Here is a 130,652-nt window from a genome sequence, read left to right as displayed (position 1 = left end):
AAACAATAGCCTACATCTACAGCATTTATAAATCTCAATATTAATTTCAACATTTACTAATGCATTATTAATCAAAAGTTTGTTAACATTAGTTTATGCACTATGAACTAACAATGAACTGTATTTGTATTAACTAATGTAAACAAAGATTAATAGGCTAAATACTCTAATAAATGTTCATTGTTCATGTTAGATTAAATGACACCTTATTGTAAAATGTTACTAATATTTTTTTATTTGTGAACTGATGTTCAGCTGTGCTTTTTAATAATCAACTTATTTTTGGGTCATCATTGTCATAAAAGCAAACACTGCCACAGACACAAAGATATATCTTTCATTTCATCACACTGAATGCTCACTCAAAACTGACGCAGTCATCACGTTTTCAGACCACTTCAAGTTTTATTTTGACGTGACACAAAGCAGTGGTATCTAAGCAGGAGAGTTGTTTTCTTACTTTATAATTAGTCAGCAACGCCATAATTTTCTTCATTTAGGTCGAGAGCTCGCATGAAAACAAGAGGCGGGATTTATCGCAGGAACCAATCATATACATGCATGCATGCATACATACATACAAGGTGGCGGCAAGAGACTGTCTTTGAGTGAGTCTTTAAACGTTCAACTACACGTTCAAAGAGAGATGTAATGAAACACGATGTTGAAATCATTTTAACTCTGAGGGCCACTTTTAAAGGCTCAGCTGACCAGCAATGCTTCGATGCCAAGACAGATTTTGCTTTCCTTGGACATGACAACCTGTTTTCAGAAATATACATGTCTCAACCTGAAGGACAGATGCAGGTAATCGCACGCGATCAGTTGATCTTTCTCACATTCACTGTCTGTTTAGGCTTGTTAAGTGCAAATTTACTGTGCCTCTGTACAAATTAGCATAGTACACATTGTTATCATTACTAGTATTCAGTACACATGCAGGAAGTGTAAAACGAGAAGGGCGTAACCTTACGAAAAAGAAAACACGGAAATATCGCAGTTGCTGCGGTTATCACGACAGCTCTAGTTATTTTAAATTTTAATATTTCACAATATTGTTATTACTGTATTTTTGATCAAATACAGTTGTGGTCAGAATTATTGGAACCCTTGGTAAATATGATCAAAGAAGACTGAGAAAATTAACCTGCTTTGTTAATCCTTTTGATCTTTTATTTAAAAAAATCACAAAAAGCTAACCTTTCATTGGATAATAAGAATTTAAAATGGGGGGAAATATCATTATGAAATAGATAGCACTATCTATTCTAATTGTATTTTATCTATGTCTTTTTATTAAAAAATAACAATAATAATAATAATTATCTGTACTGCGTTAGGCTAACCAAGACTTGTAATAGCACTTGCACGTTGTTGCTCTTTTGTTGGTTTTGATTGCTTCTTATGTCCTCATTTGTAAGTCGCTTTGGATAAAAGCGTCTGCTAAATGACTAAATAAATAAATAAATAAATAAATGTTTTTCTCAAACACACGTTGGACACAATTATTGGCACCTTTTTATTCAATACTTTTTGAAACCTCCATTTGTCAGTTTAACAGCTCTAAATGTTCTCCTATAATTCCTGATGAGGTTAGAGAACACCTGACAAGAGATCAGAGACCATTCCTTCATCCAGAATCACTCCAGATCCTTTAGATTCCCAGCTCCATGACGGTGCTTCTTCACTTCAGTTCACCTCACTCATTTTCTACAGAGTTCAGGTCAGAGGACTGGAATGGCCAGCAGAAGCTTGGTTTTGTGCTCAGTGACCCATTTTTTTGTTGTTTTTGAGGTTTGTGTTTTGATTATTGTACGGTTGGAAGATCCAAACATGGACCATTATAAGATTTCTAATAGAATCAGTCACTTATTGATTTTTTATCTGTTGGTATTTAATAGAATCCATGATGCCATGTGTCTGAACAAGATGTCCAGGACCTCCAGCAGAAATATAGGCCCACAACATCACAAATACAGCAGTATATTTCATTGTACACATGGGGTACTTTTTATCCCTGTGTTCACCAAACCCATCTTGAGTGTTTGCTGCTAAAAAGCTCATTTTTTAGTTTCATCTGACCATAGAAGCCAGTCCCATTTGAAGTGCCAGTCCTGTCTGATAACTGAATATGCTGGAGTTTGTTTTTGGATGAGCTAGGAGAATTTTTCTTGAAATCCTCCCAAACAACATGTGGTGATGTAGGGGCTGTTTGACAATTTTTTTTAAGGTTTTCTGACCCCGAGACTCAACTATTTTCTGCAATTCTCCAGCTGTGATCCTTGAAGAGTCTTTAGCCACTCAAACTCTCCTTCTCACCGTGCATTAGGACGATATAGACACACGTCCTCTTCCAGGCAGTTTCATTACATTTTCTGTTGATTGGAAATTCTTAATTATTGCCCTGATGGTGGAAATGGGGATTTGCACTGCTCTAGCTCTTTTCTTAAAGCCACTTCACTAATTTGTGAAGCTCAATTATCTTTTGCTGCACATCAGAAATATATTCTTTGTTTTTTCTCATTGTGATGGATGATTAAGGGAATTTGGGCTTTGTTTTCCCTCCTATTTATATTTCTGTGAAACAGGAAGCCATGGCTGGATAATTTCATGTTCATAATCACCCTAGAGTGCTCAAAATTGTGAATATGAATGGGAGTATACTTCAGAGATATTTTACTCTTAAGAATTTCTAGGGGTGCCAATAATTGTGTCCAACGTGTGTTTGAGAAAAACATTTATTTCATTATGATATTTCCCCCCATTTTAAATTCTTATTATCCAATGAAAGGTTAGCTTTTTGTGAATTTTTTAAATAAAAGATCAAAAGGATTAACAAAGCAGGTTAATTTTCACAGTCTTCTTTGATCATATTTGCCAAGGGTTCCAATAATTCTGACCACAACTGTATATGCAACATTGGTGAGCACAAGAATCTTTTCTAAAAGATTTAAAAAGTCTTCCTGACCCACACCTTTTGAAAGCTGATTGCAGTTATGATTGTCTAAATTCAAAATGTAGACTTTGTGAACCATGCCAGAATTCTAAGTTTTTTTTTCTCTGTTTCTTTGTTGGTTTCTGTGTGGTTAAAGTGTGCTGTGCTGCTTTTGTACTCGGCATCAGTTTTTGCTCCCCATGGCTGATAGCCTGAAGAGGTGGAAAGTATGTAGCGATTTTTCTTTCCTTTTTTCCGTCCTCTTTGGAGTAGCCTCAGCTCACACCAATGAGCTCAACAATCCAGATCACTTAAAGTTCCAGCTCTGAGTGGAATGTGGAGACCCGCATGCATGAGTTATTCTCTGAGTGAAAAATGGAGAGCAGGGAGTTAAGGCAGCTTAAAAGGGAGCATGACTCATCACACGCTGATTGCCATGTTTGGTACCGGAGCAGCTCACTCTCACCTCCATGTGGACTTGATTACCTCAGTGAGAGCAGGAGAGAGACTCAAATACATCCCTGGACTTGGAGGGGTAGTAATGAGAACATTAATTCAGTTTGCTTCAGAGTTTATTTTTAGGGAGATGACTGCGCTGCTTTTGTTTTAGTTGTAACTTAAACATGCAAAATAATTTTTCTAAAGTTTTACTGATTTATTAACTTTTTTTTTTTTTTTTTTTTGTATGTAGTAGTCACTTAACTTTGAACTTTTTTTTGAGTTGAGATTATGAAGAGGTGCTTTCATACATTTCATCTAATTAGAAAGTAGTTGAGTAGGTTTGTAGTTGGTTAGGTGTTTGGTATTTAGTCAGCTAGTTCAGTTTTTGTATGTTAGTTGGTTAGTTAACGGTTTAAGCTAATTTAATTAATTTTATCATGATTATTTAGGTACATATTAGCTAGAAACATTCAACACTACGGTACAGTGCTATGCCATGCCATTTATCATAATTACAAAATTCAGCTGCACATGCCAGATGCACTTTTGTGTTGTGGCTCATTATCATCACGATTACATTTCAGGCAAATCTACTGCTTAGTCTCATTATATTGTCCATTTTATTTATTTACACAAGTGATATAACTTTTTTGGAATAGATTGCGCAAATCTGTTCTTTCTAAAATCTCAAACCATCTCTCAGTACGTTTACTGGGCAGTGACCACTCAACTACGTCATTTAGTTCAAAACCAACAGGGAAGTGATCACTGTATTGTTTCATATGTGTAAAAATTTAATATTTATATTGGATGATGATGATGTGTTCGAAAGAAGGATAGATTATCCCAGTCTCATGGATATCAGTGTGGATTCCTCTGTATTCTTTTGTGTCGGATGTTTCCTACAAGGAGACAGATCTTTTATGTACTGTGCAAAAGAATTGACTTCACACAATCAATGCAATATATCAGTTTTGTGGTCCAGAACAATCAATATGCTAAGGTGTACTTGATCAATGGATCTGAGTCAACTGGGGAAGTAGCTCCACTAAGGTCAACCAAGTAGACTCTTGGTCCTTGTCAGGTTGGTATTTGTTGTATTTATAAGCTTATAATGACACAACTTGATGTTAACATAGATTTGAAATGAAACTTGCTTGTGTGTGCTTATATACATTATTTTACATCTGTTTTGAATATATAGTAGAACTTTCAGTTTTTGGAACCCCCACATAGTGTTGGGCGATATACTCAATTGTCATATCGTCCTATCGTCAGCCTGTGAGATCCCCGATACACAATATTATTGTGCCAATTTATTTAATTATTTATTTACTTGGTTTCATTGCTAAAATGTGAACCAATTCCAGCTTGAGGTTAAAAGCAGCCTGATGTTTTTAATGTCTCAATTTGTATTTAACATAACAATATAATAGAAACATTGTAAGTTACTAATTATAAAGCTTAAGTTACATTTCCTCAGTTATTCAAACAGCAGCTACAGAAAACGAGCAAAGAACATTTACATTCAAAGAACATCATCACTGACTCCCGGAATAATCAGTGAAGCTATCTACACTATATGATGAATAAATCTCTTATAATTACATCGCACGTAGATCTGCACTTTGATGTTTATGATAATAGAATTCGCGAGAGAGCTGAATTTATTCAGCAAGCACTAAACATCAAAACTCAAGTATCTCAGCGATGGCTCATCTGAACGCCTCTGATTGGCCATTGCATTCCTAAACTCAACAGAATCGTAGGATTTCTTATAACGCTCGACACTCTGAAAACACGAACAAAGAACAAATAAGCCCTAATATTAATTAGATAGTATTACTAGCCTAATAATAATCATCATCTTATCGTCAAAGGTATCAGCTACAAGCAATATCTGATACTATCGTCTATCAACCCTAATGTGAAGCTTTTGTTGCAGCATTGCCAAATTTAACATTTGTTTGTTATGAATAATCTTATGTTTTGATTTACGTCCATCAAAGTAGATAAATGAAATGATGTAACTTCCATTTATACTACATTTACTGAATAATCTAAAAATAGACACACCACATGTCATTTAATATATATATGTTTTGTTTTTCCCACAAGAATAGATGTATTATTGTACTGGGATGTAAAATTACTTGTACCTTGATATAAGATTTTGTCATACCGCCCACTCCTGCTGTCTGTTATTGACCCAGCTGTTAGGCCTCATCCTTGTCCATGACTTTTCCCTCCTCTGTCCGAACATTTTCTACATGTTATTAAAAGATTTAGGGATTATGGTCTCCGCATCACTGAAGCGCTAGATCCTGCTTTTGCCAGTTGAAAACTGCTGGTAAGCTGAGTGACTGAGCACCGAGGGTGACCTGTTTTTATTTTTATTTTTTTAAGTTGATCAGGTCAGCAGCAAAGGCTTCACAGTCTAGCAAAACGTGTGATTTTGTTCCATGTGTCATATCCAGGTATTCTTTGCTTGATTTCAACCTTAGTTCAATTCATTGGTAGAAGTTGATGCATTAAGGCCTTTCCACACTGAGCGCAAAAAAAGCGAAACGAATTTCGGACACGATGACGCGCTGGAATAAAACAACAGCTTCATATGGATGCTACCACATAGACCGCGAACATTCGCGCACCGAAAATGGCAATTTTTTTTTTGTCCAGTCCGATGAATCTTTTCAGTTTCGCAAAGCGAAAACACGGGCCATCCAATCAGATTTGAGCTAGGATCACGTGACCGGAGCAGCTGCTGTTGCACAAAAGGGTGAGAATGGTGGCGCTGTTTCGAAAACCAGTGTAAACAAACAACAAAGGAGAGTATCCTGGATAAGAGAGTGGATGCTTAGTTCGTTATCGTTGGTTAGAGCCCTGCACGGGCCTCAAATTTAGGCCCTAGCCCGGCCCTGGCCAGAGACGCTCAGGCCCTAGCCCGGCCCACGTCCGACAGTTTATCAGAATTACCGATATTAAACTACTGAAATTAAACGTCTTTTTTTCCCCTTCTCCTAAAACAGTTTATACTACTGTTTCGGCTATTAAAATAGTTCAGGTTTGTGTGTAATGGCGAAATTATTATATTTTGTTTAGTTTTTTTATTGTTAATTTAGAAAAACGTTTGGAGCATTTTTGTTCGTTAAATAGCCTATAAGTTTTTTTTTTTTTTTTTTTTTTTTTAAAGTAACGACCAAGCGGCCAGCTGCATGAGCTGATCATAGCCTATGTTTGATCAATTTAGCCTTCACATATCATCACGACTTGCCTAAAATAAAATCTATAGATATACTAAAACAGTTCAAGTATATAACAATGTTTAAACGTTAAACCTGCGCTATAATAATAATGTGCTGCTAGCCTATATCTCAGTTTGTGCGGAGAGTGGAAGCTAAAGCGCTCTCTGCAGCAAACACTTAGATTATTTTCAGTGGAAACAAATTAAAATAGCCTACGCCGTCTTTTTTTTTTTTTGATAAAGGTAAGAGTAATACATCATTCCGACCTGTAAAGGGTCTACTTGTATTTGTGCGCACTCACAATACCAACAAAAGGTAGTTCTTTTATAAAACAAAGAAAACAAACATGATGCGCTTTCTGCCGTCTTTAACAGGAGCGCTTCACAAAAATGAACCAAAGCTGAGTGAATACATGCCTCACAGACATGATAAATATATCTATAGAAAGCTTTAAATTATCACTTAACGAAATAAAAAAATTTAAAACAAAAACTCTTTTATTATAATTTTAATCATAATCAATAAAGACGCATTTCTCTCTAAAGGCGCGTCTAATGAGGAGACGGCGAGTCAGGATCAGCAACTTCATCCTTGCGACACGGACTCAGAAAACATTAGTTTATTAGTAAATAATTCAAATATCTCCTTACTATTTCCCGCAGACACATTCATGGTTATGTTTGCTGGGGTTTTGCAGCAAGCTTTAGACTATTGCGTGCATTTGAACGCAGAACTCTTCAGCTGAAGTCGCTTGAGCACGCTGCTGCTGCGGGACACTAAACACCATCGAGCTGCTCTGTCGCGGCACGGTCTGCTGTTGTTTCCACCAATTTTTTTCATCGCTAATCAATAGATGTCTACAATCTAAAATAAGGAGAAACCCAAAACAGGCCCGATGCCCGGCCCGCGTCTGAACTATGACGTGGAAATTGGCCCGAAGCCCGGCCCTAGAGGCGTAAAAAAGTCGGGGCCCCTTGGGCCCGGGCCGAAATGCAGGGCTTTATCGTTGGTATTTGAGAACAGATTTATTCTCACATGTTCAGAATAACATTTCTAATAATTCTCCACTGAATCATGTGATCTGTAGAGCACCGTCTGTTTTCTTCCACGTGCGCAAGTTTTTTTTGTCAGAGCGCATTCACTCTCTAGTATAGACTTCCGTATTAAAAAAAAACAAAGTGGAAAGGCCTTTAGGCGTCATGAACTAACAGTTAACATTTTCAGCATTTGTTTATCCACAATAATGTTTATTTTTAAATATACAAATGTTTATTAAAAGGATAGTTTATGCTTAAATGAAAATTACTCACCCTCATGTCGTTCCAAAATAGTACGACTTTCTTCTGTGGCGCATACAAGAAGATATTTTGAGAAATAATAAGTGTTTTTGTCCATGCAATGCCCGTCAGTATACCAAAACTTTTGGTTTGGTTACCCACGTTCTTCAAAATATATTAATTTATCTTAGTCATTCAGGTTTGGAATGACATGAGGTGAGTAAAGGATGACAGCAAAGTTAAATTTAGGAGAACTAACATTTTTAGCTTGCATTCATTTAAAGAACTTTAAATGTTAAAAATGTTTTAGTATATAGAAAAATATGATGTAAACAAGATAAAAAATGCTGTAAATGTATTGTTCATTATTTCATGATAATACATGAAACCTTATTGTAAGCTGTTTCCAAAGAAGTTATTGTAAAATGTAGTTCATTAGGCAAACAGTTCTGATGTAAGTTTAACAGATCATGTTTATTTTTCCATTTGAATATTTACCTGATTCCATGTAACAGCATCTCTCTGTTCTTTGATACAGAAAGGAAAGTGCACGTGAAAGCGATGTCCATCGGCTACTTTGGTTGTATAGAGATCAGAATGCTGATGGCCAGAGGCTGCTGTAGTATTTCCTGAGAAACTGGGCGTAGAGCTGAACAGTCAGCACTTTGTCAACAACTAGACACAAGTTTGGCAGCTGATACAAGAAGGCCGCAGCCTGACGTCTATGTTTCTGCTCAGCAGATCAAAATTACCCTCGATTTGTTTTCTGTCAGGGACTGAATTGTTTATGCTCAGAAATAGTGCACTGATATTTTAACTTTAATTTGTATTTATTCAATTTTTTGTACAAAGCAGTGCCAGTAAAACCCAGTGGTGCCACCTGCAGTTGGTTGATTGTCACATTATTCAGAGCATTGGTTGCACTTGGTGAGATGTTTGGTAACATTTACAAGCACCAAGACAAAAACTGCACAGTGATCTTTACCTTCACGTTGTTGTAGCAACACCCCGTCACTAGCAAACAACTCCTTGCCACAGAGGGTTTTATTTGAGAATTCAGATCAAGCTCTGCCAGACTACATGCTTGAATCATTGTATTGCTCCTTAGTTCCTCAATGACAACATACAGGCCCTCGCTGTGGTTGCTACTAAGGGATTTCACCCAAGCTTTACTTGCTATGTGAAACGCCACAAAAACTCACAACAGATCCAAACTAGATGTGAGGGAACTGACTTTGGCTGTCCTTCCAAATGCTTCGACCAAATCCCAGATAGTCTGAGAACAGCAAAAGTTTTGTTCCCATTTCTTTCCAATCCCCTCCAAGTCTATCGGTCCCATCTCTTTTGATGGATGGATGGGGCCAAATCACCATAGAGACAGGTTCAACAAATGGCCAGGATTGAAAGGTTAGCTTGGAGAAAGATACAGGATTGTCTGTATTTTAAGGGGTCTATTTAATAGTGGCCCTCTCTTTGGATCCAGGCTCATTCAGACTTGCAGTTTGGTTTCGGTGGCCTGTGCGTTCTCTTTCGAGGATAGGATTTCACCGCAGAGCTCCTCTCCATGGTAACTTTAGAAAAACCTCTGCAGACTGAAGGACTAACCCCAGTTACGTCACTGTGGCATGTACTGAAGGCACTTACTTGTGAGGAAATAGACCTTAAGGGTTGAGGGTGGAATCTTTAGCCTCTTGTCCCTTACCACTTGGAACATTTGAAAGCGGAGTTGAATTGAGAATGCCTTTTTATATTTAAAGTTCCTGAATTTGAACAATAGATAAATCAATAGAAAGGATGGGCGGAATGATACGTACTAGAACAGACAGACTGAACGAGAGATAGAATGATAGATAATAGATGGACCAAACAATAGAGCAATAGATAGGAAGGATGGACAGAACAATATTGAAAGGATGGACAGAACAATAGATAGCAAGGACAGATGATAGAGAGAAAGAATGATAGATAGAATGGATGGAATGGCCAATAAATGGAACAAACAGATCGAATGATAGAATGAACGAACGACAGACAGACAGTCATACAGACAGACAGATATTGTATTTAATCAATTAACCTTTCTGAACCAGAGTGAAAGAACACTTATTTCTCAGAATACATTACTTTGTATTACATTTCAGTGAAGTGCTCTTTCTGTCAGTCCAATTGAACTTCCTGTGCAGTGTGGCGATTTAAATTCAAATTCCAACTTATAAGGAAGCCTATTCTTAATTTTGTGTGACTCTTGTTACAACAGGATCATTTCAGATATGTAATATGAACTCTAAAGGTCTTAAACTTGACCAAGAACTATTATTCAGCATTAATAGTGCATTCATTTCAAAGCCTGTGGTTTGCAGCCCTCTTGCGCCCTTCATGCAAGCATTACTTTTTAACTACCAGTCGTCATTCATGCTTGTTAGACTTAGTATATCATCCCATCTGGGTTTTATTTAATGGACAGTAAATGAATTGTCACTACTCTACTGTCCCAGTTGGGAAATGAATGAGACGTGGGGCGAAAGAGAAAAAAAAATATCAGTGAGCTCATGACATTCTTCAGTCAGCAGGTTTATTTTGGGGAGAGGGGGCATTCTTGAGGGGACTGCCCAGCCTGCCTGATTTAGCCCTGAGGGAGGGGTCCTAACAGTGAAGCTTGTTGCAGCCTTGTCTCTGAGTCCCACAGACTCATCAGGCGTCTGACAGATTTGAGGACACCTCAGACTCCGGAATCTTTGGAGGAAACTTTGGAGGAGAACAGGAGTAGGAAAACTCCTTGCGGGTGGAGGTTTGGAACACGCAGCAATGACACGTGATGTGTAAGTCTCCAAGAAAGTGGTCGGTTGAGGCCCTCAAGATCTAGTGGACATGTAGAGGGTTTATTGTATATGATTTCTGTATTGTGAACATATGGAAAAGTAATCATGCTTGATGTCTTTCCTGATAACTAATCTTGGTGTTCTCTGAAGTCCGAGTAAAAATAGAGACCATAAACTATACTCTCTGGCTTGTGCTGCTTAGGTTAGAACTTGAGGTAAAAGTGGCTTGAGGTTATCACAATAGCAAGTGAATATTAAATTAATCAACCTTATGTTAAAGTTAGGATGAACAGAGGGACCAACATAATTATTTTGAGCCCAGAGATGGGCATAGAGCACCAAAATAGAGAGTGCTTATCAATGTGTGCTAGTTACAGTAGCTCATACAGTAAGTACAGTGTTTATTTATATTTATTTATTTATTTATTTATTTGTTTGTTAGATTAGCAGCATTATTCATATTTTGCCAAATGAAAGCCATTGTAGCGCGGAACCTGGCTGACTGTTTGAATATTACAGACCTTTCTGACCAGATGTTGTGAGTAATGTGTTTGTCCTCGTGTAATAAATCAATGAATCGTAATACTCTTCATGGTGTGGTTTCTCCACACACAGCCAGCTGGGTTTTGATGTTTTTGCTGAACTGTACTCCTATGTTCAACAATAAACTAGCAACTCACCAGCATGTGCATGTATCCTTAACAGATGGGGAGTGATGTTTTTTTTTTTTTTTTTTTTCTCGTTGTCTATGTAAATTAGCTCAGCAGTATAGTCGGGGACAGGTTTTTCTGTCTATACAGTTCGAAAGAGTTTATTCAGTAGCACAGTATTGTGTGATTTATATGTTTCTCCTTGGCACATTTGCCTTTTTTCACTTGGGGTACTCAGACACTATTTTCTGTAAAGCTGCTTTAAAGCAGTTTGCATTGTGCAGATATAAATATAAAGCACTTTACAGCTACAACAGGCTTGTTTTCAGTTTGATATTTGACATCACCTGTCAAAGTGGTTTCTGTGAGAAGTCTCGCAGGTCTTACATTTACAAGTGTTTACAATTTCCCGATGCTGTTTGGTGTGTAATGTAGGTGCACCTTCATATTTTTCCCTTTTCTGTATAAACCTTTATACGGTTTTTACCTACAAATAAGCAAGATGTGTGTTCTTTTATAGCACTGACATTTGTCATTTATATATATATTATATATGCATATAAATATGTATATATTTTGTATACATTTCTATGTGCTTAAATGCTTCAGAATGATGCATGCTATTTTGGGGAGATTCTTTCTTGGATTTGTGATTTATTATAATGCATTCAGCTGCATTTATTTATATAGGCTAACAAGGGTCTAAATATAAAATCTGTAGGTTTACTGTATAATGCACTCTGTTATGATGCAGCAGGCGTCTGGCATGTGCAGTCATTATAGTTTTCAGAGCTGACTGAATTGATTTCTGAATAAGTCACCTGGAGCCGTATGTGTTTGTTTGGGATATTGATGCTCTGTATGGTTTGTGTGTCTGTGCTGCAGTAAATCATTAGCATTTCCTTGCTTGGTCTGTTCTACCCCTCGGCATTGCAGGCATCCCAGTGCAATCCTCTGTAAGGGAACTTCAGTTAACATCTCAGCACATGACCTTTTGCAGATGCCTTGACTCTGTACGTAAGGTGAAACCTTTGTGTTTGAGGAAGAACGAGTGAATTTGTTCAGTGCCGCATTACTTCCCTCCATTTGTTATTCTGAGGATGATGTGTGGTACTGATCTGGGGATTTTGCTGTCTGTCTGCTTCTGAGAGTGCAGAGAACACAAGAGCCCTGTGGCCTTCTGCTGTTCTTTTTCCACATTTGAAGGGTCTTCATTCCTCCATCGTTTTGAATTGAAAGTGGAAATTGTTAAACAAGAACTGGTTATTATTCAGAACCAGTTATACTTAAAAAACTGGATGCGAGCTGAAATCGAAACCAGGTTTGTTAAAAACTGTAAGACTCACACATTTAGTGAAATTACACACACTAAGCATACAAACTCAGCACACTGATGAATCAGTAAGACATCTTTGCTTAGTAGTGATCATACAGTATATGGTCGTCTGTTGGTCGTCTGTTGTAAGTGTTGGTATGAAGAAACTCTGCTGTCAGCACTTTTCTGAGCACTGTTTGGTCTAAGGGCGGATGAGTCGTATCCTCACTACTTGAGATGATTCATGATCTTTCTACTGCTAGGGCTATACTGTTGTTTGACTTCATTGAATATTAAGTTTAATATTATAATATTAATAAAATTTAAGGTCTTGTGTGAAGCAATCATGTCATCAGTCATCAATAAGCTGCAAGAATTAACGCTTGATGCCTATTGTAGCATTGCGTAAAAAAATTTTTTTCTTGTGACATTGAGATGGTTTGAGTGTTGTTTGATATCCTGCTTGGAGCCAGACCCTAATAGTCAGCCAGTCAGTCTGTCTATCTGTCTGTCGTTCTCCGCTGTCACATGTATTAGAATATAGACGCATGCTGGGAGGTTGTTGCTAGGGGCAGGATTTGCATTTCAGATTTGAGCAGCTCAAGATTTGGATCACAGTTAGAGGTGTTAAAATACATTGATTCATAGTTCATCTTCAAAAGGAAAAAAAAAACTTGACAATTAATGTGTGTGTCTGTGTGTGTATATGTATGTAGTCCTTGCCTTAGCATATATTTTACATCCCAAATAATGTAAAGTCGTGACGTATTGTCAAGTATGGTGACCCATACTCGAAATTGGTGCTCTGCGTTTAACCCATCCAAGTGCACACACACAGCAGTGAGTAGTGAACAAATGCACACACACACATACACACACACACACACCGTGAACACACACCCGGAGCAGTGGGCAGCCATGCTGCGGCGCCCGGGGAGCAATTGGGGGTTCGGTGCCTTGCTCAAGGGCACCTCAGTCGTGGTAATACACCCGTGCTCACATTTTCAGATAAAACTAACACATTATTTTGTATATTATTAAGTGTCCACTGTCCATATCTAAGTAATGACATTCTAGAAAGTGCAAACCTTCTGTACTCTTATCTGAGTAACCACTGTGACTTTCTATGGAGAAAGGAGGACACTCGTATAATGTCATATAGTACATATAGCCCAGACTGGTTCTATGGCTGTTTTACCACCACCTGCAGAGGCATAAGGCTTGAAACGGTGGTGCCAGGCCTCCTGTGGACATGTGGTTTATAAGCAGAGGTGTTGCATGCATCCTCCCATGCACCATGTGTTCCTCCGATGCCGGGCTCAAGGTTTCACACTCTCAGCCTGACCCGACTGCACCACCCACTCACGGGAACCTGGTGCTTCCAGGTGGCTCTCTCAGTGCCTGACAAGTCTGGGATGTTGCACGCCAACTGCAGTCTACGTGAGACTCCAAAGGTCTACATTTGCTGTTGAAGTCAGTAGCGTGTTGGCCTACTGCTCTGAGACGTAGTAGTAGCGAATTGATTCTTGCGCAATTGCGCTGATCTCTAAACATGAGAGCCTACTGTGACTGTGCTTGATTTGCATGTTTGCTTGAGTGCAATAACATTAACAGGTTTAAAAATAGTTGTGAGGTTCCATCAATGACATGGAAAATGAGTGAACATTTTCTGCTTTCAGCAACTGGTTTAATGGTGTTGCAGCAGTTTATTGTATTCTTAGTAGACTATATATGTAGTTGAGCAGTTGGCATTTTAGTCCATTACAGTTAAATACCATTTGTTTTATTATTATTTTTTTTTGGTAATTAATTTTTTTTATTAACATTTTATTTCAACACCACTGCAAATATTGTAGAATATAATAATGTACATTTTGTAATCGTAGTAGTAGTAGTAATAATAATAATAATAATAATAATAGTGGTAATACTTAGTAGTAATAAAAAACTAATTATATATATTTATTTATAATTATTTTTAAATAATGATTAAATAATTCAATTTTTATTTATTTATTTTAGTATTATATATTAGCATATTGGCTGTGGTATTGCATTTGGTATTGATTACTAAAAGTTTGATATCTTGACAGCCCTACTGAGAAACACTAAAGTGATATCGATTACTCTTGCTGTCAGCTCGTCCCTGTCAGTGATGGTTGATTTGGGTGGGTCCTTGACCGGCACAGTCCTCGTCAGCGCCTGAGTGATTAATTGCAGAGTTTACAGGCTGGACACTTGGAGTGTGACCATGCATTATGATCAGGCGTCTGTGCAGTTAATCCCACCCTCAAAAATTACAAGGCCCTTATTCTACACCTGACCTGTCACTCACATCCATCTGTTCCTGTGGAGACAGGCCAGACAATCGCAAACCACAGGATCTGTGCCATACACCAAACCACATGATCCCAGAGTGCATCTGTCACATGTTTCCCCAGTTTTATTTGACTGTTCAGGGGTCATGCATTAAAATGCGTTAATCATTTAATTGATTTGACTTCATTGCTCTGTTCAGCTCAGTGGTGCTGTTATAAGTCTAGTGTTGAGCTTTTCCCATTTGGGAATGGGGTAGCACACAGCAATTTTGTGCAGATTGATTGCTCATTTTATGGCCTCGAGCAGTTTGGACTAAGCTGAATTCAATGTTCTGGTCAAATCATTCCCTAGTTTTTGAAGGTTCACAACCTTACAAAATAGTTTGAATTTAAAGAGATGATATTGTACCACTGTAAATGTTTGATACCATGGTACTTTATATTAACAATACTGTCGTTCTCTACTGAGTATCTAAGGCCCAAAAACAGGATCTAACGCAAATATGTGAATGCAGATGTTTCTAGCTACATAAACACTGTTTTGTGTGTTGTCTTAAAAGGTATCAGATGGGGTGCGCTATATTTCATACTATATTTCAGTTTCCTCTTGTAGGTCAACTATTGTAATTGCAGAGCTAGTACTGGATGAAAAATCAATATGTATTGAAAAAAATAATAATTGATAAACTTTTGAGTAATATTTTTTTTATATTTGTGAACCTGGACCACAAAACCAGTCTTAAGTCGCTGGGGTATATTTGTAGCAATAGCCAAAAATACATTGTATGGGTCAAAATTATGGATTTTTCTTTTATCCCAAATCATTAGGACATTAAGTAAAGATCATGTTCCATGAAGATATTTTGAAATTTTGTAAATTTACTGTAAATGTAAACTTCATTTTTGATTAGTAATATACATTGCTAAGAACTTCATTTGGACAACTTTTTTTTTTCTTTATTAAATATTATATAATACAACAATTTCTTACATTTGGTGGTTACAAGCTGATATATGAGAGACAATAAATACAAAATAAAGCAAAGCAAATAATGATGACAAAAAAAGAGCTCTAAGTCGAAACATTACAGAAACTATGATGCACCAGCACAATCTGCAGATTTGCCCATCAAATTAATAAATGACAAAAAATGATATGACATGCTCAAAAAAAACATGCTCTTTCTTTTCCTTAATAAAACAAATCCTTTCCAAATGCAATATCTTTCCCAACTCCATGATCCACACATCAAACGTTGGCACTGCCTCAGACTTCCAATGTTGTAAAATCAGATGTTTTGCAAGTAACATGCTGAGGGCAACAGCTTGTACTTCATATTTGTCCAGCCCCGTTTCTGGTGCCACCACACCAAACAATGTCACAATAGGATCCGGCATAATAGTTCTGTTATATACCTCAGAAAGATGACCAAACGGCAGGTTCCAGAAATGATTGAGCTTGTGACATGTGAGGAACTGGTGGCTAAGTGTCCCTTCTGCAGCCGAACATTTTGGACACAAAGATGATGTCTCTGGAGTGAATTTCGACAACCTACTTTGGCAAAAATGAAGTCTGTGAACAACCTTAAATTGAATCAAACCCAAACGTGCATTTATCCATTTGGACGACTTTTAAAGGTGATTTTCTCAATATTTCGATTTTTTTTGCACCCTCAGATTCCAGATTTTCAAATAGTTACATCTCGGTCAAATATTGTCCTATCCTAACAAACCATACACCAATGGAAAGCTTATTTATTCAGCTTCCAGGTGCTGTATAAATCTCAATTTTGAAAAATTTACCCTTGTGACTGGTTTTGTGGTCCAGGGTCACATTTGTTCTACATCCAGACCGCGCAAGTCTCTAAAAACTCTGCTAAAACTGTTGTCGGACTCTAACATCTTAATGACAAAAAAGTTTGGTTTAACTTTAGATAGAGTTCAACCTCATGTTGTTCCAAACACGTAAGATTTTTTATGAAATCAGAGGGCTTTCTGAGCCTGCATAGACAGCAACATATAAAGTTAAGAAAGTTATTTTTGTTTATTTGCACACAAAAGTATCCTCGTAGCTTCCTAAAATTACGGTTGAACCACTGACATCACATGGACTAGTTTAACGATGCCCTTACTACCTTTCTGTGCCTTGACCGTGGTAGTACCCTTGATGTCTATGGAGGGTCAGAGAGCTCTCCGATTTCATCAGAAATATCTTAATTTGTGTTCCGAAGATGAACGAAGGTCTTACAGGTTTGGAATGACATGAGGGTGAGTAATTAATTTTCATTTATGGGTAAACTATCCCTTTAAAATTGATAGAACTGTATTAGTATTGTATAGTGAAGTATACATCTCATAATAATAATAATAATAATAATACAGTTAAAGTAAAAAACAATAAATAAAATGGAAAACACAGAATTCAGAAAAAAATTTAACTGATTTCATGATGTCTTAAATTAAAAATTGCTTTGTGGAGTTTATTAAATTATTCTTGAGGTCTAACAGTGTGGAATTCATTTCCTGGTGTGAAATATTGATTAATATCGATATTAAATATGATTTTTTTTTCAGCCATTTTGTTCAGCCCTAGGTAGTTTGAAAATAATGTTAGCCGGTCACATATGTCAATACTGTAACTTGCTTTAATTCCAACACATCTGTTTTAACGACACTAACTCTAGCGCCCCCTTCAGTACTGCGGTTTATTGCCGTCTAAGCACTCACATTTTACGTAAGTACTTAAAGTACGTTTGTGACCTGAGAGGTCACACAAGGCCAAAAATAAGAGTGTTCTCCTTTTCGATTACCCCAAGGCTACCTCTCAGTCATTAAATATTTAGCATTCTGTATATCATGTATTTGAAATGATGTTTACTTCATTCTGCACAGATGCCTGCATGCACATGCTGCTTCAAAACAAAGCTTAGCCAGCAAAGATAAATCACTATTGAAACGGAGCAGCACACAATAAAGAGAGGAGGGGTGGGGGTAGGAAAGACCAGAGCGAGGGAGAGAAAGAGAGAGAGGCAGGGCGGGAAAAAGCCTGCTCAGTTGAGCAGTATTAACACAGCGTAGCAATTTCATCTTCCCAAACGTGATCTCCTTTAACAACTGTGAGCGCTCAAATGCCTGTTGCCAGGTTACCGTCCAGCACTGTGAAAAGCGGGATTGTGTACGCGAGCAGCATGGAGAAGCGCCGCTGACTTGAGCCCATCTCTAAATAATGAATCGCCGATGCATTCAGAATAGGGGGAATGAATAGGCGTGTGTGATCAGGATCGAATCCGCAGCGTTGGAGCCGGGGGAAGCCATGCAGGTCCAGTCTGCAGCACAATGCAAGGTGTCCGGCTTCATACTGAATGAAAGATGCACCCTTTCTTCAAAAATGGAAGTCCACCGGTACGTACGCACAGGGGCTTCGTGGGTTTGTTTTCCTGATACGAGCAACTGTTGCATCTTTGATGTAGCTCAAAGATATCGTGGAAATGCATTGTTTAGGTTCACGTCGGTTTTGTGGGTTTAATAAAGCAATGCTCTATTGTAATTATGGAGGATGTGAGCTGCTTTAGGAAGTGTGCTGGAAAAGTTTTCAGTAAGATTAGTTTAATTTGCCCTAATAGCTCCCTGTGGAATGGATGGGAGATGCACAAATTGGCCTATAAAACCGGTGGCAGGCTACCAACATTTGTGCACTGCAAATTCACTCATCAAACATTGATGGCTGGTTTATCCCCAAACACAAATATTGCCCTACAGACCGCATCAAAGTTATTTTTTGTCCTCGTTTTACTGATAAGGGTTCTTAACCAATTTAAATTGGGTTTCTCACTTCCAATAAGTGCTTGAAAGTCTTGGGAGGGAAGGTGTTTCCCCATTTAGCTGCAATGAATGGGGTGTTTTTATAAACCATGCTGCCTCTCGCTGCCGTGTCCTAACAAGTGTCACTTATGACGTTCTTAAGGGGAACCTCCATGCATGCTAAAGGTTTGGTGTGAGAAGTCACTGTGTTCCGGGTGTGAATAGCAGCTCAGTGGAGGCAAAACAGGTCGCTGTCAACACTCACCTGCTACTTTGCTAAAAGTGAATTGCCTTGTGTATATAAACACAGTACAAACCTGGTTTTCAGAGAGCCTCGGGTCATTCTGATGGTGAGGTGTTGGTGGTAGTTTTTACTGGAATGAGAAGATTCTTTGAAATTCTTTGTTTAGCTGATGTTGATGTTTTGCAATACTGTGCTGAGTAAAACCTGTCATGCTGGACCTGTTTTATGAGCTGGGTCTGCTCATTCTTAAGATTTTTATTTTTGGTTAATGCTTTGGAAACATTCACTCCACTTTAAATGCGAACAAAAACAAGTGTATGTGCATAGTTTATGTATTTTTAGATATTGATTTAGTAGTAATAAAAAAATAGTAGTAGTAGTAATAACTATTATAACCTTTTAATTTAAATACATTCCTTAAATATGTAAACTTTATATACACACGTTTTTTTTAAAGAAAAAAAGATCATTTTGACCCATACAATGTATTTTTGGCTATTGCTACAGATATACCTGTGCAACTTGTGACTGGTTTTGTGGTCCAGGGTCACACATGGTTTCAGCAGGCAATGTTAGCTTGGTTTAACTTAAACTATTCAGTGATTCGATGAAATAAGGGTTTTGTGTTGTTGAACTTGTGGTTTCCATGATGCTCTTAAAGGTCACCATAATTATCGTCAGCTTGAGTTCAAATTGAAGATGGAAACCTAGTTAGAGTAAAAATACCTTATGATTAAAAAGAGGAAACTGATATTTCTAAGACTTCGTAAAGCTATCCTTCTGGCTTTACTATACAACCAATGAACATCTTGAATGTCCTACATGTCATACTGTGTGGATTATACCCGACACACTGCTTAGATAAAGATGACAGATGGGAGCTGTCAAAGGGAAAATGTATTTAGGATAGCAGTATTTTGCTGATGTTTTTATTGGCCAGTCAAACAAGGATGCCTGAAGGAAAAAGGCATACATTTGTGCTACAGTAGATATTGGTATGTTGTGAATCGGGTAGAACAGAGCTTTCTCTGAAGTGTTTTGCTGTCGAAAGTATTACAACCTCAGTTCAACATTCTCTGGCTTAAACATTCAAAACACAAATTTCCCACAATGACAAGGTCTACCTTTTTAATTGCAGAAAATTGCTTTGTGGTTTTCTCACTGTGTTTTAAGGGGAGGAAAGGTCATAATTCACTGAGAAATAAGACCGCATATAACCTAGCAACATTTCCTGATCTCTATATTCTCAGCAAAAATAAAAAATTTATCAGAAACATTATATAAGTCTACAATATAAATGTTATATTATTATAAATTAAATATTTAAAATTCTAAGATAAGTAAAGTATCATAATAAAATTATAACTATAAATACCATTTTAAAAATAAAATAATTAGTGCTGTGCAATTAATTGATTTCAGCCTCCAACAATTATGAAAATACAATAATCGAGATAAAACGATTATTGCACCCCATTCCACCCCCTCTCCAGCAGTTTGCTTTCACTCCTCCATAAAAGCCCATTTTCACGTATAAATCAGTTCATTTTGCAAAATGGGAAGAGCTTGAGTTATTAAAGTTGATTTAGATTTATTAATGTTTTTACAAGCGTGAAAGAGAACTTGTGCTGTTCCTCAGGAGGATATCTGTGCATGCACTCAGAGACGGAGCAGAGCACGGACATATAAAGTCATCTTTCAGCTGACCATATGCGCCAAAATGGTCAAATACACGCAAAAATGTGTCAAAATGCGGCGCTTGGTGATTATTCATGTAAACCCTCATCAGTTATGTAATAAATGAATGTAAACAAAGGAGAATGAAAATATATGTGTAACAGTAAATATAAAACTGTGTGCTTTATATTAATCAAACAACAAAAGTCAAAGACAAAATCACTCACTGCTCTTCACAGAAGGTCTTTTATAGCTTTAAAAAGAAACAAAGGAAGTTTAATTCTTCAAAGTAACAGCATTTTATTTTATTTCAGAAAATGTTTTTTTTTCTGCTCATTTTGTTGGAACATTTTCATTTCATTTAATCATTTAGCAGACGCTTTTATCCAAAGCGACTTACAAAATGAGGACAACTGAAGCAATCAATTGTAGTATTAAAACAACTAAAACTAAAAGCTTAAACTTTATAAATACTATATATACACATTTAAAAAAAATTAAGAAATTAAATAAAAATAACAAATGCATACAACAAAATGTAAAAACTTAACATTTAAATGAAAATTCAAAATATTAAAGAACAAAAGGTATAAGAGTATAATAATGATTCTATCATAACACTAAGCCGAACACCAAAAATTTAATTGTGACCGTCTGTATATTAAGTGTTTCATTATACACACACAGCAATTTTTTTCTAAATATTAAATTAGAATTTATAAGTTGTCATTTAAATTTTTATATATATATATATATATATATATATATATATATATATATATATATATATATATATATATATATATATATATATATATATATATATATATATAATATTATTATTATTTTTTATATATATTTATATATTTATTTCATAGAATAAATTTCACATTTTCGCTATAAAATATTATTTAATATATTTAATAATTATTTAATATAAAATATAATTTGTATATAAATTATAGATTGTATAAATTATATAAAAATACATAAATGAAAATCATCAATTCATATAGATTATTAATAATAGAATTAGTAAATAATGTAATACAAATAAAAAAATACTGTGACGTCCAGAAAAAAATATGGAGTCTCAATTGGTTTACTAAAATGAATGAAACATTTTTCTATATTTAATACATATTTGGCACATTCTTGTATCTGCTGGTGCTGACTTTTATTACTCAGCTTTCGTATTGCTCATTTTGTGTCCATACTCAAACATGTGTGAATTAAAACGGTATTAATACTGTCTGCTCGCATTGGATTCCGTCCTTTTTAAGTGTGTTCTTGTCCCCTTGCCAGTGGCTTAAAAGCAGACTCTTCTCACAAATAGCTGCCCATGCAGAGGATGTCACCAGAGCCGTTTATACAGTGATGATGTCTCCCATTGTCCTGCAAAGCATGGCATGAATGAATCTGCACTGGCATCCACTGAAACGGGTGTTCTGCGTGACTCATGGTTTGTGAGTGGAGTGTATTTTTAAGCCAGTTTTTGCAGTTTCTGCGGAGGAGGTGAGGTGTTGGCAGCTCAGGGACTCTCCATCTCAACTGTGGAAGGAAGCAGTTGCTGTCGTTAGCTGGAAAGGATCATAGTAAGGATGCCAAGGTGAACGCCGGGTTGAGAGTATTAACATCCATTTAGTATTTTTGGGATAGTCTTGGGATAGACCAGTTTAGTGTCTATTTAGTGCTGATCATGCGCTCAGAGCAAAACAAAAGGCAAGCGAAAGAGAAGCCTGAATGGCTCTGCCTTTTTTTTTCTTTTCTCATACAGAATCTTTTTTTCCCAGTATTATGTAGGAGCTACACATAAAACCCACCCACGTACACAGTGTTGCTAAGGTGATGGCTTTAATTCCTCAGTCTAAAAAAAGACCAAAAGAGAGCAAAAAAAAAACCACCAACGAGATTATTGTGACTTGTGAGGATGTCTCTCTCGACACTAGTGCGTGATCACTACGGAGTCGGAAATCTTTTGAATTGGCATGAAGATTGTATCATGGACAGTTCTGTGGAATACATAATGAAATATCCACCTCAAAATGGAGGAAATGAAATGCACTGGAAAACAGATACAAGTGCTGAATCAGTTGACATGCTGCTTTATATAATGAGTTCGACATCCTCCCCTTCCAAACGCCTCTTATATAGTCATACAGGAAGAGAAATATTCTGAATTCTTCGATTAGCCTGACTACTCCTCAAAAGTTTCAATTCATTCTTCTAATTAAAATAATCTGGTTCAGCTGTAAACTAAAATTTGTCATTTACTTAATTGTTGTTTACACATGAATGTTATTTTTACTCCATGGAACACAATGACAGTTTTGACAAATATTCAGTGTGAATGTTAAAAATACAAAATAATTAAATAAAGCCACCAAAAACTCAAACTTCTGAGGCCTTATGACAGCTTTGTATAAGGAGATTATTTCAAGGAATTATCTCCTTATACAAAGCTGTCATAAGGCCTCAGAAGTTTGAGTTTTTGGTGGCTTTATTTAATTATTTTGTATTTTTTGGACTTTGGAAAATAGCTTAATAAAACATAATGGGGTTGGAAACAACATGAGGGTAAAGAAATTATGACTTTTATTTTTGATTGTACTATTCCTTTAAATCTCAGATAGCCATCTGCCAACTATATACAGTGTTGTTCAAACGTTTGTTGTTTTTAATATTATTTTAAAAACCTATATAGAAATTATACTTTTATCCTCTATTAAATTGATAAAAAGTGACCATACAAAAATAAATACATTTCAAATAAATGTTCTTTCTAAGTTTATTCATTAAAGATTCTGAAAAAATAAAAAAAAATATAACTTTCCACAAAATATTAAGCTGCACAGCTATTTTCAACATTGATAATAATAATGTCTTGAGCACCAAATCAGCATAATAGAATGTTTCATGAAGAATCATGTAACGGAAGACTACAGTAATGGCTGTGCCAGGTAATGTCACGCCTTGCCAGGTTCATCATGATCTCATTTTGTAGACGGTGATCAGGGTTTCAGTTATTTGTTACTGTATGCTGATTTCACCTTGTGGCTGTGAGACGGTATGCTTCTCACAGTGGGAGTCGGAGCCTATTTCCAGCTCCCTGCAATGCCTACACCATGCCGTGGACCCTCGAGCTCCCTGTGAGCAGTCAGCTCTCAGCCTGAGCCATCTCTGTTACAGGAGTATGGTTTAAAATAGCTCCTGTCTGCTCTTTCTCACGCACCTGTGGCTAGATGAGTAGGTAAAGCACAGCAGAAGTGTTATTATAGGAGTCTGTGGCCCTCTTAGTGATTTGTAGAATCGCTCAAGTGGAGACATTGAATTTTTATACTTTGTTGCCATTGATTATTTGGTTCGTTTTGCTGTTATTTATTTTTTGATTAATTGTTGACGTGCTTTCTCGTATCTCAGCTTTAATAAGCAGAGGTAAATACAAGTAAATCATGTACTAATAGTATCCTTGAACATATATTGGCCCAACCAAAGGCATGTGTTTAAGTGGGAGTATCTTTTTAACCGACTAACGACAGATAAGGATGGGTATCTATACAGATTTCCCACTTTTATTAAATTCTGACTTGCAAACTCTTGATTTGGTTCCATTCCAGTTTACATTGGACTTGATTCTGGTTTATTTCAGTCTGATTCAAATCCAAATAGTCTTTTTGGATGTACTATATCTGCCACGTTGTCATTGTCATGTGACCTGCCAGCATCATTTGTAACTTAATTTTGTCATTCTCAACTCCTCCATGTAGCTTCATGGGATAGTAAATTGTCCATTGAATGGTCACTCCAGAATCTCAACGGGAGTAAGAGATCATCCTGGAACTTTTGGCTTTCTGTTTGGAGAATTTGCAGAAATTTTGTGCTGCTTTTTTGATTCACTAAAAGAATAATTTCATAAGAGTTCTTTGTTTGTGTATCTGACTACTTGCCCAGGTCCAGTGAGTAGTTTATACCAGAGAGGGTATTTAATGGGCTTCTTTCGTCACATGGCCTGGGGCATTGCATTTCTAGCCTTACTTTTGAAACACCACATTGCTCTCCATGAAAAAACCTTTGTTTCTCACTGAATTGACTCACTGACCCAAATGACTTATGCTCTTCACTACCTTGGCAAACATGGTTTCAAAGACTAACTTGTATCCCTTGTTTGTGGGCTTCTGTTTCTTTTGCAGCATTGTCTATGCAATTTTAGAGGGCACATTTCCCAGCAGTTCAACCTTGAAGATTTCCAGCATGTTCTATGATGCTTTTGTTCTTCAAGATCTGTATCAGTGTTCCTTCATTGTGTGAAACATATTGTGGTTTTCTCTGTTGGGTTATATTTTGATACTGTCATATTAAAGTGGTAACTATGACTGAGACTTTGTCTCACTGTTTGTCTGCATTTCATTCTTTTTTTGATATTCTTTGTGCAAGATCTCAAAAACACCTCAAATCCCTTGGCTTCTGAGCAGGATAGCTGTAGATCTCTGGACCTGAGGCCAATGAGTCCACTTTACTTGTAAGGAGCTTTGATTTCTTGTTTGCTAGAGTCTCAGTGGATTTGTGATGTGGCTTAGAGATGGCAGCTTGTTGAGTTATAGTGTTAGACAATTTAAGCTGTGTAAACAAACTAAGTGTTAAAGTGTGAGCTTGTCGGAGTTGGCCTTCGTGACATGCATGATTCATGTCAAACCTTCAGGGCTAGTTCATAATGCGCCAACACAAATATCAAGATCCATGTATAATTCACAGATAGCCTACTGCGTAATTTGATGCGTAATTTGAAATTGCTAAATGGATGATTTTATTTTAAAATCAGTTTTTACGAGATTTCTGAATGCCGATTATTGCCAGACAAAGTCATGTTTTATACAAATTTTACTTAAATTAATACACACACATATATATTAGTATGCAGCAACAATATAGATTAAACAACTAAATTCATTTGTATAAAATAAAAACCGCATTAAAATTATGATATTCACAATGTTGCATAATTTATTTTGGCAGCATCACTGTCAGCATGTAGATTCTGCGTTCTTGTTTATATATGCTTAACGCCATTATCACACATGCTGCAACAAGCATCCCTTCATCTTAACTTGTTTAGTTTATTTGTGAATGAGTGCGTTACATGGCCAGAGACAATGGAGCTGTCATCGAGGACGTTACTTTGAGCTGTGTAGAAGGTTGATGATTATTTCTCCTGATGTTGTGGGCGCTGGGTTGCATAATCAGATCTTGGTTTACCATGCTCTTCCCCAGAGCATTTTGCAGGCAGCGCTTGCTCTCACTGCAGCCTCAGCACGAAGCTCTCTGATGTCGTATTTTTTATCTATTGAGATTTTAAAGCGATGAAGGAATGAAAATGTTTCCTGATTGCATTGCTGCTGTGCTTTGGATGTTTTTTTTTATATCAGAGGGTTTTTGATCACACTTTGTCATAATGCTTGTTTACAGTCAAATTAATTCCTTTAAGCATTAACCAAACAGTTTTTCAGTTCATCTTTGATTCAAATGTCAAACACTTGATGTGCAACAGTGATTCAGACAATTGTTTGGCAATTAATATTAATATAATAATTACCATTGTTCACGTCAGCTTTGTAGACAAATGTAAGGTTTGAAAAAGATTATTATTATTTTTTTTACTTGGCGTTAATAATAATTATACACGCACCAGTAGTTTAGTTTGTTTAAACTGCATTTTTATTTGCGTCTAATTTCAGCCCAGCTGAGCTGTTTATTTTGACAAATTCCCTAAATGGCTTATTAATCCTACGATTAATGAGAAAATGCAATTGCACAGCTGTCATAATTTGGGTATGTGCGTTATTCCATCAAGTGAAGTTTTTCTTTCATCACAGACCCTCTTGTGCTGGTCTCCCTCTGTCCTTTTGAATTTATTTGCACCTCTGAAATGAAACTGAGGGGATACATTGTTTTTTTTGAAGGTTACCAAGATGTTTTATTGCCAAATCAGAACAACTACAGATACATCTCAAAAAATTGAATATTGTGAAAAAATTCATTTTTTCTTGTAACTTATTTCAAAAAGTGAAACTTTTATATATTTTAGATTCATTACATGTAAAGTAAAACATTTAAAATGTTTTTTTTTGTTTTTTTTTTAATTTTGATGATTGGAGCTTACAGCTCATGAAAGTCAAAAATCAGTATATCAAAATATTAGAATATTTACATTTGAGTTTCAATTAATGACCATCCCTACAGTATAAATTCCGGGTATGGCTTGTTCTTTGAAACCACAATAATGGGGAAGACTGCTGACTTGGCAATAGTCCAGAAGACGAACATTAACGCCCTCCACAAAGAGAGTAAAGTCACAGAGGGTCATTACTGAAAGGTGTGGCTGTTTACAGAGTGCTGTATCAAAGCATATTAAATGCAAAGTTGACTTGAAGGAAGAATTTGGGTAGGAAAAGGTGCACAAGCAACAGGGATGATTGCTAGCTTGAGAATACTGTCAAGCAAAGCTGATTCAAACACTTGTGAGAGCTTCACAGGGAGTGGACTGAAGCTGGAGTCAGTGCATCAAGAGTCACCACGCTCAGACGTCTTCAGGAAAAGGGTTACGAAGCCACTTCAGAACCAGAGACAACGTCAGAAGAGTCTTACCTGGGCTGTGGAGAAAAAGAACTGGACTGTTGCTCAGTGGTCCAAAGTCCTCTTTTCAGATGAAAGTAAATTTTGCATTTCATTTGGAAATCAAGGTCCCAGCGTCTGGAGGAAGAGTGGAGACTGGAGAGGCACAGAATCCATGTTGCTTGAAGTCCAGTGTGAAGTTTCCACAGTCAGTGATGATTTGGGCTGCCGTGACGTCTGCTGGTGTTGGTCCACTGTTTTTTCTGAAGTCCACAGTCAACGCAGTCATCTACCAGGACATTTTAGAGAACTTCATGCTTCCTTCTGCTGACAAGCTTTATGGAGATGCTGATTTCATTTTCCAGCAGGACTTGGCACCTGCCCACACTGCCAAAGGTACCAAAATCTGGTTCAATGACCATGGTGTTACTGTGCTTGATTGGCCAGCAAACTCGCCTGACCTGAACCCCATAGAGAATCTGTGGGGTATTGTCAAGAGGAAGATGAGAGACACCAGACCCAACAATGCAGATGACCTGAAGGCCGCTATCAAAGCAACCTGGGCTTCCATTACACCTGAGCAGTGCCACAGGCTGATTGCCTCCATGCCACGCCGCATTGATGCAGTAATTCATGCAAAAGGAGGCACAACCAAGTATTGAGTGCATAGAAATGAACATACTTTTCAGAAGCCTGACATTTCTGTTTAAAATGTACTTTTTTTTTATTGAGCTTATGTAATATTCTAATTTTCTGAGACACTGAATTTTGGGTTTTCATTATCTGTAAGCCATAATCATCAAAATTTCAAAAAATAAAGGCTTGAAATATTTCACTCTGTGTAATGAATCTATATAATATATGGATTTCACTTTCTGAAATGAGTGACACAAAATATTGACCTTTTTCACGATATTCACATTTTTTGAGATATACCTGTATATAAACACGAATGGTGGACTGTCTGTAGACGGGCTGTGAGACTGAAATCTTCAGTTCTCCAGGCCTGCTGAAGTGTCAGTTTGAATTTAGTTTACAAGAGTTATTTTAGTATATTTTATTTTGATTGGATCATTAATTGTTTAAAATTAAAACATTTAATAGTTAAATTAATTTTTTTTTTAAATGAAATGAGATTGGGGTTGGTGAGTCCTTTTGTTTCTATGCAAGAACTGTTTGGGGATGTAAATGTTTTCTGTTTGAGAATTGTTGATAGTTTTTTTTTTTTTTTTTTGGATGTGTCATAACTCTCTCCCCTTGGCCAGTTGTCCTGTGTAAGCCATTAGCTCTCTGACTGCATGCCATCAATTACACTGTAATATGACATAAAGCACCGGAGAGCCCTCTTGGCCCACTCCTGCATGCCTGTTCCTTAATTAAAGTGCAGGGATTGGTCTCAGTGGACAATCCTGTTAGATTAGCCCTTATCTGCTGGGTGGATGATCCCGGGAACTCATCTCAGTCCTCAGATTGATTTCAGGGAAAAGCAAAACAAAACACAGGATAGTCTGTCAGTGTATATTCGGGATTGCTTGACCATGATTATTATTTTGTATGGGAATATTTAGTGACACCAATTTTATGTGAGAATTTATGTTAGTGTAAATCAAGTAGTAGGGACATTGGTGCTAGTTTTACAGCGTTTCAAACAGAAAGACCAGAAACTACTTGGTGTAAAGAAGCCAAGCAACCGAGAAAACGCAGCTGGTCGTAAGCTATGACATAAATTCAAGCTTTCATTTCTTTGTCTTGTTTTCTTTTTCGCAAAATATAGAAGTGGCACAGGTTCATTACAACTAGAACAGATTTATTGAATGAAATATGGCCAAAACATTGTCAAGGTTCCTAAAGGAGGGAGATTTCTAGGAGCACAACCAGAAGCATTTTTTCACAAGGTCAAAGCACTTTTTCCACTCTTTCTCGTTTTCTCGCTTTTGCCTTTTTCCTCTTGCGTTAAGTGTTGCTTCCATGTGATCACGTGACAATGGAAGAATATGTTAGCGCCTTTCGGTGGCTCTCTTCCTATTCTATTAACGCAGTGGGAGGTTGGAAGTCATTGTAAATAATTTAGTGTCATAGTTGCTCTATAGTGTAATGTGAGCACAGAGACAGGGAAAATGATTTCCAGTTTTTACATTTAATGGGTGACTGCTTAATGAAAGCATGACCTATAAAGGTCTACTGTACTTGAGTGCCAATGCAGGATCGTATGATGAATGGTTACTTCTCTGTGGTTTAAAGCTTTGTGATTTGGAAGAACGGTTAACTACTGCAATTATTAACAAAATGTCTTCTCGTTGAATTTAATGCACTGATTCCCATATTTATTGTCATTTTAGACCAGAGACAAGGAGGAAATAGAACAACTTTTTTTTTTAAATTGCATTGAATTTTTTGAGTTTTATTGAATGAGTGTTTTAGCCATTGAAGATTGTTCAAGGCAAATTTGTTTTCCTTTATCCATTAATGCATATGTCTGTCTGTCTGTCTTTTCAGTGAGCAGAGTATCTGTCAGGCGCGGGCTGCTGTCATGGTATATGACGACGCCAATAAGAAGTGGGTTCCGGCTGGTGGATCCACAGGATTTAGTCGAGTCCACATCTATCACCACACTGGCAACAACGCCTTCAGAGTCGTGGGCCGTAAAATTCAGGACCACCAGGTAAGAGAAAGGGGAGCTGGGGTGTCAACGAGTGGGAAACTATTAATTAGCATGATGGATTGACAAAGAAATTCTCTACTCAAGTTTCCACACTTATTACAGGAAAAGAGGTCAATATTTACCCTTAGCTTTACACTCCAAAAAAACAAATCCAGGTTACCTATTACTACAACTAATATGCGTGGTTCCAAGTTAAATATTTTCTTTAGAAAGTTGCAAATTATATTTTGATAAGGTCTGTTGAAATAATAATATCGATCACTACATTAACGTGATACTGTGTGTAATTTAAACACATTTCTGGATTAATTGATTTAAAAGAAAAACAAATTGTTAAGCTACATTGATCATATGAGGAATGACTGTGCTAATGCTGTTGACAAGTAATATCTTACTTCATTAAATTCACATGCTTAATAGTTTACATTTTTGCATATGCTGTGCTAGCTGATTATTTGAAATGAAGTAGATTCGTTTTTTTTTTGTTTTTTTTCAGGGCCACCACACAATTATGTTGACATTAGTTGGAATAACTTTTTATTTATTTATTTGAGTAATTATTGAGTAATCAAATTGTTTAATTTCATTACAAACTGTCATAACTCAAAAAAGATTGATGCAAACTGTCGCATTTTTGTTTTTAGAGTGTATTAGTTTTTAAATATTTACTTGCTTATAAATTTAATTTATACCAAATTTATTAAATATTTTTTTGTCAACATTTTAAATCACTTAGGCTTTTAGAATGCATTGTGGCATATTTACTGCTTTTTAATGTGGACTTTCACAATTTTAAAATAGGATTGCTCTGGAGAAAAAACAAAAAGGAAATGAATTGGGCCTTCATTTTACCTTTTCATTTGATCTGCAGTAAGGTATGTGATGCTGTAATTTTATTGTGAATATTGGCAGAGATAGGTGCTGTTAGACATGACATCTTTTAGAATCGAGTCAGATATTGAGTGCCGTAAAGGCAGTCCACAATCCAGTGGGTTTAACTGAGAAGCTGTCTGCTTGGCCTCGTTGGCCTCTCCTGCAGAGAGGGGTCTGGTTTCACGGCAGTGCTTTGATGACCCATGACACAGAACACGGGAGGTTTGAGTGGCTCACAGATCAGCACAGCATGCTTTAAACAGAATAACATCTCATGAGAAATGCTGTTCTTGTTGTGATTACAAGAATGTTATGCTTGGCTACATTTTGTAAAATGCCGTTCATCTTTCCTTTTAGTGGTTCATTGTGGGGTTTCAAGAAAGAGATCACAAACTAAAAATCGTCACCATGTACTCTGCATGAAATTTTTCTTGAGCATTTTTATTTTCTTTTGTTTTTGTGAAATAAAAGGAGGAATGTACAGACTACTTTTTTTCATCATGATGAAAGTGAATGAGGATTCTTCAAAATGTAAGTGGTCCATATAATTCATGCCCTATATTAATCTGTCTGTTGCTCAGACAAAGCCATCATATGACTTCAGGAGACCTGAAATATAGTGTCTAGTCAAAACGATGAAACTCTCTTCAAGAGCGCTCAATAACAGATTTAAAACTGTTAAAAGAAAAGGCTCAAACTATTGCACAGATATAATACACTACGCATCAATATCTCTTTCCTTTGTGCTTTGAACTTCTCTATGCAGGAGAGCTGCGCGCTGTGACTCCTTGCTGCTTCAAGCGCATCATTCTTCGCACGGGATGCGCATAAGCGCTTTGTGTCTGTCCTATCCTATGATAGGACAGAAAGAGAAAGGCAATTAATAATCTAATGTATAGCACAGTAATGGAGGCAGCAACATATGATAGAAATATCTTTTAATTGTATAGTTTATATTTATTATATATAAATACATTTACTTGTTTTCATTAATGTATTTTACAACAACACAAAGAGCAATGTGTAACATTTTACCGGATTTAGTCCTACACTTATTCACTTTTATTTGTTCCCCTCTAAATAGTTATTTCACTAAATGTTTAGATTTTATAAAATTGTGCACTCATGATTTTTCTAGAATAACTTTTGCTGCTAAATTATCCACTTACCTAGTTTATAATATAATTTTTTTGTCAAATATTATGATTATATATTTTTTCATTAAAATGAAGATATATTTAGTAGATTGTGTTTAACACACACAAGAGTGATGATCAGGTCAACACACAGAGGTATAGAAATGGATGATCGGATCAGAATTGGCCGATACTCTGGATCGGATATGAAAAAAATGGTATCGTTGCCCTATTCAGGATTTGGGAATGTTGTTTTACTCCGTCAGAGTAACTTTGACCTTAGCAAGTGATTTGAATAGCAGAAATGCCTCTTATATTTCTTGCTAGATCAAGAACCCAATCTATGTATTGACCTGAGTCTGAATATCTAAAGATTTATGGGTCAAACAGAAATTTAGTGTTGGAAACAGGTCATCAAAACATTAAAAATCCCATTTTGTTCTTAACCAAATCCACAAATCACTTTTCCTCCCTACTTATGCGCTTGCTGCATCTTTCTGATGCTGTATTAATACTGAATTAAGTGTGAACTGTCTAGCTACTGCATTAAGTGGAAAGGGTAGCAAATTTCTTAAAATCTCATGATTTATGTGCTGTTCAAGTACACTTTGTGGTTAGGACGTGCCATTTGCTGAGATTAATTATAACCCTGGTCACATTTGAATGGTATTAACATATGTTAAATAAAACCGCCATGTTTGTGTTCAGGAAACATGGTGTGGCAGTAAAAAATTCTGCCCTAACAAAAAATGGCTGTACTTATATTGATGTATTAAAAAGCTCATGAGGTTGCTGAAATGTCTACTTTAGAGTTTCTGCAAAATGTGCATGCACACATGAGAAGTATGTGCTGCTTCAGCAACCTTTTAACCTTTCCTCGTTTTATGTGTATTTTGGGAACTCCTGTATGTGGTGGGAGAGACTTCATTAACTGCCCCTAAACTTTAAAACAGGAACCTCCTTTTAATGTTGAATATTGCTTGTAATGCATTTTTGTTGCCAACAAACTAATTAAATGTATTATCTCTTTGTTCACATTATGAATACCGTCTGGTGGAATGGATAAAATAACTTTTCCATGAGTCATATTAATGTGTGATTTGATTTTAAGATAAAAAAAAAAAAACTTTGTAACGTTGTAATTTGTTCTTTTTAAATGACTCTTGAATCAAAATCAGACCCTGTTTTATTCACTGGTTTATATTTCTGTATGTACAATTAAGGAAGTTTTATATGCAGTGAACTACTAAATATGACCCTTCCATAAGCTTCTGACTGGTGATTTGGTTGATTTAGTACAAGTAAGGTATAAAGAAAAAAAAAAATGAAAACCTCAGACTGCAGTCTCATGCGTTATATAGGTGCAGTAAAAACATAAAATACAGAATAAACAAGGAACTATGTTTGACTATGAACTATGAACGATGTTTATATTTAATAGTTTGAAAATATAGACTTCTGTGGATTATGCATTTCCTATTTTACTTGTTTTTACAAACAAGCATGCCACAGATGTGGTCAATAGAGCTTAACTTGTATATTATTTATATTCCTTTAAAGTGATGATTCTTTTTTTCTGTTTTTCCCCACTGCCCATAATATGTCAAGGTTCTATGCATCAAAAACAACCTCTTTGCATTTGAAATGAGTAACAGTGGATGCTTATGAAACTATTAATTGGATCTGTTTTATCATTTTGATTATGCTTTCATTTTCATGCTCTGTATAGTTGCTGCTGCCCCGTCCTTGCAAAGTCTGCTTTATATTTCCTGACATCATCAAGGACTTATTTGTATGCTGTATCCTGATATAACCAAGTCCATTATATCCATGTTAATAGGCAGCCTATCAATCTCTCTATGACGGTTACTCCGTGAAGGCCATGTTAGTGTTTGTCTTTAAACAGCACATATGTGACCCTGGACCACAAAACCAGTCTTAAGTCGCTTGGGCATATTTATAGCAATAGCCAAAAATACATTGTATGGGTCAAAATTATAGATTTTTCTTTTATGCCAAAAATCATTAGAACATTAAGTAAAGATCATGTTCGGTGAAGATATTCTGTAAATTTCTTACAGTAAATATATCAAAACTTAATTTTTGATCAGTAATATGCATGGCTAAGAACTACATTTGGACAACTTTAAAGGTGATTTTCTCCAGTATTTAGATTTTTTGCACCCTCAGATTCCAGATTTTCAAAAAGCTGCATCTCGGCCAAATATTGTCCAATCCTCACAAACTATACATCACTGGAAAGTTTGCTTATTCAGCTTTCAGATGGAAAATGGAGCCTTATGACTGGTTTTGTAGTCTATTGTCACACATGAAGTGTTCAGCTGGATTGTTACGGAGTTGAAGCATCTTTTTTAGAGTGTCCAGCACTCGTAGCCGTTTCTTTTTATTTTGGACACTTTTACATGAAAATGCTGTTTCTAAAGCCATAAGTTAAAATGTTTTTTTTTTTAAACACTTTCTTCTATCCCACCAAACAAGTCTCTAAGGAGAATTGCAATTTTGTAGGTTAGATGTATTTTTGTAGGTTGATTCCCATGAATAGAGTTTACGGTGTTTTAAAGGAATAGTTCATCCATAAATAAAATGTTGCAGAAAACGACTCGCCCTCAGGCGATCAAAGATGTAGATGAATTTATTTCTTCATCAGAACAGATTTGAAGGAATTTGGCTTAACATCGCTTGCTCACCAATGGATCCTCTGCAGTGAATGGGTGCCGTCAGAGTGGCTACGTTTACATACAACCAAATAATCCGTTTGTAATCGAATTGACGGCTCAATTGGACTAAAAATGCTTCATATAAACACCTTGATCGATCCGATTGAGCTCAATCAGAATTAAATTTCGATTGGATTGAAGGGGGTGGTTTATTCCTTTTCTAATTCGATTGAGAGTGCATGTAAACACTCCATTGGATTGAAAACCGATACTGAAAGGACTGCGCATGTGCAATGACGCAGAAATAGCGTTATGACACGCGGAACAAGCGGTTCATGCTTTTGATTAAAGTGTTGTATAAATGCGTGTCCTGTCATTATAAAACTCTCCTTTCACTTGGCAACTGTGAAGTGGAGCAGGACAACCTCCAATCAGTCCCTGTTTCGGATTCTCATCCACAGGCAACCCATTTTGTGCGCAGGGAGGGGCATTTTTCTGCGTGATAAATATGAGCAGCACGGCACTGCGGTTTATATGTATATTTATCCAGGAATGGAAAAATATATATTCTGCTGTTAAAAACAAATAAAGAAACAGGAGAGTGGTTAAGTGCAAACAGTGAGAAACTCTATATTTGTGCAGTGTGCGCATGTCAAAAAAAATAAAAAATTCAGATTTGAAGCCTGTGACATATAAACGCGCACATCAACCCGATCACTTTATTTAGTGTTCATGTAAACACTACATTCAGATTCATCAATTGGAATGAATTCAGTCCGATTGAACCAAAAATTGTGCATGTAAACGTAGCCAATGAGAGTCCAAACAGCTGATTAAAAACATCACAATAATCCACATGTAATCCACATGAATCCAGTCCATCAGTTATAATCTTGTGAAGTGAAAAACTGCATGCTTGTATTAAACAAATCCATCCATAAGATGTTTTTAACTAAAAGCCATTCCTTCTAGCTGAAATACAAGTCCTCTATGCATAATATTGCTTTTAATATTGCAACCAATGACTCTCATTCTGACGGTACCCATTCACTGCAGATATGATCCTTTGGTTAACAAGTGGTGTGATGTCTAATTTCTCCAAATCTGTTTTAAAGAACAAACTTATCTACATCTTGGATGGTGTGAGGGTGAGTATATTTTCAGAATTTTTATATTTGGGTGAACATTGCTCTGATTTTGCATCTCGAACAGCTTGGCATAGCAACAAAGGTCCAACCAGTAATGTGAGTTTCAAGCAGAGTTATCGGTTTATTCAACCAATGGCAAACAAGGCATGTTTAAAAAACCTTTTTGGAAAGAGTTTTTGCTTTTCTGTTCAGAAGCATAGAAACTCACTTTTGTGTGCTAAATTTAGTGTTTCGCGTCACGTAATTCACTTCAGGCTGTATATTGCATATGTATTTAATTAGTGTCTGGCCTGGTTCTTTCTTTATCTGTTCATATCCTGTGAAGAAATGAACCGTTAAAGAAACCTTTTTCTCTTCCATTGTTTAGGTGAGGACATGTTTCTACACTTTTAGTAAAGTGCAAGGTAATGTGCACTTAAAGGTAACCTTTATTCAGCACTGACCGTGGTTGTTGCGCCCTGCTACACAAATGGCAGAAATGCTGAGGGGGAGGTGATGCTGTACATGACTCATTGCTTTTTTTATGGCTATTCAGTGTTTCGTGGAAAGCCTATTTCTGCTTCTGAGAGTACCTAGGCCATTTTAGTCCAGGTTACTTTAAGTAATCTGATATTCTCCATCCTTTGATATCACTGTGATGATTGCGCCGTTCATTAATTATTAATGGCATCTGTTGATGAGCCATTCATGACAGTTTAGTGACCGAAATGAGTAAAGCGCCGAAGTGCTGCACAAAAATATCAACAAACCTTTTTATGTTTAGCCTTGGCATCTATATATAACTGACTAATGTCTTTAGCTCTATACTTGCAAGTGTGCCAGTAACTAGCCTAGTCATTTATTAGACATACAATAACAACACTCTATAGTAAGATGAGCTAGTAATGATTGCTTGTATATTGTCTGTGTAAATGGTTGGAGTGCAGATGGATAGATAGATAGATAGATAGATAGATAGATAGATAGATAGATAGATAGATAGATAGATAGATAGATAGATAGATAGATAGATGGGTGCCATCAGATTGAGAGTTGCAATATTATGGAAATAGAGGACTTGTATTTCAGCCAGAAGCAATGGTTTTTAGTTAAAAATGTCTTATCGGTGGATTTGTTTATTACAAACATGCAATTTTTCACTTCACAAGATGTTACTTGTTTGACTGGAGTTAAGTGGATTATTGTGATTTTTTTTATCAGCTGTTTATATTCTCATTCTGATGGCACCCATTCACTGCAAAGGATTTACTGGCATATACACACACAAACACTATATTTAGTAGAAGTAACTACCGCTTAAAGGCTTGCAGGGCTAAAACAATAGAAAAGTTGCTTATATAGGACCATGCCCCAGTCTTAATTCTTGCTGCTCAATTTCATTAATGTGTTGAGAAAACTGAGAAGTTTTCTTCACTTGCGAGTGAACAGGATGGCTTACAGTTCACAGTTCCTTTTATAAAGCTCGCTAATTAGTTGCACTTCTCATGGTAATTACGTTGATGTCAAAGGATGAGAAATTGAAATGACTGGGAAAACAGCCAGTTACCACAGAAGCTCAAGAATGATTCACCCTGTTGAGGACATGTTGTTGGGAGAGTTTAGGGAGCCAGTCAAGTGTTTGATGTCTAATAGGGGCCTATCTCCCACCCATATGCGATTACCCTATTAACCAAGTAGTATTATTGCTGTAAAACCTTTCTTGTGCCAGGATGGCCTCAGGAAACTTTGTGCAAGTTCTGAAGAAATGAATTTACTTTTTTGTTATCTACAAGAATAGAGGTGCTGCAAGCAGCATTTTTTTTTTTTTTTTTTTTAAATCTCTAGTTCGTCCTTGTGAATCTTTTAGGGAGCAAGTCTTTGTCTCTGAAATGCAGCATTATCTGTCATCTTTTAGTAATGCAGATGTTTCTCCTTTGTGTAGAGAGGTGGTTTAGTCAAATTTTTACTTGAAACTTTTGAAACCTTCAGTTTGATCTCACAAGGAAAAAAGTGGCTATGCACATGCAAAAATGGAGTATGTTGCCCATACTAACCATGAGTTTTATTTTCTTCAGGACAGATGAGGTTTTAATATGCTTAAAAACATTTGTTTTAATGCTTCACGTGAAAGCTGCAGCAATTTGTATGCAATGTCACATTGTTCCCCTGAGATCATGTGGAGTTGTATGGACTACTACAACACTTAGGTTGTATGAGGATACAGTATGTAGTGCTTTAAAGTCTTCTGAGCTGTTCTTAGTTTAGTTAGGGCTTGCATTTCAAATTATATGATTTTCAAGCATTGATTTGAATATATGCTGTTCTCTTCTGTCAACAGGTGGTAATAAACTGTGCCATTCCCAAGGGGCTGAAATACAACCAGGCCACACAAACATTTCACCAGTGGCGAGATGCACGGCAGGTGTATGGCCTTAACTTTGGCAGCAAAGAGGATGCCAATGTATTTGCCAGTGCCATGATGCATGCCCTGGAGGTGCTGAACTCTCAGGATGCAGGTGAGAATCCTGTTTTTACACCAGCGTGCAAAGCTTAATGACGTGTGAATTGTGTGAACTGGGTTCTACCGCACTTTTATGTAGCATTCCAATAGTGATACTCAGGATTCTTCTGAAGAATCTTATTGGAAGTACTTTAGGAAATTCTGCAGAATCATCCTCCTTGCAGTGTATTAAAAAATGAATAGTTACAGTTTTAGAAATTTTAGGTTGAATCATCTTCAATGCTGTAAAATAAGTTTATTAAAATTAAATTAAATAAAAAGTGCCACATTTCTAAACCATTAAAATGATTAAACAAATACATAAATAATAGTACTGTCAAACGATTAATCGTGATTAATCGCATCCAAAATAAAAGTTTTTATTTACAGTGTATGTGTGTACTGTGTATATTTATGTATATATAAAAACACACCCATGCATGTATACATAAGAAAAATGTTACGTTTATATATTAAATATATTTATAAATATAATATAAACTATAGGAATATAAACGCATACATGCAAATGCATGTAAATATTTTCAAAATATATACTCTGTGTGTATTTATATACATAACAAATATACACAGTACTCACAGATATATTATGTAAATAAAAACTTTTATTTTGGATGCGATTTAATCACAATTAATCGTTGACAGCACTAATAAATAATAATAATAATATCAAAAAAAAGTATTATTGTCATTATAAGGATTCTTGGTTGAATCGTGTTCAAATAAATCAAAATGTGTTAATTAAAAAATAAAAATGCAATTATTATTATTATTATTTGCTTAACCATTTTAATAGTTTCTAGGAATGTTAGTGTTATTTTTATTATTGTTATTATAGTAGTTTTGTCATTACTGTTATTTCAAAATGATTGGTTATCATATTAAAATGACCACCATTTGAAAAGTTTCAGGATGTGCATCATTGATTTTGTACCACAGTAACCTCAGCCCATGTCCCTGGTAAAAACACTGTAACGGACATGGTTTGTTGCTTTACTGTAAGATCGCTGATGCTGCACTTGCTTTTATTCCATGTTAGACATTATTTAAATCTGTTAAAAACAGTCTAATTAGTAAATGGTCTTTCACTGTTTTTGTTTAGTGCTAGTGAGCTCTGCAGAACGTAATTGTGTTCGGTTCTCTGCTCAGTTAGTGAGGTCACATTTGGAGCCAGACGCAGCCTATTGTGCTCAATTAATTGTAATTTAGCAAACGGGGCCCGCTCACAGGGGTTTTGTTTGGTATGCATGTTGTTTATGAGAGTGAGAGTCTGGGTTAACTCTGATTGCTCTGATTGGGTTTAGGAGGAGTGTATAACAGTCTGCATGAAATCCATTTGTCTGCAGTGGTTACGTGTGCATGTGTACATACACGTGTCGCTTTCTGCCTTTTTTCCTCTGCTGTCTGAGACCCTGGCACGGTCACAGCGGGGGGTCATTCTCCACACTGATCTCAATGTTCTCAGTGTGTCAGGGCAGTTCATTGCTGAGGTTGTTTTCCCTATTAGAAACAGATGATGCTTTGTTTTGTGGACCGGGCTCTGCTTGTCTCTTTGAGATATGGCTGATCCGTGAGTCCTGAACTGTTGCATATTGAGCAGCTCTCTTTTCTACTGTGTATCACAATAGTAAGGTCATTCTGTTAACCCCACACCGTGTGTTTGAGGCAAGAAAGCTTTTGAAAGGATTGTTTGTATCCATTGCAGCAAGTTGGATTCTATTCAGTCAGGCTTTCATTATAGGAAAATGGTGTTTTAGTGATGTATAGAATAAATATGAATGTGAAAGTTAGATTTTTGGCAGAGTTTGTGAGACTATGACTGAATTCTGAGCGGCGATAGTTTAAAATGATGTATAACTGTATAAAGATTATTTATTTTAGATTTTTTTATCTAATTTTCATTTTATTTTTTTATTAATTTTGTTTATTTTATTTTTTGTTGTTTTTTTTATTATTTTTTATTTCAGTTTTGGTAATTTTAGTACTTCAACTTATTTCAGTTGTTGGCTTTTTTCAGCTTTATTTCAGTCAATGAAGATAAAGTTGAAGTTTACACTTAACAATTCATAAACAAATTGGGGGAAAAATTCGGGTTGGAGGGGAAAAATATTTTTCAAATTTTTTTGCATTCCCTCAAGAAACTTTGCATTCTCTCGCAAAGAGAGTTTCCTTGCAAAACTTTTGTGTTCTCGCAAAGATATTTGCAAAATCAGTTGAGTTCGATCAAACACTTCCTGTTTACTTTACAGCTTGCAGTGGCAGTGTTGGGTAGTAGCATCGCTACAAGTAGTGAAGCTACTAGTTTAACTACATTTCTCAGTAGCGTGGTGGTAGCGTCGCTGCTTTCTGAATCAAATAGATTTTCAGTAGCGAAGCTCGTTTTTTGATCAAGTAGCGCGGTAGCGTCAACAAAAGCATTTCTGAAACTCAAACTCAAATCAGAAATATAACTGCTACAGATCACTGATCCTGGATCAGTAAAAGTGACGCCACAGCCACTAAAGCTCGTAACGCCATTGGCTCCTCAAACTGTCAGTCAAACCTCATTATTCCTCCCTCCTCTCTCGTGAATGAAGTGCGGCGCGCAGTTTAGAGCATCTCAGCTCGTTTGCTGTCTAAAGATAAATAAAGAACTGTTGATTGAATAAGTACAGCGTTTTCTTTACTAAAGAAACACTATATATTTATACACGATAAAGTTTTTTTGTTTATAAGGAGCAGAGAAGAAGAGTGTCTTATATCATTTTGTTGTTGAGTCACAGCCAAATACCTTGTGCGAAGCTCTGAATATTTTATAATATGATATTTTGGCCAAATAACGTAAAATGAAAATGCAAATGCGATGCACGTACTGCCTCTGATGTGGCGATATAATGACGAAAAAAAAAAAGCATGCTGGTCAAAAACTTCATATTTGAACTTGATTTTAATATAATGACACATGCACCGATGCAAATAAACGTAGCCTATCTGTAGGCCTATACATTTATATGGTAACACAATGCAATAAGATTTCATTATATAACATGAGTGAACAATGGACAATTTATTACACCTATTTATTAATCTTTGTTAATGTTAGTTAAGGAAAATACAGTTGTTCATTGGTAGTTCACATTAGTTCTCAGTACATTAACTAATGTTAACAAACACAACTTTTGATTTTAATAATGCATTAGTAAATGTTGAAATTAACATTAAGATAAATGCTGCATAAGTATTGTTCATTCTTAGTTCATGTTAACTACACTAGTTAATTATTGAACCTTACAGTTAAGTGTTACCCTTTGTATAAATGTATCTGTATATAATAAAGCCACTATACCAACTACCAATAGGAGGTTTCCGGCCTTCAGCAAACATTTATTTTGCTTATGTCACAATATAAGGTAAATCTGGCCCTGTACATGATTGGTTTGGAACAGTTGTTGAATAAACAATTAACCTGAAATATTATGCCAATATATCTGCATGACTGGCAGTTTTATTGATCACTGAGAGAGCATTGACTTGGTATGATGTTGGTTCAATATAAAAATGATTTTTTAAATAGCTTAGATGTAGTAAACTACTTTTGCCATGTTGCTGTAGCTTAGCTTGCTACATTTCCCAGGCCTGTAGCTTTAGTGTAGAGAAAGCTTCATTTAATGAAGAGTAACTGTTAGCTTAGCTCACTACATTTTCCAAGTAGCTTGCCCAACACTGTGCAGTGGTTCATACAGCTTCATACATCCACAATGTAGCGTTTCATAGTTTTATTTTATTTGATCTTCCCCATAGCAAAACCGCGATTTACGTGCCTTAATATAAGACGACAGTGATTATAAAAAGGCCAAATTTTCAATTGTATTTAAAATGTATACTATGTACAGGCAAACAATGCGGTAATCCATTAAGCCACATTAAGAGTTTATAAAGTGTTTCTACAGGGGAGAAAACATGTGAAACTTAACGTATTCCATTCATATTCTGGGCGTGTCTGCTTTTCTGTGCGTAATATATATTATTAATAAACTATGTACCAGATTCTGTCTTTTTATTTTACCATCTTCGTCCATTAGCCTGCCTTAAGTGTTTTCTGTAGCTGTTTTCTATGGGGGACAAAAAGCTTAACGTGCATTAGTGCGTTGCGCTCATGGCTATTCTGCTTTATTAATAGTAATATTATTAAGGTTATTAATATTAAAATTGTTATTAGTATTAATAGTATTTATTAATACCACATTTGGGCCTCCAGTGTCACTGTTTTATTACGTTAAGCCACATTATTTTTATACTTGAGTCCAAGTTCAAAATAAAACTATGTAGCTGAATGAACCACTACAAGTAAACAAGAAGAGTTTGTCTGAACTCAACTGGTTCTGCAAGAGATCGATAATATCTTTGCGAGGGAATGCAATTATCTTTGCAACAGAGAGGAAATTTTTTCCTCCCATCCAGAATTTTTTCCACCACCATGTCCCTTAAAGGACTCCATATAATGTAAACATACTGTCCATCCTCAAATTTTACCACCCCAGTAAATTTTGTTTGTGCAAAAAGTACCATAATTAGAGCTTGCTGTATTTTCCACAGTTCAGTTCTCTTTTTGTATCTGAGAAGGAAGAAAAGGCATTTTGTGAAATAATATTTATTCAAGCAATGCAGAAATGGCGACTGTTGCCGTTTTCCATGACCTTCAGTTCTTTGTCTCTCTTATCTCGCTATGGAAAGTTATCTTGTCACAGCTCTGGGCTCCTGTTATCACCACAGGAAGCTTCAGACTCTGTGGCCTTATTACTGTCTATTAATTACTTGATAGCACGGCAGTTAATTATGCAAAGCAATGTTAATAATGCATACTTTGCTGATGTGCGGATAGCCTTGCAGTCCAAGTCCTCTGACTGTTGCAATCCAAAAAGCATTAAATGAATGATGTAAATTGCTGTTTACTGTGAGATTTTCATTTTAGTCTCACTCTCAGACCCCATAGACAGTAGCTTGATATTGTACTCTGCTTTTGCACTGTCTGCAAAAAGTGAGACGTCACACCAAGGCAAAAGGCAGTAACTTCCACATTATATAGGGTGCTGATCACTATTTACAGAATCATTATAGTAACATCTGTATAAAATCTAGTGATCACTGGCTAGGCTATAACATCTAGTAATGTGATTCAATTTTTTTTTCTGACTAACAACCAGATAAAAAGCTAAAAGTGAGTGGATACCGTTTTGCAACCAATTTATTTGCAACGTTCGCTAACATTAAAGGATGCAAGACATACTTAGCCTATTGTTTTTACATCGAACTGAATTAAAATAGCTTAACCTATGAGAACGACTTTTGGATTGATGTGAACGCCAGCAGGGATAATGCTCTGAATGATTGTGAATTAAACATCTCCGTGGGTGCATTGCAGTGGATTTTATCGACAAGAAAAGGAAGGAAACGGATTTAATTGCGAACAGTTATTGATTTTATGTGTGATATGCTGTCACTGCATTTGAGTCCTCACGGACAGAAGTGTCCAGCCCCAGACTGACAGCTGGCTCTGAGTGAATAATCTGCATTATAAAAAAAAAACACATTAAAGATTATTTAAGATTAATTATTGTTGCCAAGTTATCTAGTCGTTATTGCTTACAGTGCTTTGTTATAATGGAGCAGTTTGTTAGATTGCGATCTACTGTATCTAATTTGTTTGTCTAATGAAGTGCCGACAGATGTATAAAAGTACACAAGTCACACCGTAATTTAAACACGGTAGACTTTAATGGACAGTAAAACAAAGGCAGAATACCATATAACTCCAGGCGGGCACAGTATTGACGAAAGAATGCAAACAAATGCAGAGCACCATAACTTACTTTGAGCATTCAAAAACAAAATCAAAGAGCAGTAACTGATGTTATACTGTGTTCTGCCTTGGTTTCTCTGGGGCTGTTCTCCATGATACGTAAACACATGATAAAGGAGGTCATTATTGTCCCAAAATGATCAATAACTAATTTTTGACCAAAAACGAAGTTATGATGATTTGTCTTTGCACTGCAGCACTGCTGTCACTATAGACGGGCGTGGTTTCAGCTCAGCTTCTCCCACGCCCGCCTTTTTGCCCATTTTTGATTATCCGGGAGTGACGCGCTGCCAAGATGGCGACGGTCGGCTCCGCCCACTTTAGGCTTCAAAAATGCTCTTCAGAAACCTACGAGTGACGTCACGGACACTACGTCCATTTTTTTTTTTTACAGTCTATGGTTTAAATGCATAAAGATGCCATATATTAGAAGTACCCTAATATATGGCAACTTTAATAAAAAAAAAAACAGTAGTTATTTGTCATTTTTCTGTTATTCAAAGTGTCAAAACATCATGTGGTGCGACCGTCCGGCCATAACTGTTGTTTTGTAAACATCTTTGAAATTACCCTAAATTTAGTCAGATTAATTTTCTGCACTATTTGGCATGTTTTCCAAAGTGTATTTATATCCCCATCATAATATTCAAACAAACTTTGTCTGATAATCTCCATTTTATGAAATATCATGTGGTGCGACCATCAAGAAACTACCATTTTGGTACTTTTATGTTGAAATCCATTCAAAGATAGGACGTTGCATTATATAACAATTTGCCAAGGACCCATAGAAGCATCAAACAGGTTTGTAACTCTTTCAAATTTGGAAAAAAAATAACCTTTTTAATGGCTGGTATGTAGTTACCACATTTGGATATCATGTATGACCTCAAAAAAACTATGAATATTAAGTTATTTCTACAAGCATTTATCTTTATTATAAATTTCATAGTGACCTTTCACGGGAAGCTAGCTTGTTTTGTTTAGGTGGCTAATTCTGTGCTTGTAAATTTTGACTGAATTTGAAAATATCATGTGGTGTGACCAAATATCATGTGGTGCGACCACTGCAGTGTGTTTTCCATTATAGATATGTCCCAGACTTATATTCAGTTAATGGTTTATATACTCAAAATACTTTGATTTGGAATAGATTTTTATGTAGTTTGGGTCATTTTGAGTTTGTCTGTAATCTTTGTACAACATGAGAAAAAAGGCAAAAAATAGGAATTTCAGGCATCTAATTTTATTTTGGTAATTATGCATTTATTGGTAAATTATTATATATTTATTAATAACTATTTTAATTATTTTACCAGATTCCACTGCCAAGCAAAGTAAAATAAACGCTCACCATAGGCAGCATGTTAATTCTGACCCTTCAGTCAAGCACAAACTCCAGATGTAATTTTCTGCTGTAAGCAAAGACCCGCCCTTAGTTACTGTTGCTACGTCAGACAAACAATGGCACTTTTATGCCACACATCATGTTCTCATGTAGTGAAAAATACATCACGGAGCAAAGAAGACACTGACAATATGATTGACAAAATGACTGCAGTTAATGCCATATGCTGAGCTTTTCAAACGTTTTCTTTAAATAGATTTTTAATTATGTAAGGTATTTGTGTCATTTGGAGCGACCACTCATGTGGTGCGACCAATAACAGCAATAACTGTATTAAATTAAAAATAAATTATCTAATTTGTGGCAGAAATATGAATCACTGCTATAGTATGCTTAAGTGAATGGTATTTTAAAAATATTCTTTCAGTTTTATGCAATTTACAGAAAAAATAAGTCTGCTAACTACAATTAAGAAGGCAACTCTGAAATTATAGAACAAAAATGAGATCATTATGTACAAAAATACTTTTTCTAAACACTTCAATTACTGATAACATCTTAAAAAAAAAAAAAAAAAAAAAAGTTAAGCATGTTAAGGAAATTAATTAATTTTAATATAAACCATGGTCGCACCACATGACATCTAAGGCTACGCCTGATTCATCTAGATGAAAAAACACTAAAAACATTTCAATTTTATATGAATTTGTGTACACAACCTTCTTAATGTTTGAACAACTACAAAATATATTATTTTTTGTATTTTAAAATTTGCCTGTTGAAAATTCTTATACGTCAATGACCCATATATATATATATATATATATATATATATATATATATATATATATATGAGAAACATGAGAAAAAAAGGCTTTGGTTCTTTGGTGTCCTTTTGGAGTCTCCCAAGTGTCCTTTTTTTTTTTTAAAAGATATCTAAATTTATCTTAAAATAAGCTTGCAGAAAATACAGTTTTGAGAGAATCACCCTTCAATGTTTTGGTTTATTTTGCTGGATATAGTAAATAATGACAAAATTAACGTATTCAGCAAGATGAATGATATATGCTTAATTTCATAAGTGTGATTTAAAAATTGTAATCTATTGACAGCCCTAAAATATATATATATGCATGTGTATGTGTGTGTGTGTATATACTGTGTATATTAGGGCTGTCAATAGATTACAATTTTTAATCACACTTATCATGAAATTAAGCATATATCATTTATCTTGCTGAATATATATACATACACATGTAATTAGCTTTCTCAGTCGTGACTGGAAATGATTTTTTCCCCCTTTTTGATCAGCTTCATTTAAACAAACAAGCAAGGTGTAATTTTCAGACAGAATGTTTGATTATCAGAAATGTTTGCCAGGGTTAAAAGTGTGAAATGAGACGAGGTAAACAGTTATTTAGAAAAAGCTGTCATTTTAGAAAAAAACAGCTAGAAAAGCTGCACTTTTGTGGAATGTGCTGAGCTACTGTGTAATGTGACACATACCGGTTACATTAGTAGCGTTACTCACCTGCACTGGTCTGTGTGCTATTGCAGCACTGCTCTGCTGAATTTCCTAATGCCTGTAGGTTCCTGGCATGGAGACAGTGATTTTTGGGAGTGTGTTAAACTGCACTAATCAGCCAGCAGTAGGATCCCATGTGACTGAGCCAAAGCAGGAAAGAGTAATTGGCTCTCCGTTAATTCACATTGTCAATATTAAGCTGTGTACAGCTAAATGAGTTCTATTAAGCCCTGTCGGTACACACCAAGCCGACGCCGACGAACTAGTGGCAACGAAAGCAGACTGCGGGGTCTGCTCACGTCGGTAGCGTCTGGGTCCAAAGTTGCCCTGATGCACCAAGCCGACGCTCAACACACAACGGGCAAGTAGCGCGTCCATTCTGAGCTTTTCTCGTGCACTGGTTCACCAGCTGAACAGCCAATCAGAATGATCAGATGGCCCGACTGACCGACGAGCTCCGATGCCGATTCAACATGTCGAACCGGCTGAAAAAAAGCCGACGAGGACCAACTTCAGCCGACGTCACGGAACACACTGAGAAAACTTAAAAAAAAAAAAAAACTGCCCGACGGCTGCCTGTCGGCTTGGTGTGTACCGGGCTTTAGAGCAATCTAACCAACTGCAGTCTGTGTCCAGATCTCTAATTGAACTTATTTGTAGCGTGTGCTTGTATTAGCTCTTTTACTGAAGCTCTGAAGTCAAGATGCAATTAATCTTTGGTACATGTTTAAGGGCTTTGAGATTCATTCACGTTTGTCCAATAATGGTATTTATGCATTTTTTTACCTTAAAATCCTTCTCGACTGTTTTTTACGCATATTTGCATAACTCTTAAAAACCACCAGCCAAGCAATTTAGAAAATTAAAGCACTGGTGGGCAAAAAAAACAACAATAATTGATTTGTTTTAAACAATTTAGCTCTTGGCTCTTTGGCATTATTTATTAACTGTCTTGGCATATTCAGATTGGGGAAAAAAAAAATCTTAAAAGTAAAATACGCCCCTTGTTGATTGTACAGTGAATTTCAGTGTTTCTAGGCAGACGTGTTACCAAATCATGCCAGTTGGTGTTTTCTTAGCATATTCATGACCTCAGGTAGGCTAATACCTGTCTAATACGACATGCCTCAATCCCAGAATGCGATCCACTGTCTTCTACACTGTGTCTATACACAGACTCAGGTGGAATAACAATGTAGTCATCCCTTTTTTAAGACTATTAGTTGCTGTGTTTGTATTTTTGGAGCATCACATCGAGTAGTATGTTTACATGGCCTAATAGGAATGTTTGTGACCCTTTTGTACATTATTTTTGTGCGTCATCCTGTTGTAAAAGCAAGTTCAGCTAATGGCGATCCCCTTTGAAGACATTCATTTATATATTTTGTTTGGTTTTAAGTGCCGCATGTGTCATCCGGCCCTCAAAGTGACATGTGAGAGTTTGCTGAGGAGTACAGGGGAATCAAAAGTTATTTTTTTACAAACCCCTAGAATGTGTCTGCTAATTTTAGTCGAGTGTAATGTGCAACAGAGTCACATGCCAGGATGATGTTACCTTGACACTGGAGCCATGGACTGTGGGAGATTTGGTGAGTTTTTATATAAATGCTGTTGCCAGCATGACTGAGGATCTCTGTTGCAAGGCAGATGGCCCTAGAGCTCTTGGCAACATGGACTATATATGCATGGAGGTGTGATGGATGTGCTGATTGATGTATTGGTGAGGTAATGTATGAACATGTTTGTCATTGAGAAATCAAACCGTCCAAACCAGACAATCCGCCTGCAGAGTTTACATGTGAAATGTGACCTTTTATCTTTCCCATGGGTTATTGGAGTTTAATTATTGTAAACTTTACTCTTTCTTTACTTTAGTTTTTTTTTTTGTTTATCTCCCACCTTGACGTGACCGCTAGGAATGTGTGAACAAATGTGTGATTGCTCACTGGCACAGACAGCCAGGTGTTTGTGGTTTAGGACTAGGATGTGAACTTTTTTGTAGTGCTGATGGGACAATAGCAGTTTGTAATTTAGTTACTGTTGGTTAAGCTCCTCCAGTACCCTGGCTTAGCTGAAGCCGTGTGATTTCTCACACCGTGAAATCTCAGTGGGGAAAAATACCTTGTCTTCTACCTAAATAATCACCTTGACAAAGTAGACTGTTGTTGAAATTTTCTTTCACAATTGAGATGCACAGATAATAATTCTTTGGTTCCTATGTTCATGTTATGACTGTTCATTTTGTTTGTCTGAATGAAAAAAAAAAAACATTTAACAGTATTACTGGCATTTTTAAAGATCAAGCTTAACCTTGTGTTAGATGAAGGAAAAGGTGATCTAAATGTAAAAACGGGTTGAATTGGGAATGCACAATTAAAATTTTAATATTGACTGATACCAATCAATTAAAAAAATTGATTGAGTATTTTCTCTTTCCATATGTAAACAAGATATAAAAACAAGTTGAATTTGCCTGATGAGTGAAACAGTGTGATATGTATAATTAATAGTATCATAAGGCTTGTTTTCAGAGGATATCTTTGAATATAAGTGTGTTCTTTTTTTGATTATTTTAAAATATGCCAGTCACAAGACAAAATACTTATTCTAAATCAATTGCATTGAAATTTTGTTACACAGCTTTGCTTTTAATGTGTATTTATCAGTTGTAATTGTTTAGATATACTTAATACAAAAATACTTAATATACATTATAATACAAAATACAAGATAAAGTATGCTTTATTTTATTATTTTTCTGTGCAGATTCTTAAGCCCCAAATTCCCTCTTAGATGTTTGATACCCAGAGTCTTCCACATCCTTTTACCTAAAATGGGAAAAATCTGTTCTTGAGACGTCCGGATACCTTAGCTGTCACATGGCTAATGTGCCCTGACCTTCATTTCATCACTTTCTTAAATGGAAGGGTGGACTAGCAGTCTAGTAAGAAAAGTAGTAGCACAGAAAAACAACCTTGTATACTTATATTTTTTTTTGGATTTTCAGAAACTTTACCTGGCAACTGTTATAACTAATTAGACTGATCATATTACGATAAAATGGAGCTCTAATTTTAGGTATCTTTCACTAGCTTCCGTATAACATCTTGCCTGGAATTAAGAAGGTCATGAGTTAAGGTTTCTGTGCCACCTTTCAGTGTATAAATACTGTCTTGTGACGACCTGTTGACAGTCGTGAAATATGTGGGATTGCATGAGCTCATCCATGTCAGAACAAAGCAGGCTTTTCACCCCGTCCCACCCTAGACCCCCAGGAGCCTGCTGCGTCTGCGTCTAGAGGTCTAAATGAAGGTCATCCTGCTTTGAGACTTCACAGTTTGGCAGGACAGGTGTTTGTCTTTTGAGACATGGTACCAGGTGTTTATCTTTTGAGACATGGTACCTCTGAGAGGAAATAGAAGGACAGAACATTCCTGAGCCAAAAAGAGTTTGTTTTTCTGGTCGTGAAGCCTAAATATGGTTTGAAAGGGGTGGGCTTGAACCCGTGTCTGGTATGTGCTTGTTTTCTGACTAGTGACACCACATGACCACCAAATTGCTCCAACAGCCAAGGTGGGAGAGATGACGTTGGCAGCCCAGAACACTTTTTATCGATGAGATCATTCTCTTGCCCCAGACTCTTAATAGTCCTCGTTGCAGAAGGTTTCTCCTCTCCAGCTTTCTAAATAGTTGCAGAGCTTGGCTTGTCACTTCTTGGGATCTTCCAGGACTCAGGTTGGCTTTGTTGCTGTGGAATTAGTTTCGTTTTGAGTTCTGTTCTTAGTTATGCAGTTTCATTCTTTAGTTTTTTTTTTTTTGTTTTTTTTTGAATGAGAATCTGACTCAGGTATACAAGAGTAGAGCTCAATATCGCTACCTCAACTCTCCCAGTGGGACTTGGACCGGGTTCAGAGCATCAGAGCAGAAAGGCAGGCCTGCAGGCACCTGTCCATCATGCCAGCCCCCAGAGTGTACCGCTTCCCGCTGAAGATCAGCCGAACTGAGATCATCTTGAGGAGTGAGTTTGATGGGGAGGGATGGGGCTTTAACCATGAGAGACTCTCAGCAGGGGCAAGCAGGTACTTTGGGATGGTACATCTCTATTTCCAGGACTAAATGGTCACTGCTGGGTTCAAATAAACTGATATGCTTGTGGTATGTAGTAAAATGGCTATGAATAAAGCAGAATATAACCGATAGAATATTAAGATGTAACAACCTTTTTAAAATCTGACCTTTTGTAAAAATCTGGATCAGTATTTGATATGCTTAAGCCTGGTTATCAGATTCTGTCCTAGAAAAAAAAGTATCATCTGTCTGAGCACCAATGAAATGAAAGCATGTGATACGATGTTTGTTTACCATGAAGAAAAAATCTTCTATTTGTTACACAATTTAAAGGCATTGTGCTTGATTTGAAGTGCACCATAGATAATAATAGATTTACTACCAAAACAAGTAAAAAAAAAAAAAAAAATAAAAAAGTTTGAAAATCCCAAGCAGCCTGTCAAAACAGCAGCGGCTCAGCCAATAGAATTAGTTTCGTGGCAGGATTACAGGGCTTCAGTGCGAGCATCTCACTCATATTTGTAACTTAAAATAATGTGTGTGTGAACTGTAAAATGTATTTCAGTGGGTCCTTAAGTCTAGAAAGTTTTTTTTATATATATCTAAGGTCATAAGTCATAAATATCTTGGTATAACAAACGTCTTAATTATCATAAGAGGACATACATTTGGGCATGGAAAAGCAGGAATCGCAATATACCCCAATGCCATTATTAAACTTCAAATTAAATAAATATGAGCACTGCATGTTTTTAAGTAAAAACATGGTAGCAGTTCATATTCAGTGAAAATCGCACAATATTGCTTATAATCAACTGTTGATGAATAGTGACAATGTTTGCTTTGTATTTGTATTGTAATATGTTCTAGATGGTTGTAAGAGTGAATATTTTATCTCCTTTGTCTTTTTGAATGAGCAGCTGGCAATAGTAAAGCATAAGCATTTCAAAATAAGAGTCGCCGTCTATTTCGGTCTTGTTTATTGTTAAAGGTTTGGGTTGCCTGTCACAGGAAGTAAAGACTTGACGCGCATTATTCAGTATACAGTATATAGTATTAGCACAACAATCTGTTTATTACAGATTTTTCAATTTAGTTGCACATGTGATCACTGGGAAAAGCTCTGGAAAGGTTTCTAGAAACCTATTGAAAACAGTCAGTTCCTTTTTTTAGCACAGCATTGCTTCAGCTTTGAGCCCATGGCAGTTTGTAAGTTTCATCAAACCAAGTATGACAAACTCAGTTCTAGATTTGAATCTGTTAAACGTCAAACCAAAATACTGGTCAAGGTGTGTTAATTGTGACAGCTGACAGATTTTGTCCAATCAAATCACTTAACCAGTCCACGTTCCTTTCCTGGGTTTTAACAGCACAGCCATGCCAAGTTTATCTCGAAGTTTATCTCATTAAATGTCTCAAACAGATTGTTCATAACGATCCAAGAGCTGCTCTCTTTTTCTCAGTGAAATGTGTGCTTGTTTTAGCTCTCTGTGCTGAGTCAGTCTTTTCACTCATTTTGCAGCCATTCTCACATTCCCAATCTTGCTTATCCTGTAGGTTTTTATTTTTTTCAATTTATTTGCCTTTCCAAGATAATACGGTTTCCCAATGTCATTTCAGCTTTCTGTCAGAAACGTAAGTGACGTGTTTGTGACGGTCTACACAATGCAATGAATCTAGTTTGACAATAGCTTCAAAAGACATCGGTTATCTCAAAAGATAACACATTGTATGGACTACAGTTAGACAGGATGTCTTTAGATAAAAGCAGTCTTGCCAGCTTATTTCAGAAGTGCTAAAAAAGATTGTTTACACCCTGCACGTGTTCAGTGGTCGGATTTTCTTTCATTTGGACTACAAATGGCAGAACTGTTTCCTAGCAGAGCTTCTTTTATTAGGCAACACTGCATCAACCCCCCCACCACCACCCAATGGTTTTGCAGCTCTTTCCTGCCACTGCAGTTGTTTACCCACCCCAGGGCTGAAGCGGGATCAGTTGATGCTATTTAGTATCTCTGGGGTAATGTCGAACACTGAAAACATCAACACCTTGTACATGAGGCAGTTGAACTATAGGGCCAGTAGTATTCCTAGTTACCATTTTATTTTTTTTACTTTTTAGATTTTTTATTTTTATTTTTTTTACATTGGAGGTTATCACTGTGTAACTAGATGGACAAACTATTCTGAGCAAGTTATAGTAAGTAGAACCCGGTAACTTCTACTATTTTTAGGTCCCAGTCCCATTTCTTTCCAGATTTTCTGTCTTTGAGCCCTAAATAACGAGACTCATCAAAACAGTGATGCTAATGATTTTCATTATATCCTAATCCTAGGATGCCTGCTAAAACAGACCAAGAGTCTCCATTGATTCGTTCACCTTTCTACCACCGAGGCAGACACGCAACATTTTCTTTTGACTCGCATAATCTTGCTTTAATAACGTCCCATTTAACTGGTTCACAGACTTGCTCAGAATCCAATCAGAATCTGTTTAGAGCTAGAGGACAAATCATTTGCTTCCTCATCTTCAAATTATGCAGCACTTGACTGTAATTTTCCCATTTGTGGAACCACAACTGTGAAATTAATTGGAGGGCTTGGGCCAGTGTTGTGCGACACATATGAGTGATAAGGGGATTTGTGTGTTGTATTTACAAGGTGACAGCATCAAGGTGTGGTAATGAGGCTCTGTGTCAAATGATGTTTGTTCTTCCCAAATGTTGTTGTAAAACATCGAGGAGACAAAAATGGTCTTTCAAGAACCGGTGGACAATTTGAACACAATTTGAACAATCACTTTAATGTAATTGAGCTACTCCACTATTGCTAGAAAATTAGTTTTCCAGACCAACCATGACCATGATGGGACATTTGTTGATCACCTAATTTGTGTTTCTTTTACTTACCGTGTTGCAGCTGATTAGAGCATTTATGCATTCATTCTGAGGTTTTATGTGGCTATTTGTTACGTTTCACACAAAAATTAGCATTTGGCTATAGTTTACTAAGCCTCATGTCATTCCAAATCTTTGACTTTATTTCTTCTGTAGAACAGATTGATATCTCAAAATATTTAGATAAATTTTTTTTGGTCCACACAGTAAATGTCAAGCCAGTTTTGCGCCCATTGACTTTCATTGTATCGACCAAAATCTAATATCTTTTGTTGTTCCACAGAAGTAAAATAAAATAAAAAATAAACACACATATTTTAAAAACTATACAGTGATAACTAAACATTTCTTGGTATACCATTTCAAATATTTTGAGTTAGGAACATAAATTAAATGAGATCCAGTATTGTTTTGTGTATTAATATATGGTCAAATTTACAGTAGTATTATATGTGACCATAACACCAGTCATAAGGGTCAAATTTATACATCATCTGAAAGCTGAATAAATAAACTTTCCAATGATGTATGGTTTGTTAGAATCGGACAATAATTGTCATGCCATTCGAATGGCAAACTATGCTCCCTTCGAACTGGTTGTCTTTAGAATACAAATCTGGTGTAATCCCTGGCTATCTCTAATCAGAAGCACGTTTAAAACTGGAATATAATTTAATTTCATTCACACGTGTTTCATAAACAATCTGCCATCAAAATGATAAATGTAATTTATTCTAGCTGCTGTGAGAAAAGGCTGTAAGTGAGCCGCCACCTGCAGGATCCTCACGTGCGATAGCCTAGTAGCCGGGAAAACGTCTATGTTTACAGACGTGACGAAATGACGCAGTGCCATGCTCGATTTTCCCGCGAAAACCTACCCGTACCATTCAAATTAGAAAACATTATTATAAGCTAACCGTTGTGAATTGGGCTAAAGTAAGGTGATCGTTTTGAACACTGGCTGGTTATGTACTTGCTCAAATATTGATTTTGGATAATTTTTAACCAAAGAAAGTTACGGACTGCAGCTTTAATATCCTAAAAATTTTTGGCATAAATGAAAAATCGATAATTTTGACCCATACAATGTGTTTTTGGCTATTGCTACAAATCTACCCCAGCAGACTTTTGGTGTGAATTTGGTGTGAATTTTGATGGTGTGCAAGATGATTCAACTGTGAAATTAAAGCTGTCCGGTGTATTCATGGCTATTAGTTGTTGGTGACATCATCCATTCGATAACTTGATTTCAAGCCCATTACTTCGTCCTGTGGCCAAGCTCTCACTGTCAGTGCTTAGAGAAACTTCCTTGTTCCTCCCTGAGGAAAATAGTATACATATATATTTTTTTTCTCTGAAGTGTATATGTCAAATTTGCCCTTCGTAGTAGATCTCCAGATTTTAGATTCTCATCTGTATCTTGTTGTCCTTGCCTCGAAATGGTTAAACCCCCCTGTTTTCCTCCACTCACCTGATCGTAATAGTTGTGATGTGGTTGTAACATTGACCGCTTTACCTTTCGCCCATCCAGGCATGAATAATTGATCAGGTCCGGAAAGTGCAATAAGTAGACCACATCCTGCTCAGTGAACGTTGTGTCAGAGCGTCTAACGTCTGACTGCCAGCCCATTGGTCCAGTCTTTTTTTTTTTTTTTCCTACAGCAGTGTTTACTTGAGAATAGCCAGAACAACATGCTGCTCTCTTTGAGATCTCATGGAGTCATTGATGGCAGTTTAGGAGCTGATGCGAATAGTTCTAGTGCACTTGTTACAAGTGTACCTAAAGACCAGGATGGACTTCTACAATACATCTGCTGTCAGAAGAGGCTCGGTGGTTCCCTCCTCTCATGTAGGTGTTATTCTGACTCTTTAGCTTTCTGTTGATCCGTAAACAAGCCATTAAGTATAAACTTAAACGGAGCTGATATTTTAGTGTGATCTCTGGTTTCACTATTTTATTTTATTTTAAATTTTTTTGTCATTTTATTATATCATTTTCTATTATATTATTATTTTTTTGTGTTGTTTGAATAATTGTTTATTTGTGTGTGAATTGAGCAAGCTAATTTGGTGCAAGTACACTAAGAAACAAATTATGCATATAATAATGCACTGGTATTTTTATAATTTAATTATTATTTGTAATATATTATATTAAACTAATAAAATATGCTAATTTAATTATGCTTCTAACGATGCACCATGTTTATTATTTCTATTTTATTTTATAATTATAAATAATTTTTGTATTCCTTTTTATTTTATTTTATTTTATTTTATTTGTGCAAAGTCAATTAGTAGGTTATGCTATCTGTGTGTGATCTAATGGCAGTACATTACCAAACTGGCTTGAAGGAGGATCAGTCCATATTAAAGCTGACACTGAGTGCTTTTGGACCAGAGCCAGCCTTTAAAGTGCTGTTCAGATTGGCCGGGGTTAAATGGGCTAAGTATGCTTGCCTTTGTGTCAGAGTTTCAAATTGCAGTCATTGCACTCAAAAATCTCTATAATGTGGCCATAAAAACAAATCAAGTTAATATTTGTATAACTTGACCTTGGTCTCTGGAGAGACTATATTTGCTGACTCTTTAGATATCATCCGAATAGCTTTGATAATTTGCGATTAGCTCATCGTATGTTTGTTTCTGTTCAAGGAAGGAAGAGAAACTGAGGGTGCCTGCTTATATAACAGGGCCTTACATACACATTAAGGCTAGCGTAGGTGTGTTTTATATGTTAAAGACAAAGAACATTTGAGAAGAGAATTTGTAGAGTGGGTTACACAAACATGGACAATCACGAATGGTTGGTTTTCTTAAAGGGGGGCACAGAACTGTAATGTTAGATTAGATTTGACAGATGAGTTAATTACTGCTTGGCTTGTCCAGATGGCTCAGCTCTAATGTCATATTTTTTCATGGAGTCTTGTGCTGTTGGGAGAATTCTGCATTCAGACTTGTTTAATCCAATTAATGTGTTCTGCAAGCCATTTGTTTCTGGTTAAAGTTTAGCTTTGCTACTTGGTGCGCATTGCATGCCATGATCAACTTTGCTGCAACTTTCATGGTGATGTAAAAAAGATGCTACTTGTTATCCCAGGACAGATGTTGTTTAATGTTTTCTTAATTGTTGTTTTGTTTTGTTGTTCCTCAGGTTTTATATTGTTTTTGTTGTTGTTTGTTTTTTGTTTTTTAGGTTTTATGTTATGTTAAATGTTATATTTTATATCATTTTTGTTTATTTTTTACTTTGTTGTTGTTTTTTTGTGAAATGTTATGTTTTATTTTAGTTTTTTTTTTTTTTTTTTTTTTTTTTAGGCTTTATCTTGTTTTATATTTTATGTTAAATGTTATGTTGTTGTTTTTTATATATATTTTTAGTTTTTGTTTTTATGGTGTTATGTGAAATATTATGTTTTGTTATTTTAGCTTGCATAGATTTTATTTTTTTGGCATAATCCATTCAAAACATTATCGGCCTTTTGTTGAGCAGATCATATCAGCGATGTGGACCAGACCTTTTGCTGTGTTGTCAATAGTTTGTCTATTTGTTGGTATTTAGACTACCTTCCCCCTCTAAAATGATGAAACTGCAGGAAAGAAACAAGTCAAACAGGTGCAAGGATAAAAAAGCTCTTGTTTTTGCAGTGCCCTGCTGTGTGTAGCAAATAAACAGGAAATGGCAGAGGGCATATGTAGTCTGGTAATGAGTTACAGAGAGGGTAAACAGACCTCTCTCACCTGCACAATGCTGTATTGATCGATTAGTCAAGTGTGTCACGGCAGAGACTTGTCCTGTGTTCATGCTAAGCTTTCATACAGACCTCAACCTTCCTCTGCTCTCAAATTCAGCCTGGCAAAATCAGCAAAGCCTCTATAGTCAAACTATGCTGTAAAATAAGACACTATCAAGGCTTGGGTTTCCATCTGTGTGATATATTTTCAGCATGAGGTCATCAGCCAACCTTCTTCCTTCAATGTATATTTTTATTTTAGTTTATAATAATGTTTGTTACAGTTATGCATATGCTTCCATTTCTAACAAAGTTCTGTCCTTCATTCAAAAATGCTATAATATGACATTTGTTTAGGTATAGTGACATATGTGAAGTAATTCACCCTGGCACTGACAGTTTTGGTGCTTAGCGCTTCTTTTTTTTTTTTTATGCACAGTGATTTGAACTGCTGCTGACGGTTCCTTTAACAGATAATCTTTTCCCCTGTCCCTGATATATAATGTCCTAATTAACTCTTGCTGTCCAACGCACCTGATCAATGTGTCTTGCAGCCAGCGGCCCATGTTTCTCTCTCTCTCTAAAACCTGATCTTCGGTTTCTCTTTTGGGGCTTGTCCAGCGTACTTTACATTATTGATCAGATTTCAAAGTTCTTTCCAAGTTTCAAACTGATGCTCATTCCAGATTTTTCCCTTTTTCCACAGGCCCCCCAATGCCAAGACAGACCCCTCAGGTGCAGAATGGCCCATCACCAGAGGATCTGGAGGTGCAGAGAAGGTAAAAACCAAAGTTGCAGACACTGGCTGCGGTAAACCGTACAAATAGGGGTTGATGTTTATAATAGTTTTAATCAGCTAGCCAACAAAAAGCCTTTGGGTTCTGATGCTAATTCATCATTTAAAGGTGTGGTAAGTTATTTAGTTGTTTCATGGGCGCTTATTTGTTTTCCCCAAATACCAACAGAACTGTGATATTTACTCAAATTTAATTATTTAGGTGTAAAATAGGGCTGCAAATCGATTAATCGCAATTAATCTATTTTAAAGGTTTTTTTTTTATTTTATTTTATTTATTTATTTATTTTTTTTTACATACTATGTGTGTGTGTACTGTGTATATGTATTATGTGTATATATAAATACATACACATACATGTATAATTAAGGAAAAATATGTTAGATTTATATATATAAAGTATTATATAAAGTATAAATGTGTTTACATATAAAAAAAGATACATGTGTATATTCATGTATACATAATAAATATAGACAGTACACACAAACATAGTATGCAAACAAACTTTTATTTGAATCGATTAATCGCGATTTAATTGTTTTGCAGCCCTAGTGTACAATTAGATTTAGTGGGAAAATGACATCCACAAAACGCCTTCCACCCCATGGAAGAACACGTGCACTCATAGATTATGAGTTGCGTGATGGTGAGAATATGAACCAACTCTCGCACTGCAGAATCAAACAAAGATAGTGCAGCAATGTAATGTTAATGTCTGTTGGATTAAGTTCAGTTAAATCACCACTTTGAAGCCCTGAATTCGCTTTTTCATGAGCATGTTTCATCAAGATTTCTGTGGACTTCAAAGGATGATGGAGGCTGTTATTCACCCTGGTCTTGTTAATGAAAAGCTTTTCTGCAATGAGTTCCCAAAGGAAGCAGCAGTCAAGGTTGAGGCTGCTTGACTGGAATATACATGCTCAAAGCTCACTGCTTGCTTGTCAGAGTTTTCTTTCTGCTTTTTGCTTTAATAATAGAATGCCATTGATGCAACTATTGCATCTCTATTGGTATTCATTGCAGTAAGGCTTAAAATGTTACCAAGAGTCAGTGCTGTATTTTGAATAATGATTTTAAGTCCTGTTGGTCAGCATGGCAGTTTACAAAAACTATTTTTCTAAACAATTATTTGTCTGAAAAATGAAAAAGTATATACACACGTGGTCAGAATTTTTGGTACCCTTGGTAAATATGATAAAAGAAGGCTGTGAAAATAAATGTGCATTGTTAATCCTTTTGATCTTTTATTTTAAAAATCACAAAAATCTAAGCTTTCATTGGAGAATAAGAATTTAAAATGGGGGGAAATATCATTCTGAAATGTTTTTTTTTCTTTTCTCAAGTACATGTTGGACACAATTACTGGTACCCCTAGAAATTCTTATGAGTAAAATATATCTGAAATATATTCCCATTCATATTCACAATTTTAAGCGCACAGCGTGATTATGAACATGAAATTATTCATCCATGGCTTCCTGTTTCACAGAAATTTAAATAGGAGGGAAAACAAAACAAAGGCCAAATTCCAAATTAATCACCCATAACAATGAGAAAAACCAAAGAATATATTTCTAATGTGCAGCAAAAGATAATTGAGCTTCACAAATTAGTGAAGTGGCTTTAAGAAAAGAGCTAGAGCAGTGAAAATTCCCATTTCCACCATCAGGGCAATAATTAAGAATTTCCAATCAACAGAAAATGTTATGAATCTGCCTGGAAGAGGACATGTGTCTATATCTTCCTAATGCACGGTGAGAAGGAGAGTTTGAGTGGCCAGAGACTCTTCAAGGATCACAGCTGGAGAATTGCAGAAAAAGGTTGTTTCGGGGTCAGAAAACCTTTAAGAAATGATCAAACAGCACCTACATCACCATGTTGTTTGGGAGGGCTTCAAGAAAAAATCAAGAAAAGAAAATGCTTTCACCAAAAAACAATCTCCAGCATATTCAATTGTCAGACATGACTGGAACTTCAAATGGGACTGGCTTCTATGGTCAGATGTAACTAAAAAATTAGCATTTTAGCAGTAAACACTCAAGATGGGTTTGGTGAACACGGGGATAAAAAGTACTCCCATGTGTACAATGAAATATACTGCCGTATTTTTAATGTTGTGGGCCTATATTTCTGCTGGAGGTCCTGGACATCTTGTTCAGACTCATTGCATCACTGATTCTATCAAATACCAACAGATAAAAAATCTAAAAGTGACTGACTCTCTTAAAAATCTTATAATGGGCCATGATTGGATCTGCCAACCAGACAATAATCCAAAAACAAACCTTAAAAACAACACACAAATGGGTCACTGGGCACAAAATCAAGCTTCTGTTATGGCCATTTCAGTTCCCTGACCTGCAGCCTATAGAAAATGAGTGAGGTGAACTGAAGAGAAGCACCACCAACATGGAGCTGGGAATCTGAAGGACCTGGAGTGATTCTGGATGAAGGAATGGTCCCTGATCTCTTGTCAGGTGTTCTCTTGAGTGAGGAGAATTTTTCTTGAAACCCTCTCGAACAATATGTGGTGATGTAGGGGCTGTTTGACAATTTTATTTTTTTCCAACAAAGGTTTTTTGACCCCAAAACTCAACCTTTCTCAACAATTGTCCAGCTGTGGTCCTTGAGTCTTTGGCCACTCAAATTATCCTCCTCACCGTGCATTAGGACGTTATAGACACATGTCCTCTTCCAGGCAGATTCATAACATTTTCTTGTTGATTGGAAATTCTTAATTATTGCCCTGATGGTGGAAACGGGAATTTTCACTGCTCTAGCTCTTATCTTAAAGCCACTTCACTAATTTGTGAAGCTCGGTATAAATATATTTATATTTTTTTTAAACTCAGCTGAATTATTTATTTTTTTCAGCTGAAAAATCATTACAAAGGAGCAGAAAGAATATGAAAATACTTCTGCCCAATTTTTCTTTAGATTAACGTACGTGACAAATCATTCACAGTAAGAGTTGAGACATTTATTATGTAAAAAGGGTCTATTTTAAAATTGTGTTGTCGTTAATGACTTAATGAAAGTTATTAGCCTTTGCCTCGACGGAGAGAGAAAGATCTTCTACAGATCTGCTGTGTGAGTGTTTCTCCATCAGTGATGCATCATTCCATGAGACGAACCCAAGGGAGTCTGGGATGCTCTGTAGTATATGATCTCAGTCTTTTGATGGTGACTCAGCAGTGGTCATGTCCTACTTCTCTGCTACAGAAGAAATGTCAAATCTTCACAGGTTTTATCTGCAGAGCCCCTGCAGCCTGTTAAACATTAACCATTGGTGTATTCCCTGCGTGCTGTGAGCCAGGCGAGGACGGCATTGGACAATGCTGCGAGTCCTGCATAACAAATATTGTTTGGCTGGCTTTTTCACTCCAGACAGATATGCTCCACGGCATAGTGAAGCGCGCGAGGAGGGTGCATGGCTTCAGTACACCGCAGACACGATATTGATTTATAATCAGGTGTATGTCAAATCAAGGCAATGTTATGGGGTTTATTAAAATAGTATGGGATAGACAGTGCTTTCTTTTGCATAGTTTAATGCTGTGGAGGGCTTAATAGCTCTGGCCTTCCCTTCAAAACTGACTATTTTTACTCAAATAATGTTCTGTGAAATAATTTTGTCCGTTTTGTATTCTAATGTTTTAGTGCTGGGACAGATTAAATAGACTGCAAAAATAAATTATGGGACCCATCCAGTTTTATTATTATTTGTTTAAAATGATATATTTCTAATATGTTAAATTAGGTTATTAGCTATTTTTCAGTTTCTGTTTTAAATTTAGTTGAAATTATAGTAATTTTTTCTTTTGTCATTTTTATTATTAATAATAATAGTATTTTGATTTAGCTGTATATTTTTTCAACCTAATTTCAATAAATGAAGATCATTTTTAATACTTTTTGTTAAAAAGAACACTACCATCCACCTCTTTGATATTTCCATTGTTCAAGGAATTGTATTATATGGTACATATTTAGTTTTTTTGATTTACAACCCTGTTAAATTAAGATTCGATTTTTCTTACATATAAAAGAGACTCTTAGTTATTTGTTACACTTTATTTTACAGTATGTGCACTTACCTGTGCTTACAGTGTACTTAAGGAAGTACTGGATAATATATGTGACCCTGGACCACAAAACCAGTCATAAATGATTTCTACATCATCTGAAAGCTGAATAAATAAGCTTTTCATTGATGTATGGTTTGTTAGGATAGGACAATATTTGGCTACAACTATTTGAAAATCTGGAATCTGAGGGTGCAAAAAATCTAAATATTGAGAAAATCATCTTTAAATTGTCTAAATGAAGTTCTTAGCAATGCATATTACTGATCAAAAATTAAGTTTTGATATATTTACGGTAGGAAATTCACTAAATATTTTCATGGAACATGATCTTTACTTAATATCCTAATGATTTTTGGCATAAAAGAAAAATTTATAATTTTGACCCATGCAATGTATTTTTGGCTATTGCTACAAATATACCCCGGCGACTTAAGGTTTTGTGGTTTCATACAAGTTAACTACTTGGGTTAGGTTTAGGGGTAGGTTCAGGGTAAGTACCTAGTTATTACCCGGTTATTATAATTAATGTAACAAGTATATGAGTAGCAGGACTATAAAATAAACTGCTACCATTATTTGTGTAAATAACTCAGGGCAGTATTTCAAACTGATTTACAATCAGCAACTTGTCTTTTTGAACTAATCATTAAAGTACCAATTCATTCAAGTCATTAAATTTAGGAATCGGAAACCACTGGTTGCACACTGTTTTTGACTCGCTCAAAAGAAACATGAGGGTTATCAATAATCATTTTGGGGTGAACTATCCCTTTAAGGAAGTTGGAACAGTCATTCATACGTTCTAACATCTTGTGTTCATCAGTCAGGTGCTGTAGCGTACATATAGTGGAAATGTTCCTTATAAGGATATTTTCCCCTTTCTGTGGAAGATCTGCCAGAAAGTAAAGGGCTCACATTCTCTAAAAGAATGTCTTTGAGTGCGTGTAATAGAGTTGGCCTGCTGCCGCCCACCCTGCCGGCCGCAGCGTGCCGGCCCACAGCCATATTTAGCTATTGCAGTCAATGGAACTGGGTGCATGCTTGGTGTCTGATGTCATCTCGTGATGCAAACCTGATACAATGCTGCTGTGAAGGAGAGCAGAAGAAAGGAATGAGAGGCAGGTTACTCACAGACAATTCATAAACAGCCATCGGGGCATCTGCATACTGTCAGAAGACGAATTAGTAGTGCTGTCAGACAGGCCACAGGACTCTGGTGGCTTGTCAAAGGATTTCTGAGATCATTTTAAAATAAAGGTCACATGCTTGCATGGAAGGTGCTACTTGGAATTTTAGTTATTTTTATAATGCACCGATTGAACGGTTACCTTGAAAAGACATTGAATTACAGACAGAACTTTATATGCATAACACAACTTTTCATTTATCTTAATTGCAAGTAGTTTGACCAGTGCAGATCACCTTAAAATGATACATGATTTTAAAGAAATTGGTGTTGTATTATCCTAATACTTGTAATAATTACATTGAAGCAATGACTGAAAAGTGCAGTTTTAATTCAAAATAGAGACTTCAAGAAAATTCTCTGTGGTTTTACATCTAAATTCTTTTAGTATGAGTCTGTGTCCATTTTTGTTTGTTTGTGCAAAACAACCACTATGTTTGAGGCACAGGATGTTTCTTCCCGGAGCAATTTTTCGGAATTGTGTTCTTTTTGTCTTTTAATTTTGTGGAGAGTTTTAGTACACACATGCTTTGAATTAGGGACTCGAGCATTTCTGTAAACCTCACGATGAAATGATGACAAAAAGCTCTCGAACAACCTCAAAAATGATCTTGTGGGGCAATTATACCCCTTTAGCTCTGAAATGTATGCTATCCGCTGTACTGAGACATGCTATATTTGTATTACTTTCCTGCTGGGAAAAATAAATATTTGGCCATGTCTCCCATCACCAGAACATCACGGATTATACAGTTTCCAGGGGATTATATGTATAAAAATATAGATTGTAGTTTTTAGCTTTCATGTTTTCTACTGGCCGTTCCAACTCCAGCAGGACTGCAGTGACATGTGGGTCGACTCGTGTTCAGTGAGCCAAAAATATCCCGTATTAGTATTTGATTAAAAAGACATGAAGTGGCATAATGGAGGATATAAATAGTCAGCGCGACGCTGATACAGGTTTGCTGCTCTGCTGGCTTTCAGCACATCTGTCAGGTGGAGACACAAAAGAACATTTTCCCCAACCATATCCCGCTAGCAGGGCGAGAAAAGAGCCACCACCTCATTAGCAGACTGATAGCATCATTTAAAGCTGAATGTCATAATCATAGCCACTTCTTCACTCTTCAGCACAATAATGCGCCGGATCGCTCAGCAGCCTCATCCGGATGTCTGTCATCTCTTTATGAATGACCCTTCAGCTACAGAAAGCCCACATCCTGCTTTCTGAGCTCCTTCGGGATGTGCTGTATACCGCCCTCTCTGTTCAAAGATGTTCTTCCTTCTGCATAAGGGGGAATCAGTGAGCTGGGCCCAAATTTGTTGAAATTTTGGAGGAAGCCTTGAAAAAGACACCATATGGCTTAGCTTGGACACAGCCAATGATAACCAAATTGCCGAGCCTCCAGGAGAGAGGGGAGTTTGACTTGCCAAAAAGACTTCAATATGGTGCTCATTCTGCTCTTTTGCACACAATGGTTTGTCATTGTTTAGTCAATGTGGGCTTTTTCTGCACATAATTATTTTTTAGATTTTCAAGCCATTTTTTTCAAATATTGGTTGTGATATTTTGGACTACTTATGATTTTCTTTTATACCACTAATCTTCATACAGCATTTTGGCGTCTTCAATCTAGACATGCATCTTCACATACATTACTTCTTCATGAGAGTTTAATTAAAACAAGTTGCATTTACTTAAAGCAACTCTTTATTAAATATTAAAAGTGTTGTACGTGTATAATGAAAATAAATGTTTCTTGTTTCACTAAGCTGACAGTTTTTTTTTCTTTTCACTTTATCCACATTTTTCCAACACCCCATGTGTTGCAAATTATGGGAGTAACTTTTTACACCATATCGGTTTACACCGTAAGCAGTCAGCAAAAGGTTCGCTCTCTGAACACAATTATAAGCATTTTCAAAAACTAGGTATAATGAGGTTGACTTTCACTCACCTTTTAACCATCGATCATTAAAAGGAAATTTAAAAGTGTAAAAGCATCAACAAACTACTCCCAGCATACCACGAATAACTCCTAAAGATCCCAATTCTATCCGCAGCAATATTATGGGCGTGTTAAATATCATTATAGTAATATGTCTATATTTCATAACAATTACATTTTACAGCATCCATGTGGAAATAGACATGAAGATTTGGGGAGAAAAATGAAAGATTCTTAGTGCATTCCACACTCTAAAAAATGCTGGGTTAAATACAACCCAGTGCTGGGTAAAATATGGACGAACCCAGCGATTGGGTTGTTTAGACCCAGGTTGAAAACAACCCAGCATGTGTTCTGTCCAATATTTACCCTGCACTGAGTTGTATTTAACCCAGCATTTTTTAGAGTGCAGAAAATTATTCATGGTTTATATCATAAATGAACTTGGGAGAGCGGACCACAAATGCACAGTATGTGTTTTTTTTTCATTTACTTACAGCAGAATACAAAGGAAATATGAAAATAATGCAGCAAGCTGAAAAGAGATATTCTGTAGATATTGTTTGTATATCAAGTCTCATTAAATACTAAATGTAATGTTATTCTCCTAACTTCTGAAAATAAAAAAATAATGAAAATTTACAGCCCGTTCAGTTAAAATTTATGGATAAGGATTATTTGTAGCACAGTCCTATGATTTGAAATGATTTTTTTTTTTAACTGGAAAATTTTACAAAATACTCAACGAATGGGTATTTTATTCTAAGGTAATGTGATGACGTGATGAGCACCAATGTAATTATTTTTCTATGCAATACAGATTTGTTTTGTTTTGCCAAAAAAAAATCTATATCTGATTATCCTGTATGTTTTTATTGTAGTACTCCTGTTTTAAAACCTAATAAAGTCATACTGCCTTAGGAATCTGTAGTAAGTTGTTAGAAGACATTCTGAATCAGGCTGTGAGCCGCCTACACTCCCTTAGCTACTGTTTCCTTGGTAACTGATGTCAGGAACGGAGACGCCAATAAATGGATCTGCTGCATGTTTCCCATCTTTTTAAGTCCTTCCATGCTCGAGAAGGGAGTGTTTGAGGGAGGGAGGGAGGGGGGGTGGGGGGGGGGGGGGTAAGCAAATTTTGCATTGCTTGTAGTTTCTCCGATATTAAGGATTCTCTAAACTGCAGTAGAACTGCCATAAACTAGTGCAGATTCCAAATTGATATAGGTTTTGGTCAGTTGCCTGCTATTTGATCATTGTTTTAAAATATATTTTTTAAGGGACTTCTTGACTTTCTCACTATGTGGGCAGGCTTAACTTCTTGAAAGTAAACTGGATGACCCTTTCACAAGTATTTCTGGGTCTGCTCCAAAATATGAGAACAATCCCTGTCATGCTTTAGTATGTCTGTGCAGTGGAACAAAACCGTACCTTTAAGTGGCCATGAGTTTTGTTGAAAGGGGTTGTTATATAAATGCACTGGAATGTTGAAGAACTAGATTGCTTGCTTTCCTGACATGATCAGAAAGAGGTGCTACTTGAAAATGTAAACTGAAAAAGGCCTAAAATTAGCCCTTAGTGTAGCTGCCCAGGTTGCTGAACCCCTCAACCCCATATTTTGGCCCCTTCCAGTCTCTCGCCTGAGAGAGCAGAGCCTGCTTCTAATTTTAAGTGTTTGTGCTGCTCGTTATTTCAGAATGTTGTGATCTCCTATGCCAGGGAATGCGTATGTGTCCGATAGGATTACGCACAAATAAAGCTCTCAACCGAAACGGTGCAAACTGCACTTGCAAACAGGTCTGGGGTGTCGTTCTTATTTAAGAAACAAGGAGCGCACACATTTGATCCCATAAATCCGTCTTCCTGTTGCTCAAATGCTAGTTTGGTTTAAAGTAATGTTTGTTCTAAGTTTAGCAGCTTCCGAAAACAAGAAGCCCATGAGGATATTATGATCTCTCCACCCCTGTAGGATCACTGGGATTGCACGGCAGTAAGCATCGTGAAAAGTTAACCTCGCCTAACCCATATGTGTCATGGAAATTAAATATAGGCCTCTAATATCACATATCCATTTGATCCTATTTCTTCTAAGCATTCAGTCAGCGCTCATCTCTATAGGGGGCTTGTTCTTAAACCCTATCCAGGGATGACTTATGGATGGCTCCGGTATGGCTGCCATGGTCTTTTGGGGTAGTATATTATCACAGACATGAACGAGGCTTCCTCTGCTCTTTAATTACATCTCTGAGAGCATGGCTCAGGCTCAGCAGGGATTTTGGGGGAAGTGGGACATACTCTCACTACACGCCTCAATAGCATTTCATAATGGAGTGGCTCAGAATACAATTCTCTGGGAACCCAGGTACAAGAACAACTCTGAAACAAGGCAACTAAATTAATCAGATATAGAGAACTCGGGCAGTAGAACAAGCATATGGAAGCTCCTTTTGGAAGATCTACATATAGTGGCCCTTGTGGATTCACTGTTAGCTCTATATAGTTTTATTCCCCTCGAATTACCAGGTGCTTTTGTTGTGTCTGTTTCAGATGTTTAAGGATGGATCCTTTGAAGCCATACCTTACCTAGTTTTATATTAAATGACAAAACAAATGAATGCTACATCCATTGTGTCCATCGTATTTTCATACTAACATGCTCCCAACTCTGGGCTTAAAGAAAGTTCAGAGTTTCCATGTGCGTTCAGTTCATAAATATGATATTTGAACACACCATCAGATTCAATGGCCATCAGTCAACTAAAGAGAGAGCCTCATTTGAAAAAGATTTGAACAGAACTGTTACAAGCTATTCAACACTATGATACTCTGAATTCTTTAGCTGTCACCTCTACTATGACCTGAATCATTATGAGTCATTACATTTATATTAATTTACCTTGGAGCAAATGTATGTTCTTACTGATGTTACACATTCATTTGAGAATGAAGACTGACACATAATTTAACCCACGGCCTGCACTTCTCTACATTTATTTAAAGAAAATAGTGTAAAGTACATTGTGTCACTATTTTAAGTGCCTAGACAGTGGTTTACTACATTTTTGGATATCTTGTGTAAAATTCATTCATTATAAAACAGTCTGATAAGGTAGAAGGAAACAGTTGCTAGAGCAGGAGGGGTTTGTAATGCAGTTATCGTTCAGTATTTAATCAACTGTACATATGCAAATGCTGAATTATATTAAAGGATTAGTTCACTTCCAGAATAAACATTTCTTGAATTTACTCAACCCCATGTCGTCCAAGATGTTCATGTCTTTCTTTCTTCAGTCGAAAAGAAATCAAGGTTTTTGAGGAAAAAATTCCAGGATTTTTCTCCATATAGTGGACTTCAATGGGACCCAATGGATTGAAGCTCCAAATTGCAGCTTCAAAGGGCTCTTCACGATCCCAGCCGAGGAATAAAGGTCTTATCTAGCGAAACAATCGAGAGGGGAAAAAAGAAAATTAAATACTTTTTAACCATTATGCAGTCACGTTGGAAAGGCGGAAGTACCGACCCAGTGTTTACAAAGCGAACATGCAAAGAAAGTGAAACGCCCTTTACAAAAAAGGGTAAAAAAATGATGTCTGACAATTTTGAAGTGACATAGCCTACCCTACCATTTTGAATCGAAGTACACGAACTAACGTTGTATTGCGTGAAGTCACAATTTGGACCTTGAACTTGTTGGGTCCCACTGAAGTCCACTATATAGAGAAAAATCCTGGAATCTTTTCCTAAAAAAAACTTTCTTTTCGACTGAAGAAAGAAAGACATGAACATCTTGGATGAGTAAATTATCAGGAAATTTTTATTCAGGAAGTGAACTAATCCGGTTACTTAAAAGTAGAACATTTGATATTTTGATATAAATGTGAATGGCCCTGCATTTGAGATAATGTCTTGCTTTGTAGCTTTGATCTGAGGTTTGAAGTCGATTTCGATGACAGGACTGATGAGACAGCAGGAGTGACTGTATCAATTCAGGTGTGACTGCATCCGTTGGAGCCTTAGGCGTAAACTTGCTCTTCTAAAGGTTGCTCTTCTCTTAGGTTGAGGTGTGGTTTCCCATCTTCTCTTCTTTGGAAACATGTGGAGGCATGATGTTACTGCATCTAAGCTAGTATTTTTTCATGATGATGACTGTCATACTGAGTGGAAGGTGTGTCTGGCAAGGTCCCAGGAAATGACATCATGCACACCCATTCATACAAAAAGACGTGTGGGAGATTATTAGCCAGATGGAGAGAGAAGATCACCTGTTTTAATGCAAACCCTGATGATGAGAGATTGATGCGTCTTATTTATCATCTATCCAGTTTCCCATGATAGCTGTCTCTTTTCACAAACACAGTGGGAGACCGTTTAAACTATTAAACCTCAACAGTTATACAAGTTAACAAAAAGTTCAAGTGGGTGTCTTAAAAGAATAGTTTGCCTCCTAAAATGTCTCATTGACTCGATGACTCGCGCTTCCACAGCTTTTCCCAATAGTTACACCAAAATAATTATAAAAATATATAAAAAATATAAATATAATATATATCCAAGGTTAATATTAAAATGTATACATTTATTTATTTATATAAAAACTAATAGCAATTAATCACATCCAAATGAAAAGTTTTTGTTTACATAATATATGTGTACTACGTATATTTATTATGTGTGTATATAAATACACACACATGCATGTATATATTTAAGAAAATGTTATATTTGTATATTAAATATATGTATAATATAAATTATATTCATTTAAATATATACATGGAAATATTTTCAAAATATATAGGAAAACTGTATGTGTGTGTATTCATATAGATAATAAATATACACAGTACATATGCATATATTGCATAAACAAAAACTTAAATCGTTTGACAGCACTAATTTATTTATTTTATTATTATATTTATTTGTTATTATAGCATGTTTGGAACAACATGATTGTGAGTAATGACTTATTTTTTTATGTTTCTTTGAAGTCAAATTTGACAAAAAGACAACATGTTATGGACAGCCTGGAAGATGAACCTTACACGATGACTCTTCATATTGTTAGGCTCTTTGCATTTCATTTGTTTTCATTCATGAATGCTCTCCAATTTGTTCAGCCCCTCTTCTTCGAGTTAGGTCCATCTGTCCTGCTTCAGCGCCAGAGCTGCAAACAGCCCATTTTTCTTCGTTTACTGTCCCTGCTGTCCACAGTCTAAATGTCTCTGGCTCTCTAATGTAAGTACACACTGGATTTCTGGGCATGAGGACGTGCTGGATGCTGATTAAGCACAAGAGGACTGACGAGCAAATCTTTCATAAACCCTTAGCAGAACATCTGCAGACGAGCTGGTCTGGATGCTGAAGTTGGCACCTCTTGTTATTCACTTGAGTGTGCTACCCTCTAGTGTATGATATGATGTACTGCACTGCTTGTATTTTAGCGATCATCTGTCTCCTTATCTGGAAGAAAGCAAATCATTTTCATTGGTCATCTATAAAAGCTTTTCTTACTGAATATGTCCCAAAGGCGCTTTAAGGCCATCTTGTTAATTCCACCAACAGCCTGTTTATTTTAATGGGCAGAGACTGAGAAAAAAACAAAAAAACAACAGTGGTAGCATAAATATATTTTTAATTTATTTCTGTTTTTTTTTTTTTTTTTTTTTTGCTATTAGAGGTTCACTTCAGGTTCTAGTAAACAAAGTATACGTTATATATAATATAAGTAGTGTGTGTGTTTATATTATGTGTTTGTGTGTATGTGTGTGTATATATATATATATATATATATGGGTGTATATATGTATGCATACATACATACATACATACCGACTGAGCCTGGTTTCTCCCAAGGTTTTTTTTCTCCATTTTGTCTCTGATGGAGTTTTGGTTCCTTGCCGCTGTCGCCTCTGGCTTGCTTACTTGGGGACAATTCATTTCCAGCGATATCGTCGACCTGATTGCAATTTTTTTTTTTTTTACACTTGACACACTATTTCCTTTTTTTTTGGGATATTGTGCAGTTGCTTTGACACAATTTACATTGTTAAAAGCGCTATATAAATAAAGGTGACTTGACATAGGCCTATAGTATAAGTAGTAAGTTCCCTTCTACTCTCATGTGTCCTCAGGCAGATGCAAGAGCTCCAGCGTCAGAAGGAGCAAGAGAAGGAACGGCTGGAGCGAGAGCGGCTAGAACGAGAACGGCAGGAACGAGAGATGCTGGAACGGGAACGCAGCGAAAGGGAACGTCAGGAGCGGGAGCATCAGGAACAAGAGCGACTGGAGAGGGAACGTACCGAGCAGGAACGTCTGGAGCGCCTGGAGCGTGAGCGTGAAGAGCAGGAGCAGCTGGAGCGAGAACGCCAAGAACGGGAGCGTGCTGAACGGGAGCTGATGGAGAGAGAGCGTGCCGAGAGAGAGAAGCAAGAAAGGGAGCACCAAGAGCAGCTGGACAGAGAGCAGATGGACTGGGAGAGAGGAAGACGCATCTCCAATGCCGGTGAGCATCTTCATTTTCTCCAACATCTTTTTATAGATAGGATTGACAGATAAGATGTAGACACGACGGGCTGGAGTCAAAAAATGAACGAGGTTTTAACACAAACTAACAATACAAGTGGCTTTTCTTCTGTTTTTCACTATGCTTAGCATGCAAATGCCTGTGAAATGCTGTTATTATCTGTTAGAAATCATTTCTTACAGTGTTGCAGTTATTAAGCTCTTAGAATTTCATTTAAACGCTTTTTTGACCGGGGGTGCACCAATATTACAATTATTGCTGATTTCCATGCCATGGCTGATAACCGATAAACAAAAGATTAAAAATCTGTACTATTTTGTGTAAAAAGAATTTAAAAAATCAGTGCTGTTCTTGTCAACGTTAAATCAGTTTGTGATACTTAAGTGAATGTAGGCACCACAACAACATAATATACAATATGAAAAATGGATATTCATTTGGATATTCATCTGATAAGGAAAAAACTGTTTGAATAAAAAAAGTAGGATCTTTATAAGAAAGCAGTGTTCAAGAAATACCTTTTAAAGGGTTAAATCTTTTGTAATCTAGAGTTGTTCCTTTAAAGCGATAAATTAAAGCGTATTTTAACATCTAAAAATTGGTGGAAACAAGTGACCGAAAGTCACTTATATTGGACACCTCAGAAAAAAAAGTCAATTAAAAATTGAATTAATAATATCTGCTGTTGTGCATCTCTGGCTCGGGTGTTTCTTTTCGTGTTTCTTCATGTAAAATATATTTTTAGTATGTATTTGGTCTCTAGATCTGCGTAAAGCTATTGTATGAAGGAAGGGTCAGCACCTCCTGGCGTCTTAATATATCAATAGGTGATCTTCTCCTGACGTGTCCATCTGTTAGTATGTTGGAAGAGTCTCAATCAACAGCTTGAAAGATGACGAAACTCAGGGAGAACTGCACACACTAACCATGTTTCCCTCATGCTGTCCTGTGTACAGCCCACTAGGATTATGGGTAACCTGCCAAAACTCAAGAATTTAGGTGACAGGCGAAAAAGGCTGTGGATCTTTAGCAGCTGTCAACACAAATGTTGCTGTAACCTGTTTTACTCTTGTAATTTGACAAATTTCTGAGAGAACCACAGTACTGAGTAAGAAAATGTTGGGCATGTTTTTTGGCCATCAGGGTTAGATTGGATGCAAGTTAGTAGAAAATAGGAAAGATTTTACTTTTTTTGTTCGTTTAGAATAAGACATTGTTCACAATAAGACCAGGAACCTTCAGTAAGAAACTAAACATGGTCAATTTTCATAAATACAGATTGCATACATTGCTCAGAATCATGTGCCAAAAATAGACATTTTTCTTCTCAAGATGGGGGAGGGGATGTTTATTCCACAGATAATGTGTGAGAGGTCAGGCCTCAGGCTTTGATAGGCACAACTGTCATTTCAAGTGTTAAATATTTGAGCAGTTTAGTATAGCTCATGTGTGATCATTGTATCAAATAATCTGTGTTATTTGGTAGTCATGTAATAGTTTGTTCCACAGCAGGGATGTCAGAAACCCTTTAAATGCAGCATCGATTGCTCAGGAATGTTGAATCGAAATTACTAACACAACATTAATATATTGGCAATCCGATTTGGGAAGGAGACATAATTTTACAGAAAACTGGCACTGGCAGTCAAGTGTAAATCATGACTGTCTTTCCACTTTATATTAGATTAGAACAGTGATGTTTTTTTACATACTTCCAAATGTTCTCAAGGAAGGCAAGAAATCACAAATTTCTGACAAATGCTTAAGTGTCATTTTTTTAAAGTACATTCTGCTTAGACAAATCATTGTACAGCTAGTCTGCAGTTGATGCATTTCTCACTGCAGTACTGACTGACTGGTGCTCTTAATGTTTTATTCTGAGTGTTGAATTGACACCGGATTGAGTTCTCTGTCTGGAAAGACGTCTGCATGGCAGTTGTATTTTTAGTGGGTCTTGTCTTGGCTCAGTGACTTTTCTGAGTCATGTCTTGGAGAATTCTGCTTTTTGCTAAGAGTTATCAAAAAAATACAATGAGATTTTGGCAAATAGATATAACAAAATCTGTATCATTAGTTGGAGCACTAGTAGAAATACAGACACTTGGTTTTGGTGTAAATGGATATTTATAGCCACAACTATCAGCTAACCATTCTCTTTTTCACTTCAGAGTAGTATATCCAATAATGTTCGTGCTAAATAAATAAACTCATTATTATTAAAAACCATTATGTGAGGATCTTAGTCACAAGTTGATTTAATAAATTTGGATTAGTCTCTCTGGTGCACAGCCGATAGGTCTTGCCATGTGACCGCCTGTGCTTTAGGAGTGGAAGAATTTCATTAAGTCACTTTGGTGATCATACTGTGCTACATCACGGGTCATGTGGTCTGCTTGTCAAAGCTAGTAGTGTGGAAAGGCAGAGGAGGAAAATGAAATGGAAGAAAGCAAGGTACAGATAGGTTACATTATAATTTAAAACAAGGGATAAACAGAAATCAGGGGTACTTAAGTCATGAAGCCAGCGTGAATAATAGGAAAGTGTTAATAAGGAGATGACCTGAATGTAGGGCATGATAATTTGTGTTTGCCTGTGTGTTGACGTGTATTTTGAAGTATGCTCAGGGGGGCGTGGTGGGTTTCACGCAGCAGGAGGGCAGCTGTGTCTGCAGGCTGCTTATGAGAATCACTAGAGCGGAAAGATTTGGCCAACATATGGCAGGCAGTGACTCTTACAGTGCAGTCTCACCATAAACCAAAACATGAATTTACATGCATGTCATATATAAACACCCTTAAATATGTTGCAAAATGTATTGCCTTGAGACGGGGCCCCTGCCACTTTAAGCCCGGCCTTCAATAAAATCCTTATAGTTCCATAATTATACAGATTTTATTGAAGGCCAGGCTTAAAGTGACGGGCCAGATTAAAAAAAAAATATATATATATTTTTTTACATACATACATGCATACACACACACACACACACACACACACACACACACACACACACACACACACACAGTACAGTACATATACAGTGGTGTGAAAGTGTTGGCCCCCTTCCTGATTTTTTTTTATTTTTTTGCATGTTTGTCACTTTAATGTTTCAGATCGTCAAACAAATTTAAATATTAATCAGAGATAACACAAATAAACACAACATGCAGTTTTTAAATGAAGGGTTTTTTTATGAGGGGAAAACAAAATCCAAACCCACACGGCCCTGTGTGAAAAAGTGCCCCCCCCCCCCCCCCCCTTATCACACCTGAGTTCAGTTTCTCTAGCCACACCCAGGCCTGAGTACTGCCACAACTGCTCGCAATCAAGAAATCACTTAAATAGGACCTGCCTGACAAAGTGAAGTAGACCAAAAGATCCTCAAAAGCTACACATCATGTTGAGATCCAAAGAAATTCAGGAACAAATGAGAAAATGTAATTGAGATTTATCAGTCTGGAAAAGGTTATAAAGCCATTTCTAAAGCTTTGGGACTCCAGCGAACCACAGTGAGAGCCATTATCCACAAATGGTGAAAACATGGAACAGTGGTGAACCTTCCCAGGAGTGGCCGGCCGACCAAAATTACCCCAAGAGCACAGCGACAACTCATCCAAGAGGTCACAAAAGACCCCACAACAACATCTAAAGAACTGCAGGCCTCACTTGCCTCAGTTAAGGTCAGTGTTCATGACTCCACCATAAGAAAGAAAACATCTTGATGATCCCCAAGATTTTGGGAAAATACTCTGTGGACTGACGAGGCAAAAGTTGAACTTTTTGGAAGGTGTGTGTCCCATTACATCTGGCATAAAAGAAACACAGCATTTCAGAAAAAGAACATCATACCAACAGTAAAATATGGTGGTGGTAGTGTGATGGTCTGGGGCTGTTTTGCTGCTTCAGGACCTGGAAGACTTGCTGTGATAAATGGAACCATGAATTCAGCTGTCTACCAAAAAATCCTGAAGGACAATGTCCGGCCATCTGTTCGTGACCTCAAGCTAAAGCAAACTTGGGTTCTGCAGCAGGACAATGATCCAAAACACACCAGCAAATCCACCTCTGAATGGCTGAAGAAAAACTAAATGAAGACTTTGGAGTGGCCTAGTCAAAGTCCTGACCTGAATCCTATTGAGATGCTGTGGCATGACCTTAAAAAGGCGGTTCATGCTCGAAAACCCTCCAATGTGGCTGAATTACAACAATTCTGCCAAGATGAGTGGGCCAAAATTCCTCCACAGCGCTGTAACAGACTCATTGCAAGTTATCGCAAACGCTTGATTGCAGTTGTTGCTGCTAAGGGTGGCCCAACCAGTTATTAGGTTTAGGGGGAATAAAAAACTTCATTCAAAAACTGCATGTTGTGTTTACTTGTGTTATCTTTGATTAATATTTAAATTAGTTTGATATGAAACATTAAAGTGACAAACATGCAAAAAAATTACAAATCAGGAAGGGGGCCAACACTTTTTTCACACCACTCTGTGTGTGTTTGTGTGTGTGTGTGTGTATGTGTATATATATATACACACACACACACACACACACACACACACACACACACACACACACATATATATATATATAATAACAACAAAAATACTTTTATTCATCAGAGAATCCAGGGATAAAAATGTTTCTTGAGCACCAAATCAGCATATTAGAATAATTTCTGAAGGATCATGTGAGACTGAAGGAATGATTACTGAAAATTCAGCTTCGTCATCACAGGAATAAATTACATTTATTAAAGTTTATAGACAAGTTTTATGTTGGCTAGAGAAAGCCTAGCTTGGAAGTTTGAAGTTTTAAAATACTTTAAAACAGAAAATAATTTTAAAATGTTATAATATTTCTAAATATTATTGTTTTTAATGTATTTATGTAAAAATAAATGCAGTGTAAGGGACTTTTTTCAGAAACGTTTAAAAAATCTTACCAACCACATACACAACCACATTGCACATACAGTACTTTTTGTGCATAGTACAAGTTTGTAGACAACTGATGAATCACCAATGATGTTTCAGTTGAAATGTATAATTACTGGGTTAAATTCGCTGTACCATTCATATCTTAATGTGATATTTGACTGTAAAAAGTGCAGGTTTTCATTAGCATTTTCTTGGCATGCCGAGAGTGGATGACTGTCTGTAGCAGGTGTGTGATGATCCTAAGACACTAACCTCACATGACGTGTATCCAGAATTTACAGTAACCCTTCGGTGCTCCCTCCTGAAAGTACTACATGCTAAACTAGATGTTTGTGTAACATTCTTCCCACATGTGTTGAAATTGATCATCTTTTCCGGTTCATGATGTTGTCAACAGCTAACCCGATTGTACTAATTCCAGTGTGTTCCCTGTTCATAGACAGAAATAAGTACATATGATGGACTTGTAGGTCTTTGCTGGATTTCTTGCTTCATTTGCCCCCTTTCTCTCTTCTGTCTCCTTCCCCCTTTCTCTCTTTGTCTTGTGTTCTTTCCCTTTGCACGGTTGCCGCTTCCTCCGTCCCGTCCCATCCTGTCCTGTCCTCCGGTTGTGTGCAGCATTTGAAAGCACCCTCTACACTCCTCCACCTCCCGAATACAACAAGACCACCTCCTCCACACCTGTGTCTCCTTCCACACCCAGCTACCCACCCCCAACGCCATCGCCCTCCACAGCCACTCCTCCGACCCCGCCCCTGCGCCACTCTGCCTCCCGATTCGCCACGTCGCTTGGCTCCGCCTTCCACCCGGTCTTGCCTCATTACGCCACTGTACCTCGCAGACAACCTGCCCTGCCCACACCGCCGCCCCCTGCCCCAGCTCCTCCTCCAGCTCCAGCCTCCAAATCCGTGGTCTGGATGGCTAACAACTTCACACCCCTACCGCCCTCACCTCCGGTCATGATCAGCAGCCCTCCGGGCAAGGCCACGGGTCCTCGCCCGAGGATTGCGATCCCGGCCCCTAGTCCACTCTCCCAGAAACCCCCCTCGCCCATCTCGGCGCCCAACGGGCCGCCCACATCGCTTCACTTCCACACCTCGTCACCCATCTCGGGTCAGCTGTTCTCTTCGCCCCCGACGCCACCCCCCACCGCCGCCCCTGTATTCCCCCTCGCCCACGTTGCCCATCTCTCCCCTTGTGTCTTGTCCCTCACCCCAGCCTGCTGTTCTCCCTTCTCCTTCCACAGCCTTCCCTGCCTATGTAAACTCTGGGTTGGGAGACTCCTGCTATTCTGCTCCAGAGCCGCCCACTCAGCCTGCTGACTTCCCCAGCCAGCCGGGTAAGGCCTCTTCTGTGTTGCTCAGCCTCCACTAACCCGCTACCCGGGGTTCAAGGAGGGGGCCTGCCATGTTGAGCTGGGTTGTTTTGTTTAGGAATGTTTTGCTGTTTTGTCTTGTCTGTTGGGTTGTACTGGTTCACCGGTTTGATGGATGCTCATTTGTGTGGCCTGTAACTGTGTGAAATGGCATGGCATGAAAACACATCTCCACTCTCTCTCGTGAAACTTTGATTTGAGTCTCACAGATTGCAAAGCTGTGATACTATCGCTTTAGTTCTCATCAGTGTTTTTCTGCAGTTTATCACAGCCATCTTATTCTGATTCTTGGTTTATGGTAAAGAAGTTCTAAATGTCAACATGTACAAGTGAACTGTCATTGAACCGTGAGCTTTACATGATCTGTAACTGGCCGCCCGACATCCTTTTTTGTTATTCTTCACATTCACACATTTGTTTCATGAAACATCCTTATTTTAAAAAGAAGCAAAATGAAGATTAATTTGATTACATTTTTGTCCTTGACTAGGTTTTATGTTGCATACTGCATACAGTAAGCAGAGCTTTTCATATGAGGTCAGGGCAACAGCAATAAAGAAATAAGAACCACTCTTCCTCTGAATTATTTATAGAAGAAGTTTTAGACTTCACACTTCATATGCATGGTGCAGCTTGACGCTGAGCTAAATTCTGCACACTAATATGATTAACTTAAGTGTGTTTGACAGGCATGCATGTCATATAGTCTTGAAAAACTTCAACTGTTTATATCCAAAAAAAGCCAAATGTTAAGTATAGTCAAGCTGATAAATTCCTAAATTATGAAGACTTTTACCTCATAATACAAAGTGATGCAATAATCAGCTTTAAGTTACATTTTAATGATTTAATGGTATGAAACAATTACATCTCTGCATTTTGTTAAATTGATGTACACATTTGTTTCTTATGATAAATCATCAGTTTCTTCCTTGTAGAAGTTGGTATAATGATCATCAGCTTTTGATTAGTGTTCAGTATGTTCACATCATGTTTTAATATCATCTGTCTTCGTTCACTATTACGAATGAGCTTTGTATGTCATTGTTGTTTTTGTTGTTTATTTATTTGAAATATTATTATTAGTTGTAGTATTAGTAGGATTAGTGGTGGATTTATATTACACTACTGTTCAAAAGATTGGGGTCAGTAAGATTTTTATTTATTTTATTTTTTTTGTTCAGCAAGCATGCATTAAAGTGGACAAAGATGAGAGTAAAGACCACAATGAAAACCACAAACTTTTGAACTCTAGTGTATATATGATTTTATATTATACTATATTTAGTGCTGTCAATCGATTAAATGTTTTTACTAATTAATCCCACTTTTTTTCCTGAAAATAATCGCGATTAATCCCACCGTTTTTTTAAATACTTTTACTTTGCGATAATTTCACATTCAATCTTCAAATGAATGTAGAAACAACAAAGACAGTATATATATTTTTTTATATTTGCATAATGGCATCTTGTTTTATGACTGAATGCCAGTATCACTGCCAGTATCATGATGTCTCTATGAAATAGCCCCCCCCCCCCCCCCCCCCATATTTAACCATTGATTAGCCGTTCATTTATTAGACTACTTAAAATAACTTCTAATTTAAGTGAACTTAAAACAATCTTCAAAAACCCATTATAATAAAAGTCATATGCCCTTCAGCAAATAGGAAATATACAGAAATTGAATAAATTTATCAAACACGAAATTCTAAATTAAATATAGATGGATCCTTAAAGCTATAAGTTATTGATTTCCTCTTCATCTTTGATTAATACACATCACAGCAACTGGTTATTAGTTTTTTTTGGCTGATGTCCCTTTAAGAGCTGCCGCTGCTGAATGATGCCGATCTGACACGCATCGCTTTCCCTTTTCTGACCTGCTTCAGTTCTTAAGTGTCTGATGAGTTGAATCGAGTGTGTTAGGTGAGGGAGACAGTTTGGGAAACCACTGCATTTCAGAGACATGTTCTTAAATGTGACTCATATAACAAATACATACATGCACACAACTTTAATCGCCTTTTTTGTAACTTCATTTTGCGATTTGATATGAAATGATACAAGGTACAGCACGCGCCGGCACCTTGTGCGTGCAATTGAAGAGCACATGCTCCGAGCACAGTACAGTTTCTGCGCTCGCTTGACCAGTGCTGAAGTATATTAAATATATTAAGGTTCTGCAATATATAAAAATATTTTGGAAACTTAATTTCCTTGTGAGGGGGGTGGCCAACCGTAGCCCTGCCCCTGCGTTAATGGCGTTAAATATTTTTAACGCGTTAAACTGAAAAACATTAATTGCCTGCATTAACGCGCTAATTTTTACAGCACTAATTATATTATATCGACATCCATTTAGCTCATTCTGAGTGTGATGATCAATTTCATAATGCAAAAGAGTCCTGGATGCAGAACATATCACAGTTTGACTGCTCAGCACAGCAAGTGATCTGTTATAACTTTCATGATCTTTTTTTATTCATCACTGCAGATTCAGTACAGGGGATACCGATCCCTCCACCCCCACCACCTCTCCCTCCCAGCTCCACTGTGACTCCCACCACTGCTGGACCTCCGCCACCCCCTGGTCCCCCTCCTCCTCCCCCACCACCTCTGCCCCCCACGCTTACCCCAACAGGTCCTCCCCCTCCCCCCGGCCCACCACCTCCACCCTCAGGCCAGGCTTCACCGCCAGCACCACCTCCACCCCCAGCCCCACCTTTGCCCTCGGGTCTGTTCACCACCTCGCCCACCACAGAGGACAAGGGCCTGTCTGGGCTTGCAGCCGCCCTTGCTGGAGCCAAGCTAAAGAAAGTGCCAAGGGTAAGAGTTGAAGGACCGTATAGCTCTCATTTGCATTGAGTTTCACCTGAAGCATCTTTACATAGTACAAGGGTTGGAAATCAACAGCAAAACTGCCACTAAAATGAACAAAAATACCCCTCCAAAATAAGATATATTTGACAAAAGCCAGCACAGATATATTAAACAAGATAATTATACAAATTGCCTTCAAAAATTAAACGGAAAGTCCCTGTCAATAAATTCCAGAGGGCAAATATTGTTTCTTAAAGGAAGAGTTCATATTTGACTGTGCACTGCACACTAAAGCTGAAACAACATGGTTTATTTTTTCTAAACATCATCAAAAATGCTAAACATGTTCAATATCAAATCCTATGTGTTACTGTAGAGCGATGATCCCCTGGCTCCAGCTGCAGGATCAGCGGTGTGTTCTGGTGGTGCCAAGCCCGAGGCATCCCGTGGAAATGGTCTTTTACCAGGAGGAGGAGGTCTGATGGAGGAGATGAGCGCCCTGCTGGCCAGGAGGTAAACTATGTGCTTTATCTGTCTGGAATGCCAGAATGGTTGCAGTGATAGAAACAGGGCCTAACCCTAACTTACTAATGAAAAGTTCTGTTTTTGAGATTATCACAATGTTGTATCATATCCAGTAATGTAATGAAATTTAAGAATGTACCATTGTTTTGATACAGGAGAAGAATTGCTGATAAGGGATCATCACCAGAGCCTGAGCAGAAAGCTGTGAGTTAATAGTGTTTCTTTCAGCTGCATGCAGTCTCTGATTAAATCTGTACATATAGACTACTCTTAATGTAACTTATTGATATGATCATACTCTTTATGTGACTGATTTTCAGATTATCTTTTTATTTTTCTATCAGGATGACATTGAGGCTACCATAACTCCAAAAGTGTCAGCCTGTAGCACACCAGGTAAGTGGGGAGTGCTCAAAACAAATGATAAAATGCAGCTAACCACATAATAATGCTCCATAAGTATCATTAGGTTAGTCAAATGAATGGGGCAACATTTAAAAAATGGAGGTGAAAATGTTTCCCATACTTTTTTTTTTGTTGTTCACTTATGTGGCTAATACTAATGCAGCATTTGGCAACTCCTCTTTTCCTGTACAATCAGTGTCATCTCAATAAATTAGCGTGTTTTTGAGCCTGTGGAGTTCATGTTCTATTTATTTTTAAATAAATTCCACGTATGATTTAAAAAAAAAAATAATAATTTTGTTGTTCCGTGTACAGTCTGGGCTTCAAAGCAATACCATAGCTTTTATGTGAAAAAAAAGACTGCAAATATCATAAAATTTAACATTTGTTGCTTCTTTTTTTTTTTTTCCAAAGATATGCCCAGAAAGCCTTGGGAGAGGACAAACACCATGAACGGTAGCAAATCACCAGTCATTGGAAGGTAATAATTTGCATGTCATTGTTTTGATGAGCTGAATCAGTGTGTGCATTATACCTCCACCACTTCATTATGCCTTTTGAAGAAAATGTCCAGCTTTTGGGATCTAAGTCTTCGGCAGGTCCTGTTTTTCTCAAAGCTAATTTGAATTATTGTTGCTTCGACTGCTTTGCATCACATGCTTGCGGCCGGGGGCCCCTCACAATCGCATGTCAGAATGCAGGCAGTCGGGTCCCATGCTTGACATCACTAGAGCACAGTGCTGTTGCTTCTCATCTGATCAGTGTGTACCAGAGCCGTTCAGCATTTTTTTGAAGGACTTGCTTATTATTTTTGCTTAGCATATGCCATTTTCAAATGGTTGAAGCACTTTTCAGTAGGGCTACACTGAAATAGAAATATTTCTCCTTTCACCTGAGTTGGAATCAGTGCATTTAGAAGATTACTATAGTTCAGATCCACGCTGTTGACCTCTGACCTGGTTAGTCTCTTTACTCTCACAGACGGGATGCACCATGGAGAAATCAGATGGGTACTGACAAGTACTATGATTCCTTAAACAGGTATAAGAGGCTAGTTTGAGAACTCTTTCTAGACTTTGTTTGCTGAGAGTGCTCTCTAAATAGGATGAGGGTTGCTGCAGTGATTGTCTACGGTTCTTTTTTTATACACAAATATTCTGCTGTTGCCAACAATATAATCACCATGAAATGGCATGAAAATAAATGCTTTATGCTTTTCAAAATTGTTGCTGTGCATAGTACATAATATAATACATATAATACATATTTAGTGTTTGGATGTTTCTTCAACTTTGAAAACTTTGATTCTATGGCACCGCATCTGAAGTGGTAAATTGCGTAAATATGTAAGTTTGGGTGGCTTTTTTTTTTTTTTTTAATAAAAAGCATGACTTTTATTCAGCAAGGGTGCCTTTAAAATGATTGTGACAGTATAGACTTTTACATTGTTAGTTTCCACAAAATATTAAACAACTATTGTTTTCAACATTGATAATAATAAGAATGTGTTTGAATGATTTCTGAAGTTCTGTGTGGCACTGAAGACTGGTGTTAATTGCTGGTGAAAATCCAACTATAAATTCCATGTTAAATTATATTTAAAAAGAAAAAGTATTTTTGATCAAATAATTGCAGCCTTTATGAGCATAGATTAAAAAAAACAAAACAAAAAAAAAACACCTGCCAACCAAACCTTTTGAATGTCAATGTTAAATTTATGTAAATGATAAAAATGTTAAAAATTATTTATAATCATTTCACTTGTATAGATTAACATAGTTCTTACTGTAATAATGCATGATGGATTTTCATAATTAAAAAGTGAAAATCTGAGTCTTGGATGGGAGTAAAACAATAAAATATATACATATAAGGCATTTGAAAATGAATAAACTAATCAATCAAAAAAAGCATGGTAATGCTTTTCCAGGTCATTTTAAATATGAAAACAAGAAGGAAATCTGTTTATTTTAATAAGTCAATCACCCCATTACATAAAGTTCCCATAGTTACAGAGAAACACATTTTTCTTCTTATTGAGAAATGGAATGAAGGATTGAACGATTATTAGAGTGTCCTGATAAATTCTGCAGTACTAGATGTCGTCAGAGGTCATGTAGTATCAGAAAGTTGGAGCATTTGTCCACTCCTGCCAATTCCTCCACCTGGCTCCAAAGATAACACACACCCCCCCTCCCCTACAAATGTGCATTTAATTTAGTTTATCCTGCCAAGAAAGGAAGTTATCCTCTCACTCTGAATGCAGAAAGCTTTGATACAAAGACTTGTATCTCACACACAACTTTTGCTCTGTAATTTGTTTCTCTCTCTGTAAGCTGTGTCATAATGTTCTTATTCGTTTGACTTCTACTTCCTTTCTGCACAAGGCAACCCACTGTTCAGCATTAATTTCTTTCCCGATGGGATAGATAAAGCGTCATTTCCCTCACTTCCCATGCTCCACCCTATGGTGATTATTGTGTTGGCAAGAGTATCCTGTCTGATTCGGCTACAGACAAGCATGAGAGTGATACGCCAGCTGCATTGTGTGTTTTGAAGTGTGGATGGTGTCTCAAGCTTTTTTTTTGGTTTGCTGTGCTTTGAAATGTTTTCTATTTAAGGCTGACTTTACAAATGTGTTGGTTTTGATGAATTTGCAGCTCCTCTCAAGGAAATACAAATCCGATGGTGCTCATTTTCATGTCACCCAGTTATGCATATATATCTGGATGTGCGCATTTCCTTTGCAGTACAACGGTTTCGAATACCTGAGATCTGAAATACCTTGCACTTTCCTGTCTTGAATTTATCCCATGTCGATGCTGTTTATTCTTTGAATCACAATTATGATTGAACCGTGTAGATTTGAAATGACTGTTAAAGTGTGTCACTAAACTTCTGCCTTGCATCTTGACTGCACAGTGACGACTTCTGTGACTAAAGTTGCTTTGCTTCACACCATTTCTTTTCTCCTTAGACCAAGGTCTACACCAACTCCTACCGGATCCATAAGTGCCAATGGGGTGCCAACAGAAGCTCTTGACTACGACAGATTGAAACAGGTACTTCTCAAAATTTGAGAAGAACTGAAACTCATTTAACCCTTATGGGTTTGATAGAGGGGCTGTACACTTCCTCAATATGTTAGCAAAGTCTTGCCAAAGCTAGTGGTACAATTTCTCGTTTTTTATTACAGTTTGGTATTACAGCATTTCCTAAAAAAACAAGGGAGAAATACTGGTTGACAGTGAACAGTTATGCTTTTGTGGGTGTGTACAATTATAGTCCTCTCTACAAAGGCAATGCCTCCCTTCTGTATGAATGAGCATGTTAGATATGAAAGGCATATGAGGGAGTCTTACTTATCAGAGGACACAGTTACCGTTACTCAAGTCGCTCAGCTCTGTCTGCTTCACTCTAGCTTTGCCCAGAGAATGTTTTAGTGAAGAATTACTTATATCAGCTGTAATTAAAGTGACTGAGTATTGATGTTATAACATACACCTACTCATCTAGTCCTCTTGTCATTTAAGTGCATTTGATATAACAGCTTATATTATAAACTTTGTTTTTGTTGCTAATTTCTTTTCTGTAGTGTATATATTATCATCTAATATGCAATTTTACTGACAAGAATACAGTTCAGTGACATGCACTTATAAGGGGCTTGACTCCTTTTGATTGTAGAGTATTTTAAATGATATTCTATTCTAATTACAAATGTATTGCTTTGCTTTTTAGGACATTCTAGAGGAGATGAGGAAGGAACTATCGAAGCTGAAAGAAGAACTTATTGATGGTAACATTATTGTGTTGTATTGCCACTATATATGATGCACATTTAGCTTTTTAATACATTAGAAACATGAAAATACTTGGCATAAACAGTCAAGAGTTTGGACAGGTTTGACTGAATTTGTTTCTTATGATCTTAAAAACTTTCTTGATCTTAAGGCTTTTGCGTAAATTATTGATATATAATGGTATTTAATATTATTATTTATTAATTAAAAATATTCTAATAATATTATTTAATAAATAATAATATTTAAAAGCTTTACTTCAATAATTTCTTGTTCCGCCTTATGGTGATTATGTTGGCAGTGATATTTATTTTTTCATTTATTCAAATAAAAATGTCTTTACAAATTAGCTGGAATGGATGGTGAAGGAAAAGTATCCTACAATGTGTTGCTATAATAATAATAATAATAATAATAATAATAATAATAATTATTATTATTATTATTATTATTATTATTATTATTTAAAAACTGTACTATTATTTTATACTGTGTTTTCCATTTTTATTTATTTTATACAAATAAAATAGCCTCTGCAAACTTTTAATTACAAAGAAATGAGTAGGAATGGGTAATAACAAGTGACAAGTGTCCAGCATACAAATGTTGGCTAATCTTTGACCATTTAAAATATAAGATTTATTCGTTTTTGGTCACTTTTTGTGTTCTTTTATAGTTTTAATTGCTTTACTATGATTCTAACATTATTTTTAATAGCAATAATGGACAAGTAGGTGTCTAAACCTTTGACTGTTAGTGTAAAATAGAACTAAACTAGCAGTCTGACCTGGACTGTTTGTAATTCCTTTTGTTGTTTTTGTATTTTCAGCAATCAGGGAGGAGTTGGGCAAGTCAAACTCTGCATAGGAGAATGAGATGCACCTGTATTTTTTAACCACAATCTGTCACTTCAGAGGTCAGCTTCAGTTTAAGACACTTTCTCAAAAGCAATGAAAATGGAAAATTACAGTTTTAACTAGTGGTGATCACATAACCATGATAATTCGGAGGATCTGTTGAGTATGATGCCAGGACAGACACAAGTTTTGAGCGTGGGGGCACGGGAGGCGTAACAGCGAGAGGATAACCAGATGCCTCAAAGCGACGCCTTACACCAAAAGCCCTGTCTTGAAGGGGGTCAGGACACAGTCTTAAGGAAGTGACTGTCAGTATGCAATGGATGACTCTTACTGTGGAAAGAAAATGATGAAAAAAGACAAACTATTAGTGAATTACATACTGTATTAACCATTGAAGAGTGAAACTGTAAATCAAGCAGATGACATTCATTCTACGGCACATCGTTTAGCAAAGGGCAGGCTTTGTTTATGAATTTAAAAGGTGGCGGCGGTGGTGGTGGTGAAGTAACGTTAACGAAGTTGGCCTTGTGTAGAGCAAAACCTTGAATCTGGCCAACCAAATGAGTATGGTCTCTTGCTGCAGGACTCTAAAGCTTGTCTTCCTACTATTTTAACCAGAATATGTACATTAAAATGATGACAAAATAAACATTATACCTGCAAGTCATTCAGTCAACCTGTTCTAATGTACGCCATGACCACATCAGGTAGCTTACTTGCTCTTTTGGTCAGTTTTCATTATTCTTCTCTTTTCAAACGTGAATGCTCGACGGTCTGTCTCTAATGAGCCACTGTTATCTGTATACCTTCGTCTTGTGTTCGCTAAGTGTTCGGAAAGATCACGAAGGACAATGCCTTTCTACTGTACATCATTGTAGCTCTCTACCAAAATCCTCTCAGCCAATCGAAGTTAAGGTTGACGTCAGCTCAGACCGTATCTGTAGATAGTGCTAACCAGAAATATAATGAACTTTTTATTCACCGTTTCAGTGCATGTCGTCTTATGATTGGTATGGGAAAAATGGTTGCCACGAAAAATACTTTAGTTTTCAGTTCATAAGCAATAAGTGTAGCATTGTTGCATTTTTTTTGTCTCTCTCTCCATTTTTTTTCTTTAATCGTCCACTCTGCCCTCAAACTGTGGATGAATGACATTGTCCATATGCATTCTCAAAATGCAATTCGCAACGGACACCTCTTTATAGCCATAATAAATTTGCAGGTTTGACATCTTAACTCATTTTACTTCATTTTGGGAAAAGATCATGCATGGCTACTTATTCATTTTGCATGGGCTATTTACCAACTAAACGAGTCTGGTATCTAATGAGGGCCAAGCAGCACATCACAGCTGTTTGAATGGTTTTGAGATTTTTTTTTTTCTTTTTCAGGCATTTATGGTTAAACCTCTTTCTGCACACTAAGGCACTCGGCGGTGTTTTTCAGAGGGGCTTTATCTTCCAACACACTTTTATTAGGTAACTTTATTGGGAAGTATGCTTTTTAAGACCATATGAATTGTGATTTATAGGCTGTGCGAATTTTGAGGAGATAACTGAGAACATGAATTTGTGACGTTCTCTCCAATTGGATTTTTCCTCAGTTATCCATTTTCCCTCCGCCATGCTCATTTGTCATTTCATTTCACTTCAAAACCATCACTCGAAACAATCTCTCAAGGAATCAGAAAGTTTGTATAGAGTGTTTACAGCATTGATTGCACTTTAAAAACCCGTAGAAGTTCAAATGATTCTATTGCTGACAAGACGGCTGTCACTTTGTGATCGGCACTATCACCAAAGCTAAATCGTATAATCTCTAGAACGTCACAATCTCCTGATCCACCTTTGTTTTGACAACAGATTGGTCTTTAGGTTAAGCAGGTGAAGGGTTGATTCATTCCTGGATAAACCTGTTTGTGATCTTCATGGTTTGTGCCTTGTTCGGAAGTTGCATTTGATATGTCAAAAATTTAAACGCGTATATATAGTGTATTAATTTAGGACCTGCCATAACTTTATTCATTTGTTTTGCATTTTGCTTCAGTGAGTTGCAAAGGACGCTTGTACGATCTTTGTTTAAAATCAAACATGCATTCACATTCTTCTCTCAGTGTCATTTTTCTGTTGCATTACAGTGTGGTTTGTGTTATGGTTAAGACCATGTATGCTGGTGGGATCTGAGAAACTGATCTTTGTTCTTGTGGAAATCTGTTGAACAATATTAGCAAAAGATCGATAGAGTTGTCAGCACATGGAGACTCTATTATGAGCAGACTTTGCTGGTTATATTCAACTGAATGTCCTTGTAATGCAATTTTCAGTTTCCTTATCTTTCTATTTTATCGTTCATGTTGTACCATACTGTTTTCATGTTAATTAGAAGTTTCTTACATGCTAACATCGTTTTGTTTGAGCAAATTAAATAAAAAATTGCAATACATGGGCTGTTTGCATTTATTTCAGAATTTTAATGTGGAAATGACTTGTGAATTGTCAATCAGTTTCACATCAGTGTGATTGTAAACACTACATTAATGCATTTAGATTATCTGCTAAAACCTGAATCAAATGTTGTATAAATTGTCCACTTGAATTTGTAATGTACTAATTTACACCGACAACACGACATCATTCCTCCTCAGTAGCAAATGCTGCTACTTTTCAGTTTGCTGCTGCACGGTTCAGCTGTGACAAACAGTAAGAAGGCAGGACTGAACCAATACTGAAACTAAATAAGAGCATTACACAAACAGCTACTGAACAATCTACTACAGTATGAGTTCAAGCATCGAGGTGCACAGTTCATGACACCTCCAGGATTAAGCATGTAAAGGCATTGCTACAGTTCAGCTGAGGTCAAATGCAGCAATGCAACTTTGCAAACGAACGGAAACCGAGTAACACTACATCTGCTGTGTGCCTACTCTTCAACATACCCAAAGAAAACTGGTTTGTGATGAACAAGTTTGATTGGTCAATACGACTACAAATGTAAATGATTTTATTGTAAATTATGGATTGTTCTATACTGTAAAAATTTAGTAATTATGTAAATATTTAATAGTATTTCTACTAAAATCTAATTGTAATAAAATAATCTAATCTACACAATTTATGCCACATAAATCTATTTTAACTTTAACACTGTACTTTCCCTTCAGTGGAGTTCACAAGATTAAATGTAGATTTGCTCTATACATATAATATAATTCCCCATTTTTAATAGCCTGTGGCGTCAATTTTCATTTTCATACTTTTTAAAGTATTTTAAAATAAAAATGTTCTGTGTTTTATGTAGAAATACCATGAAATCAACATTTCAAATTAGAAAAAGTATATTTATGAACTGTATCAGTTTTAGTGATTAGTTTATGTATTTTAAAAGCATTACCCTCCAATGCATACTTCTAAAAAAAAAAAAAAAATCATAAATTATTAGCGTGTCTTCAGGTTTATTAAATATTCTGTTGACCCTTTCCATGCCTCGATCCATTACTAACCAACTACAATTAGTATTTTTTAATCAACTTTTCGCGTTTAAAAGCACAACGTACGACGTCTGCTGTCCATCCTCCCTCTCCTCATCAATTCAAATCAATCTTCATCAACTGTCTCGCCAGGACAGGACTCCATTTTGTAAAACCCGATCCCCTCGAGCGCAAATGCCTCCTCTCCAATCAACGCTCACGTAATCTCCACCGCCGTCCAATCAGAAAATTCAAATATTTAAAAACAGGCCGTCCCAGCCAATCAGAGCGCTTCCCGCCTCCAAGGACGCTGGTAGGTTGAGCGGTCACAGAGGGAGGAGCGAATTCAAAGCGGGGGCCAGAGTTTTAAAACAATATTCTTTATTTTATGAAGTTCCGTGGATAGAGATATTTAGGATATTAAGATCGGCTAAAGGTAAGAAATCTTAATCAATTCACTTTGCATGTTTTTGAATGGGAATGTGTTTATTGTGACTGCGCAGCTAACGGTCCAGAACTAGATCATCGCTGTCCGCCCACAGCTCTGCTTTTATGAAGTAACTAACTGAACATAATACATTGCTTTTAACGGTCACTAGCTCTATCTGCACGTAATATAATATTTTAAACTCTTTATTTATGTAAATTGTACCACAGTTTGTCGGTGTTTTGTTATTTAACTTAATAACCCGATCTCCAGCCGGCTCGTTGCACAGGAAACTTGAGCACGGCGCGCGTTTGTTGTCCTCAAACACAGCTCGACTGGTTTTCCTCACGACGTCTTCATTCGTTTTTGAATTTTTTGAGTAACGCTAGTTAAAATGATCATATATTGGACCTTTCAGTTTCATTATTCTGTATGTGCACGAAAGTGCAAGTGACTATTTCCACTCTTGCGCAAAATAGTCACGTTTAATGGTAATTTGACTGTGTTTTGGCAGTACATTTGTGTTTAATACACTATTCGTCCATTGTAACCGTTGTTTATTTCGACTGATGTAATGTCGCTGTTTATGAGCTTCTCTCGCAGGCGGACTGACGATGGTTTGAATACACGACGTTTTCCCTCCATTCCTGTGTCATTGTTTTGCTGTTAAAGGAGCAGCACGTCAATCTGCTCTGGGTGCCTTTGCATCACATGAAAGAACAACGAGACACAAGAACTATTTAATTTATCATATTTCTAATAAATAATCCAGAATTTATATTCAGTCCGCGAATGTATTCTGTGTCGTTGGTTTGATAATGTAAAATGTAAAAATCCCAAATGTGGTCATTGTTTGGAAGTAACTTACTGTTGATTTAAAAAGTCAGATTTTCTGTCTTTGAATCGATGTTGGTAATGATCATAGTAAAGTGCGCGTGTCATCGTGTGCCCCCTCATTTGCATAACAAAAGTAGCAGACTCCGCCCACTCACATTCACTCAGTTTACATCTTTTGCTCTAGTTATTACTTCAACTCTCTGGAAGCACATGGGATTTCTGCAGTGCTGGACTTCTTCTCAGTGTTGGGTGTGTGTCTGTGATCTGGTTCAGGAATGTCTGGAATGTGTTTCATTGGATTAGATGGTTTTAGGGTAGATGGCTTATGTTTTTATGCTTTACATATGGTTTCAATATGAATGCTTGGGTGTTTCCTGTAATGGAGAGGTTCTGCTTATAAAGTGCTTCTAGATGTGTGAGCAGAACTTTTAGCTTGTTTCTGGCCTTGCCTAAGTGTCACAAGTGGGATTGGTGTTTGGTCTTCACAACAGAATTTGTTTGAAAGTGTTATTAAACATCTTTTCTTTTTTTCTTTTTTTAAATCAGTATCAAGCATTACTGTCTTTCAGTTGTGAAGTGGTAGTTTGTTAAAAATTGAAATCTAGACACTAACTTTACTTGTTTATTTATTCTTAGATTTTATGTTGAAATGTCTAAGTGATATCCAGAAGCATTTTTATAATTTTTTACACTATAACAACCTAGTAATTGTTAGACTACAACAATTAAAAAACATATTCTGCATTTTGAATATATTGTTATTAGTGGTGAATTTATTATACATTATTTAAGCATTATATTTATAGTAAATTATTATTATTATTTATTTAGTGTCTTGTTTTTGGGTTATTCAGCTTAAATTCTATTTTATTTGTTATTTTGAGAATGAATGTCTGTAAAAAGCTGAGTAATTATACAAAAAAGTATTTTAATAATTATATTTTTTCATTTTTACTTTTAATCGCATAGTGTAATCATGGTATTTTAGGGCAATATTCTGTACAGATGCACCAGATGGTGTAGATCCAAAAATGAGAACCAGAAGTGTGAATTTATAAACAAAAATACTTGTTTTGGTCTTTCTGTAGTGATTTATTTATTTTTGGTCTGTAATATGGATAGTAAAAGTCATCTCATTGGTCAGAAGTTGTTGATACCTGTGCGATAGTAGAATCCCTCTCATAAAGGCCATTGAGAGCTCAACAATAGTGCTGGTGCGGAGAGTACAGTGTGAGTGCGTAATTCAGACCCATCAGCACTTCTGAGACAGCAGCTGACATCATCACTTCATCGTACACCATGTGCAGCTACTCTGGTGTTTCCCTTACGGGTTTACCATTGAACGTGTTTGAAATATCACAGAGATATTTAAGTATATACTGGTTTGTTTTGAAGGGACATGCAAACGCTCATGAGCACTAAGTTTATAAAGGTGAACCATGTGAAAAAAAAATACTTCTACAGAGACAAATGTAAGTAAGCTATTCATAAGTAATTGTCCCAAAAAGTATAAACAATTGCTCTACCAAAACTCAGTTTGAGCATCTCCGGATCTCATTATGAGTTTTGTTGTTTGTCTTTTTAGCAGAAGACCTACTTTCGGTTTTTGTTAAACTTGTCTGAGGGCTTGAAGCAGTTGTAAAATCAGTTTGGTGATGCTATTGGCACAGAGATTACACACTTGACTTCATCTTAAAAGGCTGCATACCTAGATATTATCATTAACAGAGTTGCTGCTGTTGCATTTTGTTTCTAGTGTGTCCTAATTTTCAGACTGTTTGTTTAGTAGCTAGTTAAACAGGGAAGTCGTGGCCTAATGGTTAGAGAGTCGGACTCGTAATCCAAAGGTTGCGGGTTCGAGTCTCGGGCCGGCAGGGATTGTAGGCAGGGGAGTGAATGTCCAGCACTCTCTCCACCCTCAATACCACGACTGAGGTGCCCTTGAGCAAGGTACCGAACCCCCAACTGCTCCCCGGGCACCGGGTGTGTGTTCACGGTGTATGTGTGTGTTCACTGCTGTGTGTGTGCATGTTGGATGGGTTAAATGCAGAGCACGAATTCTGAGTATGGGTCACCATACTTGGCCGTATGTCACTTCACTTTCAATAAAACTGGTTATATGCCTAATGTGAGGGAACTTTATTTGAATTATGCCATTGTACTTCTAGTGGGGAGAAAACATGTTAAATTTGTTGGGATTCAGAGATCCATTATCTTGTGTTAATCGTTTTGTAGGTAAACGAGGATGCCGACTGCAAGGTTTCAGATTGGAGAAACTGTAATGGGCCGCTGGCCTGGCAGTAATCTTTATTATGAGGTCAAGGTGCTGAGTTATGACAGCAATACTCGGCTCTACACTGTCATCTACAAAGATGGTACTGAACTGGAGCTGAAGGAATCTGACATCACGGTATGAATGAATTTGAGAATGATTCAAATAGCATCTTATGTTTCACTGGAAGCAAGAGCATCTGACTGTCTACAAATGAGTTGTTTGCATGATCAGTGACACAAATTTACTTACTTGTGCAGAATATTTTTTATTAGTTTGTCATAGGATTTCTTCAAATGTTTTAAAATCCTAAAGCTTAATTTCTAGGTTTTAAATCCAGTTTAATTAACTGACATTATGGTACAATAAGGAAACACTAGATTAACCTGTGGTGAGGATGTTGTTTTCTTCATTGCAGAGCTTGACAGTATTTAAGCAGGGCATTGCACGCTCTCGGTCCAGATCCCGCTCTCGCTCACCGGGACGACCGCGTCGCAGTCGTTCCCGTTCTCCAGCTAGGACGTCCCGCCGATCTTCCTCCCGCACCACAGATGTGCGCAAGGAAAAACTCAAAGAAGTACTGGAGGTCCGACTCACCCCTGTGGTAAGGAGACTTGTTTGCTAGGACAAAACAAACACAAACTTTCTTTTTTTCTTTCCTTCCCTCCTCCTCCCTTTCATGCTCTGTCTGATATTTACCATGTCAGGATGTCAAGTACATTAAAGACTTTAATATATAGTATCAAAAAAACATTAGTCCTTTCATATTAAGATTTAACAAGAATTTTGGTAAGATTTTTAGAACTTTTTAAAAGAAGTCTCATGCTCATCAAGGCTGCATTTATATGATTAGAAATACAGTAAAAACTAAAATTATGAAGTATTACTACAATTTAAAACAACTTAAATTAAACTTCTTTTTCTGTTTTAATATATTTTGAAATACATTTTATTCTTGCAATGGAGTTCTTATTTGTTGTTTACAAATAAAGGGGTTTAATCTAATTTAAAGCAGTTAACTCAAGCATTTTAATGCTGTTAACTCATTTGTCTCTCCTCATGGGTTCACTTTACGTGTCCTTGACTGCCATCTGTTTCAGCTGGTGATACACGAGAACAATGGCAACAGCAAACATGAGAAGAAAGAGGAAAATAATACAGCTAATACAGCTTCCACAATCACTGAGGTATGAATACATCATGGATTCACATTTCATTAATGTCTTAATCACTAGCAACAATAAAACCTCGGTAATGTTTCCTGTCAGATGTTAGAAACTGCTGTAGTTAAGGCTGGAATGTCATGATGCATGCATGTTGTGCCTCTCATGTGTGACAGGAGCCCATTTAGTTGTGCACACTAAGCTAAAGCTGACTGTGGCCTCTGTTTAATCATACCCTCACATTTTTCAGCATGTTTCTGCTCATGGGACAATTGAAAGGGCTTTACAAAGCATGACCAGACAGCTTTAGCTTTACACTAGTATGACTGTGTAATCCTAATGTTTCTTTTCTTGACTTGGACTGATGGTGAGATTGATTGTTACTGTAACTTTGTGCTCAAGCATCACACAACACATACAAATGTACATAAAAACATGTTTTTTATTTAAAAAAAAATCTTAACTTGGGAAGCAGTGGGTGTAATGGGGTTGTTCAAAAGTTTGGGGTCTTTTATGCTCACCAAGACTGCATTAATTTGACAAAAATGCAGTCAAATATTATTAAAATTTAAAGTAACTTAAATGTAATTTGTTCCCAAAGCTGCATTTTCAACAGCCATTACTCCAGTCTGTAGTGTCATGTGATGTCTTTAAATATCTTTTGTATATATTCTTTTTATGAATAAAGTATTCATATTTAGTATGCTCTCTAATTGTAATGTTCTAACAGGAGAAGACAGATACTGAATCAGAGAACCAGGCAGGTGGGCGCTACAATCTACGGCGCAGGAAGGACCAGGGAGATGGCAAGACAGTAGAGTTGGAGCAAAAGACAGAGACGGAGACATTATCGCAAACTAAACCACCTGCTGCCAGTGCCATCAAGATGACTGATTTGGAGTTCGGAGGAAGAGTTGGTGAGTCTTCTCAGCAATTTAATGCGATTTTTGGACTGTGTAGACATCCACAGCACAAACCTGATGCAAAATAAGCATATTAACATGTGAATAATTTTGCTACAAACAAAAAGCTTAAAAAAAAAGAATATGGTGTCCTTTAAGTCTACAGCAAAGTAAGCAGGGAAATATTAATTATTATCAGAATATTGTACATTTAAATGTAAATAGCTTTTTTCCCAGGATGTTTAAAATAAATCATAGACTCTGATAATTAAATGCTTCCATTCCCTCTTGTCTTTCAGGTGTGTTCTTCCTGATGTTTCTGTTGCCTGTGGCAGTGTTGGCATTGCTCATTCTCTGCGGGCAGAAGGATGCCAGTCTCCAGAGCTTCCCTCTTGAGCTCCCTGCCCTTCAGTCTCTCTGGGACTCTCAGGTCTTTGGCATCGTCCTGCTCTGGCTTCTCTTCCAGGCTGTTCTCTCACTGCTCCCTGTCGGAAAGGTACTGTCACAATCACATGACTACCTGTGACCCAGGATTAGGCACATGACCACATAACTCCATGGCTCTCGTTAGCTGTTAGCTGTAGTAAAGCAGGCTAGATTAGATTAATCACTATTGGTGGCATGCAGATAGAGAGCTGCGCTGGAAAACATCTGGTTTCATTTTCCAGCCTCTTAAGGGTAATTAAGATAGGATTTGAAAATTCCAGCACATTTCCATGAGTTTAAACAGATGATTTGAAGATGATTCTAGGTTTTTCAGAAGTATAAATGAGCTTATTTCCAAGCGATCATTTAATATTGAGTATGTTTGTGGACTTGTTTATGATAGAGCTGGTTTATTTGAGATGTTATCTACTGCATAATATGTGACCCCAAGCAGAATGATTTAGTTTGATGCATTACATCCACTCTCATCCAGTCTAATCACACTATAACTATGTAGTTTGTATACAACTGCAAAGCAACGTCACTACTTGATGCATTATTATAGACTTATTCCAGTCATATTTTCATGTATTACTGCTTTTTGTTTTTAACTCGCGTTGCATAACATGAAACGGCTCTTTTCCAGACTTATTTGTTCATGAATATTACTTTGATTGTGTCCCTTTTATTTAGAAAGTATTGGGGTCACTAGAACAACAGTTACTATGGTTATGTAATATATCAAATATTTGAGAATCACTGTAATATATCATAATGTAAGATTTTAGTTAAAATGATTAAAATATCATGAAAATCCTATGCTGCAAAATGCAAAAAAGAATATGTTAACCTTGTTTTCATCAAACATTCCAGAACTGTACTGGTGTTATGTTAGTAAATTATATACATTCTAGTATTTATTAATATTTTGAATTAGTTTTTGTTGTCATATTTTTACTTCATTTTTCACTTTTGTTATGTGTTTTTGGTTTTGATATCTGTTTAGCTTTAATTGATCTTTTATTTCAGTTTTAGCAACTTTAGTACTTAATGAGTATTATAATAATAATAATGATAATGATAATGTAGTAGTATAGTAAGTATAATCTAATTAGTGCTTAGTATTAATTTAGTTAATACTTTGTGTTTAATTTCTTTCTACCCTTAAAGTAAACTTTTTCATCTAAAATTTAATTTTTGGTTTATTTGAGTTAACATTATTAGTTTTAGTTAAAAACAACACTGATTATTGGTCACATGTAAATTATTCATCTCTCTCCATCTCTCCACCCTGCAGCTCGCTGAAGGAATGCCTCTCAAGAATGGGAAAGCTTTGAAATACAGGATTAATGGTTAGTCTTCATTATTGATACATTTTATGTCCAATACCATTTAACAACTTAAAATGAGGCATATTTACTTTTGGTTTTTAAAACTTCACTGCTCAGATAGTTGTGAGTGATCTGTTTAATGATCTCAGATGTGTTCTGCATCAGGTTTCTATGCACTTCTCCTCACGGCTGTGGCAGTAGGTGTTGCCTTGTATCAGGAGGTGGATCTCAGCTACATCCATACTCACTTCCTGCAGTTCTACACCTCGGCCCTGCTCATTGTCACTCTTCTCAGCATCTACCTTTTCATCCGCTCCCGCTGGGCATCTGAAGATGAGCTCGCTTCTGGAGGCAACTCTGGTAAGATATTTAGTGTAAAATTAGGCTGCATTGACTGTCTTCTCTTATTTTAGCTCTGGGTATTTCCTTTTCAATATCTTTTAAAGTTTCTAATCACCATTATTTAGGTTTAAATGATCATCCAAACAGATGTTCCTGCTACTTTTCTCAGTGCTAGTTAGACCAGTCACAGTTGTTTACTAAATAAGCCTTCTAAGACTAATTTATAGAGATTGCAAGGGAGAATTTCCATTTATGTTAAGTTAATATATTTAAAACATTATTCTTGTTCTTTTATTCCTCTAGGCTATTTTATCTATGACTTCTTCATGGGCAGAGAGTTAAATCCCCGCATCAAGAACTTCGATATCAAGTTCTTCTGTGAAATGCGCCCAGGCCTGATGGGTTGGGTGAGTATTTTTATTGTTTTACATCTTTCCAGTGTTGGATTAGTTTGGTTGGACTGATGTTGTAATCACTCCCTCTTGTGGTCAGAATGTTGCCATTTGTAGGATGAAATCAGTAACACTCAAATTTCACTTTTTTAATATATATTGTTTTCTTTTTTACCAATTGAAGACACATAATCATTGCTTATTTCTACAGGTATTGATTAACTTTGCGATGTTGCAAGCTGAAATGAAGCACCAGAATCTAGAGAATCCCTCTCCAGCGATGCTCCTGGTCAACATCTTCCAGCTCCTGTGGGTCGTTGATGGCTTTTGGCATGAGGTACAACAAGTGTTTTACAAATCAAACTATTTCTTAATGCGGTGTGAAACCATGAACCATGAATCACTCTGTATTTCAGGAGAAACTTCTGACCATGATGGATATAGTGTACGATGGCTTCGGATTTATGTTGACATTTGGAGATCTGGCTTTTGTTCCCTTCACATTCACCTGTCAAGCCTACTATCTAGTCAGCCATCCCAATGAACTCTCTGTATTCTGGATCATTAATCTCATCACTATGAATGGTCAGTTTCTGCTGTTTTTGTTTTATACATTTTTCATTAGCTACACTAGAAAGATGCTAATATAGGTTTTAACTTCTCTAACAGGAGTTGGATACTATATTTTCCGGAAAGCCAATTCTCAGAAGTTTGCCTTCAGGAAAAACCCTTCTGACCCAGCATTATCTCGTAAGTGTTTTGAAACAGATTAACCAAAAGAACAAACAAAAAATGTTTGGTTTAAAAAACATTTTTTGTAATTTTTTTTAAAAATCTTATCAGACCTGAAAACCATTCCTACTGCAACTGGAAAGAGTCTTATTGTGTCTGGTCTCTGGGGGTGGGTCCGTCATCCTAATTACCTGGGTGACATCATCATGGGGTTGGCCTGGTCTCTGCCGTGCGGTAAGCATTTGACTTCAGTTCACCTTTCTGATGAAGTGAAGCTGTCCTATCAGTCTGACTTGACTCAGTCCTGTGTTTTATTCCTGATCTTTCCTGTAGGATTCAACCACTTGATCCCATACTTTTACCTGATCTACTTGATCACTCTGCTGGTGCACCGTAACGCACGGGACGAGCGCCAGTGCAGGAAAAAGTACGGCTCTGCGTGGGACAAGTACTGCAAAGCTGTTCCATACCGCATTTTCCCAGGAATATACTGAGGACTCACAGACTCAATCTGTTATGGACACTCGGGGCAAATAAAACTTTCCTCAGGATAACGTCAGACATGGGAACGAATTGTTAGCAGCTTGGCATCTTTTTTAAATCTCAATTTTGTAATTGAGCGTCAAATGAAAACCAAATTTTCTGCTTTGTCACAAAACATTTACGGATTGTGGACAATGCCCCATTTTCGATCTCTTAAAGATGTATATTGTTGTACAGATGTTTGTTTTTTTTACTCACAAGATTGTTTTGCATGATCCGTAACTTTAAATCTCATCTTATGTACACATATACACATTTAAAGTATCTGCTTGGCTATTTACCGTTGGCTTTTGTAATGACAGTTTGTGTAATGCTTTTGTATATTGTAAGAAAAGATGTAATGTTCTTTCTGTTGTGGAAAAAAAGCAACAACAAAACTATATTTTCATAATTTCTGTACATATTTAATAGACAAATGTTAGGTTTGGTTTGTATCTTAGTGCATAATGCCTGTTAAAACAACTTTCTTTTATCCAAAGTTCACAAAATTTGGCTTTGCTACCTCAGATTTTTCCAGTTGAAAACAATGTAAAAAGGAGTTTTGTTTTTAGTCAGTTTTTGGAAACTGGATTGCAGGCACTTATGTGAAGTGTCTAAGTATCTTTTGCAAAATCATAATTGTGTGCTGTGAACAATAACTTGAGCTATGAACCTCAATCTTGTGCATGGTAGTGCCACTTCTTTACATTTTCATTAAGGTTTTCATTTAAAATGTCAATGCTAAACTGTGAATGTAAAGCTTTTCTTAACTTATCTTTTATGCAAGTATACCACTTGTGGGCATAACATTTGTCCTAATTAAATTTTGAAATAAGTGTTTATAGCTAAGATTAGCTTTTACTTTATCGCAGCGAAAAAAGAAGCATTGTACAGTGTTATTTATCTGGTTAAATTTTAGAGAGTTCACTTTTGTTATCTGGCAAGCAATTTCTGTACAAATGCCATTTTTAAATATGCATTATTAATTAAACCACTCTAGACAAACCGTCTGCCACATGTGTTGCCACAAAACAAAATGTTCAGAATACATTCTTTTATAGGTTACGTTTTTGAAGATATTTGATAGTTCATTCATTTTGACTGCTGAGCCTAAATTCCTACTGTAGATGCCATCCTCTTTTTTTAAATCCAATTTACATTATTCTTTTTTCCCCTGTGGGTAATTCTACTCTTTCTGGTCAGGTGATTACTAACATTAATTTGTCACATTTGGATTCCTTTACTTAGGGCCTGTCCCCATACTGGAGTCTTGCGGCTGTGTGATAGATGAGTAAAGGAACAGGCGTTTAGACACATCAGTGGTAATTCTTATGCATTAGCTACAGTCTAGCACTAGATGTCAGCAATGTGATGCACAATTGATGTAGGGCTTGCTCTGTGATAGGTCAGCTGGCATAAGGATGTTTATTTTGGGCTCCTGGGGTGAAGGATCTAGTGTCAGAGTATCACTTCCCTCATCAAGGGAAATGACAAAGTGACTGATGCATGAAACCATTTCATTCCTTGGCCAGTGCGCAACAAATGAAGTACCCATGAATGTGCACATTAGAAAGCTAATTGGTTTTAGTGTCATGCTAAATTGTGCTATATTAGATACAACATCTGTTAGCCTGGATCTGTGTGAAGTGCTTCTAACTTTTAAACTAGGCTTTTCTTCTTTCCCGTGACAATTTTGTAAGAGTTTAGCAAATTTGAACAATTGTTTTTAACACGTAATTTCGTTGACTGTATAAAAACCCATTTGATTGAAGTCAAATGATGTTTCATGTGAAATCGAGTCAAATATTTGCTCGCTTGGGTTTCATATTTGCATATGGAGAGGCTACACACTCCAAACCAAGTGCATTTATCGTAACTCGCCAGGGACTGATATAAAAGGTTACCCATTGTTTCCTCTCATACAGAGCAAGATGGCCATTTTTAATAGAGCCCAAGCATTGAAGGTGGACATAAATCTGAGACAGTATGTGACCCCTAGTAATGTGGTTTTGTCTTCAATCTTTGTGTTCTTGACTGCAGCATGCTGCGGTTGATTGAGTCCATTTGCACTTTATTACAGCACTGGAAATTATAGGAATTTATCCAGCTTCGGTACTCTTTGGCATCGCTGACAGAGCATAAGAGCGAAGCTGTAGCGTGCTGAGAAATGCATTCAAGATGCAGTTTAATTTTACAACAACACATCCATCTGACTGATGGTGGGAGGGAGTTCACTGTTGTTGAAAGTAGTGTGCATGTATAGCTGTTTCACAAACCCCCTGAAAGCAAGCATGAAATGCACTTCAAACTTTGATTTATCTAGCTGTTTTTGTTTGTTTGCTTGATACACAAATTAATAATGGTTAAAGAACAGATGCAGCATTAACACATTGCTATTAATCAGAATCACACAGACGTTTTTTTATCAGCTCTGACTGCTCCTCTTTTTGGGTGGCGCGAGGCGGTGCGTCGGTTTTTCTCAGCTTTGAGCATGGAGAAATTATAATTATGCTGCTCCAGATGGCTTGCATATTGTGTTGCTGTTGGTGGGCCTTGAAAGAGCTTTCGTCTTTATCGCGCAATAAAATCATCTCGGCGAACAGACACGTCAAACTTAAAGACGCAGCCATAATGACATCTCTAGAGGTCCTCCTAGGCCCTCCTCTTTCAAAGCGTAAAATGAGAGTGACACTGATGATGCAAGCAAGAAACTGAGAAACTGTGACTCGCTCTTACTGTTAATCCTGGCGGACAATGCCAAGAAAAGCCCAAGGGGGAAGATGTATGAGGTCCATGTCCTTATCAGCTCCGAAGGCTCTCAGAGGGCAGAGCGGTTGTGGCGCCTCCACCGATCACTAGTGCTCACCCACCCGCCCTATTATCATGTGTGCTCACTGATATAACAGTGACATCAATCTGCCGTCAACCAGTCCGTACCTGTGCCAAGTTAAACAATCAAAGCCGTGCATAAGGTGACCTGTGAATTCACACACCCACGCAAAAACACATGCCCACACATTTCTCTCTAGGGATGCGGGAGTTCATTTGGCAGGGAACCTGTCATGATCTGTGCATGTCATTTTTCTCACCAACTTGCTGTGCTGGGAGATTTTACAGACCTTGCACTTTTTACTAGAGGGGCAAACATTTCGGCTCATTTCAGACCGAGCACAGACCGACTGCCAGCTTTGCGTGAAACAGCAGCTTTGAATTTAGACACTGAAGTCCTATTAAGCATCAGGTCACAAGGTAAGTCTGCATGAGTAATTTGCATCTAATACAAACATTATGTCCTTTTTGAGGCGATATGTGGGTTTCTTTTTGCAGTAATACTCCTAATGCTCTTTTCTGTAGGATTATGGCATAATTAAATCACTGGCTCTGTGTATTTTCAGGGATATGAAGCTGGTTGCAGGGTTAACCGTGCTGTGGATGTGGGTTGCGGAGGCCATTGAAAACTGCCCCGATGCTTGTAAATGCAGCCAGAAATCCAGTATGGAAAAGACTGAAGTCAATTGTCAGAAGAAGGGGCTTGAGAGCATCCCACCCAAACTCCCTCTGGACACTTGGATCCTTAAAATGGGTGAGCAGAGACTGCAGTCTTGATTTTGGAGGAAATGTTCTTATAGTGACAGTGGTAACCCTGTGACAAAGTATAAAGGAAGAAGAAAATATATATTAAATTAAACATTTCATACATCATGAATCTTCATGTAGCCATATTACACTGCATACTCGAACAAAACATTACCTTTTTTTTCTTTTGAAAGAAATTAAAAGTGACAGTAAATTAAAAAAAATGTTGATCTTTCTATTTATCAAAGAATCCTGAAATGAAATGTATCACAGGTTACACTGTTAGTCCATTAGTTATTATTCCTGACACAGTGCATCAGACCCAAACCTCTCGCTTTAGTTAAACTTTGTGTAGTAATTTGTGTAGTATTACAATGAAGAATGGACAAGTTAAAAGAGTGCTATTCTTCTAATTGAATCTTTTAATCTTCTGAAGAAGATGTAGATGAGTTAGCACAATAATACTAGGGTGTTATGAATGGTTGTAAGGCCATTACTAAGATATTTGAAATGGATATTAGAGCACTACTAGGGTGCTCTGTGTGGTTACTAGGGACTTGCTAGGGTATTTTGGGTGGCTGCTAGGTGCTTGCCTCAAAACTGCCTCAACATACCCTTATGTCTCTATGATATTCTGGTCTCTAGCTAAAGCTCTGGTTCATCAGAATTTGAGTCTGTATAGAGTGCAATGGTGCCTGTCCACTTTTTCAGCTCCATTTGTTCCAGAAGTATTCCAAAACAATTCCTCTATGGAGAAAATGAATGTGATTTTTACTCCCGGAACTCAACACTATGTTTAAATTCCTTACCTTAAAGGGTTAGTTCACCCCAAAATGAAAATTCTGTCATTAATTACTCACCCTCATGTCGTTCCAAACACACAAGACCTTCGTTCATCTTCGGAACACAGATATTTTTTATGAAATCTGAGAGCTTTCTGACCTTGCATAGACAGCAACACAACTGAAATGTTCCCAGACCCAGAGACGTAGTAAGGACATCAGTAAAACAGTCCATGTGACATAAGTGGCTCAACTTCAGTTTTACGAGAATACTTTTTGTGCGCAAAGAAAACAAAAATAACTATTTTATTCAACAATTCTTCTCCTCTTAATCAAGTATTCCACTATTATTTAGAGTATTATTTAAAGCATGCATGTGCTTTCCTCTGGACGTAAACAATGCATGCGCGTGGTGCTGCTGAAGGAGAACATGTGTTGGGTGCTCTCCAAAATGGCGGAAGATGGTAACTCGGGAGAGAATAATAGTTAAATAAAGTTGTTTTTTGTTTTTTTTCTTTGCAAAATTGCGGTTGAACCACTGATGTCACATGGACTGTTTTACTGATGTCCTTACTACATTTCTGGGCCTGGGAGCATTTCAGTTGCATTGCTGTCTATGGAGGGTCAGAAAGCTCTCAGATTTCATCAAAACTATCTTAATTTGTGTTCTGAAGATGAACGAAGGTCTTAAGGGTTTGGAACGACAGGAGGGTGAGTAATTAATGACAGAATTTTAATTTTGGGGTGAACTAACCCTTTGAGCATAGTGATGTTTACTTCGGCACCACTTATTAAGCCCACCTCTTTCGCTTCCTTTTTTTTTCTTTATTTTCAAGGTGAAAATGTATTGCAGGACCTCCCAGCCAACATCCTGAGCTCCGTCTCTAAAATCGAGAGCATAAACTTAGAGAGAAACTCAATCAAATCAATACACCCTCAGGCATTTGCTGGTGCCCAGCGACTGATGCTTCTGAATCTGCAAGGAAACCGAATGTCCAAACTCCCAGTGAAGGGCTTCAAAGATCTTCTAAACCTACGCTTTCTCATGCTGGGCCAGAATCAGATAGCTAGTCTGAAACCTAACATGTTCATTGGCATGAGGAACCTCTCAGAGCTGGATCTGCCCTTGAATGCCCTTACTGCTCTCCCACCAAACACATTCAAGCCTCTGATTGCCCTCAAAGTCCTGGATCTAGCCTTGAACCACATCCAGAGCATCTCACCCAAAGCCTTTGTCGGACTTGATGAGCTGCTTTTTCTTAATTTGGACAACAACAAGCTGAAGAATATCCAAGCTGGGACCTTTGTGCCCCTGATTGGTCTTGAGATGCTGGTGCTAGACAACAATTTTCTCTCCACACTTACCGCGGCCACGCTAGAAGGTCTTTCCAACCTGCAGGAGCTCTATGTGAGAAAGAACGAAATTGAGAGTCTGCCAGCTGACGTGTTCCGTCACACACCTAAACTTACTCACGTGGGCTTAAGTGGGAATCGGCTTCATGCCATTGACGGAAACATGTTAGCCAACATGCAAGGTGAGGAGAAGGACGTTTAAAAATTACTAGTAAGTGGGTTGCCTGAATGACTAGTTGGCTATCAGTTCTAAAGCCCAGCTCACACTGTGCAAATTTTGAAAATCCTAAAAGATTCCTATAATCCTAGGCTAAAATCTGTAGTCTTTGACTGTTGGTTTGACATGTACACAGACAGCCGATTAATGGCCATTGCAATCAAATTTTACCTGCAACGAAATTCTGGCAGTGTTTTAAATGCGTCTTGACTGTCGTACAGTCTGATATTAATGACAACTGAGATCCCACAGTTTGACATGATCATCATGTTCGTACAGTCTGACAAGCAACAATTATTTAGAACTATTAAAAATCGCACAGTGTGCCCCGACTTAAGACAACCAAAAATTATTAGGCTAATATTAGTTAGTTCCTCCGACCCCGATCAGACTCGTTTCTTAGGGGCTGTTTACATAAGACATGCTTATGCGTTCAGCTAGATCAGAGATGCTCAAACTAGAGGCCATGGGCTAAAGTTGGCCGGTGATTACCTTTGATTTGGCCCACACTGTTGTATCACAAAAAACAAATAGGAAAAAGAAGAAATTGTAATACAAATAATTCTTTATTCTTATCTGTTAAGTGTAACACGTTAATCACATTTCTGATTGATTCAGGTTTAAAGGAGGTGTTTCTGCACGACAACCCATGGAAATGTGACTGTAGCATCAACTCACTGGTACATTACGTAGCCCAGACGAGGGCTAATCACTCTCCTCTGCAAAGACTTCGGTGCACCAGTCCAGAAGAGTTTCGTGATAGACCCATCCACCAGCTGAAATCTGATGAACTTCCCTGCAGGGCCTAGAAAATCCTCACATCTGATATCATATCACGAACGACCTCCAAAAGTTGGGAGCACAGTATAATAACAGCGTGATATTTTCTGCATTTGAATGGTGATGCTTCACAGAACTCCAGCCACAATGACTTTGACAGGTTAATGATAGAGCTGCTGTTCTGCAGAGAGTCATAATTTTCACCCACACCAGTCGACTATTTTCAGGCCACCTGGAGAGCAGTACATCCTACAAAACTAAGGAGGAAGTGTGCATTTGTTTTTCCTTATACAAATGAAATGCCTATTTTGTTATGTATTAATAATAATAATAATATGTTTTCACATTTAACTTAACATTAAAAAGATCCTATTTTCTATGTATTATTTATCCAAAGTGTTTTTTATTGTCCTTCAGCATCTACGTAGAAGACGTTGTCAATATATAATGTTAGTAGGCGAGTAAATAAAAAATAGTATATCATACAATAGTTATAATGTCATTAAACCCATTCTTAAAATTCTATTTGATGAAAACAGTATATACACAATAAACACATTTCACAACTGCAAATGATTTTTCGTTAGATTCAGTGAAGCTTAAAGGAAATATATAGAGGTTAGAAAATCCCCTCTGCTCAGAGACCGACTGCAAACTTCCACCACCACCTGAGACTGAATTCCTCATCGGATTGTTACAGCTGAATAAGCATCCTTTGAAATCATCATTCTGTCTCTAAATTCCACCCAGGGTGCTGAAGCTGCAGTCCCACATACAGGAGTGGGATCTTTTCAGATACTGGGATGATGTTATTAAAGCAGGCTGCTAAAACTTATGCTTTGGTATATTTTACAGTTAACTGATATTAAATCTAACTGGTGGTACAGCATACATTCATAGTACATTTAAAAAGTTTAAAAATATTAAATATTAAATTGAATATTTAAATCAGACAGTCACACATTATATACTGTATACACACACACACACAAGCTGCAGTGTTTTTAAAGTATAATATAGTGACTGATATGTCATGACATACTATAAAAACACTCAAGCATGCAATGTTTTCACACTCAGATGATTGTGGATATCTTCTGTGTAACTTTCAAAACCAAATTACTGGTGCATTGTGCTTTTGTGCATAACAAGATAATCCTTTAACACCTAATTTCCCCCAGCGTTGCCATGGCGACCGTAGCTTATAGTAGGGAGCTCCTGCGGATGCCTTAGCCCTCACTGCATCACCTCCTCAACAATTACTCCTCAGCCGTTACCTACTCAGCGTCATCCGACCGCCTCACTTTCACTAGTAGATTTACAATGATAAATTGGCTTGATTCTACCACCAAATAAACAGCTTTACAGCAGCTTACATTAATCAGCTAGAGAACCCCCCCCCACACACACACACACAATACAGTTGGAATTCCATGGATGAAGGAGATAAATTGTTTGTGCTTGCTGATTTAGTGCAGAGTTTTGTACTATTGATGTCGTTTCTAAGTTGACTCTGCATTTTGGCAATGCACTGAGATTATACATCCAGATAATAGTAATATAAGCTTTACAAACCATCCAAATTCATCATATTCCATGGATGTTATATGATGTTTTAAGCCTTAAAAGAAAAGATGGATCTATTCTTTCCTAATATACTACCAAAATTTATATATGCTCAGGGTCTGTTCATGCTTTACTAAACCCGAATGAATGGACAGCAGTGTTCTTTGGTGTTTAACCTTTTTAATATTTGAATATGATTAAGAGACTAATTTCAGCTCTTAATTAGAAGCATGCTATTTCAAAGGTACAGCCTTTTAAGAATGAAACGCTACACTTGCTTGCTGCTTTTTCTGTGTACATTTTGGTAAAAACGCTGGAGTTGCCAAAATGGACTGTGATATGTAATCTTGAGGCTTATTTTCTAAGTGAAACATCCCCACAGCATGATGCTGCTATCACCATGTTACACTGTAGGTATGGTGCAGATGTTGAGCCATTTTTGTCACACTGCTTGCCATTCAGGCTGAAGAGTTTAACGTTTACAGGTGCATCTCAGAAAATTAGAATATGGTGAAAAAGTTATTTTTTTCTTGTAACTTATTTCAAAAAGTGAAACTTTCATATATTTTAGATTCATTACATGTAAAGTAAAATACTTCAAAAGTTTTTGTTTTGTTTTAGAGCTTACAGCTAATGAAAGTCAAAAATCAGTATCTTAAAATATTAGAATATTTACATTTGAGTTTCAATAAATGACCGTCCATAAATTCAGGGTATCTCTTGTTCTTTGAAACCACAATAATGGGGAACACTGCTGACTTGGCAATGGTCCAGAAGACGAACATTGACGCCCTCCACAAAGAGGGTAAGTCACAGAGGGTCATTACTGAACGGGGTGGCTGTTCAAGGAGTGCTGTATCAAAGCATATTAAATGCAAAGTTGACTGGAAGGAAGAATTTGGGTAGGAAAATGTGCACAAGCAACAGGGATGACCACAAGCTTGAGAATACTGTCAAGAAAAGCCGATTCAAACACTTGGGAGAGCTTCACAAGGAGTGGACTGAAGCTGGAGTCAGTGTGTCACCAAGAGTCACCACGCTCAGACGTCTTCAGGAAAAGGGCTACCAAGCCACTTCTGAAACAGAAACATCATCAGAAGCATCTTACCTGGGCTAAAGAGAAAAATAACTGGACTGTTGCTCAGTGGTCCAAAGTCCTCTTTTCAGATAAAAGTACATTTTGCTTTTCATTTGGAAATCAAGGTCTGGTGTCTGTAGGAAGGCTGGAGAGGCACAGAATCCAAGCTGCTTGAAGTCAGTGATGATTTGGGGTGCCGTGACGTCTGCTGGTGTTGGTCCATTGTGTTTTATCAAGTCCAAAGTCAATGCAGCCATCTACCAGGAGATTTTAGAGCACTTTATGCTTCCATCTGCTGACAAGCTTTATGGAGATGCTTTTTTTTTTCTTTTCCAGCAGGACTTTAGCACCTGCCCACACTGCCAAAACCACTTCCAAGTGCTTTGCTGACCATGATATTACTGTGCTTGATTGGCCAGCCAACAAGCCTGACCTGAACCCTGTATGGAATTTATGGGATATTTTCAAGATTCCTCACTGATGCTGGAATTTGTGGAGCCCTGACCAAGTACTGAGTGCATAAATGAACATACTTTAAAGAACTTGAACTTTTCTGTTTTGCAAATCCTTTTTTTGATTGATCTCAGGAAATATTCTAATATTTTGAGATACTGATTTTTGATTTTCATGAGCTATAAGCTCTAATCATCAAAATTAAAACAAAAAAACTTTTGACATTTTTTACTTTACATGTAATGAATCTAAAATGTATGAAAGTTTCACTTTTTGAAACAAGTTACAAAAAAAAATTAACTTAGTCCATTAACTGGTGTTTACCAAACTCCACTCGGGTTGCTAGATGTCTTTACTTAAGAGTGATGTCTATCTAACAGTTAAACATAATGACTTAATGATTAATGAAACCATATGCACAGATAGTTTTCCTCCCGGTAGCTTCAGCAGGAGCTCTAACTGCCTATAGAGTATCTAATTAAGTCCTAGGTCACCTTGTCTACCTCTACAGCCATTAGTAAAGGCGTATTCTCTTAATTTGTCATTTCCAAAAAAAAAAAAATTCTTTCCATCTGTGTTTCATCGTGGTAAAAATCTATACTTGCCTTGACATTGAAAAGTATAAAACTGATGTAGAATGATGTAGATTATGTAAAAATATATAAATATATTATCTGCTTCAAGACAAACTATAGCAATAAAGTAAAGAATCTTCCTATTAAGAATTTTTGTATTTCAGGCTTACCTTCTGTGTTTTGCTCACTAATGAAATTTGTATTGTAAATACAGCAACATATGATTAACATTATTTCAAATTTAGTATGGAGTGTTGTTTGACCTCATCAAGTTTGAATCGTTTAAAGGAATATTTCGCAAAAAAATAAATCCATCATAATTTTCTCACTCTCATGCTGTAGGTTGCTAACTGACTTTGCTCTATAAGTAAATATTTTGAGAAGTCAATGGGCACCTACCAACATTCTTTAAAATATCTTCATTTTTGTTCCATAATAGAGAGAAAGTCATGCAGATTTGAAATGACATGAGGGTGAGTAAATGACAGTTTTTTTTTATTTTGGGTTGTTACGTTCCTAGTTAGTCTAGGGTTAGGGCAACACGTAACAGAATAAAAAAAGTGATGGTAGCAAAGTTCAATTCCCAACCTGGTGCTTTAACAAATGCAAACAATCAACTGAATATCAAGAAACAAGTTCTTTTATTTTAAAGTTATGGGAGGATGTTGAAGCTTCAAGAGGGGGCAAGGCCAAAATAAACAAAACCTCTAACTATTAGTTTCTCCCTAAAACAAAGAAAAGGAAACAAAAATACAACAATATATAACAATACACTAATTCCCTAACTAGCATAAACAGGAGAAAATCAAGATACAAAGAAAATGGCACCCACCTCTCTACTAACATATTCCCCATAAATGAACAAACTTCATAAATAACAAACAATAACAAAAGAAAATACGAACAGATAATAACTTCCAAACCAAACTTCTTGTCGTAGGCCTCAGTCACCACAAGAGTGTTAACACAGTACTACAAAGAAATCAATCAACAAAACAACTAATAAAGCTTGTTGGGTTGAGAATAGAAGCCTCACAACGCAGCCTCCACACACACCCTGTGCAGTGCAATGGCGCAGCTTAAATCCTCACAGTTTCCCCTCCTCCCGCAATCACATCAGATCACCAATCATTGGAATCAGGTGGCAGCCATTACCTCCTGCTTATGGAAAGGGGGAGAGAGGGAAAAACAGGGAGAAAAACAAAACAAAATTGGACGTAACTTGGGTGAACTGTCATCTTAAGACTAAGCAATGTAGTGAATAAATACTCATCAAATAAGACATTATGTTGAAGTATAGTGTTTGTGTTAATGCAATTCTCATGAGCACCTTGGGAAACAACTCTTTGCATTCATCATGAACACGGTTCGTTGAAAAAAAAAACATTAAGGGATGTTTTGTAGGTGCAGGGAAGTCTTTCATGGGTTGTGATGATTACAGCACAGTGAAATACAACAGCAGCATTCTTCTGGATCCACTGTTTGCAGAAAAAGATACTAACAATGTGCCTTGTGTGAAAAAAAACATCCTCCCACTGACTAGCGGCAACAGACTTTTCTTTTTGCTGCATTGTAAGTCACTCTGTAGCTCAACTTTAAATGTGAAGTTTAAGCATGTTCACAAAGTGGAATAATTTGTTCAGGCACTTAGACTAAAAACGAACCCTTTTAATAAAAAAAAGTAACATTTCAAGACAAAATTGTCATATTTGATCAAAATCAATAGTTAGGTTTCATAGTAATGTCTCTAAATGAATGCAGTGGTGCTCATGTTGTCATACAGACCAGTGTTTCCAGATATTGCTGCGCTTGACATTCTGATGGCTGACATGTCTTAGAAGGAGCAGTTCAGGGTTAAGAGCGGCTATATTAAATGGAGGCACCTGACTTGCCTCATGACTCATTGACTTAAGCCTAAGACTGCCGTTACATAAAATACTGGCTCTCTAATAGGCCCTGACGGCTTTAGAGGAACTTCAGCTACTTTTCTTATCTGTTTTCAACTTCGAAGCTTGGCAAATGCTGTATGATAGAGGTGTTATGTTAATTTGATCAAAGTCTTGCTGAAACTAGCAACTGTGTTGTTGTCAGGTGGTCTGAACTTTTTTTTTTTTGGCTCTTGGTTTAGCCTGAATTAGTATTAGATTGACTGGTTGTCCTAAAGATTCTGTGTACCAATTATATGTTTATTAATATGTTGCTCATTGGTCTTTACAGTTAGTTAAAGGGACATTTCAGATGAACCAGTAGTTAATTGAAACTAATGATTTTCTGTGTGCTTGAGTGTGGATTTATTCTATTGGGGAAGTCTTAGCAGAGAGATTGTCAGAGATTGTCGTGTTCATTGGAGATGCAACATTGAAACTCATAATAAATTTCAGATACTCTTTTTTGACTGTTTGTGGCAATTGGATGTCAACAGCACAGCTTGTTATAAGAACACAACAGCTCTGCACCTAAAAGAATCTGTCACCAGCTATATAGTCTATTTTGGCTAATTAATATTTTTGTTCAAATATTAGTGTTTACACATTTAGTATTTACTTTCGACCACTATTCTCTGCTCAGGATGGTTTTGTGAGTTCACTATGACAGTGAAAGTCTACTCTCATGTATGTTTGAAAGCCTGACTTGTATCTTCTCCGCTCAAATGAGACCCATCTGGCTTTCTCTAAGGAGTCTTACTGCTCTGTTTCATGCGACTGCCTGTGTTAGGGCCTTATTATCAGAGTTAGAAAAGAGGAAGTCTCCTTGCAAACACCAAACTGGTCTTGAGCCTCATCAGTATGAGCTAGAAGAGAGCTAATAATGCTGTTTACAGGACAAGACTGACTGCTCTGTCTGCAGAAAAACACTCTTTATTTCAGTATTTTTGTCTTGTTTTCCAATAAATATTTTACTTAAACAAAAATAATTGTATGCATTATAAAAAACTTTGACTTAATTAAGGTTGCGTTTCTAAATCTAATTTCTTTTCTTTATCGATATTCAATTAATCAACTGAATTTGTCAAAGGGGTAAAAATAATCTCTGGAAACAAATCGTAATATCTTACCCAACTAAATTGATTGTGTTTTAAAGATATTTTCACTGAAGATAAGACAAAAATACTGATTAAGAAATTAATTTGCTGCTGGGTGCTGCATGCAATTATACAAAAAGCAGTCTTCTGTTCTATAAAAACTGTGAGGTGAAGTTTATCTTTTGAAACAGAGATATGGTTGCTAATGTTGCACTGCTGTTATATGCAAGGTGGCAGGTGTGTTTACATTTCAAGCGTAAGAAGATTTGTTTGCACCGCCTCATTCCTTCAAAACTCGTTCCCCTCACAGGTGCTTTCAGGGCTGTCAGTCACAGGCAATGAAAGCGTGCACACAAACAGAAATTTAATTTCACACAGGGGCATAAACTGATTGGAAAATGTCTCCTTATATTAATTGTTATCCTGTCTTTCCTCCATCATCTACTTTCTACCTCCAGCTCTTCTCTATCTCTCTCCCTCGACTGTGGAGGCAGCTGCTGTAGGGGGTTCTGCAGGTTTAAATATGCTCTTTTTGAATTGTATATGAGGATTACAGAGACCCATTCTCAAACGCTCTCCATCGACTGAGGCAACATTAATAAACCCCATACTCCACATAAGCCAAAGTCTGCTTGTACATATAAACAGTGTATAGATTTAAACTCTGTATGACAGCATGAAGGTACATATTACAATTGGCTAATAAGGTTTTTTGGTTTGTAATTTACATTTCAGAATAAGATAGTATGTAAATATCACATGAGGATGGTTTTATTTATTATGTATTATTTTATGTATTATTTTAGTAATAAATAAATAATACATACATAATATACAAGAAACAAATCGATTTAAATAAATATAATTAGGCCTTTATGTGATGTCACACAGGGAGTTATTAGAATGGCCTTTTGCTTTTTGTTTGACTAGAAATTCCTTGCTGATTGTTGGTTTTGACAATGATTTTTTGGGGGGAGAAAATTGCTGACTATAACATAACACTATAGCTCCTGTACAGAGATACTTTTTGCAAACTGTCTATTCCTCAATGACACTTGTCAGCATACTTTATGACAGCTGTGCTGGTTATTCTGCTGCATTGGACACTTTGGGATTTGCACTCTCTCCAGCATTAATGCGATTAATTGAGGATGTTTTGTTGTTTCAACAGAATATGCTCTTGTACTCTCTCACCCTCTGGCATTCAAACATACTTTTCAATAGCAGTTGCCCAAAAATGGACTCTCCCCTTAGTCCATCTAAGAAGTAGATTAATTTGTTTGTTCATTAGAACAGATTTGTTGATCACATGCTCACCAGTGGATCCTCTGCAGTGAATGGGTGCCGTCAGAATAAGAGTGTGTAAGCTGAGTATTTGTAAGAAACAAATATTTCATTACAATGTTTTAATTCCGAACCACTGGAGTCCTCTATCCATAAAAATTATTTTTCCAGTGAAAACGTCATCTCATCTGAATCAGGGGTGAAATATGCACAGATCAACCAGCGTTTACAAGTGAAAACTGTCCAAAACAGTTCTGAACAAAAATGTCTGTGGATTTTGAAGTAAGGGGGATGGACTGGGGACAACTGGGGACGGACTGTTTCACTGGAGTAAGCATTTTTAAGGATTATGGACTTTTATTTTGACCGGAGATGATGGTTTAAAGTTAAAATGGTTTAAGGATGAAGTTCTTTCTAACAAACACACTGCTTTTTGCTTCACAAGACATTGATGGACTGGAGTCGTCGTGTGTATTACTTGTGGATTACGGTGATGTTTTCATCAACTGTTTGGACTCTCATTCTGACGGCACCCATTCACTGCAGATGATCCATTGGTGAGCAAGTGATGATGGTACTTGGTTGACCAGAATAAATTTTCAGCAACTTTAAATTTTTTGGGTGAACTATTCCTTTAGGATCTCTTGTCAAATTTATATTTAATTCAACTACTTTGCATAGTATTTGATGACAATTTGTCTTTTTTTATTAAACTGTTTTATTTCAGGCCTCATGGCTACAGTCAAAGAATATTCATAGTCTTTCCTGTGTAATATTGCTTTCACATTTTAACTTCGTGCGACTTCTGAAAGTATGAGTTTGAGAATCTGATTTGCACATTTTCACAGTGTCAGAAAGACCTTTCAAATTCTCAGTCATACTGCATCCTGCTGCGTGTCCAGATTGTAGACTTCAGATTTTATTTACAAGGAAACGCAGACTCAAATCCCCTAGGTATGTCAGTAAGACTGAATTGTGTGCACATAGTTGAACTGGCAGTCTTTATCAAAACAGCCCCTCACTATGAAAGAAAAAAAACTCAGAGCTGGTGAAAATTCAGCAGGTCCCAGTCCCATATTGTTTGGAGGAGGCAGTCCACAGGAACTAAGTGGAAGTGTTTTGGTGTTGTTGGGGCATTAATAAATCACTGTGGATGGGGTGGATGAGATTGCATCAGAGGCGCAGTCTGTAATCCTTGACCAGCACGGGTACATACCATTACTCTCCAACTGGGCTACAGAGCCTCATTCTCACAGAGTGCACCAAAGCCTAATTAATCCTTCAACACCTCTTCTCTTCCTCACCCTTTCTACTAGAGTTCAGTCCCAGAAAATGCCCTCATCCTTCGAGTCCTGAATTAGTTCCATAACTGCCTGTATCTTCCGAGACAGCTCCTCTGTAAGATAAATTATATGAATCATAAAAGTGGGCGTGCATTATTCCGATTCATGGGAGTTCAAAGCATGCTCTGACAAGAGGCAGAGAGCATATTGTAGGTTGTAATAAAATTTAGATGTAATTTTTTATGACAGTTCCTCTCATTACGGGGTAATGGTGCACTTTCCCAAATGATCTCCACTACAGTAGTTATAGACTAACAGTACTTATAGAGTAACATTACTAAAGAACATTTCTCAGGATCTGTTTTATTGAACACCAGCAATGAATATGAATGACTGTTGTTGTCTCTCTATAAGCCATGGCTGATTTGTCATAATTAACAGTACATACAGAATGAGAAAAAAAAATACGACTATGAAAAAAATAAAAAGCATCTTTAAAAAGTATACATATATTATACAATTAAATATTTCTATTTTATATATATATTTATTGTATTACATATTTAGTTTTAAACCAATCCAAAATCAAACTGATGACAAAAGTCCTCTTTTATTAAAAAAAATAATTATCCCACTGTACAATATGCAGATAGCAGTGTTATAGCAAAAAATAGACTTCCTGAATAAATTAATATTAGACCCTCTGACCTCATATATACAGTACATAACTAATGAATGCCACATACAGTAGCTTTGTATGTTTTGCTGGAACTAAAAATAATTTCAGTTAAAGTTCAGGTAAACCTTACACATTCAGAAAAGTATATTAAAATTACAAATACATTGGGCTGAACTGCTCAAATCATTGTTGCTCTGGCAACTTCAGCACTAAACAGCATCGCAGATACACTAACGCTGTACGGATCATCTGAGAAAGGTCATCAACTCTTTGAAGTGGATCTCTGTAAAATCCCAGTGGTTATCAGGCTGTTTAAATGTACCGCTGCAGTTGGAAAGGTAAGTGTTGCATCTGTGCAAGCGCTATAAACTCACCAAGGTCTAGGAAGAGCTTCATTACGTTGGTTAATTAGATACCTATTATCATAACTCACTGGAAGCTAATTAGTGAGGAGGTAAAGTCACATTGGGACCATACTGGTGATAACTAAAAACTATGTACACTATCCTATTCCTATCGTAAGTCCCTTTTGACACTCTCAGTTAAATGGCCTGGCTCAGCGTGCACAATACGGAGTTGATTTGAGGAGGTTCTTTAACCCATGTTTGTTAAAGATTTGACTTTTATTACCACTAGAAGTACAAACTAGGGCAGTCAGTAAATAAGTCAATAATTTTTTTTTTGTTCTTTTTTTGTAATGCTAAATTGATTAGATATTTATCTGAGCCACCAACAAAAGAAAAAGGAGAATTTGGGTTAAAATAAATTCTGTTAAAATCTATATCTGTGTTTGAAAGACTTGAGCTTTATTTTTAATGGAAGCCTGAGCAGGCATCTCTAAATCTTCTCACATCAGCAGGCTGCTGTGATTCAGGTGCCTGAGATCATGCAAGCCATGCACTTAGCTTTTTTTTGGCCAGGGACTTTTCTTTGGGATTAAACGCTTCCAGGAGGGATTGAGTGAAAATTCTGTCAGTTGAGAATTGAGAAACTCATTCTGTCAGTTGTTTTACTTTCCTGTAAGAAACATCCTCATTTTATTCTCACTGAGAACATAATGATCTTTAAAAAGTTGAAGAGTGTCATTTCTGCATAGTTAGTCTGTTAGTCTCACCAAACACTTTGCAAAATAGACAGGTTTCCCAAATGCTTTATTTAGAAAGAAAGTAATATTTGATATTTTTAGCGAAATGTTTCCTTGTCCCTCCCACACTGAAATAGATTAGGAAAAAATTAATCAAGTGCTTCAATAATAATAAATCATGATTTATGATTAAGAATGAATGCTATTCATTCTTCATTGCACTATACTTGCATTGTTTTATCTGTGGCTGTTGATATGACATCACTCCCATGATTCATGGATCAATGTGAATTACCCTGAACTTTAATTGTGTGCTGTTTTTAGTCATATGTGATGCACTATTCATGAGAGAGCCTTGAATTTATTTTGCTCTGTTTCACAGAGTTTTCATGCTCCCACAGATACACTTTATACACATGAGGGTTAACATTAACCCTTGCCATCATATCCACTGGCAGTTCTGCATGTTATTTTATCCATACACAAACCAAATGTCAAACCTTTAAAAACACAAGTCATGTCAGTTGAAAAAATTATAACAGGAGTCACCTTATTGGTAAGGCTATCATAAAATCATATGAATGTGTTATTATGGAAGAAATATAACTGAATAAATTTGCACTTTTGTTTTGCATTTTGTTTTAGGGAAGTAACAACATCATGTGACTTTCTGAATTAAGACCAGTGCTCTGGTTTTATAAGACCAATAGGAATAACAGCTTCAACCTCAGCTTCAAGATTTCACTTTTCACTAGCTAGAGCAGAGGTACATTAAATGAAGAATTGCCTTTGATCATATTTGTCTCTCTTAGAATGAAATGTTGGGCTTTGATAGTTTGATAGTTGGGCTTGTTGTCACATGCACTGTATCTCAGTACCAGTTTTTTTTTTTTTTGTGGAAATCCAATCTTATAAATGATTGTTTTCTCTAACAGTGGTTTTAGGTTTGTTTTAAATAACTACTGTTTTGATAAAATATTGTGTTTTAAATATCGCCAAAAAAAACTTTCATATATAAAATGTTTTTAGTAAAATCCAGTGTTTTATATATATATGTGAAAATATATATATATATATTTTTTTTTTGCATGTTTGTCACACTTTAATGTTTCAGATCATCAAACTAATTTAAATATTAATCAAAGATAACACAAGTAAACACAACATGCAGTTTTTGAATGAAGTTTTTTATTATGAAGGGAAAACAAAATCCAAAACCACATGGCCCTGTGTGAAAAAGTGCTTGCCCCCTAAACCTAATAACTGGTTGGGCCACCCTTAGCAGCAACAACTGCAATCAAGCATTTGCGATAACTTGCAATGAGTCTGTTACAGTGCTGTGGAGGAATTTTGGCCCACTCAACTTATCAGAATTGTTGTAATTCAGCCACATTGGAGGGTTTTCGAGAATTAACCGCCTTTTTAAGGTCATGCCACAGCATCTCAATAGGATTCAGGTCAGGACTTTGTCTAGGCCACTCCAAAGTCTTCATTTTGTTTTTCTTCAGCCATTCAGAGGTGGATTTGCTGGTGTGTTTTGGATCATTGTCCTGCTGCAGAACCCAAGTTCGCTTCAGCTTGAGGTCACGAACAGATGGCCGGACATTGTCCTTCAGGATTTTTTGGTAGACAGCTGAATTCATGGTTCCATTTATCACAGCAAGTCTTCCAGGTCCTGAAGCAGCAAAACAGCCCCAGACCATCACACTACCACCACCATATTTTACTGTTGGTTTGATGTTCTTTTTCTGAAATGCTGTGTTACTTTTACGCCAGATGTAATGGGACACACATCTTCCAAAACGTTCAACTTTTGTCTCGTCAGTCCACAGAGTATTTTCCCAAAAGTCTTGGGGATCATCAAGATGTTTTCTGGCAAAACTGAGACGAGCCTTTATTTTCTTTTTGCTTTTCCCAGTCTCTTTCTTATGGTGGAGTCATGAACACTGACCTTAACTGAGGCAAGTGAGGCCTGCAGTTCTTTAGATGTTGTTGTGGGGTCTTTTGTGACCTCTTCACACAGGGCCATGTGGGTTTGGATTTTGTTTTCCCTTCATAAAAAAAACCCTTCATTTAAAAACTGCATGTTGTGTTTACTTGTGTTATATCTTTGATTAATATTTAATTTTTCTGATGATCTGAAACATTAAAGTATGACAAACATGCAATAAAATAAAAAATCAGGAAGGGGGGCAACACTTTTTCACACCACTGTATATATGTGTATATTTGCTACTTTAAAATAAAATATAAAAAGACCCTCAAACTTATTTTATTTCAGGTTGTTGCCAAATAAACATTTATCATTTTGTGTAGACATAGAAAATGAAAAAAATGACAAACACGAAAAAAAACACTAAAACTTTAACTAAAATGAAAATGTGTTTTTGCATTCTTTTTTTTTTTTCGTGATAGGACAGTTGAGATATGACCACGTGGCAGGATTCGAACTCGGGACACCTGAAGTGCAATTACACCACATGTCTACTCGCTCTGCCCACAAGGCTATCGCCGCCAACAATGCGAATAAAAGGTTTTTTAAATGTTGCAAAAATAATACTGGTTATACTGACGTTCGAAAGTAAATTTATCATGAGAATCCTGGTAAAAAAAAAAAAAAAAAAAGGGACAACTAGCCCCAGTCTCCTCTACAAGTTAGTAGGCATACAGTAATTTAGAATTCTAGGAAAAAAGTGCCGCAAAACATTTATGCCTATTTATTAAAAACAGGACATACTGTAAAAGTTTTGTGACCTATTTAATCTTCAAACAATCTGTCTCTGTGTTTCAAAGCATTACATCATCCTTTCAATTAATACTTGCTGTTGCAAAGCAGTAAGTTGGAACTGAAGTTTTTGAAAGGGATCTCCCTGCAGAGTGTGGATTGAGGAAACAGGTGGGGTTTCAGCCATTACAGAGCATAATAAAGCATATGGACACCCCCTGCAGACTTTTCCTAGCTGGGGCTTCACTTCTAAAAGAACTAGTGGATAAAAGACCAGCAGCTCTTTGCTCCACCAGGTTCAACAATTACACAGAAACAGCCTACTTTCTATTTCTGATTTTCTAAAGCAAAACAATAAAATGTGGGCTATGACACTGTTGTGTTTTGAAGGAAACACTAAATTTTATACAATATATGAAGTCCTTTTTTCATCTCTGTATCATGGTTGAAGACCCCTTCTGGAGCAAAGATCTGTGCCTTGTTTATTAACCTTAGCTGTCACCATCGCAGATACTGTCCTGCTGTTGACCATAAGTCAGTCCTGCCTACAGGGCATGCACATGAACACAGCTGCGAGTCTAATCTAACACCCACTGATGCTTGACATAGAGAGCACATACTAAACAGCAGCTGCAACAAAACACAACCTTATGCTGCTTCGATCAGATTGATATATTTTTAGAGGATTAAACAGTTTTTAAAGCAATGGTTTACCCCCACATGAAAATTTGCTGAAAAATGTACTTACCCTCAGGCCATCCAAAGATGTAGATGAGTTTGTTTCTTCATTGAAACAGATTTTAACTAATTAAGCAATACGTCACTTGCACATTAATGGATCCTCTGCAGTGAATGGGTGCCGTCAGAATGAGAGTCCAAACAGCTGATAAAAACATCACAATAATCCACATGTAATCCACAAGACTTCAGTCTATCAGTTAACGTCTTGCGAAATGAAAAGCTGAACAAATCCATCATTAAGGTGTTTTAACTTCAAAATGTTGCTTTTGGACAAAATTTATAATAACACTTCCATCAATCCATCCTCTGTTGTCCTCTCATATCAAAATCTACCGACGTATGTTTTTGGAACTGTTTTCACTTGTAATCCATAATTGATCAGTGCATATTTCATCTCCTGATTCAGACGAGACAACGTTTAATTCAATCACGCAACTTTCCACTTCACAAGATGTTAAACGATGGACAGGGGTTGTGTGGATTTCTTGTGGATTATTGTGATGTTTTTATCAGCTGTTTGGATTCTTATTCTGATGGCACCCATTCACTGCAGTGGATCCATCAGTGAACAAGTAATGCAATTGCTACATGTCTCCAAATTTGTTCTGATGAAGAAACAAACTCATCTACATCTTGGATGGCCTGAGGGTGAGTAAATGTAAGGAAACTTTCATTTGGGTGAACTATTCCTTTCAAAAAAGTGTCAAATTATGAAAGAGTTGAAACTGTTTAACATGCAGCATGCGTTCTGTTGCATAACATGGATGCATTTGTTTACGTGATGTAATTCAATTGCCCTTTGTTTAATAGTTTAAGAGTTAGGTTACGAGTTAAACATTTTGTTATATTTATGCAAGATTTATTAACACTACATACAGCCATTCCAGGAGCGAACAACACAAAGCGATGAATAACAACTTGACTCTTTGTAAAACGATATAGAGAGTCTTAATGCTTTGTGATTAGCTGATTAGCACCACGGAAATGATGCCCGCAGCATATGTTTGTCCTTTATCCTCGACCAAGCTCCACAATGCCCCTATTCCACACGTAGTTAGTCAGTCTACTAATGTGCTGTTGCTCCACAATGAGATGGAGCGTCACAGGGGGAGATAATGACAGTCTGCTCCTGCTCTCCATTACCACTGCTCCGCCTCTGGGGACTCGTGGAGGAAATTGTATGCAGAGTGGCTTGCCGTCTGACTTTAAAGCTGCCGTAACCGGCCTTCTGGCACTCTCGATCCCACGGATAATGACATGATGGCTGTGATCAAACTTTTCATTTAACTGGGATCTGTATCGCGGAACTTTTCAAAGAGTCGGTGTAGTTGACTGGGAAAAGAGAGGCTGAGTGTTGTGAAGTGCTTTGTGAAATGCTGTGGAGGACTATTAGTGTAACCAGATGAGACAGAGAGGTTTTAGATATGCTAGATATAGACATGGGGTGAATAATAATACACTTACTGTCTGTCCCAAATGCTATGCGAGATTTGAAGTGTGGTGGAAATCACAGTTGGATACAATCGGATTTAAAGACCCACTTAAAGAAAATTTCATTTTTTTTCTAGTCTCATTTTATCTAAAAAAAAAAAACCTTTATCTTTACCAAAGCTACATTTATTTGATCAAATACAGTAAAAACAGTAATAATATTAAAGGTTTTAAGTGTTTTAAAATCACTCTAATATGCTGATTTCTTCTTCTTATTAATGTTGAACAGTCAGTCTGCTTAATATTTTTGTGGAAACTGTGTTAATTTATTTTCAGGATTCTTTGTTGAATAGAAAATTCAAAAGCACAGCATTTACTTGAAATAGAATGATAAAAATCTTTACTTTTGATCAGTTTAATGCATCCTTGCTTTTCAGTATTTTACTGAACCTAAATTTTGATGGGGCCACATCATTTGGTATAAAATGAAAAGTTAAAAGGTGTTTGATTTTTTGGATTTTTATATTGTCTAGATAGGGGAACATGATGATGTAGCAAAATTTGTCAAAATACCTTTGATATAGTAAGGTTTTTTTTGTCAGTATCATAAAGTAAATATATCAAAAATATCAGCAAATGCATACATTTGTCTAATTTCATAATCTTTTAACAAAGTTCATTACCATTAGCTACATGATTCTGAAAAAAATGAATTTTGTGATGTAAATGTTTGATCAAAATTATAAAATCTTTTATTATTGTTTGTTATAAAGTGTTTCTCTGCAATAACTTGCAGTTTTTGTTTCAACAACAGATTGTGATAAAGAGGGTAATGTAATAACATTATGTGAAAAGTACCCATGTTGTATATTATTTTCAGTTGCTGTTTTTTATGCTTTTTGGACTGATTTTGTCCTTCCGTATTTTCTCTTTCAGTTTTCTCAATTGTGGCACTGAATACAAGGGGTCTTTAAAGGAATAAAGTTTGTGTCATTGTGTGAGAGGTGAGCACATCACATAAAACACTTTATTTATCCCTCACAAGTTCAATAGATGTTTTGCTAACCGGATGGACAGTAAGTAGAACTGGAATCACATAAGCGCTTGTCCAATGTTATCCTCCTTTCCCATTAGATCCCTATTAAACAACAGCAAACCTCCTACACAATCAATGTGAATGGGAGAGCAGAGAAAGCTTACTTGAACATTTCGCCAGTGATCAATGAGACCTGAGAACAGAGGGATGAATCAATAGATGATGGTTTCTGATCTATCAGGGAAACAGCTGGAGTCATTCCACCCGCTTCCTGCCCACCAACCAATTTTTAGATGTTATCAGGTTGATTTTGCTGTGTGTCAAATAACTAAGATGATCTGACTGGACCATTCCATCTGGCACAGTGAAGGAATCACACAACAAATCTGAATTACGCCAAATGAAAAATGGAATTAATATAATGGATGCTTTTTAAATCAATTATTCTTATTCCTATTTTAACAATTACCATATTTTTATAATAATTATTATCTATTAAAATATTTAATAAATAAATTATAACAATAGTTATATAAATATAAATGAGATTATTTAATTATATTTAATAATTAAATACATTTGGAAAAAGCATTGTTGTTGTTGTTGCTATTATTATTAATGGCAATACTAATAATACATATCATTATTATTATTTGCAAAATAAAACAAATGTGTTTAGAAATTTAAATTCCTATTAATATTTTAATATAATTATAATTATTATTATTATTAGCAAAAGATACAACAATAACATTAATTGTTAATCAAATTTCTAAACAATTTTATTTTGCAAATATACTATTACTACTACTACAACTACTAATCTAAATGCCAAAATCTATTTAACCTTGTCTTTGTAACCTAGTTTTTTTTATTTTATTTATTTTATAGACAAATTGTAAGCAGATAGCTTATCCTCAAAAATCATCATTAGAGTTGTATCCCTTTAAATAGGTGTTCCTCAGAGTCTAGCCTCATGATGCACCTATACATGTACTCTGGGTTATTTGAATGCTCTGTTATCTGCCCTGGGAGAACATTGGCTTTCTGCTTCACTAGGCCCAGTCATTACAACAAAAATATATCCTGTGGATTGAATACACTTGACTGCTCACATCAAATTGTATCTCTTTGTCCAAACACATAAGCGCATAACATACCCTCAGAACATGATACATATTTATTGGCCCATCCATTTCAATCAGCAGACACCGCAATGTCACTGAATTTGTCTTATTTAAAGCTAGTCTGGAAATTGGGGCAGGCTCTGAAGGGTGTATGCATGGTAGAGGGGTGGTATAAACATCAAACAACGCATATGATCCATCGTTTAACACTTTTTATACACTCAAAATTGGATGTCAGATGGATGCGTCATGCTTGAGGGAAAACTATTTGCAGCTCTCTTCCTGACGGGCACTAATGTTTGTGCGTATTGGGATGCAAGACATCGACAATAAACAAAAAAATCAAAGAAAATGATCATTTCCGCATACCAGTGATAATTGCCTAAAGCGCAGCACTAAGTATAATTAATATGTAATAAAAGCTTGTGTTATTAATGACAAAATTGGATTAGAGGTTGCTCATTCAAATCCTGCAACAAGAAGGCCATCTATTTATACTGTTCCCTCAACAAGCTGGCTTTAAATCTGCGGGAAAACCTACACACAGACATATCGTGTATTGTTTGCGAAAATCCACTGCAATAGAGAAGCCGAAAAAAGCACCAGTCCACTGCAGAAACATCCGGTTCCTGAAATATTAGAGAATCAGTGCACTCACATTGTAACAGCGGCACTCACATTTAGTAAAAAAAGGCACATTTGGCCCTCTTCTATACTTCAGAGATCTTGACTGTATGGACTGTGTCCAATAATCATACAATAATCACATAATATAGACAGTAAGATGCAAGAGCAACAAAATCACACAAATCTGGGTTTTAGACATATAAAATTGTTTGCAGGGTTGCAAAAATTTGCATACCTCATTAAAAGCGAATAGAAAATAAAATGGCTCATCAGAGATTATTTAGTTTGACCTCCTGAGGGTACAGAGCTTCAGGCCTTACTTTGTACAGCACTCTAAAAGTTCTGAAAGGTTCTTTATTGGAATCTATGGTTCCATGTAGAACCATCCAGGGAATCTTTCCATTGCACAAAAGATTCTTTATTGTGGAAAAATGTTTTTCACTGTAAGAAAAATAATGTTCTTTTAAGATCTGTTCACTGAAAGGTTCTTTGGGGAAATAAAAGTGAAAATAAAGGTTGATTTGAGAGAAAGTTTGAGAGAAATCGTAATTTAAGTGGAACAGCATGCACTACAATTTACACGCAAAAGCTAAAGCTGCAGATCTTACAGTTTTTGTATATGTGTTTTATTGAGAGAGGCATCTTTATGATATTCTACTTTGATGAATAATGCTAGAGTAGGGTCTTATTTGTTGTTGCATGGCTAGGAGCAGCAGACATGAGGAGCGCTCAGATTGATCTGCATGCACAGCCTGAGGAGATCAGTATGAGACTGCAGATGCCACATCCAGCACTAATTAAAATGGTTAGTTGCTGAAAGCATCTTGAGCACAGTATGTGAGGATTCACTATATGAATATTGTTTTCTCATTGTCACCTACATTCTGCTCATTTTCTGAGACATTCATTTTCATCATACGCATGTTCTTAACACAAAGATGTTCTAAAGGTAGACAAATTATTCAGTAATTATGCTGCCTCATTTTGGACAAATCACATGTATCCTCCATGGAGAAAGCAGTCTCAGAGTGCATTAAAATGTATTGCTTTTATACTCTTTCAAGAATCATACTGTTAGATTAACAATGTACTAACACCGAACTAAATTGTGAGTTCAGTCTCCACTTTTTTATGGCAACATCTAGGTTTTGAAAAAGAGCATTTTCTTTTGCTTTCTTTCACAATTATGTTTTGCAGTATTGCATTAATAATGTGCAAACAACAAATTGTACGTTGCATTTTTCAAATGAGACCCAGAGAGTCAGCTCATTTAGATTTTATTTCTTGTTTAGAGAATGCTAACATAAAAGCCACAGCAATATATGAGCTCATAGCTCTTAAAGTGATAGATAAGATCAGCAATGTAATTTAGTGCAAAACCTACAGCAAAAATGTATGGTAACAATGAGCTTTACTGGAATTCTTATACTTGAGCTTGACTGCAAAATGCCTTAACTAAAGCCTTTTCAATGTGATGAATAATGTTGGCAAATAAATACATAAAAAGGTAATTTCTTCTTTAGCCAAAGTCATTACTGACATAATGCCTCTGAAAAAAGTTTTGAATATACTGCATTGTTTAAAGACAAGATTAATTTGAGATCCTCAGTAATCTAATTCTCACCCTGACCAGAGGATTGTGTCAGTTGGCAAGCACATTAATTCTTTCCCAAGGCAATATTACACTCTGGCCCATTAGACATGCAGCTCAAAATGCATCAATAGCATATTATTTATACAGTAAAGTGAAATTTTTGTGCCTCAGACATACAGTATGCTGTCTATGGCCCTTTCAGTGTGCCTGCATTCATCAACATGTCACGTTGGGAGCTGTTGCCCTATTCCCTGGCGAGTACATGAATATTTAGAAGCAGCCTGGGTTAAGGCTTTAAGGCAGTAATAAGGTCATTTCCCTGGCATGATACCACCCCCTTGTGTGCATATGTGTGTGTGTTTATCTGGTAATGAGGTTGACTACTGTCTCTGACATGGTGCAAGTTTTTAAAAGCCATATATACATACCAGGGATCCACAAAGTATTCTTGTACTGTTCTAGAGAATGAGTGCTTTTTGTTTGGCGGTGGGAACAGAGCAGTAGGGGACCATCATTAGAATATTTGAAAAAGCGTGTAAGCTTCAATAAAGGATTGAACGGCAGCTGCTCAGCCTGGTGCTTGGATGAAATGGAGGGGAAAATATTAGATATTGAGTTTAAAAGGCGGATTAATTGGTGATTTGGTTAAAACTGAAGAAGAAATGAAGATTAAAAAACAGGTATTGGTATCTAATATAAATATAAGATGAAAAACTCATAAATATTTGAAATATATATTTAATTTATATTAATTTCTAATGTGTGTGTGTGTTTGTGTACATAGACAGTATGTGTATGCATATATATATATATATATATATATATATATACACAAAAACAATGCAAATGACAAAAAATTAAATAAATAAAATTAATAAACTTAAAAAATTAAAATAAAAGCTAATTCTAAATAAATGCTTTAATAGTATATAGTATAGTGCAGTAGTAAAATAACTCTAGTTAAATTAATTATTCAGTCTTCTGTTCAGTCAGCTATAGGCAAGATGAAATGGGAAAAAAATGCACAGAAACTGTCTAAAACTGCCAAATTCGCCAGTCTAAGTGAGTGTGATAGTATTCATGATATACAGTCAGGTCCATAAATATTGGGACATCGACACAATTCTAACATTTTTGGCTCTATACACCACCACAATGGATTTCAAATGAAACAAACAAGATGTGCTTTAACTGCAGACTGTCAGCTTTAATTTGAGGGTATTTACATCCAAATCAGGTGAACAGTGTAGGAATTACAACAGTTTGCATATGTGCCTCCCACTTGTTAAGGGACCAAAAGTAATGAGACAATTGGCTTCTCAGCTGTTCCATGGCCAGGTGTGTGTTATTCCCTCATTATCCCAATTACAATGAGCAGATAAAAGGTCCAGAGTTCATTTCAAGTGTGCTGTTTGCATTTGGAATCTGTTGCTGTCAACTGTCAAGATGAGATCCAAAGAGCTGTCACTATCAGTGAAGCAAGCCATCATTAGGCTGAAAAAACAAAACAAACCCATCAGAGAGATAGCAAAAACATTAGGTGTGGCCAAAACAACTGTTTGGAACATTCTTAAAAAGAAGGAACGCACCGGTGAGCTCAGCAACACCAAAAGACCCGGAAGACCACGGAAAACAACTGTAGTGGATGACCGAAGAATTCTTTCCCTGGTGAAGAAAACACCCTTCACAACAGTTGGCCAGATCAAGAACACTCTCCAGGAGGTAGGTGTATGTGTGTCAAAGTCAACAATCAAGAGAAGACTTCACCAGAGTGAATACAGAGGGTTCACCACAAGATGTAAACCATTGGTGAGCCTCAAAAACAGGAAGGCCAGATTAGAGTTTGCCAAATGACATCTAAAAAAGCCTTCACAGTTCTGGAACAACATCCTATGGACAGATGAGACCAATATCAACTTGTACCAGAGTGATGGGAAGAGAAGAGTGTGGAGAAGGAAAGGAACTGCTCATGATCCTAAGCATAGCACCTCATCAGTGAAGCATGGTGGTGGTAGTGTCATGGCGTGGGCATGTATGGCTGCCAGTGGAACTGGTTCTCTTGTATTTATTGATGATGTGACTGCTGACAAAAGCAGCAGGATGAATTCTGAAGTGTTTCGGGCAATATTATCTGCTCATATTCAGCCAAATGCTTCAGAACTCACTGGACGGCGCTTCACAGTGCAGATGGACAATGACCCAAAGCATACTGCAAAAGCAACCAAAGAGTTTTTGAAGGAAAAGAAGTGGACTGTTATGCAATGGCCAAGTCAATCACTTGACCTGAATCCGATTGAGCATGCATTTCACTTGCTGAAGACAAAACTGAAGGGAAAATGCCCCAAGAACAAGCAGGAACTGAAGACGGTGACAGTAGAGGCCTGGCAGAGCATCACCAGGGATGAATCCCAGCGTCTGGTGATGTCTATGCGTTCCAGACTTAAGGCTGTAATTGACTGCAAAGGATTTGCAACCAAGTATTAAAAAGTGAAAGTTTGATTTATGATTATTATTCTGTCCCATTACTTTTGGTCCCTTAACAAGTGGGAGGCACATATGCAAACTGTTGTAATTCCTACACCGTTCACCAGATTTGGATGTGAATACCCTCAAATTAAAGCTGACAGTCTGCAGTTAAAGCACATCTTTAAATCCATTGTGGTGGTGTATAGAGCCAAAAATGTTAGAATTGTGTCGATGTCCCAATATTTATGGACCTGACTGTAATGCATTATGTATTGATTTTCATAATGGTATGGCCAGTTGTTTTGGCCACCAATCACAATAATAATACACAGGAATGCCTACCATAGTGACCAGTCATATTCAAAATATGTGAGCTAGTTTGTTTTTAATAATATGTATTGAGCAAAAATTCAATATATATAAAAAAACCTTGTTGTAATTGGTGTTGTAAAAATGGTTTACAAATGTACATTAAATCCCAATCGAGGCCCCAGTAATTGCATGGTTCACTGTGCTGTATGGGTGTCATTAATCAGCAGAGGACTTTGTGTCCTGTAGGGGTGATGCGATGAAACATGTCACGCCCCGTGGATCAATCCCATGGATCAATACCATCACTACAGAGATATAGATCTCAATTTCACTGGCTGCAAATGGAAAATTAAGAGAGGCAATTTGAAGCCTCCCACTGCGCCTTAGTATTCCTGAATCCCCCTGTGGAATACTGAAAAACTGCCATCAGGAATGGCCGGCTCTGTGCGCCAGTGTTGAGCAGAGCTGTGTTTCAGTTTGGGTCTTCAGCGGGTCATTAACAGCCTGCTGCACGGCAGAGTAATTTATTAAAAGCATTTCAAAGGAGTTTTTTTTTTCCTTTTGGAAAGCTGAAAAATTGTGGGGCACAAAAAGGAGTTGAAAGGCTGACTTGCCGAAAAGTCATTCTAAAGAAACTCCCCCACATGATCCTGCACTCTTTCAAGCCTTTGAAGTTGCATGGCTGACATCACTGAGGCTGGTGTACTTGAATTATTGAGCTTTTGTGACTTCATTTATTTATTTAATCACTCCCTTATTGATAACTTTGTGTGTATCACTGAAACAAACAAAAAAATCAGTTTCTTTCCAACGGATTCCATTTTGATCATAGTGTGAAGTGGGAGACATTTTAAATGAATCAGACGAACAGCGGGCTGTGACTGTGTGGGAGAGTGGAGGGTGCAAGGATGAAAGCTTGCAACAATGGAGCTGCAGTATTGATCCAGGCCACTCTTTTGAATGACTTTGAGTCATTGTATCACCTTGTTTATGGGAAGGGGATGTGTGGGGATGTGTTTGTTTG

The 130,652-nt window shown here is 36.7% G+C and overlaps 2 protein-coding genes and 1 pseudogene across 4 annotated transcripts; all 3 read left to right on the top strand.

The window, feature by feature from the left end:
* The first annotated feature begins 10,546 nt into the window (after positions 1–10,546).
* On the top strand, positions 10,547–89,466 carry LOC306880685 (protein enabled homolog; annotated as a pseudogene). Its single transcript has 14 exons — positions 10,547–10,717; positions 29,828–29,993; positions 38,146–38,323; positions 58,449–58,521; positions 71,901–72,271; positions 77,848–78,568; positions 81,104–81,435; positions 81,806–81,942; positions 82,110–82,158; positions 82,299–82,350; positions 82,774–82,840; positions 85,337–85,421; positions 86,101–86,158; positions 86,992–89,466. The product of its transcript is annotated as a protein enabled homolog (transcript).
* A 303-nt stretch (positions 89,467–89,769) lies between these two features.
* LOC306880684 (delta(14)-sterol reductase LBR-like) lies at positions 89,770–100,842 on the top strand. Of its 2 annotated transcripts, none has more exons than XM_079434392.1 (14): positions 89,770–89,973; positions 93,991–94,165; positions 94,446–94,631; positions 95,128–95,214; positions 95,921–96,107; positions 96,392–96,588; positions 97,816–97,870; positions 98,015–98,209; positions 98,495–98,598; positions 98,795–98,920; positions 99,000–99,168; positions 99,253–99,333; positions 99,427–99,549; positions 99,649–100,842. In XM_079434392.1, the coding sequence occupies exons 2-14, from the start codon at positions 94,001–94,003 to the stop codon at positions 99,807–99,809; spliced, it is 1,836 nt and encodes a 611-aa protein (XP_079290518.1). In that variant the 5' UTR covers positions 89,770–89,973; positions 93,991–94,000; the 3' UTR covers positions 99,810–100,842. The 2 variants fall into 2 exon arrangements, with proteins under 2 accessions (XP_079290518.1, XP_079290517.1); XM_079434391.1 differs by lacking the exon at positions 89,770–89,973 and adding an exon at positions 90,801–90,927.
* A 2,394-nt stretch (positions 100,843–103,236) lies between these two features.
* LOC306880384 (uncharacterized protein) lies at positions 103,237–106,574 on the top strand (the record flags this gene model as incomplete). Its single annotated transcript, XM_079433877.1, has 3 exons — positions 103,237–103,420; positions 105,032–105,730; positions 106,384–106,574. 3 exons carry the CDS (start codon positions 103,237–103,239, stop codon positions 106,572–106,574), a joined length of 1,074 nt encoding a protein of 357 aa, XP_079290003.1.
* Between the last annotated feature and the right edge of the window lie 24,078 nt (positions 106,575–130,652).

This window comes from Barbus barbus, assembly GCF_936440315.1.
Source record: "Barbus barbus genome assembly, chromosome: 14".
Classification (NCBI taxonomy): Eukaryota; Metazoa; Chordata; class Actinopteri; order Cypriniformes; family Cyprinidae; genus Barbus; species Barbus barbus.
This window is presented reverse-complemented; position numbering and strand designations above follow the sequence as displayed.

What these genes read in the sequence shown, in the direction of transcription:
- LOC306880684 (XM_079434392.1), top strand. Translation starts at nt 94,001, where the DNA reads ATGCCGACTGCAAGGTTTCAGATTGGAGAAACTGTAATGGGCCGCTGG. An exon ending in TTCTGACCCAGCATTATCTC is followed by an intron (nt 99,334 to 99,426) that starts GTAAGTGTTTTG and finishes AAATCTTATCAG; the next exon opens with ACCTGAAAACCATTCCTACT. An exon ending in GGCCTGGTCTCTGCCGTGCG is followed by an intron (nt 99,550 to 99,648) that starts GTAAGCATTTGA and finishes TCTTTCCTGTAG; the next exon opens with GATTCAACCACTTGATCCCA.